The 144,179-nt window shown below is 43.2% G+C and overlaps 1 protein-coding gene across 2 annotated transcripts; it reads right to left on the minus strand.

Moving 5' to 3' along the window:
• Positions 1–24,125: 24,125 nt before the first annotated feature.
• On the minus strand, positions 24,126–110,832 carry KLF7 (Kruppel like factor 7). Of its 2 annotated transcripts, none has more exons than XM_030323894.2 (4): positions 110,115–110,832; positions 66,435–67,065; positions 32,465–32,588; positions 24,126–25,335 (listed from the first exon to the last, which is right to left on the minus strand). In XM_030323894.2, the coding sequence occupies exons 1-4, from the start codon at positions 110,214–110,216 to the stop codon at positions 25,284–25,286; spliced, it is 909 nt and encodes a 302-aa protein (XP_030179754.1). In that variant the 5' UTR covers positions 110,217–110,832; the 3' UTR covers positions 24,126–25,283. The 2 variants fall into 2 exon arrangements, with proteins under 2 accessions (XP_030179754.1, XP_030179753.1); XM_030323893.1 differs by having other exon boundaries at positions 66,432–67,065; positions 110,115–110,668.
• Between the last annotated feature and the right edge of the window lie 33,347 nt (positions 110,833–144,179).

A 144,179-nucleotide genomic window follows, 5' to 3' on the forward strand; every position in this document is an offset into this window, starting at 1 on the left:
GGGGCAGAGAGAGAGGGAGACACAGAATCGGAAACAGGCTCCAGGCTCTGAGCCATCAGCCCAGAGCCTGACGCGGGGCTCGAACTCACGGACCGCGAGATCGTGACCTGGCTGAAGTCGGACGCTTAACCGACTGCGCCGCCCAGGCGCGCCTGTCCTACGGTTCTGATTAAGATCCACTGATGGGGCCCAGTTGCCTCTCCCGACTCCCCATGCGGGGCTCCTCCCACCAGTTCACAGCCTGCATGTCATTTATAAACATATGTCCTGACCTGGAGGGCCTGGGGCAGGTGCATTTGCCCTCTTTTGAATATTAGCAAGTGAGTCCGTTTGAGTCGTTTGTTTCTTGCCATTCTTGTTAAATCAGCGCCCCGAAGCAGGACACGATGTGGTGCCTCTTAAAAGTCATGTGTATCTGGCTTCAGAAACAATGAAAGAAGAGAGCCCTCCTCCCCCTTTTACCCTCATGAAATTTGGTTTGGGAGGCATATGTCCCTAAACTGGAATTACTGATTAACTAAGAAGCTTGCTTTATGAATGGGACTTTAGTCCCTGTGCCCCTGGGCATGGAAATGCGATTGGTGCATTTTCCCTTTCTAGCATACATAGCAGCCTGAGTCTTATGCTCTTAGGATCCTGGAACTCTGTGTCTTGCCCTTGGGGCACTCCTCCTGAAGAGGGGCTGAAGTCAAATGGTTCAGCTCCTCCCCTCCAGGACACACAGGACACTGGGACAGCTGGCCTCTGGTGCTCCAGGAAAAGACTGAGCATTTGTTGATGTGCCTTAGACTCCTGGGGGACGGTACAGGACACAGATGCTGCCTAGAAAAGGATCGACCATGTGTCATCTCTGTGCTTCCAGAGGGTCACGGCACATTAGCATTGGTCTTGGCGCCTCGCAGAGGGACAGAGCATTGTCTCCCGATTTCATTCAAATTCTGGACTTAACGTCTGCACATTTGACGCGAAATCGTAGCCTGGCTCATAAAATCGATGATCTTGTCTTCTGTTGTTCTATAACTTTATGTGAGTGTATCCTATGTCCCCCATTAGACGGTAGGTTCTTTGGGCAGGAACTGTAAGCTGTTCATCTTTGTGTCGCCACTGCCTAGGGCACAGTGTGGGTTCACGGATTTCAGATCAAATGAACAAAAGAATTCAGGAAAGTAGCCCCAGTATAATTCCTAGTTACTGGTGCTATTAATACAAAGTCATATCCAAAGCTAGGAGCCTTAGGCCTTGTCCCTAACTGGCAGAAAGATGAAAAGCAATCAAGTTGATCATTGAATACACTCCTGTTGTTACGGGTGGCTCTCCGCAGCGAAGTAGATCCGGGCTTTGTCCCTTATTGGGGAATCATCGACGGACATCACCATTTCAAGTTCCTGAAGTTTTTAAAATACTGGAAACGCCAAGAAGAAAGATCAGAGTGACAGCGGATGGCAAATGAAGTGTATAGTTTGGATTTTTCTTACCTGAAGTCCAGGCTAGGTTTTAGTAGATGATATATCAATTACAGAAGTGAGCATTCTGAGAGACACAATTGCGAAGAGTACAGATCCATATCACGTGGTGTAAACAGGCTCAGCACTCTTTTTTTTTTTAACACTCTTATTTAGTCCACCAATCCTACTTCTAAGAATTCACCTTGACTTAAGCAATACGACGAGTGTGCAGAGATATACATTAAGGAAGTTCACAGAAATTTGAAAATATTGGTAACCGCACACATGTCTACTCATGAAGGATTTGTTAAGTAATTTATGATATGGCTGCACAGTGCAATACTCTGCAGCCGTCAAAAAGTTAAGGTAATTTTTAAATCTCTGTTTCATCATTTATAAGATGCCTTTTAAATATTTTAACGTGTCTGAAATTACAATATGTCTTAGCATCTACGGGACCTGACGGTTATAATCTGCAGCATTTTTTTTTTTTCTTACAGATACTAACCTTACAATCAGAAGTGCCTTTCACTCATTGAAGCATGGCATATTGACATGGAAATATGGCCATCATACGTGAAGCTAAAAAAAGCTCCTACAGAACACTGCATAGAGAAGATTCCGAGATGCTATATATGTGTTGATTTCTGGAAACATGCATCAAATTCTTGACGGTGATTATCTGGGTAGGGTTATAAGATTATCTGGATAGGCTTTAACTATTTTTTTTTTAATAATTTACACTTCTTTATTATTAAGAAAAAATAGGGGCGCCTGGGTGGCTCAGTCGGTTAAGCGTCCGACTTCGGCTCAGGTCACGATCTCGCGGTCCGTGAGTTCGAGCCCCGCGTCGGGCTCTGTGCTGACAGCTCAGAGCCTGGAGCCTGTTTCAGATTCTGTGTCTCCCTCTCTCTCTGACCCTCCCCCGTTCATGCTCTCTCTCCCTGTCTCAAAAATAAATAAACGTTAAAAAAAATTTAAAAAAAAATAAAAGAAAAAATAAAGATTATTTTCAAATGAATCAGTTGCTTTGATTTCTCCTTTCTACCCACTATGAGGCTATTACTCGGAGTGAGAAGTTCTGGACTCGTTCCCCTAAAGGAGCCAGGTGAGCCAATGTGGTCTTTCCCTCCTCCAGCCTCGGTCAGCCACATGGTCATGGCCACGAGTCTACAGTTCTGGGCCCCAATTATGCCATCCAGACAGTGGTTTTTTTCCTTTTGTGGAGTGAACTTGTGTGACAGAACTCCTACTGGGCCGGGATTACATTGATCCCAACGGCATGGATGCCATATTTTCTTCTGATGAAGGCAGGGAGGTGTTGTCAGGGAAGCTGCCTAGCAAGGGGAGGGAGGAGAAAGAAAAAGTAGTTGTTTCAGGAGAGAAGCTATGTTGATAATGGAAAAAGTAAGGGACAGAGGAGGAAAAAAAAATAACAAGGCATTTAGAACCTATTTGCCATCTGTCTTCTTCTGCCCCAACAACTACCTAGCAGAAGTGTGGCCATTAGGATAAAATTCCCTCCACCAGGACCGCAGGGTGGAACAGAAGCTGCCTAAAAGGAGGACTCAGAATACAAGCGTGCTCACTTAAAATTATTAGGGCTTTTTTATTTTTTTTAACAGTTAATTGTATTACATTATTTAAACAACCATAATTAGATGATAACCAGAATCATTTAAATTTATTTGATGTGCGATTTTTAAATTCTTAAGCACTGTGCTAAGTGTGTTATTATCAACTAAATTAGCATCGTCCCCACTTTTGCTCTCAATAACTTTCAGCTGCTATTATCTGGAATTTTAGTAGCATCTCATCAGTAAAGGCTCAGTGTGGTTGTCCCGTCTGTTCCATTAATAATTTCTTAATTAAATGAGATGACAGCTGTCCCTCCTTGTCCTCACTACCTTGTCACTCTCTTTCTTTCCAAAGTAATTTTTTTTTTGGTCTTCCTCATTTTTGCTCCTTATTTTTCTCCCCCCACAGACAGCTCCTGGTGTCGTTCACAAATGGATCTGGAATTTCTTCTCTGATCCTCACCCCGCCTACCCCCATCTGTTCCCTCTCTGTCTTCTTGATTTCAGTTCCATATTCATTTCTCTGCTTCAAAAGCTTTTCTCACTTCTTGCCATCCCCTGTCTCTAGTCCTTTCTCTTGTCTTGGGTTTCTTTTCTGCTGAGCTCTCACTTTTGCCTGAAACACCTCAGTCACGTCACCTACCTGTCCTGTCCATTTCTCCTGATATTTCACCTCATGTTCTAAATATTCAGTATTGGAAACACAGTCCTTGTGTGTAGAGACAGAATTAGTGCCAGCTTCATCATGGAAACCCCTGATGACCTCACAACTGTCAGCTTCACATAAACAATCTCGACTGCAGCCATCCATTTATTTATTCAATTCCAAATATATTTTTTTTTCCTAGTGACTTTTCTTAATGAGAAATGGGGAACGCTAACTTTGGAACAAGTAGTCTACTTGATACCAAAATACAACTCCCGGGAGAACGTGTTTCTAAAGTAGTTCATCTTCCAGGATTGCGTTTCACTCGGCAATCAATTGACGGCACTGGCTTAGAACTATACAAGGCAGAGGTTGAAGAATCTGGGACTCGGTCCTGTTCTAAGCTGAAGACCCCAGTGCCCTATAATAAAATTTATTTTGTAATGCTGCCTTACAATATAGGAACCCGAGAGGTCGCATACAAAGGGAAACTAAATTAAATATAATTTCATATAGTTGATCGCTCACGAAGAGAGGCGCTTCAGCTTACAAAGCGTGTTCACATCCGTCATCACATTTGAAGCTCACAGCAGTCCTGTATGACGGAAAAGACAGGTGTTTACATCTTCACTTCCGAGAAGGGGAAACAGCAGTTCAGAGACATGAGAACTTGTCCAGAGCCACACTCCTGTAAAACTAGGATGTAAACCCAAGCCTCCTGCTCCAAATCCCTTGATCTTTTCGTCATGTTGAAAAGCACAAGGAGGATGGACGCTACTACAAAAAAAAAAAAAAAAAAAATCATGTGTATTAAGAACATTCAAGAAGCCAGGTGCTCTGTCAAGTGTTTATGTGCATTATCTCATGTAACCCCAGCCTGACCTTTAGTCTTAAAGGTCCAACCACCTACTTGACGTCTCCCCTTGAAAATCCACTAAGTTCTCTAACTGACGGTGTCTAAAATGGCGTTGCAATAGCCTAGACAAGACAAAAGAACTAAGCCCGAGGTAGTTTTAGTGGAAGTGGAGAGACACTGAGATGCTTGGGATATATTTTAGGGAGCAAGTTCACTGAATTCGTTGATGGAGCAGGAGAGGGAAACTGAGCAACCAAGGACCTAGGTTCTTCACATGAGCAATTAGATAAATGCTGGTGCTCTTTACTGAGGCAGACTGCTCGTTAAAAAATGTAAATCAGGTAAGGACACCCCTCTGTTTAAATTCCTCAGTTGAATCCCCACTGCTTTTAGAGCAAAGCCCCAGTTCCTGACCTTGCCCCACAGAGCACTTCATGACTTTGCCAATGTCCAGCCTCTCTCCTGCCTCGTACTTAGTTTGCTTCCTACGCTCTGGCCCCAGGGCCTTTTTTTCTGTTCTTTCAGCCCTGCAATCCTGGCCTCTCCCTGGGCTTTGCCCTTGCTTCCTCTGCCCAGAAAGCTCTTCCTTAGCTCTACACAAGGATGCTCACACTCTCCCCTTCCAAGCTCTTAGCTCAAATGTCACCTCCTTAGAGAAGCCTCTTCCTTTCTTTTTTTAAACGCTTTTTTAAGTTTATTTATTTATGTTCAGAGAGACAGAGATAGTGTGAGAGGGGGTGGGGCAGAGGGAGGGAGGGGGAGAGGGAGAGAAAGAGAGAGGGTGTCCCAAGCAGGCTCTGCACTGCCAGCACAGAGCCCGATGTGGGGCTTGAACTCACGAACCATGGGATCATGACCTGAGCTGAAATCAAGAGTCGGATGCTGAGCCAACTGAGCCACCCAGGCACCCCATAGAGAAGCCTCTTCTTACCACATTGTCTAAAGTCACCCGCATGGTCATGATTGAGTCCACATTACTCTGTTTACTTCCTTCGTAGCGCTGCATCACATTTTTAATTAATTCATTTACTTACTTATTTTTGTGTTTATTGCCTAGGGACCCTGTCACCTGTGTTTTCTGAAATACCTTCCTGAACCTCGAGCAGTGCCTGGCTCCTAGTGGATCCTCAATAAATTTTTATGCAGTAAATAAACAACCTTGGGAGTAAGTTCCATTATTATTTTCATTTTACAACTAAGGAGGTGAAGGCTTAGATGATAATTCACTGACTGTTTCACATTTAGTGGGCGGTTCAGCCCACAACCGATCCCAAAGACATCTGACACCAAGGCTGTTAATCAAAGGTCGGTGTTGTGCCTTTATTTTTGAAGTTCCCTGTGTTGGTTGATTCCTTCATCATTCATCAAACATTTGTTGAGCATTTACAAAGTATCACAGCAGGATACTCTGAGCAAATTCTGGCTCTTCAAAAATGTGTCTTCATGTAGCTTAAAATCTAGCAGGCAATTCTTTTGTGAGGTGAAAAATAATCACCAGTTTATTTTACATATTCACCTGATGTGCTTAAATCTGCATGTATTGATTATAACAGAAGAATCGTAGAAATAAGCCAGTTCCTGAGAGGTTAGTTCTTTGTCCCTCTCACCTCCCCTTCCAGGTGGGAAGAATCTTTTCTTTCAGGTAATTTTCTGGAATGAAGGTTTTGCAAGATAGGTTTTTTAATTAAAATTTTTAAAATATTTATTTATTTATTGAGAGAGAGAGAGAGAGAGAGAGCGAGCATGAGCAGGGGAGGGGCAGAGAGAGAGGGAGACACAGAATCTGAAGCAGGCTCCAGGCTCTGAGTTGTCAGCACAGAGCCTGATGCGGGGCTCGAACTCACAAGCTGTGAGATCATGACCTGAGTTGAAGTCAGACACTTAACCGACTGAGCCACCCAGGCAGCCCTGCAAGATATTTCTTTTTTAAGTGTATTTATTTATTTTGAGAGAGAGAGAGGGGACAGGAGAATCCCAAGCAGCCTCCATGCTGCCAGCACAGAGCCCGATGTGGGGCTTGAACTCATGAACTGTGAGATCATGACCTGAGCTGAAATCAAGAGTTGGATGTTTCACCAACTGAGCCACCCAGGCCCCCCACAAGATATTTTAATAACTGACCGAAACAAACTATACAGAGCTCATTTGGCACCATCCAAGTGGCTTGTCACAATAGACTGAATTATTAGTGACACAGATGTGATCCCTTATGTTGACATTAAAGTAAAACCCAAGGAGGGGCAGAAAGAACACTCCGTTGGGAACTGAAAACCCAAGTTCTATTCGCACTTCTTCCCCTAAACTAACCTTAGCCAAATCACAGTCCTCTAAATATTTCTCTCTTCATCAATAAAATGGGGAGGCGGGGGATAGGCCTGTCCTGTTTATATCATGCCAAAATTGTGTGAATCCAATGAAAAAGTTTATGTAAAAGTGCCCTGAGGGGCCACCTGAGTAGCTCAGTCGGCTGAGCGTCTGATTCTTGATTTTGGCTCAGGTCATGATCTCATGGTTTGTGAGATGGAGCCTCTCTGAGCTGACAGTCTGGATGGAGCCTACTTGGGATTCTCTCTCCCTCTCTCTCTGCCCCGCCCGCACTCGTGCTCGCTCTCTCCCTCTCTCTCTCAAAATAAATTAATGAACTTACAAAAAAAGTTCTCGGAGAAGCCAATAGTGCTATACGATGTGCTTCCTATCATTTCAGGACCTTATCTGCTCCTTAGAGGATGGGGAAGGTGGATGGGTCATACATCTATGCACAAAGGGACATAGAGTGCCACTCCCCTCTCCAGCCTCATTTTTCACTCCTATACGTTATGGTTCTATGCTGCTTCCCTCTGCCTGGAACGTCCTTTCCTCACTGATCATTCTTTTGTGTCATATTTCAAAACCCATCTGGAGTCTTACTTTCTTTGTTCCTGATTTCCTCTTTGGCAGAGTCATTCCTCCTTGTGTGTTTTTAGAGTGATCTGATAGATTTCTTTTATTGAGTTCATGTAATTATAGTGCCATTATTTGTTTATATGTCATGACATTGGGAGTTTCATGAGAGTTGGGATTGTCCATTCTTCAGAGGATTGTCTTCTTCACACCCCTCCTCTAGTGGCAGCTCATTTTCACCTTCACCCATGTGGTTATCATATGACCCATCCTGCTGGTCCAGTGTAATATCATCACTACCCCCAACCAATTGGTTAGGAGTGAGTACCTGACCAAAGCAGAGTATCCTACTCCAAGGAGCAGAGTCATATGACCTAGGGTGAGCTTCTGGTCCAATTTGGGGATTGGAACTAAGGAAAGGAGCCCAGTCTCTTGGTTTGAAAGTAATAAACTCCAGAGTTATCAGCAGCCATGTTATCTGACATGAGGGCAAAAGAAGGAGAATGTTTAGAAAGACAAGAATGAAATAAATGGGCCAAGAGGAATAGAGCTGAGACAGAGGGTCCTGAGTGTTGGAATTACCATTTCTAGTTGTTTTAGAAGCCATATTCTACATCTAGGGTTTCCACAAATATACTCTAAGATCCCTGTAGTGAATTATACCCCAATCCTTATAATGTATTCCCTTTTGGGCATAGACCATTTCAGGTTGAATTTCTGTCACTACCTAACATAAATAAGTAAACATAAAAACACAATTCTAAAATATTTGCCTGGGCACCGTTGAATCTTCAGTGTTGAACACAGTCTTTAGCTTATTGTACCCATCAGATGAGCTAGTCAATAATTAATCCTTGTTTGAATTCCTGTGTCATACCATTTTCACAATCCTAAGTAAAAATGCCCAATCTTATAAATAACCAAATGTAATAATGCAGCTGTGTTTTTAATCTTTAAATATGGACCAGTTACTTAATAAAAATATAGCAAAACTCATTTTTGAATAAACTTCCAAAATATTAGGATAACTTAATTATAAGCATAAGTATCTATTAAATGAACCAAATCTTTGGGTAACGTTTGCTTCATAAAGTGCTGATGGGCCCATGGTAGATGAGAGAGAGAATTAAGAGAAGAGAGATGTTATCATGTCAGCTCTAGAGCTTAGCACTTTTGTGACTTCGGACAAGCCACCCACCCACCCTGGGCTTTACTTTCCTCATTCAAAAGCAAAGAAGGGGCAGGGAGTTAGGCTTACATAATATCTACCCTCTTGACTGCACAACTGGTGTTGTGAATATTAAGTGATTAGTATATTCAAGCTATGGGCAAGCTATTTAAATAATAGCTGCAGTGGAAGACAACTTTTGCTCTTATCCTAGTATGTCACTAGTGAATACTTGGATAAGTCGTTTTCCTTCTTTCTGTGCTTATGGAGAGCTGACATCAAAAATCTAAATAATCAAGTCAAATCAATCAATCCCACAATCCTATGACTGCTGTACTATAAGCACTGTGACCTGTGATTAGCTGGTGAAAACCTCTACAAAGTTATTTTTAAAGAGAGGTGGGGGGGGGGCATGTAGAGAATATCTCAACGTATTTTTCTATAACTCTCTTTGGTGCCTTTCCCTTTTGAAGATGTCCTTTCTTCACCTCTCACTGAGTGCTACCTCCCAAGACGGAAGCCTTTTACAACAATAATATTAAGTTAGACTTGCCTGCCATCTTATCTGGAGGGAAATCCAAATCATTTATCAAGCACATATTGTCTCTGTTTAGGGGCTGAAGAAACTGGCCCAATGAGACACGGCTCTCGGAAAGCCACTGCTGGTGAGTGACAAAACTGAAGGGAAAATGCTGAATCTTCTGCTCATATCATCTGGGGTCCGTTAAACAAAGGCCCTGTTCTTTCTATACAAAAATAACCAATACAAGAACATCTCAAAACCCTTTCCTGCCGTCGTGAAGGAAAAGGATGGAAATGAGTGGGCACTTAATCACTGCTCCCCTCTGTGCTGAGTTTCCTGACCCCTCTTCCTCCTGGTACTCTCCAAGAATTGCAGGAAATCGGACCTCTAATATGGAAAAAATAACACTTAGCAAAGAAAATGGCAAACATTTCCACCGGGGTAGTGTTTTGTGAGAACACACCGATTGGCTTTTCGGGGCTGAAGTCTCTGGAGAAAGAGAAGGATTGAACTTGGAAAACACTCAACCTTCCCCACCACCCCCCCCCCGCCCCAACCCCTGCCTGCCATTCCCCCTAGCTTCTTCTCTGGCGATTTCAAAGTCAAGGAGAATCTGAGACGGGTGAGGAGAGGTGGGGGCCGGGGGGTGGGCACAGCAGTTGGGGTGGCTGCAGGAGAGGAGGGAAAAGAGAGGCTGTGTGCTATGAATGGAGATCCTCTTGTGGTCTCTCCTTCTCTGAGCCCAAAGCAGAGGCTGCCAGTCTAAGACTTGGGGTGCATGTGAGCAGCACGTCCAATTTCTCAAGGACAATGATTAGATTCAGATCCAGGAAACTCTTCTCTGAAATGCTTAAGCTTGCTATTAGTAATAATAATGACGGCCAGAACTTAACTGAGCATGTGACATACGCCAGTCCCATCATTTCCATGTATTAATGTGAAACATGTAGCACGCAACACGTAAGTACTTGGCTGAGCATGTAACATGCGCCAGTCTCATCATTTCCATGTAGTAACTCATGATTCTTTTTTTAATTAAAAAAAAATTTTTTTTTACATTTATTTACCTTTGAGAGACAGAGTGGGACAAAGTGAGAGCGGGGGAGGGGCAGAGAGAGAGGGGGGACACAGAATCCGAAGCTGGCTCTGGGCTCTGAGCTGTTAGCCCAGAGCTGGGTGTGGGGCTCGAACCCACGAACCATGAGATCATGACCTGAGCTGAAGCCGAACGCTCAGCCGACCGAGCCGCCCCAGTGCCTCTTAACTCATAATTCTTAAAGCCACCTTCAAGTTGCTAACAGAGGCTCAGCCAGTCAACGTGGGGGGCGATTCATAATCAACATGTGATCGTGTTTCACAATCCTTTACATTTGTCTTTGGATATAAAGGCTTCTGGTGTTTTTAGAACTTATTCCAAACCTGAAAATGAAGCTTCGTTAGGAAGACAGAGATGGGACAGAGATGAGCTAGCACTCAAACGTTCTCAATAAAGTTTTAAGGAATGAAAAGAGTGGATGAAAAGAGGAACCATTCTTGGCGACCACTCTACACCTGCTGTCCTATAAATTTTGTATCATACATTTCTCGAAATTGTATTATCACAGAACTTAAGAATAAGGAAGGACTTGCCGATACATCTAATCTGTTCTCTACTGAGGAAGAGAAAACGAGGCCCAGAAAGGCTCAGTGCTTTGCCTCAGGTCCCACAGCTCACCAGAGGCATCGTTAGAGGTAGGAAAGTAGTTCCCGACTCCTTATCCACTGTTTTGGGGTTTTTGGTTTTTGGTTTTTGGTTTTTTTCCTGCCTTCACTGCCTCACACGTGAAGTAATAGGGAAACTCGTCTTTGTCCTTAATAGAATTCTATGTTTTTCCCCATTGTTGCAGTGTCTCTCTTGGTTCTCCTGATGCTCTGATTTTTTTTTTTTTTCCCTCCTCACTCAATCTCTTGAAAGGAGATGTAGCAGAAATGTGAATGGGGAGGAGCTGGAGGTTCTGGCAGAGTGAGTGTATCAGTGCAAGTGTTGGAGTAGAGGATAAATGAGGAACCGGAAAGAAAACCAAAACTATTTGCAAGGCCGTGTTGGATATTCTAAGACGCCTGACAGAGGACAAGACCTTTTACGTTGTCCCGAGGAAGATCATCAGAGCTGCTGGTGTTTTGACATCTGGGGCCCAGGGACTGTGTCCGTTCCTGAGGGTAACCAGGCGACAGGCCCCGCAGAGGCTGGAACTAGAGGAGTTATTTGGGGGCCGCTGAAGGGAAGGTATCCGGACTGTGTGTAGTGAGTGAGAAAGCGAAGAAGCTTATTTGTGGGAGGAAGGGCAGAGCAACAGGTCAGGGAAAATGGAAATCAATATGGGGGTGGGAGTGGGGGACCTGATGACTCTCAAATTCCCTCAGGGACAACTGACCCATCGCGAGCTTTGAACAAATTTCCTTGCGGGCTTTTTATTAACCTTTTCATCTTGAGACAATTGTAGTGAGCTTGTGTCCTTTGCAAGGAGAGGGTGACTTCTGAGAAGAGCCAGGAGAGGAAAGGGGCAGGTGAGCCGGTGCTGGAAGGGGAATAGCACTCAGAGAATGAGGCCGAAGGGCAGAGAGCCGACGGACACAGGGACGGGGACGGGCAAGACCAAGGCCTGGCGGAGCCGAGGGGAGAGGGGTGACGATGGCTGCCTTCCAGATCCCCCACGGACTCGGTGCCCAGCCAGACTCACTTTGCATCCCCAAGAGCCAATCAGCTGCTCCTCGCCGCTGCCCAGGGAGAGCATCAAAGGGATTTAATAATGGTTGGCAAATGTCAAATTACATTGAATCGAAACCAAATTCCAGACATTTCGGGCTGCCTAGTCATTAGCCACCAATTAGTGAACTCGCTTTTCAGTCAAAGCGTTTTTTTATGCCCTCTCCTTTCCATGACAAGGAAGCACGTGCTGGGGCGGCCGGGGCCCGCGCATCACTCCTCAAAGCTTAGCCAAGGAACAATCTAGTCCCTGTTCTCTCGCGGCTCTGTTTCCTTGCTTGCTCTCCCAACAGCACTTTCAGGAGTGGAAGGGAACACTGAGTGGCGTGTGTACCTCCGGTCCCGCAAACGTGAGGAACTCAGAGAAAGAGACAAATGGGTCATTTTCCCCTTTTCCTGGGAATCGTGAAGTCATAAAACGTAGAGAGGACGTGGAGAATCATCTAAAACCTTTTCTCTAGGTGGAAGCAAGGGACTTTGGCTCCTGTACATGGAAGAGCGATGCATACCAATTACACAGGAGGGCATTAGGTGAACTCATTTCACCTCTAATGGCCCATGTTCTGATGCAGCGGCATTACATTCCAGCAACAGAGCCGTAAACATTTACCACAAAACAAGACGACGCTCTATTGATTGCTGAGTATCTGCTTCATCCTTCCCTTTCCAAATTAGCTCAGATTTATGGTGATTCCCTTCCTGTTCCCTGAGCCAATCACCTCATCTCTGGGGCAGTACGGGTCAGAGGAAGGAGATAAGCAGGAAGCTGTGTCCACATTTTCAAGGAGAGCTTTTGCAATCATTTTGAACATTCCCCTTTCCTCCCAGTTTTCCCTGTTGGGTCTTCCACAGGCCTATTTTGGGAATGGCTTTCTCAGAATATAGAAAAACCCACATTCTCCAACTGTGGCATGGATTTTGTCCTCTAGTTTAGTTGGTAAAACCTGGAGGTAAAACCAGGCTTAGCTCAAGGGCTGCTTGACAGACAGCGGACTCCTCTAGGGTCCTCAAGCTCTTAGGGCCGGGGGACTTCTGCTTAAAAGATGAACTTCAGGGGAATCAAGGGGCAGTGATGAAGGAGGCAAAGGTATAAAAAACAAATAGGACTTGACACAGAGACGTTGTTGTTGGCATCTCAGAAGCCAAGGACAGGGTCCAGACTTTGGTCCTATGCCCAGAGGGGATGGGTCATTAAGGCCGGGTAATAGGCTGGCATTTCTGTGCCCAGGTTAGGGCTCTGCCAGAGATCATCTCTGCACAGGCATGAGCCATATAAGAAGATTGAATCAAAACCAACAAAGATGAACCTTACTATCCCCAAGGAGTACCACCAGAGTTCTTTTCTAAGAAAAGACCCAGAGGCCATCTGTTTCAGCATACATTCAGGGGAAGGTCCCCGGGACTTCACCTGATCAACTGCCCTGTTGGAGGTCCCCCAGTAGTCACTGGTGGAAAGGCAACTCTCATAGTGACAGATCCTAAACAATACGGTCTGATGAACAGACACACTGTCCTCTCAGCAAATCACAGGTGCACATGAAAATCTATATTTCCACCGAATAAAAACTAGAAAACACTTACATGAAATTTTAAAATGTTGCTTTGCTTTACATGTGAGTGTTTCTCAGGCTCTGAGATGCTCTGAAAATGACCCCGAGAGAACATGCTTGGTCCTAGGACCTAGGTGGATCTAGGTCCCACCCCCAAAGAATCTGATTCAGATTTGGGATGAGACTCAGGAAACTGCATTTTTGAAAAGAACCTTTGATGATTCTGATGTACGTGGTCATTGGTCTGCCCTCTGTAAAACACTGCACACACCTGGCCTTTGTATGCGTTGAAACCGAAATCATTTGCTATGTGGGGGTCAAATATGTCACATAAATCAAAACCCACCTATGTTGTAATGGACAGGACGGTGAGCTAAGAGAGAAAATTGCCATTGGGCATTTTACAATCCTGACTCTCTAAGATTCATTTTACTGTTATTATTTTATGAGAAACATTCAAACAGGTATGCGTGTAGCTGACAAATCTTCTACAACACACATATCCAGGCAGCCCTCCTGCCTGGAGATCGGTGTTTAGCAAACGAAGATGCGTTCGAATCCACTGTGTCGTCCCGCAGATTTCTAACTGTGCCTAGGGAAACCAGGAGAACAACTCAAAGCATTGTCTTAGTGGCATCTTTTTAAGTTATGCTAAAAAGCGCAAACACCCTTCCACAGGGAAATAGGGATGCTGTAACGAGACAGAAGAGGAAGAAAAGGCACCTGGGAAGATGAGGCCAGCTCACTGGGACAATATCAGAGAAGGGGGCCCAATGTGGGCTTTGGGCCGAGTTCTTCACAGTGATTTTCTGAAGACACCAGGAGGCAGAGAGCAGGGAGGGAGAAAAGAGGAAAAGAGAATAAATGGGACCACAAGTGGGAAAAAAAAAATCAAGATTGGGAACAGAAAGGTGTTAAGAGTCCCCAGGGCCAAAGAGAAGATTCAAATTATAGTCGTTCATTAATATTGTCATTGCACACTATATACATTAGGGTGGGATTAGCCATTTCCAAGCAGGGATGGAAAATGATTTTGTGACAAATTCGACACTGAATCCATTCAGGTAAGGTTTCAAGTGACAAGTCTTTCTGTTTTCGTTTCCGTGAGTCCTCCAGAGCATGTAAATAAGATCAGGGTGTTTATTTCTTATAGCCTGGGTTCTTTGACTGGCAATCCCATGATCCTGGGTCATGTGCTTCTGAGAACAGTCTGCGAACTTAACCCCCCAGTGATGCTGCAGGAAATATATCCTCTTGCTTTGGTTTTGATATTATTTAGAGTCCTTCGGTGATGACCCTTTAAATATTCCCCCAAACACTCAAGCACATTCCCATTTTTACGGAGGGAACCTGACCTTCCTCTCGAAAGACCAGGACCCAGGAAGTTGTTGCTTCAAGGAACAGAACCCAGCCTGGCAACTGAGGGTCTGTCATTGCCATTATTATCTAACTAGAAGCCACCCATTTGCTGGTAGCTGTTTCCTGTGATAAGCTCCGCAGGCCAGCTTCCTGGAAACTCTTATTTTGATCATGTAGCAGACTTTGCCAGCAACAAAATACTGTTTAAGTCCCTTTATGAACTCGTTTGACTCTCCCGCGGTTCTGTAGTGATGGGCAAAGAACTGCCTGCCTGAGTGCTAACCTCTCTCTATCTCCCGAGTCCCAAAGTTAGCCACCTGTATCTGTGATTTTTTTTTTCTATCCATGATCCCCATATCTCCCATCCACCTTGCACTTGAAGCCTTTCCTTTGAAAGGATAGAATAAACTTGAGCACAGTAAGGTACACATGATGGATAAGACATAAAGAGTCACCTCTTTCTGCCTAGCTGTAGTTTAAATACAGGAAAGCCACTAGGCAAAAAATAAATATTTAGGAGTAGACTATCAAGTGCCTGGAAACTGGTTGGAAAAATATTTGGAGGGTCACATTGTGTATATGTGTACACGTACAGATGGTGGTCTGGGAATTTCAGAAAACATGCCGCGGAGGTGAGCACATTTTTTTGCAGTTGTATCTTACAGCATATACATTTATTTCTAGGCATTGACTATTGACGGGGGACACAAGGAAAAGGTGATTTCCTGGATTCAGTCAATGCCTAATGTCCAGGGCACCATTTCCAGGATAATGGTATGACCTGGCCATGAGCCCATCCACTGAGAGCGCTTCTCCCTGAGGGAAGATGGGTGTTCCAAGGATGGGAAAACAAGGCAGAGAATGCATGCACACTTCACTCACGGTCACATTATCTGCTTCCTCCTAAGAGACCTCTGGGTCCTTAAGTAACTTCCCAGTCATCAAATCAGTCTTTATTAAATTTTCACATGCACTTAGTTTTAGATTCAATTTGAAATGTGCTCCAAGGAGCATCATATGGACTAAATAATTAGCTAAAGAGAAATGGAACAGAATAGATCTCAGACTATGGCACAGAACAGTGTCTCTAAAAAAATACATATTAAGGAAATAATAGCGCAAGGATATCGCAAGAATCTTGAAGTTCGTACGCAAGTGACTAAATCTGGAGAAACACTGCCGATCTTAGTTGAGCATTACTGCATGTCAACAACCCTGGGTTGACTCCTGTTCTGCAAAAGGATGTGCCGTATCGCTGTGGGCAAGCTGCAACCTCTCTGAGCCACAGTTTACTCAAGTACAACGGTGGCCTTGAAAGAGATCTCCAACTTCCCTTTCAATTCTAGCGTGTGATGACTTACTCATATTCAAAAGTACCTTTTGTAATGAATCGGGGGGGGGGGAATGGAAATAAAGTCAGCGTTGTCAGCGGTGATGTCGTGGCTAAGCCACACACACAAGCATCAAGTTAGCTCCTGGATTATCTAGAAGCAGTACATTCTAGAGTTACCTCTTTCTGGCTAATTGTCCACTGGATTGAGAATCAGGGGACGTAGGAGCCAGCTCTGTCACTTACTCTGCCCCCTGGGCCTTCACAATTCGCTTGCCCTCTTTGAGCCCCGGGTTCTCTATTTGTGAGGGCAAAGGGTCATGGCAGTGAATGATACCTATTCCATTACCATGCAGTCTTGCTGGACAGCTTAAATGCAGCGCTTGTTTAGGAGAAAATTCTATACACACATATGTCTTGTTCTACCACCCTTTTGTACCTGTCTGTTTCTTTCTGTTAGTTTTAAACAGTATGGTGGTATGTATAACTATATTATAAGACAGAATTTCTTAAAAAGAAATAGGTCAAGTTCAAGCAGGCAAAATATTGATTGTCTTTGATAGCGCAGATAAAACGTTTAATGTTGGAGAAGGAATCATGAATTGGCTCCTCATGGATAACCCTGCAAACCGTCATGTAGCTGTCACCTCGAAATCTTGTTTCAGTTAAAAGTTTTAACCATCTCCTCTTTTAAGCCTCTACTCGTAAGCGGAAGACGAGCTACATTATTTGATAATTGACTAAATTATTTATCAATTGCACTGAGCTCTGCTTTTTATGAGGCTCCTTTCCATTAGCACAGAGTACCCCACTGGGTAGGCAACCTCAGATTACAACTGTCACGAGGCTTATGCACTTCTCTCCCCTAGGAGAGCCAGGTTACGCTTTCCGACGACAGCCTGTTGAGTTACAGTTATCCTTATTTTTGCACTCGCTAGTTACCAAGCTTGCTTCTCCAGTCTGCTAGTGGACGAGGAGAGAAATATTGCTGGAAGCTGACACAAAGACGGCATAATAGGGAGGACACAGCAGAGAAGGGAGAGTCACCCAGTATAAAGTCAGGAGTCATTTAGGGTGAGCTCAGGAATCCCAAAGTCTGGAGTCCTCCCTGAACTTGTATTATATTGCAAAAATGGATGCTCAAAAAGGTTGTAAAGTGGGTAATGTATTTTTAGCCATATTTTAAGCAAAAGTTAAGTCTCTAAATGTGGAAGCTTCAGTTGTCTAGAATATCCCCTTATGTAAACCATCTCGTCTCCTTATGTGAAACGATCAGACTTACTACCCGCTCCTCCTTTCAGCACAATGCTGGTCGTCCCCCACCTAAAATATCCAATTCGATCTCTTTTTCATCAGTCAGCTTCTTGGTACAGAAAAATAACCTTTGTTCTAAGTCATACTGCAAAGCTATCTTATCCTTCCTCCTGCAAAGAAACATCTAGGCAAATGACTTTGGCTATGAGAATTAAATCACTCATCTAGTTACAGAGCTACTGAAGGACCGGGAACCAGGAGACAGGTCCGTGGCCTCTGGGCCAGTGATTCCCCGCCCCCCCACCCCCCTAGATCTCGAGGTTTCTCCCCAGTCAACATTGGGTTGCCCTGTTGCCCAGCTCACTTGTCTGCTCCGGAGATGTGGCAGCTGATACAATTTTCAAGACCCTTTTCTGGCCCCCGCAGCTCCTCCTTTTCCTGGTAGCCTAAATTTTATCAGGGCGAGGACACAATCACTCAGCTTCCCTTCCCAACCCACCGCCATCATCCTTTCTCCTGCTCTCCTCTTCAGAGACTGGAACATGTCTGTGCCAATGGACTAAGTTCGGTCACCGCACCACAGTTTTTCTCTTTTTCCTCTGTGCAAATTTGAAGAGTTTCTTGCTGGATTCATTTGACGAGGAACTGAGGTTACTCACCGCTCTAGCCGGTTCCAAATCCAAAGCGTGAAAAGAAAGCTTGAGTAGTGACACGTCCCCCGTAAGTGAGAAAGGTGCTTACTGTCGGTTCCAGTTAACGATACCACTTCTCTGGGGGAAACGCCCTGCAGGGGATGCTGGGATAACAACACGGGTTCGATTCCCTACCTTCCTCCTCACTCGGTTGTTCTTTCCTGGAGGTCGGGCGTGGGAGACAAGATTTTAGTGAGTGTTCTTTTCAGCTCTGAAGAATTTCCCGAGGCCTTTCACCCCACCCACCCCTCCCTCTCCTCCATGTTTGAGGCTGCTTATATTTGCATCTCCCTCCTCGCCCTATGTCTGGCCACCTGAAGGTCTCCACCTCTGGTTAGCCACCTGTTCCCCACTTTGTTCCCAACTCTCTCCTGGGCGTCGACTCCCCCCAACCCTCACCTCAGTTCTTCCCTCCGACCTCTGCCTCTTTTCCCTCCTCCACAAACTGCTTCCGGGTAGCCTTTCCAAATAGGCTCCTATTTCACGCTGCCCCGGAATAAACTCTCGCCTTCTCTCACCAAACAAACTGCTTTCAATAAGCCTCTCCTACCCACCCCCCCCCAAACAAATAACATCCCGTAACCCACCTCGTTCTGAGATATTGCTTTTCATAACCTCCAACCGTTTGTTCCCCTCCTCTCAGAGAAACAGTTTTCAGAGTTCCTTCTTATTGGGCAGTGAGCTACCTCGGTGAAACCATAAAACACACACACACATGCACACACACACACACACACACACACGACGAACAGCCTCCCAAACAAAGACAAATGACCTAATATAATCTCGCCTTCCCTTTCTCTCTCTGAGAAAGAAAACTCTCGTGAGGTGTATAAGGGCCCATTTGGGTCCCTTTGAGGATTTCCTTCTTCCCGACGAAATGAGCTAAGGAGAACTACAGTAAGGCATTCCAAGGCCAAACACATTCTACTGTTTATTACACATATTACATTCTTAAATAAAAATGCGTCACATAACATTTTTTGCATAGATATCTTACAATATACCAATTTAAAAAAGAATTATGAAACAGACCAGTAACAAAAATAAATTTTTTCTTCATTAATAATTTTGTAACATTAACATACCACCATCATATAATACAAATAATAGTTTTAAATCTTAAGACTTTTGTACAGCAAAAAAACTTGACAAAGTAATATATTTATATATATATATAAAAAGCTTAAAAAAAATAAAATGTCAAAAAAAGGCATAACCGAGGGCTATAAGACTGGGTACTTCTGTGATATATTATAAATACCAGAGAAGGCCTGAGAGAATGTGACCTGGGGGGAGGCGGGGGCGGGGAGGGGGCTGGGAGTAGGTCTCTCCTAACACACTTGTTAGACACATCTGGCAAAAAGAAAATGTATAGTGCAAAAATAAATTTCTTCAAGCAACTGTTAAGAGGATAATAGAGATTTGAAAGAAAAGTGGTGGTGGTCGGGAAGTTGTGTGCTGGGTATGGGGACAGGGTGATGAGAGAGAAGGAGTTTGGGGCGATTCATGGAAAGGAAGGGCAGGCTGCAAAAACATTCAACATTTATTTTTGCCTCTGTGTTAGCAAGGAGATCTTGGCCATAATAGGTGTATTTTTCCTCCCTGGAATGAAGCAGAAGTGAAAGATAAGGAAATTAAATCAGGTCTGGGTTTAGATAGGAAATGCATGCTGGAAAAAAAAGAAAGAAAGAAAGAAAGAAAGAAAGAAAGAAAGAAAGAAAGAAAGAGAAAGAAAGAAAAAAGAAAAGGAAAGGAAAGAAAACGGTTGAGAACCAGCCAATGAGCCCCAAAGCCTTTCGGAACCTGGATTTGCAGAAATCATTCTGCCTCCGGTCCCAAGGCCTAGGATTAAAATGTCCCCTCTCCCCACCCGCCGCCCCTCCCCTCCACGTGGAGCTCCCAGTGTGGTTTCAATATACTGGCATTATAAGCATCCGTCCCCCCCAAAAGATATTAGGCACTGGTGGCTACTCCTCTTAAACGTCAGTAGCCTGTTTTCCTTCTGCGAAGGTACAATAGGTACATCTGCACGCCTGTCTAGGCGTGGGCACACATACCACCCTCATTATTCTGACGTGGGGTCCGTTTTATGGCAGTAGACAGAAGCTGGAGTCAAAGCAGTTTACGATTCCAAAGCTTACAGTTGAAAAAAATTGTATAAACAGTCCCCAACAAAGAACGTATCACCCTTCCCTCATGACCGCTGAGAGGGAGCCCTGTTTGAAAAGAGTATCTGGTTGGGGATATTAGTGAAGTGACCGCCTAGGATTTCGCTCTCCATTTTTGATACCTGTTTCCCGAGGACTTAAAAACGTAAATGCAAAACACCTGAAGAATACAGTACTATATTGGAAGGGCGCACAGAAGAAAAGTGAATTGCAGCTTTATTCTTCCCCCCTTTTCCGGGATCTATTTATCAGGAACCAACAGAGGGGGGGTTAAGAGTGTTAAAAGCAAGAGAAAACCCTGAAGCCTCAGGCCATTAGTCAGGGGATCTCATGTTTACAAGCAGTTTTTGTTTCCTTGGACGCATTTTTGTTATTCCGTCTCAAGTATTCCCGAAGATCCTCACTGAGGAAAGGAGGCCGTCAAAGAGGCATTGGTGTATGCTCAGGCCGGCCCCTCTAGTTTCCAAACTGAGAGATCACCATGTTTACCGAAATTTAACCCAAACTCAGAATTCGAATTCTCTCCTCCAGCCCCTACCCTCCCACGACCACCCCCCCCCCACCAACACTTGGCAGGTGGCCACTTCCGGAAGATGCCAGGGAAAGCTTCCACGTGTACATTTCAAACAGGCTCTGCTTGACGAATTTTCACTTTGGCAAAGATCTGGGTGCAAAATTATGGCCAGAAACGCTGGCCCTCATGAGATCTTTTAAAAAGAAAGAAACGACAAACCTGATTTTTGCAGTTAAATACGTCGCATCTCTCTGACTTTCCCTACCTTCTTCCTTCTCCTAAAACCAACTTGTGCAAAAGAGAAGACAAAAGTACTCTGCACCGTAGTTTATATTTTATGAAGCGACTTCCATGGCGGAAATCATTTTGAACCAATGAAACTGATCACTAGAGGTGGTTGTTCTTGCCATTTGAGTTCATTCCTTTTGACTTTGCCATACAATTCAGGCATGGGGGCTATGGGCGGAATGTTCTGAATGCACTAGGTGAGCTGCCCTGAAAGTCCCATTTATTTCCCCTTTTGATGCAAATAGACATGGCTAATCTGGAAGCTTATCCCAAAGGAAAGTCCTTAAAAAAATCTTCTCTGGCTTCTGGATTCAAAGAAGATTTTTTTTTTAAAGATAGGAATCAGTTCTAATCATGCGTGAGGTTGGCTGTCTTTTTACCCTGTTATAATCAGGCAATCGAAGATGTAAAAAGGGCACAAGAGGTGCAGGAAGGGAGGAGATGGGGTGTCTGAAGGGCTTTGCAAGGGAAAGCACATAGAGAGGAGGAGGAAATGGCCAGCGTGAGTTCGTTTTGGGGTTTCCGATATTTTTACAAAATGCAGCTTTGTCATGGAATCTGAACACTTCTTTTTCTGGACATAGGACTCCTCACCACCAGGCTTTAGGCTGGGCCAATTAACTGTTAGTGGGGCAGGAGGCCAGTAGCTGGGAGAAGCATGATAATTTCACGTTTCCACATCTTTGACTCATAGCCATGTGGCAGGAGGACTCAGAAGCACAACTTGAAAGAAAGGAAATGGTCAATGGCTCAGAAACACTCTTCCTCTGAACATCAAGCTCTGAACCCTGGATAAAATGTGCTCGAGAGGACAACCGCAGGACACACCATGCCAGGTTTTTCCTTCCAAATCTGGGATCCCCGGGAATGTCAGGAGGTAACGATTTAAATGAGAAAGCGGCTTAATGTGTTTTAAATGTCCATTAAAGCACGGTTTTAAATAACCTGTCCTCTTGGGGGGCAAAGCATCTTCAGAGGGTTATTTCCTGGAAAGCCTGCTCCCACTCACAGGCTCTTACCAACCGTCTCTGCCATTTCAGAGACGATGGAGATTTTATCACGAATCCGTTTCCCAAATGATGGGGTGTTACCCTCGCTTTTGTGGCTAGGTCACCGATCACAGGTGTCAACCAGGCTAGAGAAGAACAGTTTCAAAGCCATACACTTAGCACCCACCGAATTTCAGGCCAATTCTCACAGCCCACAAAGGACTCTGAAGCAAGTAAGCCTCACCATCGTGGTTCAGCGCGCCCTGCTCCGACCAAGGTCAGGAGCAGATTACAAAGGACCTCACTGATACAAAAGAGAGAGGAATTACTGAACATTTCAGACACTGATGAGGACCAAAAGGGCCTTTGTTCCGCCACATTCAAATGAGAACTTTTCAAGACCACAGATGACAACAGGGAGCAAACAAGCAATGATTACTCTTTTGCGTTCTTTTTTTTTTAAACTTTCTTTTTAATAGAGCCTTGCATTGGTCAGTTCAAAAATTAAATTCAGTATTATAAACCCTTAATAATAGCATTTCGAGAGGCAAGAGCAGCTCCAGCAGGGGAGAGAACATTTGTAAATCGTGGCAGCCACGGCTAATGCCATCACTGGTCTGTGCGTGCATTCATGCTGGAGGCTGCTAGAGAAAGGGAAATCAACGAACCAACAAAATCTGGGGTGTCTAAAGTTTCATCTAGTGCACTGACTGGAGGCGCTACAGTTTAATACAGCTGAGGTTTAAGGGTCCCTCACACATCCTTCATCCAGAAAGGATGCACCACACATTCAAATAGAATCCCATGATACGCCCTGATGGACTGGCCACAAAATGCACTCAAATGCAGTAGAGAACTAGAAGATTGTCAGCAAGCAGTGCTCCAGAAAATGTTTCTAAGTCATGTCTAGTTTTAAATCTTTGGAATAAAACTGATTTTTTTTTTTTTTAAATACCCTCCAACTAACATATACAGAATTGCCTCCGGCAAATGGGCAGATTTTATTTTGTGTGTGTGTGTGTGTGTGTGTGTTTTAGGGTGGTTTTTCTTTTTCTTTTCTTTGTTGTTGTTGTTGTTGTTGCTGTTGTTGGTTTTTGTTGTTGTTGCTGTTGTTGCTGTTGTTTTGTTTTTGGTCTACATCGAAAAAAAAAACAAAACCGAAAAAGAGAAAGAAAACTTTAAGGGCCAGACCTCAGAACGCCCAAGTGTCCAACTGGCAGTTATAGCATTTGTGATAAGGAGGCTCCTTTACCCTTAGACGAATAGTTTCGACATCTCAGTGAAATCAAAGGTTGCAGAAAGCTGAGAAACCAAATGCCAAGGATCTTGAAGGTTGCTGTCAGAAATGTATTTGTGTTGCTTAGATTATTATTTCCTTTTAAAGACTTCAGTGTTGCATCCCAAATAGATATGGGGCGGCATTTTAACAGTCAATGAGTCAAACAGTCAAAGGAGGGCAGAAGGGGAGCCAGCTGGTATGAGGAGCAGCAACCATGTGCGGACCAAACGCCATTTTTGTTTTTTTTTTTTTAGACGTGTCTTGAAGGGATGGTCCCAGAATATACAAAATATACAATCTGTCCTAATAACCACCCCGCTTGCTTGCATAGGCCATTTAATGGTCCTAAAGGCAGTCTTTGGAGTTGAGGCCAGGGCCAGCTAGCTAAGAATGCGGGTAGATAGAGACCGATATTGGATGTGTGTGGGCTGAAAATGAGGAATGTATGCCCCCTTGGAGTCAGCTTGCAGAGTACGTGTGAGGCCTCTGTTGATCCTGGGTGCTCTAGGTCACGAGTCATGGGGGGTCTAGCCAAAAAGAATTAGAAATATGTCTCTCCTTTCAGACAGACCACGAGAGAAACTTCTCGACCCTTTCCTTAAATGTCCACCCTTCGTTCCCACAATGGCATTTCGAATTGTGTGTTTTAACAAGTGGGGGAATATGAGCTCAGTGGGTATGAGAGAGGAAGATAGGATGATGTTTTCTGAAGCCACTAGACTCGGGAGGCATCCTCAGTTCTCCCCACTCCTGGAAAGAGTGATATTTTTGGCTTTTTGTCAGGTCAGAACCCAGAGTTAGGTTAAATATGCAGCTGCCCTTTGAGACTAGCGACATCTATGCTGAAAGTGGTTCTAAGGTGGCAATGACACACAGCACGGGCTTGGTCACTATGAGCTGAGGTCATGATGCCTCAAGGGGGATGAGAGAACTGTGATGTCCCATCTGATTGGCTGCTTCGAGAGCTGGACATCCAGGTGCCGAGAGAGTCCTGGAGAGGTTTAGTCCATGGAGAAAAGATAAAACATTTAAGCTTCCAAATAAGCTTTTTCAAGTTTTCGTTAGCAAAAACAGAGAGATTAAAAAGAAAAAATCTAGCACTGGCAATAAGGTGAGGCTCAAGGGATATACTGTGATTTATCATCAAGGACTTTATTCTCTTGGCCACTTTGCAGTCATGCTAGAAGTTTCCAGAATCCCTAGTGCATATGGTGTGCAAGAGTCAAAAAGTAAGAAAAGAAAACTCCTCCCTTGAGAGTGAAGTCTAGAGAAATGCAGGCCAGAAAGGTGTAAGGTGTTATTCCAGAGTCTGCCGCCGCTAAGGCCGTTGGTATTGACTCGAAAGATCTCAATAGTACTAAGAAGAACCAAAACCGATCAACAGTTCTGTGAGGAAGTCGGACGCACGGAATAGTAGGACTTTTCACACACAAAGGACAAATAAACCAAGAGTTAATTTTGGCTACCAAACTGCAATTTGGTTTTCTAGGTCATTTTCCCCCAACTATTTAAAAAGAAACATCAGTGCTACACATATGCAACTTTAAGACGTTGTATTCTCCTATCAAGTTGCACTGAGAAGCAAGTTAAATAAGCCCCTCTTACTGCCGTCCACCTGCAGAGACGTCACATCCATTTTCTTTGATTTCCATTGGCAACAGCGGGAAATAATTCCAATAGTGCTGAAGTAAGCAGCCAATCTGCCTTGCTGAGTTCACCTGGTTTCCTTCTTCTTCGTCTTCCACCATCTGGCAAGGGCAAGGCATAAAGAATAGACGTATATATTTTAAATATAGCTGAGTGCATGACAGTGCGTGTGTGTGGGTCTATGTGAGTGCGTGTCTGTGTGTGTGTGTGTGTGTGTGTGTGTGTGTGTGTGCGTGTGTACACAGAGGTTTATACGTGAGAACTTTCTTCTGCGAGGCAATGGCTCCCCGCCTGAAGTCCAGCCCCCTGCCTCACGGCATTTCCTTTAGACAACGGCCGACGCCATGGCAACTCTGGCCTTTAGGGTTTTTAGATATGTCTCTTCATATGGAGGGCAAGATGGTCAGACCTGGAAAAACACCTAGGAAATATAAACAACAACAAGGATATAAGAGGGGTCCAGGTAACAAACCCAACTTCCAGCACCCCTTAGAAAACGATTAGCCCTACCTTAAAGGGACCCGGTACATACGTATCGAGAAATAAGGCAGTGTGTAGGGAGGGTGAGCTCGAGGTCAGACTGCGTGGGTTCAAATCCCAGCTCTCCTACTCTTTGTGTGAGTGACTCTGAGCATGTTAACCTCTCTGGGCCTTAATTCTTCCTCAGTAAAATGGCGATAATTATAGTACTTACCTCGCAGGTTGGTTTGGGGGATTAAATGAGATGATCTATGTAAGGTGCTTAGAATATTAACTGGCACATAGGAAGATGTCAATGAATGTTAACTATTATCATAGTTGTCATTATTAAAGAAGAAACTAACGAGAAAGTGCTTCGGAAACATGGGACATGCCCGTATGCTGCCCGTAGTATGGCAGAAAGTGATTAGCTTGTTTCATTGAATGGTGGAACTCTAACAGTTCAACGCCCAGATTTTAGTCTTGAGCTTTACAGCGAAAGCACAGAAATGCTGCCTGTGATACCTACGGGTCTGTACAGACACTCTATTACATAGTAAGTCAGGAACAAGAACGGAGAAGTGAGCTCACATTTATTGAGAATGAGAAAACACGCAGGCATGTGCTTGGTATTTCCCCAGTATTATCCAGCAACATTCTCAGCAACCTTCCATGGTAAGTGTTCACACCTCTTGTGTGTGTGTGTGTGTGTGTGTGGTAAGGAAACTGAGGCAAGGGTCCTGTAGCTAGCGAGCGGCAGACTTGGGATTAGAAAGAACCTAGGTAGATCGGCAAGCCCACTCTTTCAAATGCCCACTCTTTCGAATGCCCGGTTTCTTGTTGCCTGAGGTCCACCACTGAGTGCCCTCCTCAGGCTCAGATCTGGCACAGTGGTCATCTTCACTCCTCCCCCTTTCCTCTGGTCCCAGCAACTTTATCTTCTCTTGGCTAGCCACGCTTCTGCACTCCCAGGAGTACGGGGCTGACCCTCCTCCTAAGGCTAAAGCTACAGCCACAGTGGGCCGACAGTCACGTGACCCATGGAGAGTCATGAGAGCCAGTCCTGGAACGCTTGCTGAAACAATTGGAAGACAGAAGCTCTTTTCCCACTCGGGCTGCTGAGCTGCTAAGATTGAAGCTGGAGCTGCTGGTGTCCATTTGGCCACGTGGGAAACAGCCTGCTTAAGAATGAAGTCAACGGGGAAAAATGGGCAGGAGAAGAGAAAGAGAGAGAAGGAGTCCTGATGACCACATCTGAGACCCTGGATCCAGCCAAACCTAAAGACCAATCTAACTTTGGTCTTCTTAGTCAGGTGAGCTACAAAATCCCCTTAGAAGCTAACACCAGTCTGAGTCAGGTTTCTGTATCATGTACCTAACAGAGTGGGCATTTCCATATGCCTGCAGCCTACAATCAATCCAAGGTTCTGGCTAGAATCTCAGTACAGTCAGCACCCAAGACAGCAATCATTCTGAGTTCTGAGTGTGTGCTCTCCCTCTGGATTCTTCTCTTGAAACTGGCCACTCTCTTACCTGTGAGAATATTCCCAGGCTCTCCTGAGGCCCAAAACATGCTCACAGTCCAACATTCTTGTTAGGATGTCAGCAAGCTGCCCTGATCAGGTTAGCAAGATTTCCTGTTTGGGGCAGGATTTCCCAGTGTTTGTTCATTCTTCGAACAAACAAACAAACAAACAAACAAAAAACCCACCCTACCTCCTGTGTTGAGTGAACCCACTCTACCCACTTTGTGTTGATTTTTTAAATAGGTACACATGCAGGATATAACCCCAAGGAAATGAAGCAAAACAGAACAAAGGCCAAAATGGAAAACATGTAAAAATGGGAAAAGTGCAGTAGAAAATAATCAAATCCAATAATGTATTGAATAATAATAATTCTAATTCTAATCACACCCACTTATTTCAAGCCCTAATTTAATATGAGCGAGATATTTGGATAATCCCTTAGAGTGCCATCTAAAGGGGATTTAACTTACTATAAAATAGGGATAAATATTCTTTAAAAGTAAGTGCTTGATGTTACTGGTATACAGATAAGCAATACAGCCTACAGGGAATTCAGCGGTTAACTTCCATGACTTTGTCTTATCCTGAGGGCATACTCAGTGTTGACCACTGCCTGCCTGTTCTCTTTCTTCCCTCCCTCCCGTCCTCCCTTCTTCCCTCCCTCCTTCCTTCCTTCTTTCATCCCAACAGCCTAGGGAAAGAGGATCTAAGTTGGGAAGTTCTTTTTGTAGGCATTTTTTAAAAAGTTAACATCCTCAATAAAGACTCTATAAAGAAGACGCCATTCTTATCTCCTCCGCCAGCTGAGAAAGTCATCAGAAGGAGGCAAAGCCAAAATTTGAACCCCAGTAGTGTGACTCCAGAGCCCATGCTCTAGCATGGCTAGACACCTGCTCTTTAGACTGAGAAGAAGGGAAAGCTGAGCTGTCAATTTGAGGAGTTTGTAGCAAGAAGAGGAATGGGTTTGCCCCCCACCAAACGTCTACACTGAATCCCTAGAAACTGTAAACGTGGTAGGTTACGTGGCAAAGGGGAATTGAGATTGTGGATGGACTTAATTTGCTGATCAGCTGATTCTAAAATAGGGAGATTATTCCGGATTATCTGGGTAGGGCCAATGCCATCCCGGATATCTTCAAAAATGCAAGAGGGAATTGAAAGAGAAGACGAGAGAGATGGCAGCGGACAAGAACTCAACGGCTTGGATGAGGAGGGATGAGTGAGTAGGGAAGAAATATGGGCCACCCCCAGAAGCTGGAAAAGATGAGGAGATGAAGTCTCCCCAGAGCTTCTACCAAAAAAATGCAGCCCTGCTGACAGCTTGGTTATAGCCCAGTATCACCTTCTAACCCACGGAAGGTTACCCGTAAGAGGGTGCCTATGAGAAAATGCGCTTATAAAGTTAAATGAAGATGATACTAAATTTGTGGCAATTGGCAATGGCAGCAACTAGAAAATGAATCCAGAAGCGCATGCGGTCAGGCCTGAGTGGTGAGCACCTGTGAGAAAGCAGTAAAGCAGGCACCAGGAAAACGCTGGCTGTCTGAAAGAGGAACACGGGGATTGGAGATGGTGGCGGTAAAAGACAGGTCTTGGCCTGTGGACGGAACCTCTTTCCTTTCTATATCCTGAGAACCTAAGGGAAAATGGTAATCTTGATACAGAGCTTCATCTGAAGAAACCCCTCGGTGATGCACGCGTTCAGATTTTTATTCTGCCTTTACCAACTGCCTACCACTATGTGCTGGGCATCCAGCGATATATGCGCAAGCATCTATCTTTACGCTTCGAGATCTTTCAGGGAAAAAGAAAAGTGAAAAAACAAACCAAGTCTTTCACGTGATATGAAATGTAACTGCACTCTTCCTGAATCGAACCAGCCTCATTATTTGTGCAAATTCTTGTAAGTGTATGGTGCTTAGAATTCAGACGAGGTCCCTCACCATTGGGGTTGTATTTAAATTCAATATACCAGCAAGATACTTAGTCGTGATTAATTTATATTTATTAATTTATACTTACGGAGAGCCACATAGGAATAGAAAAAGGTAATGCATAAACTCACCATCTAGAAATGCAGAATCAAATGATTCTAAGGGTAATATACCCCCAGAGGGTATTTATGACTATACAGCAGTCAGATGACCTTAAATAAGAAGGTCCTTAATGATTGAAATTTGTTCATTACAGAGGATTAGTCAAACCACTATTGTCATTTTGCCTGCTTATGAAAAAGGCACAGTAAAGTCATGAGGGCATGAAGTCAACGGCAACCCTCTAAGGCACCAAAGGGGCTAGAGATGGGTTGGTATTTGTTACCACCTATAAGTGGGCTGACGCAAAGATCACAATGTTTCCTCTCCACTGCCCACGATCTCGAAGGTACTGTCCTGATAGCAGTCTCCCTGAGTTATAACTATGCTGAGTTGGCAGAACAATGGCCTATATATCACGGCTCATGGAAACAGAGCCCTGTTTACCAGCACCAGCGGCCTCATGCCGCATGGACTGAGACACAAGACTCATCCCTCTAGCAAGTGGTCACTCCACGGGCTATCCTGTTCAGTCTGATGGCAAGGAAGTGGCAGAGGCTCACGGCTTTCTCCCCCAACCCACACCTAAAGCCGGAGGTCACAAAGCCCGAAGTCTTCAGGGGCCTGGCAGATAAAGTGAACAGGTGCAATGGGCCAAGGACCGACTATCTGATTGTACTTGTGATAAGGCATGGCTATGAAGCAATCCCGCTCTTCTCTAAGAGGAGACAACGGAGCAAGCGAGGATGCATGGCAACTGGTGGTCTGGCTTCACACTGGGAGACACGGGGTGTGGTGGGAACGGTGAGAGAGTAGTGAGCACGTGGCCACCACGAATGCGTAGTGACGACTGTTTAGCTCCAGAGAATTCTGGCCACATGGGAATGCGAGCCCAGCGTGACCGGATCTTCTGATTTTTCCGGACAAAGCCAGAGATGCAGACATTTTTGCGGCATCTGGTAATCTTAAATGTAAGCAAAGCAAATACACAAAGAAAAACTCATTTATTTTTTCAACTTCCCCAATCGGCAAAATAAAAGTCTAAATTAGACTTGGTACACGCTTTGCAGACAGGAAGCCCCATTCCAAGCCTAGCCTATGGAGTGGTCTGCTTTCTCAAATTACAAGAAGCAAGAGGGAGGTTTCTTACACTTATCCACGCTGTGGTACCAGCGGGACTCACAGTCCTGCTAAGGGCTACAGATGCCCTCTTTTCTGAAGGTAAAAGTCCTTTAGGAATGCCTGCTCCCCAGTCATACCAGGCTTGCCTTTCATCTGCTTTGGGACCACTCCAATCCCCCAATGCCACCTCCCAGACCTGCTCTATTCTTAGCACAATCGCCACCATTGAAACATAAGGTGCTGCCTGTCGTGAGACACTAAATGAGAATCCAACCCCTTATTCCGGACATTGTTGAGAATGCACTATTGGCCAATGCCACGGGACTTTGACCCAGACCTCTCCCAAATCGCAATCTCCCCCAAATACTGTGTCACAGAACTTGTACCATCTGCCCAGTGAATTTCTAGCTCCAGAAAGCATATATTTTGGAGAAGAAAATAAAGCAAAAGACTAACCAAATTACCCATCTCTGACATCTCCTTCACTGAAATACCCAGTGGGCTTGAAGTTATCTCTCCACAGAAATCATACAAACGGTCAGATTTAGTCCTAGCATGTCGACTGCTGGACAGTTGTAAATTTCTTAAGAAGTCAGTTGATCTGAAGAGAGGAATACTAACTCTGGCCATTTCCCAATGAGAATTGTTCGTCCATTTCTAAGGATGAATGCAGTCCACAGTGCACAATCTGAGCCACGGCCACACCACTCTTCAGGGATGGGCGTCTTTTGTGTATGCCTGCTACCACCACACTTGGACAGCTCGCAGAGGATTCATCTTCATCCCAGTTGATATAATCCTCTCCCTCAGAGAACTGTGGGCAAAGAGCCACACGCTATGCAGCTTCTTTATTAGCAGCCAGGACTAGAGAGAAATGAACTCGAGATGGCAGTTGAGGGAAGATGTCAAGTGAGAAACATTACTGAAGTATAATCTGTAGAAAAGCAGCTGATGCACATAAATTCAGGAGGCCTTGGCGGTAAGGGATAGAAATTAAAAATCAGGTTCTGTTCTTGGGCAGCAGAAGAGAACTCCAAGGGAATGAAGGACAATAGCTTCGTAAAGTGGACTTCCTCGGCCGGCCCCGGGGTGGGAGGTTATCTCTGGGCTCCAGGAGGCATGGGGGCTTTATTTAGTGCTTAAAGAATGAAGATAAGAGGAAAATAGCCTCTTCAGGAAGAAGGAAAAAAAGGAGGAAAAACATGAATGCTCCTTTACAAGCATCTTAAAGGAGCACCAAGCCAACCGGCCACCCATGAGACCTGGCCACTACTGTTCTGCTCTCCAAACAAACGCGCCGCGCGCGCATGCGCGCGCACACACACACACACACACACACACACACACACACACACGACTCCAGAGGAAGGCCTGGTGCGGGGAGGTGCCAGCACAGACGCGGGGAGGCAGGATGTGAAAGCGATCGCATTTCCTCCCACGGAGAGCCAGGCCTCTACGGACATCCTGCGGGCTGGGGAACCCTGAGGCTTTCAGGGCTTTTATCGTATTAGGAGCATTTTTCTCATCATAACTGAGACCTTTAGTATTGCATTAAAAAGATGGTTAATTTTCTTAAGCTTCCTTTTAAACACAGAAATAGGATTAGAAGGATAACATGCTCAGATGCAAGCCCATTATTTGATTATGTCTAAACCTAATCCTGCCTTCACCTTGGCCTGCAGAGTCTCCATTTTGGGGTTTATTGGTTGATAATGCCAAGGCTGTCAGATACTATTACTTGTGAAGTATCTGTTGCTACGTGCTCTTTCTTCCACTATCAAATGCTGAAGGTTTGAAACTGAATTATAGGATAAGTTCTCAAAGCCTCGCCATCTTTTAGACTTTAGTCCCTATTTTCAAAGGAGAACGAGTGATTCAGGCCCCCAAAGAACGGGGACTCTCTCCGGTAAATTCATTTCTACTAACGCTTCAGAGGAGAGCCTTATGAGTAGCCTTCCTTCCGTTCAGCAGGCTTTCTATTCTTTCATGTTATTAAGCGTGAGGAAAACTGGTATTGATGCTAATAAAAAGATCAGAAGGAGCAGCTACAGGTGACCATTCTCTAGCTTATTACTTTTCATATTACAGTAAAATCATCTGCCACATCATCTCCTTGAGGGTAGGAACTGTGTCTTATTGCCATTCAGTGACGAACATGATTCCTGGCCCAAAGCTGGCATTCGCTAATTACCCACGTTACCGGACCACGAGTCCATATCATCTCTTGATTTTACCCTGAAAGGCACCCTTATCTCCTCGGTTTTCTCAGTGGCCAAGTAAAAGGCATTCCCAGGCCTGAGTCTCTGGGACAGAGGCTTGGGATAACCCCAGAAGCATATGGGCAGTCCACCCCCAACGCGCCTCACCTTCTCCCCTCCCCATCCCGGAAGCTTCCTCGTTTCTTTACCTGTCGCAGTGGTTGCATTTAAAGGGCTTTGCACCTGTGTGTTTCCTGTAGTGCCTCGTGAGCTCATCGCTTCGTGCAAAACGCCATTCACACCCTTCCCATGAGCACTTATAAGGCTTCTCACCTGCAAGAAAAGACGGAACGACCATGGTCAACAACGGGAACAAAATGGCCACATACCTGATCAGGTTCTGCTCTCTAGCCACCGTCTTGAGAAAGGACCGTAGAAATCATTCTCGAAAGACTACATTGCCTAATACGCTGTGTCACATTTTCTTTAGTCTCCTGGTGTGGTGTTGTTGCTGTTGCTGTTGTTGTTTTTAACCTTCAAAAGTGGTCTCACAGGATCCTCTAATCTGGAGCTGTCATTTCAGTTCACAGACTCAGAGCATTTCCTTCAACTGGTGAGGGATCAATTTTTATTTATTTTCTATTCCCTGGAGCACTTTGACCCCCACTGTCCAAGCAGAGAGGAAATGCGCTATTTTCGTCCGAACCGCAAATGCTTCTAATTCTATTTTTCTCCAGTACCTACAGTAATTTACCATTTCAGCCTTTTTAGCTTTCTCCCTCCTCTTCCCTCCTACCACAAACTGGAGCCAGGGACCTGACTGACAAGGCAAACAGCTCAGGTCTCCCAGAACCACTGCGCCTTCCAGTAAATGGGAGTGGATGGACAGTCAGGAGAAAGGGCTACAGTTTGAGAGTAAAACAGAAATCCCTTGACGATTCCTGCCATTTATGTAAAATACAGTCACAAAGTCCTATTTAAGAAGGCCATAACTTAATGGTTCCAGAGCTTTCATAGTAGAGAGAGATACAGAGTATTACAAAATATTTTTAAAGCCAATTTGTAGAGCAAGGTTTTAGCCACAGTGAAGCTGCTTATAAGTACGAAATTCGAGCTCTTGTGCTCAAGTGACCTTTTCGCACAGTAAATACAGATGGAGGGATATGCAAGAGAAAGACATGATTTTTCCCTAGACCTTTTCTTTTAACCCATCAACGTCTGTCACCAAACATGGCAAATATTTACCCTTCCAACTGTATGGTGGGCTGGTTCTGATTACGAAGAAAAATAATCTTGGGGCACCTGGGTGGCTCAGTCAGTCGGTGAAGCAACTGACTTCGGCTCAGGTCATGATCTCACAGTCCGTGGGTTCGAGCCCTGCATCGGGCTCTGTGCTGACAGCTCAGAGCCTGGATCCTGCTTTGGATTCTGTGTCTCCCTCTCCCTCTCCCTCTCCCTCTCCCTCTCCCCCTCTCTCTCTCTCTCTCTCTCTGCCCCTCCCCTGCTCATGCTCTCTCTCTCTCTCTCTCTCAAAAATAAATAAAACATTGAAGAAGAAGAAGAAGAAGAAGAAGAAGAAGAAGAAGAAGAAGAAGAAGAAATAATCTTTACAACACGATGAAATCATGAGAGTTACCGAGCCCTCATAACTGACAGTAGGTCAGCACAGTGGTCATGAGCTCTGAGGTCAACCTTCCAGGGTTCAGCTTTCAATGCTGCCCCTAACTGTCTAACTTGGGGCAAGTTAAGAAACTTGTCTGCGCCTCTGTTTTTCTAGAGATAATATCAGCACGGACCTCAAAGTGTTTGAAGAGCATAACTTAATACACATATGTATTATATGTTAATTAGAACAGCGCCCAGCACACTCGATGTTGACGTCACTGGTAAATATTACAAATTGCCAAACCCACAACTTCAGGATACACACACAGGTGCCCAAGTAGTCCTATGGCTGCTCCATTATATCTCTATTTTTAACAGCTAGACCTTCACTAGGCAGCGCTTAAGGAGACATTGCCCAGGTACTATACTTGACCCACTTTCTTCTTTCACCTTTCTCCTTCCCTTTATACCGGACTACAAAGTGTTCACGATTCTTTATTTGTATCACCTAGAATTGAACCAAACATGATTGAAAATTTTATTTCATTAAATCGATGCCCCAGTGAGCCACTGCTCTATAAGACCCATAGAGAAGAGGAATGAGAAACACAGGCATTTCTTTTAAAGGGAACCAAGAGGACATGAAGGAGGGCTAGAAGCACAGGAGGAAACCCATTCGGTTTTGGAAACCAGAAAAAAAAAAAAAAAAAAGAATCACTGAGCAGTGTTAAAAGTTCACCTTCTGAATCCTTAAAGCCGAAATTTTAGAAAATTGCACCTGCTGAAGAGAAGGTAGCAGAATGGGGCTATCAAGTCAACTTTGGGGTTAACACACCTGGAAGCTGAGTTAATTACAGACCCTATGCCTCAGTGTCCTTCTCTGTCAAATGGGGCTGAGCTTCCCATGTTTGTGGTGAGGTTTAAATATGTTGTCAAATATAAGACACATATCCTGAAGCCTGACACGAGGTAAGTATTCAATCAATCTCAACTTCTCTTCCTCCCACGTTTGCCTGTGTTCTCAGAAGCTGTCTAACGGCTGTCACCCAAAACTTTCAGAGCTCAGGCTCCAGACAGCTGAGCCTGGAATCACTCTGGGCAACCTAAATATTGGAAAGTAGTGTGTATTTCAGTTCTAAATATTTTCTCCGTATATCGATGGAAAATTCACCAGAACAGTGGCGTGTTCTCTAGATCTACTCTGAACGAGTGAAATGCTGAAGGGGAAATTGGAGACCTTAGTTGGGGAGAGGTGTGCCCTCTTTGAGAGGTGTGTTGGCATCATTCACTTAATGTGATTGATTACCAACCAGGCTCTGTTACTTCAAGGAAATCTGGCACAAACAAACAAACAGAACGAGGCACCAAAGGTGTTAGAGATTCACAATGCCCTCCACCCCCAAGGCCCTCAAATGCAAGTAAAATTGGGGTTTCCTGGCACCCAGGGGAAGCAAACACACCCCAAATGCAACAAGGCATCTGGAAATCCCATGACATTCTACAGCACCAAGCAGAGACTTCCAGTCCCCAAAATCAATCCCGCAATCGAACTAACCCATCCATCATAAGCAACCACATTTTGAAGGACACAGGAAGGACAGAGAGAAAATGGAGGTTCAAATGGATGTCTTTGGGTATTTTTTAAAAAAATTATTATTTCAAACTGTTTTGGTTTTCCTCTTGGTGAATTTTTAAAAATAGTTTGGTTTCCTTTTATTTTGACAAATGATATGAAGGATCTATTCACTTCCTAGAAAATAATGTCGACTTTTAATTAATTCTGGCACAAACCAACCATCCTATCCAGTAGCTTTTCAGTGTCCCTTTCGCCCGTGTTCAGACAGAAACTGCAGGTAGTTTGACTTGGCTTTGAATTGTATCACCTAACACAGTTTCCTGCTTGCACGCAGAACAAGTCCTTTTGTGCCCTGATAGTTTACCCAAGTTATATTATTGTGTCTCATCAAGCTATTTTTCCAGCGTCTGATTCATTTACCTACAAGTTGCCATTTCTGCAAATGCTCAATAATGCGAAATTTAAAAATAACCAAGAAAGAACTCAACCAAGTGAAGGAGCAGTGCCTGATACAGGGCAGAGTTCAGGAATCAGAGGAGCAAAAAAACGGTTAAAGAATCGGGAATAAGACTTCTTTATTTAGGGCTCAGAAATAGCGGGGTTAGGCTGGCCTCATTTCTGGGTTCCATATCGGCTTCTGTAAACCAATGTCTACTTGAAAGACAGCCGTGAAAACCCTCTGTCAGTACTTTGCATGGTCAAGATTACACCTCCCTGGACACCAGCACCCGCTGCTTGATCTCGGGGTTGGGGCGGCGGGGCAGGGAGCAAACCATCTATAATCCACGATGCATTAGTTTTCATCCGAACAGCCTACCTAAAGATTTCTGTGCATTTCATAAAAAGCTTGGCTTTCTTTCTTTGTAAAAGAATAGCTTTCTTTCTAAAAGACAGGCAGTAAGGAAGAGAAAGGGGCCAGAGGGAAGGAGGAAAGGAGAAAGAAAGTAAGGAGGGAGGAAAAAAGAAAAAAAGGGTCGTTCAGTTGTAACTGGAGCAGACCTCATGCAAAATCAGCTTATCTCCTTCATCCTGCCCTCTCTTTCACTCTCTTTCTCCCCCTGCTCCACTCCAGGTACTAGTTCGGGGCAGAAAGCAGAAAATGGCATGCCCTTGCCAACGCTATCTGGTATGGCACCTGCACTAATGCCCACCACTCAGCTCACTGCAACTCAATAGCGATCACAAATGTTCGGGAGGGGTCTCTATGAGACAGGAAGATGGAGAGAGGCTTAAAACACGAGGACCCAGGTCTGGAAGGAGTATGTGGATGAAGGCGGCCTACAAACCGGATGGACGAGGGAGCGTGCCAGGGCCTGCACAGCTCACAGGGCCACAAGTGAGGACATGGTCAGAACCCCCTGAATTGCAGGGGGAATATCAAGATCTACTTTTCCTATCTGGAAATTAGCCCCAGGAGACGTGCTTCCCTCAGAGGTGATAGTAGGTCTAATCAGGTGTAAATGGATTTATAGCCATACAAGGGCTCTTAAGGAGAGCTAAGGATGCTTGAGAAACAGGACTTGACATTTAGCAAGGTTGAATCATGGCAAGAATTCATGCTCTCCCACAGAATGGCCTCTGAGATGGAATGTGGGCTAAACCAGTATGGCTTTTTTTTTTTTTTTTTAGTTTCTTACAGAGTAACTCTCTCTACATCACGATCATCAAATGCGATTGGTCCAATGCACGTAAATACTTTTGAACATGCATCTCCGATATAAGTAGGTTTATTCATGAATTATATAAGTTTACTGATGTCCTAATACATTAGTATATTATAAAATATGCATTCACTATAGAAACTAAAAAGAATGAGAGTAAATTAAATATAAATAGGAGGTACGCATTTTTCTTCCTGTGCTCAAAAAGACTATGTTGCACACCCTACTTTAGAGACCAGTGCCCCATAGAATAAATGGAAGCAGCTTGGCTCCCAGCCCATTGGTCCTGGTGCTTCCCTACTCGGTCTCTGCAGTCCATTCTCCCTACAACACTCAGACAAACCCTTTGAAAATATAAATCAGAGCAGGTGGGTTGTTTATAGGGGATTTTGGTCTTTATATTGCCATAAATTGGTTTCTCTGACATCCCCTGGATTTTACTTTGTGCATTTGAAAACATTCTATGAAACCTTCTACAGATTTCACCAGACTGCCAAAGAAGTTCCTGACCCAAACAAGGTTAAGAAGAAATTAAAGTATAAATGCTGCACTGGCTTCCTGTCATTCTCAGAATCCAAGTCAAAAGCCTGTGCAGCCCTGCCGTATAGACTCCACGTGATCTGGCCCCTTTTTAATCTCATCTCCTACCCCCATCTCAGGGCCTTTGCACTTACTAAACCCTCTGCCTGGAATACATGCTCCCTCATGCCATTCAGGTCCCTGCTCCAATGTCTCCTCCTCAGAGAGACCTACCCTCATCGTCCTCCATAAAACAACAGGTTCTGTCACCTTCTCCACTCAATCGCTTTGAAATTAGATTGCATATTGTTTGTGTGTTTTACTGCCTGCTTCCCCTCCTAGAACATAAGTTTTGGGCGGGCACCTGTTTCGTTCACTGTGACACCAACAGCACTAAGGCAAGGCCTGGCTCAATCCTGTAGAATACAGTGAATATTCGAATACGACACCCTGATCTACAACAAAGAACCGAGTGCACCCAGAGGAGCAGGGCAGCCCGTGTGATTTCAGTCCCCGTCTTTCTATACATTGAACTGGCCTAAGAGTAGATGTTTGTTTGCTGGCTAATCCTCTACTCCAGGGACTAAAGTATGGAGCTACAATGGATTAAGTATTCCTTCACCATCAAAGGTCACTCTTCTTCTCTATCTGCCTGAGCCTAAAGAAAGGCATATCCTGAAAATCTCCCTGTAATATTCAGCTCACACCTGGGACCACAGTCTCCTGGGCAACATCCCCTCTGGGAAGCCAAGTGCGTCATTTTATGGAACTCATTTGTAAAGGTTCTCACTGAATATGTGTTTGGGAGAGCATAAGTGATATGTCAAATGTATTGCGCCATAAATTTGCCTTTAAGATATAGATTGTAGAATAAAATATGAACATCTGAATCTTGCATACCAGGTTAAAAGTCCCTTGAAAATAAACATCGTTAATGCAAATTTTCTGCATTCATTTCCCGATCGGCAAATTTTCAAGTCCCTAATCCAATTCCTAGAGAGACTAAGACCTTGACACGCCCAGATTTCTGTTAAAACTAATTTTATCTACCGCTTTTTACTTTTTAAAAAGTGTTACTAGATTTCTGTTATCTGGGCATGTCAAGGTCCTAGGCTCCTTAGAATTTGGATTAGGAACTTGAAATTTTGCAGCTCGGGAAATGAAAAAGTAAAATGGAAAGGAGGAAGAATACTTCGTAATGGGTTTGTATTGCCACTGAGTACATGAAGAGGAAATCAGCAAAGACCCATCAATTGCTTTCACATCACACTCGGCGGCACCAGAGAATTTAAGCCACCTGGGGAATAAAGACACCGAGAGAGAAAATGTCACTAAGCTTTCTTAACACTGGAAAAAGAGTAAGCAGTAAACATCACTCCCCAGCTTGGCAATCCCTTCTCAGGGTATATGAGCAGCAAGTAGAAAAACCCTGTTATTAACTCGGCTTTGGAAAACTGGCTCAGAGTTCCTCTTAGATTCCAGCTGAATCTTCAATATTTTCTTTTTCCAAGGAATTTTAGTCAGGTGATTGTTGGAAAACGAGACCAAGGCTTTCTTTTCCAGAACTTGAAAAGCATTTGTAACCACACCATAAAAGAAAATGTGTACTCATTTGTTCATGTTCCATGTTGGTTTTTTCATTCATCCATTACTTGCTCACCCAGGAGCTATAAGGCGCTAGGACCTGAGTGGTTCAATTTGCATAAAGCAGCGGTCACTGCACGGAGCACACGTTTCCTCTTTTTTTCTTTTGTTCATGAAACAACTAATAAAACGATAACTGGCTGAGGTCTGGATAAGTCCTTACAGCCTGGATCGCCACCTTAAAATGGCTGTTTAAAATGTATAACCGAAAATTTAAACCATACCCTCCGTAAGGCAGGGTTCCTACTTCAGCATGTGGAGAGGAGCAAGAAAGAATTCTGACATAACCCCACAAATACTGACGTCTTGGTGTCCAGCCACTAGCCCCATGTGGCTACGAGCCCTTGAAATGTGGCTAAGGTGACTTAAAGAATCGGACTTCTAATTTAATTTTAATTAAAAGTTAAAGACTGAACCATGATAAAGCATAATTTATATACTCTTGTTTTGGTAGGGCTAACTACATTTAGCTTTAACCGTGGAAAATTTAGCATATGGATTTAAATATGCTGTAAGTATATATAATACACACTGGATTTCAAAGACTTCGTTTTAGAAAAGAATGCAAAGTATGTCTTATTAATTTTTCCCATATTGACTTTATGTTGAAATGATCGTATTTTGGATATATTGGTTTGGGGTAAAATATTATTATTAAAATTAATTTTACCTATTCCTTTTCACTTTTTAAAAAAGGTGGCTACTGGAAAAGTTTAAATTATATATATACGGCTTGCTTTCTATTTTAGCCAGCACTGGTTTAAAATACATTTTCTATGTGGAAACTCCACCATCACCTCAAGCATAAGGATTCAGCCTTCCTAAACTTTTCCCCACGCTCAGTCCAAAAAAGCTTGTTACCACCTTGCCTTCCAGATCCATGAACCCTAGCATGCGTTATCTCCAAAACACCTCATCTCTGTCCACAGCTGAGCAGGCAAGGTCAAATACCTAGACCAAAGCCTCATTCATGGATGATGAAAATACAGCCTCTTCCGTGTGACAAGTTGGATTCAATCTACATTAATTGTTGGCTCAAATCTGTACCGAGCAATGACACTGCTGGAGATTAAAGAAAAGCACAGGGTCTCTGTAGTAGGTGACTCCCATGTGGGGAAGTCCCACGCATGCATACAAACAACACAAGGCCCATGTGTTTGATAAATGCGTGTGAATGACACGTGGAGGAGGGGATCCCTAAGGCTCTGTAGAAACATTAGGGTAGCCATGCCTTGAAGCCTTGATGAGGCTTGAATCATTGCTCTATTGGAGAAAAATGGACTTGTTATCAGAAACAAGGACTAGCCATCAAAACCACCTTTGCTGCCTAATAGCAGTGTGGCCTTGTAGAGTCAGTAAACTTCTTTGGGACTTGTTTTTTAACTATATAGGGAAGGAACAGAAAAAAAAATCTGTCCTACTTCCCTTCTAGTTATCAAGATGCGATGGCATTTACCATATAAAAGTGATTGGTCAATTACAAAGTCCCAAACGCGTGTAAGATGTTCTCACGATGATGGGGATATCAGAAGGGAGTGTGCAGGTGCGTGGAGGCCAGAGAAGGCTATGGGCGCAAGGGCTTCTCCATGAGATTTAAACTAGAGCCCAAGCATCACTTCTCAGACCCACTTTACCTTGCGAAGCACAGCCAGGAAATACACAGGATTAAACAAATCTTTGGGGGCCAGCTTCCATTTTTAATGACTCAACTTTGACCAAAAAGTTTCTTTGGGAGGGATGTGTTAGGTTCTTGGTGAATTGGTTTGAAATGTTGGAGGAATGTTTGAGGAATGTTTGAAATGTTGGTCATGAAAACTGGCAACTATCCCAGAGGCTGGAATAAGTATAGCTGTTGGCAATTGGAGTTTTTTCAATGTGCAACCCATGATTCCAATACGCGTGTTTCAGAAACCATAGGGTGTTTCTCCTAGGCCAAGGGGTATCATAATATTCTCAAAGTCAAACTGAATCTTTATTTAATTAGAAATGTATGCAGTGTTCTAATATTTTTAGTGGGCTAATACCCTTCCCCCCCAAAACAAAACAAAATCCCACAAGGCTTAAGATAGGAATTATTGTAATTCTCAAAAGACTGTAAACTCACTTAAAAATTTAGATTTCAACACTCGTACCTAAAGTTATATGTTCTCAAGTCATGACACCGATAAGCATGGCTATGTAGGTAAACTCCATGCTTTTCTGGCGTTGAGGTTAATTTTTTTTTTTTGCATTTTTTCTTATTTGGCTTTATTCTTTTTTGTCTTTGTTGCTTTAATTTTTTTTAAATTATTTGTATCAGCTTTTTTAGAGATAAAGCCAAAGAAAGTTTAATGTCAATTTGGAAACTTAAGTATATTTTGGTGATTGCCAAAGTTACAAAAAGTTAAAAGCTAGACAGAAACTGAATTTGAAGACGAAAGTTAAAACATTTATCTTTTTTCCTGTGAAGATGATGACACCATGTAAATTTACTGAAAATGAATTTATAGGAGACTTCTTCCACTTAGTAGTAAAGGTACTATTCTGTAAGCCAATTTCCCACAATTCGATTTGATGTATTTAGATAGGAACATGATTGCCTAAAAATATGAATTTTAAGCTCATGGCCAATCTTTCGTTTTTGCATTCAAACGTGAAGATGGTCATATTGCAGAGGATGTATGCAGGCACAGCCTAAGACCACCACGTGACCAAACTACTAGTTTCTGAATCACTTCTAAAAAGGTAATTTTAAGAATGAAGAGAAAGAAATGTTACTTTAGCTCCACACATGTTCCAAGTTTAGTTAATATCCAAAGTTATCAACAAGCCACTCAGAAAGTGACATCTCCAAATGCAGATGGGCACCCTCAGAAGCAAGCCAATCCCAGGTGGGAACGCTTCCCCCGAAGGTACAGTTCATTGCAGAGGTGGGCAACTCAGGTGTACAACTCCCAGCGAGCACTGCAAGAAACTGATTCTTCTGCGCAGAGGGTAGTAGTAAGGAAAAGAACAAATGTGGAGCGCACAGCTTTGAGGAAAGGTAGGCTTACTGGACACTTCCTGGGGAGGATTTGAGGGGGCCTGAGGTCATTGTGAGAGGATTATACCTGGGAGTGGTGGAAACAGGGGGTGCGTGGAGGTCCAGTATAGGTGGGTGGGGGGGGGGGGAAGGCTGAAACAAGTCTCATCAGACCCAGGACCCACGGTAGCCATCAATGGCACATACACAGTAGTTGAAGATACCTCATCTATTATCCCTGAGCACACTGAATTTTTTACTAAATAAAAATTGGAAAATACAAGCCCAAAGCATTTACTATCAGGATGAAAGTTAACTTTCTGCTACATATTTGATAAATATGAAAAGAAATACATCGGGGTGCCTGGGTGGCTCAGTCGGTTAAGCGTCCGACTTCGGCTCAGGTCATGATCCCACAGTCTGTGAGTTCGAGCCCCACGTCAGGCTCTGGGCTGATGGCTCGGAGCCTGGGATCCCACAGTCTGTGAGTTCGAGCCCCACGTCAGGCTCTGGGCTGACGGCTCGGAGCCTGGAGCCTGCTTCGGATTCTGTGTCTCCCTCTCTCTCTGCCCCTCCCCTGCTCATGCTCTCTCTCTGTCTCAAAAATAAACAAAAACATTAAAAAAAAATACATCGATGGTCTAGAAAACCCATGGGAGTAGACAATCCAAAACCCACCTCAGATATGATTTGAGAAGCTAGCAAATGATTGGTTTCAGCATCCTGAATTTGTTCTGATTAAGATAAAGTTAATATTAATTGTTATTCCCTAATTATATAAATGCAGATGGTGGAGAAGTGACCCAAGCATATGATTATTTTATATGGCAATTTGCCCTAAAATTAAAAAGAAAAAAAAAAACCAGGTAAGTTTATCAGTCCTCAAGAAGCACAAATTGGATAATTTACATAGAAATGATAAAGAGATGGGCCCTCCCCTGGACCAGCTACTATTCAACCATGGATCTAATTCTCCAGAGATTTTTAGAAGTAAATATTAAAGCAGCCAAGCTTTAAAACATCCATTTGTCTGCGTAACTCTTTTCCAAGATGATCAAACACTGTTTTTCAGAGACTGAATTTCCTCATTAGCTAAGGCAACCCAAATATGTACCTTACCTGAATATGAAATCTAAGGAAAGGGTAACTCAAAAGGGAAAGCTCAGCGTCTTGTTTTGACAAATAACAACCTAAGACAGAGATGCTCTTCACATACCACTGCCTATGTACTCGAAAAAGACATCCACAAAACCGTCTCACTTATTTTTCTACCCTAATCTATCCGTTGCTCCTTATATAAACCCCTCCCTCTCCATCATGCTTGAGTAGCCCTCCCCAGCCTGTCCCACTTACCAGAATGTCCTGTACTCAGAATTTAATCTGTCTTCCACGTGTCACCCCAGCCTAATGGATTTCTCCCGCTTAGAGAGCTGAAATCTTGTCAGAGTTTTCACTCTTGGGCCACTTATTTATTTACTATGTCCTGTGAGATATTTAATTTCTTACGTCTTGATTCCTTGCCCTGCTTTCCCTCCCCACATTACATAGAAAGTGCTTTTAACATTGCAATGCCTTACACCTCCAATTCAATAAATGGGATTAAGAATCCAATGTGTGTCCAGGAAAGGGGCAAGGTGATTCTCACTTGCATCCGTAGCGTCTAGCACAGGCTCAGGCACATCATACGGAATCAATACAAGGCTTGCGAATTAACACATTGGTGATCCGTCAAAAATTAACAGCCCCAAAAGTTGTTACCACCTTGCCTTCCAGATTCAAAACCCCTAACACACATTATCTCTCAAATACCTCATCTCTGTCCACGGGTGAGCAGGCAAAGTCAAATGTCTAGACTTCTGGTCTCATTCACTGAGGGTGAAAATATAGCCTCTTTAATGTGACAAGGTGGATTCAATCTGCATTAATTATTGGTCTCTTATGTACTGAGCCATGACAGTGCTGGAGATTAAAGGTAAAAGCAAAGGGTCCCTGCATTAGAGGAGTTCCCGGGTGGGGAGGCTCCGTGGATGCATACAACAACACGAGGCCTGATATATCTGGTAAGTGTGTGTGCATGGACATGTGGAGGAGGGAAGCCCTAACACTCTGTAAGAACATTATGGCAGGCATCTCAGGGGGAAGGAACGGCATGTGCAAAGGCTAGAAATGAGAGACAGTGGTTTGTCATAGCTGAGGCCAAGGATGAGTTTATAAGGAGGAATTTCAAGAATGGCTGAAGAGATGGCAAGACCCTTGTGGGGTCTTGACGACATGCTATCCCCCCAGGAGACTGACTGCCTTGAGGTCAGAACCCATGCCTCTGCATATCTGATGCCTCAGAGCCTCCCCCAACACGTGGCATTAGTACTTTAAAGAACACATCCTGTGCGAAGTGGTTCTAGACCAACTCTGATAGAGTTGGGTGCTCCTTCCTCTTTGGTCCCATAACTTCCTTTCAAAGAGCCTTATCATATTGCTTGAATAATTTTTTACATGCTGTGGCCTCACAAAACCAAATGGTTCCGTCATGGACAGAGACCAGGTTTATTCACTTTAGTGTTTCCAACACTCAGAACGCTGAAGACAGGTCAAAGACCCTCGACTAACTTGACTGAATGAACATGCGCATACATTATTAGTCCTTCTTCAAAACTACTTGAAACACCGCAACCTAGATTCTCCTACATCCTCTTTCTGCTGCTCTGTAATATGAATAATTAGAAAGAAAACCAATGATTGAAGCCACCCATGGAATCTATATTCACACATACACACACACACACACACACACACACACGCACACACACACAAGACATCCCCCCCCAAATCTGCAAACAATTCAGCACAAACATATTGACACCCACATATATAGAAACACCCCCACACAATCTGTCAGCCTACATACCTCTAACCTGAAACAGCCTTGATTTTGTCTGTGCTAAACTCACAGCCACAAAATACTTTCTCTTTATTCTTCTACTTAATTTTCATCCTGGGAAAATGTCAAGGCGATGTGACTTTACCCTTTACCTTTTGGGGGGGGGGGGATGCGAGAAATATTAAGACGTGGTTATTCTGACACTTTAAGCTTGCTCTCCCAAGTTATTAATTTCCCATTCACTTCATATTATTCCAGTAATGGGCTATCCTCATAAAATGCAAAATGTAAATTAAGTTTCCATTCAAAACTTTTGGCATTCCACAGACACCTAGTTCTCATGAAGTTATTTTGATTTTGCAATGTGCCATGAACTAGAATATACTAAAATTTTTCCCTTACTGTATTATACATTTAGACTTTCGGAACTCAAGTGTTTCATGTTCAAATGCCTGCATTACAAGCTAAAATGGAACTATTCTTTTTTTTTTTTTTTAATTTTTTTTTAACGTTTATTTATTTTTGAGACAGAGAGAGACAGAGCATGAATGGGGGAGGGTCAGAGAGAGAGGGAGACACAGAGTCCGAAATAGGCTCCAGGCTCTGAGCTGTCAGCACAGAGCCGGACGCGGGGCTCAAACTCACGGATGGTGAGATCATGACCTGAGCCGAAGCGACGCTCAACCCACTGAGCCACCCAGGCGCCCCTAAAATGGAACTATTCTTAAGACAAAGAGCATAGCACAATGGCCAGGTGACTTTCCATATTCATTTTCCCTTTCTCTATAAGAGAAGCCCCAAATTTTAGTTGGGCTCACTGCTACCCAGAATAAAGACTATTTCTCAGCTCCTTTGCAGTGACTTGTTGACATATGACTAAGTTCTGGCTGATGAGATGTGAGTGCAAGTACAAGTGCAATTTCAAGCTGTACTTTCAAAGGTTGGGACATCCTCTCCCCTTCCCATTTTCAAAATAGCTGTATGAAAACTAGGTTCCTGGAAAGCAAGCCTGGTGGCAGCCATCTTGAATTGTGTGGACACAGGCAATTCCTGAAGGGCAGAAACCCTAGGGATGGGGGACAAACAGGACAGAAGGAGTTTGGGCTGCTGACAACTTCTCAGAGTACAGCCGTCTGAGATTCTGGATTTTTATGTGAAAGAGCAAAAAAATCTGATATCTTTTTAAGCCCCTGCTAGCCTGTGTCTCTATTACAAATAGCTTCATTTATGTTCTTAATAATTCAAAGGGTAACGGAAACTGATGAAGGAAAACGATACATGCCTAAATGGCCCATACTTTCAGTGTAAACATTATTTCATATCTCAATCACTTCTTTTACTCAGAAAGGTTGCTTGAGCTCCTGTAAATGGTGTCTCATGTGTGCAAGTACAATTTAGTAGAACACACACACGTACACACGCACACACATGGCTCACAATCAGGAGACCTGGGTTCTAGTCCCCATTCTCACTACTTAGTATATGATCTTAGGAAAGTGACAAACTCTTTGAGTCTCACCTTCTTCCTCTGCAAAGTGGGGCTGACCGCTTCTTTGATGTTGGCCTTACAGGACCATTGTGAAGTGTGACGAGAGATAATATCTGTGTTAATGCTTTGCATGTTGTAAAGCAGTTATAGGCATGGTGATTATTAAAATATCCCAAACAAAAATCCTTCTTTATGCAAGGTGGCTCATAAAAACACCTAGTGCCTGAACATACTTTCCTAGTGAATAAAGGGCCTGCCGTCACTGTTTTCAGTCAAGATGAGTAGAGATCTGTGTGCCAGTCTTAGGAGCAGACGCCTCCTGGGGCTGGCCTTTTATTTAATTCAATGCTCCAGGCCTCAGTGCCTCAACTGGCAACATGTCATTGATTAGAAAGCCAAAGAATTTAGACCCAACTGCACAAACCCAACACCACATATAGAAAGGGAGCCCAAAGCCTGTGTACCAATAAAATATGTATATATCTCACCATGCCTTATGTATCATGCACTAAAATATATTTGGCTTTTTCTAGTGGAGATATAGATGACAGAATCAAACCATGATGAGATGTCTATATTTTCCTTCCTCACAGATATATACATAGTGTAGAAAACTAAATGTGAGAGAAAGACACAAAATGTTATACACAAACTAGACAATGAATGTATCTGTTCAGAGAAAGCACCTTGAATGACCATCCTGAGCCAAGACTGTGGCCCAATCCAGCCATCCTCAATTAATGATAGTGTTTTACAAGTCCTGAGGCAATGGGCTATTAGGCGATATTTAGCGAGCTCTCCTTATATGCTGGGCACTACAGGAAACTAAGGGCTTTATGTATATTCTCTCCTTTAATCCTCTCAATAGCCCTATGAGACACATCATTCCCATCCCACAGACGAGAAAACAGGGTCAGAGGATAAAACCACTCACCAAGTTCTCCAGCTTATAAGCGGTCCAGTCAAGATTTAAATTCAGGCAGCTGCGCCTTCATTCCACAGGCTTAATTAACCACTACGTCACTCTGACTCTTACCAAAATGCCAGCAATTAAAATAGAATAAATGTTTACATTCCCCTTGAAAATATTTTCTGATAAAGTGAATCTTTCAACTGGAAAGAATGTCAAAAATATTTAGATGCACCCATATAATAGCTGTTGTAACTTTTTAAAACCGAGTAAGTGAAGGAATGTAATCTATTGAGACTAGAAGCCAAGGGTGTGGACTACAATTCACTCCTCCTCCCCTAGGTCCACCTTGAGCTCCCAGAACAGTGCTACCCACCAAAGGACCTCTGTGTGGGACAGGCAGTTGATTTTCCTCAGAAAAGAATACCACATATCAACTTTACCAGTGTTTTTCCATTTAATTCCCTTCACTTTCTCAAAAAACATCTGTTTAGCCTGACACCGCCTTAGATAAACCAAAAATGGAAACCCCCCCCCCCAAGGCCAAAAGCAAAGCCAAGGCTTCATCCTTAACCCACACCTCCAGCTGCCTGACAGCCCCGCAGAGTAGAACTGTAAAGTGAAGATGGCCCAGTACTGGGCTATGTCTTCTACTCCTTAGCAGGGGTGAGTTTCTCCAGTCCTCTGCCACATCCTGTCCCACACCGACCCCAGATGCCCAGATGTCCCACAGGGATAGAGAGTCACAATGTGGCTGGAGAATCAGGCAGGGCTAGACCACAGGGCTTAAAGATGAGCTCTGTCCGATCTGGTGGCCACCAGCCACATGGGGTTCCTGAGCACTTGAAATGTGGGCGGTCTGCATTGACATGTGTTTTGAATGTAAAATATACACTGAATCTCAAAGACTTAGTATGGAAAAAAAAAAGGACGTAAAACTGCTCATTAACAATTGTTTATATTGATTACATGTTGAAATAAAGCTTGGCGATATTGAGTTAAAGTCTAGTATTAAAGTAATTAATTAGTACAACTAATTAATAAATGAATAATTAATAAAGTAAATAAACCAATGAAAATAAACAAAGCTGCCAGAAGATGTATATGTAAGTGTACACATGGCTCACATAATTTATTTATTTCTATGGGACAGTGATCTCAGCGGCCACATTTAAGAATGTGGACCTTAACACAATGGTGGCCATTGTGAACTTTTAAGCAGAGCCATAACATGATCAGATGTGAATTCTCACAGTATCATTCTGGCTATAAAATGGAGAACGGGCTGCTGAGGGAAATGAGCTGATGTGAGAGGACTTCTGAGAGACAGAAGATAGTGGCTGAAACACAGATGTCATCGCCCCTAGCAGCAGAGATGGAGAGAAGTGGACAAATACAAAACATGCTTAGAAAGTAGTGCCAGCCCGATGCGGATGTTGACTGAACAAGGGGAAAAGGCAAGGATGTGTATCCGGGATGCCCCCCCGGGGGGGGGGGGTTGCTATGAAGACTGGGTGGCCATTCAGCTTCCACACCCCAGCAAGCATGCATCCGGGTAAAAATGGCCCATCAGGTTATCCCGGGATTGCAGCAGGCTGTCTACCTGAAGTCCCCCTGCAAGGGGTATGAATCATGGGTGTTCCCGGACTCTGGAACCAGCGCATGCTGCCCCAAAGTGCTTTCCTTCTGAAGAGCTCCAGAACAAGTAACCCAAGATCCTGCTCAGACAAAAACACCCTGGAAAGCTGTCGGAAGCGATGAGGGTAATTGCCGCTGAGACCAGGAAATGAGCCGAAAGCACAACACATGGGATGGGCTGTAGTGGAAGCGGGGTGGGGTCTTTGCTCCCAGGCCTCTTCCTGGCTTCTTTCCTAGGAAATTCCAGGAGAATGCTGCCGGAGAATGGGCTTTGGAGTCAGACCGGACCCATAAATCAGGTCCGCCCCTTACTCTCTGGGTACCCCTGGGCCGCTTGCAGGGTTACATCTCCTCCTGCCTCCGTGGGCAAAGCCCCACCTGCAGGACTCAGGACAAGGACGCAGGCACAGCACCAGCGTGCTTCCTGCTAAGTGGAGGGACTGCCCGGGAACCCCCGGCTGGGACCACTAGGCCTTTCTCCTTCGCTGCAGTGCGCTCAGCACCCACCCCCCAGAAAGGGGCGGCAGGCGTGCCCGAACCCCCCAACCTTTAGCCGGCTCACCTGTCGCGGGCGAGAGCACAACACAGCTCCCCGAAAAGCCGGGCAGGCTGGTTGGGTGTTCACCGCACCGAGGACCGGACCGGACCGGACGCGGTGCCGAGGGAGGCACGCTCCTTGCAGGGCAGGCATTATCATGAATAATTAAAGCGAAGCTCTGCTTATCTAACTGAATGAACAAAGGGTGCCTCTGACACAGCAGCCACTTTTTGTTGTTGCTGTGGTTTTAGGAGACCTTTTTCCCCCCCTCAGTTACTACTTCTTCAATTCTGATCATTTCAGAGGTCTCCCTATCAATTTGGGTAAATTAGCACGCTTCTCCTCCGTAGGGAGCTGCGGCCGTAAATCACGGATATGAGCGTGTGTAAAATTATATAGCATGGGCCCAGTGTAATAATAAACACATTTATATTTTATAACCGCTGTTTTCTCCGCATTCGAGCCGTCTCACTGCCTGGGCCCCAGGGGCTCGCAAGCGCTCTCCACCCGCCCCGTGCGCTCCTGCAGTCCTGCTTTGTGCGCAGATTGCCTGCCCCCTCGGCTCGGCCCGCTATCTGCCGAATGCCAGCCGGCTCCTCTTTGTGCTGCGGCGGCGGGCAAGGGAGCCCACCCGCTCACGGCACTCGGTGCAGCACGGCAGAGACACAAATGAGCAGGTGACCTTTCCAACCGTGTCAAAACGGGCCCTTGACCCAGAGACCTCAAAACTTCGGCGGTTTCGCTGTCTGAATCAGCCCGCTGAAAGGACCTATGTTTGCACAATGTGATTGTGTTTACACAAAGATTTAACGCCTCAATAGAGCAAAAGCTGTTCAGTTAATTTTAATTATTGCTTTATTCTTCCCACAACAGAGTAAAAAAAAAAAAAAAGAAAAAAAAAAGGTTAACAGGGAGCTCGTGGTAATTGATCCCATAAGCTTTGTGCCCAGGGTCCTTCTAGCTCCGGGAAGGGCAGTAGAGGGAAGGAGGTATGAAAGGATTGTTTCCAGTCTCTGCCTTTGCTTATTAAACATGCTTTGTGGAGAAGACGGATACCAAAGAAAAACCACAGGAAAACTTCAAGACCTGACTGTGGTGAGGGGAAGACTCACAGGTGGGTGGGAAGCGTTCTACACGCTTGGCAGTGAACTCAGTCGCAAGCAAAAGGCAAGTATCAAATGCGGACGGGGGCCCTGCCGAATACAACGATTCATGAAGGTTATTTCTCTAGCAGGTAGAATAAATAAAAGGGGAAAGTAGATTTGAAAATACAAAGATAGACAGGAACGTAGGATCAGATAAAAAAATATATATATATGTAGGCAAACAATCCTCAGGAACCCACACAGGTCGTGCGCGCTGTTCCTAGCACCTTCCAGGGATTTGTCTCTTGGTGTGAAAACCTTTCCTTTCTGCAGATCTCTGGAAGACAATGCAAGTGCCTGTCGCTTGGCAGTTCCCGTAGATCCTTTTGGCAGAATGTTAGACACCAGCTATTCTTCCTCACCGTGTGCTTTTGTGAATACGGAGGAGAGACTGCTGCACACAGCAGCAGAATCTTAACCTGAGCTTGGGATCGCTGCCCATTAGGGGATCGAGAATCCCTGTATCGCACGAGGATTCTTCTCCATAAGACATTGAATACATCCACAAATATCCTCCAAAAAGTGGGGGGAAAGGGGGCTAATGCAGGATTATCCTGAGTCGACATTTATCGTACAAATAAAAATAAAAGCGCAAATTGTTTGTTCGCACTCCCCTAGCAAAGCTCCGGTGTACCTAAGACAGCAATGTGCAACTTGGGCAGCAAGATCCATCCACCCCTAGCTTCTTCCTACTTCCCGAAGGCACCTCCGTTTGGATTTGCCCATTTAGTAATAAATGAGGGCTGTTAAGGTGCATTCTTGTAAGGGGTCAGGGAGAAGTGTCTCTGTTCACGATTTCTCTCCACAAATTTTCTACAATGTGCAAATGCACGAGTACTGAGATAACGTTTTGAGAATCAATACCTTGCATGTGTTTGCATCTTCGAAACCAGCTTTCTTAAAATGGAAAAAAAAAAAAACCCCTAAGATCAAGGATTTTTAAATTCAATCAAACTAGACAGGATATAGGAACATACAATATTCCTATACATTATATCATTCTGTCCTCTTAGCTCTTCTGAATTTGCTGTCATGTTGGACAAGTACAATAATAACTCGTGTTACTTAGCATATGTGTGAAATAAGTAGAATGGCAAACAGTAGGCCATTTATTTTGCTCAACTATAACAATATACCCTGCATTCATTTATATCCTGTTTTAATTCAGGCACTCTTGCAAAACAAAAACAAAACAAACAAACAAAAAAACCACACCTGATTTCTACAGGAAAAACAGCATAAGACAGGCTCTACAGCCCAGCAGAGAAACCTGTGACAAATCACCCTCTGAGCCTCAGTTTCCTCATCTATTAAATGGGAACAATGAGAATATCTGCCCCGTAGGTAAGCGAAGGTGAAATGAAATGAGGTGTGTGAAAGCACTTGGTAAACTCTAACGGCTAAGGCAAGTTATATTACTGCCTGTTTACTCGGAAAAAGCAATAATGTGGAGGCAGCCATTCCCAGGCTCGGGACCCAATTGCCTTCTCCTTCCCAAAGCCAATCTGAGTAGGAATGCCTCAGCCTACCCTTTCTTTAGCCCATCTGCGCTGGGGAGCTGTCTAAATAACCACTGCCTCTTCAGGTCATGGAGCTAAATATTACTAATTCCCTATTGTGCCTAAAACTAAGGTCCGATAACAACTGTGATCCAAAACATGGCACTTGCCGTGACCCCAGGAGGCCGGCCCACTAATCGCAATCCCTCCAAGAGGCAAGGGATAAGCTAATCTGTGTGAAAGACACAGATGTCACGTATTCCCTACAGCCACATTCACATGTATGAGGGGAATAATGTCAGCGGTATTATCTCCAAACAGCAAGGACAATGCCATACAATTCTAATAGCATATTGTCCATTGTATCGGGGGACGACACTTCTGACAATGTTATTTTCTATGCGTGCGAGCGTAGCTGAAAGGGCCGATGCATGACTCACATCTCCCGACAAAAATGCAAGCATAAAGTATGTGTCCGTTAGATACTGCCACTTAAATCTTTTTACCTTCGATGGCACCTTTCTCCCTGAGAACTCAAACTGCTTCACAGTACTTTCCACGCGGTGTTGGTGCAAAATGGAATCGTGAGCGACGGGAAAGGCGCTGCAGTGGCACATAGAAATGCAATACGGTTTTCCTAACAGAGGTTTCTATTTTCTGACTCAGACACCTCTTTCTGCACCAACAGTCGAACTTCTTTTTAAAATGTTTTTTTTTAAACGTTTATTTATTTTTGAGACAGAGAGAGACAGAGCATGAACGGGGGAGGGGCAGAGAGAGAGGATGACACAGAATCGGAAGCGGGCTCCAGGCTCCGAGCCATCAGCCCAGAGCCCGACGCGGGGCTCGAACTCCCGGACCGCGAGATCGTGACCTGAGCTGAAGTTGGACGCTCAACCGACTGGGCCACCCAGGCGCCCCTCGAACTTCTTTTTAATAACAAGGAAACAATTGTTATTATCCAGTGAGGCTGCCGGATACCAGAGGACAGGTAGAATATGATCGTCAGTGCCCAGTCGGCGAGGCCCACTTGGCTAAAAGCCTCCCTCCCACACACCAGCCTGGCAGCTCATGCGATTCAAATCCCTGCCTCAGCAAAACCTCAAATTATTACAGGTCAGGAGCCGTCAGCAAGCGGGGAGGGGATGTCACTTGCGAAGAGTCCCAATCACAAACGTTAAATCTAGAAAGCTGAGCGTCTCGTGGAGGTGGAGAGAGTTCTCTCATGTTATAAGGAAGGGCGGGGGGGGGGGGAGGGGGAACCAGCACATCTAAGTCCTGACAGAAATAATAAATCATACAATATTTATACTTAGTCAATTTTTTAAAGATCATAAAAGGGAACCAAGACCTGGGGCGTAGTCTTAAGAGGATGAGGAAATACTTTGCAAGTGGTGAAGAGTAACACAAAGAGAAGAAAAGGATAGCCGAGGTTGCCCTGGGCCAGGGTTCCTCAACCTTGGCACCGCGGACCTTCAGGGGGCGATGATTCTTTGTTGCGGGCCGTCCTACACACTACAGGATGCTTAGCAGCATCCCTGACCTCCCTTGACCAGACGCCAGGAGCAACACCCCCCCCCTTCCAAGATGGACAACCAAAAATGTCTCCAGACATGGTCAAACGTCCCCTGAGGGGCAAAATCAGTCCAAGTTGAGAATCACCGCATTGGTCAGCTAATGACCTCACATTCGGGAGGACGGCTGGGCTAAAAGGTTTGCTCTCATGTATAATGGCCTCTTTAGCCATTGAGAGCAGGCCCCAGAACCACCACCACCACCCCCCCCCCCCCCGCCCCCGCCCGCCTTCGACAGTCACGACTTTCCCGTTCCTGCTGGAACCTCATTAGCCTCACAAGTTCTTGAAGGGTCAGGGAAGGCCCGCTGGAGTGGATCAGCACCTGTGGTGAGCAGGCGGCCATGTGACGTGAGCACAGGGCGTGCAGCTGAGGGGCTGAGGACTGCCTCCAGCTCTTCTCCAGCACGGGGCTGCTATCCGCCCCCTAAAAGGGGCACTTTTTTCCTGATTCCCACACAGGCAGAATATGGGTTAGCAGCAGCCCTGCTGGGCAGCCCGGCCCCCTCAGATTCCTCTTTGCTAGGTTTGCCAACTGATTTACCTCATATAAGGAGCAGTAGTACTGCATGCAGATGAGAATGAGCAAAGCAGGTGACTGAGGAGAATGGAAAGGTTGAAGCAGTGAGGTTGAGGACTACCTCCTTTCCTCAACCCCCCAAGCGTGCCTGCATGCCCCCGACTGCTTTCATCCAAAGAATAAAGATTGCCCGCCCACAAGAGCATGAAGATAGGAAGCTCAGAATTGGGAACTGGTGTTCACTCGGGGCTGAGGCTACCCATGACTATGCCAGTTTTCGAAACCCCCTGTTCCACAGATCTTACCAGAGCCCGAGTGTAGACATGTAACTGCACCCAGTGGACGGGTGAAGGAACGGTGGAAAAGACAGACACCAGGCCATCTTTGGACGGTTCACTCCAGATCCTGCTTCGGTTGACTAGGGACGATCCGTCACACACATGGAAAGTTGTTATTCTGACGATCTCCCTCAACAAAGACTAAACACTCAAGCAGTCAAAACCGCTCCCTCCCAAAGTCAGAATATAAAACCTGTCGAGCGATGAAGGAATGTTCCGACATCTGATGACTCCCCATAACCAAACGGCCAAGTCCTTCCGTGGGGAAATACTCCTGAGTGATAAACAACCGGTCCTTTGAACAGAAAGGGCAGGAATAATATTTTGCCCGCTCTGTAGTTATCCTCTGATGATAAGGTTTTCTTTTGCAGTTTGAATGCTACTAATGGTTAGCGGGTTTAAGGCCAATGGAACATTATAATATTCTCTCCGTCATCCTAGACTAGTTTGAGGTCTCCCACCTATTTTAAGGATACTTTAAGCAGAAAAGATTCCACAGAGCCTGATCTGGTCTTATAAGTGGCTTGTTGCTTTGAATAGAACTTCTCCTTTTTCACTTTCGAGAGGGAGTGGTACATCTCATTAGTATGGAGAGCCAGTGTCCGCTATTCACGTTGAATAAGAGTTGCCTTTGCTAACTATTTCTGAGCACGGTCACACAACGGTGGGCCGAGTCTTCTCACTAAAACAGCTCCTTTCTAGATCAATGAAGCTGCCTCTTCAAGGGGCCTCAATTTGCATACACCTTCTCAACCATTTACAGTGGAACCCCCTTGAAACATCACTTCACTTCTGAAGAACCTTCGTCCCCATACTTCCAAGGAGGATTTCGATAATGAGGAAATGGAAACCTCTACTTCAATAGGAGATGCAACTATATGGAAAGCGATTAGACTTTTTTGTACATCACAGAACCAATTTTAGGTTTCTCTCGCACCCCATTTGTTCATTTGCTATAAGGAACGAAAATAAGGTGTGTGAAACATGCATTCCTTCTGTGGAAAGCAATGTCCCACCAAAAAGCATTTGAGACCTTCGCTATGCTTATCAGAGGAATGAAATCCATAACGTAAAGTCATGTGTCTAGAAGTCTCCTTTTACTCCTTAATGAATAAAACAGTTGGGAAAATCCGATGATTGCCTTTAGTCCATTTTATTTCTTACTTTATACTCTGTAGGATACCAAGAAGAACGGCTACAAAAGACTCTGGTCCATTTAAGAGATAAAGAGCCACTACCCTTAAGATGTTAAAGATCCTGCTTTGTTATTAAGTTAGTGATTTTAACGTTCGTGCAAATGCTCTTAGTGCCCATATCAAGTATAAATGTGTAATAATTTGCCAGTTCTTTCTAAAGAAGACCAAATCCACCATTTAAGTAGTCGTCGTCAAATGTCTTATTTCTTTCAAGTTCTAATCAAAAGGTATGCAGAGAAAAGAAAGACTCCAAGATTCGAATCTATTTTCACAGCTAAAGGATCTAGTTGAGAAAGCAGGATGAGGGGACGCAGGTGCCAGACATTGTGTAGAATTTGCACTTATGCTCCATTAATTGCCAGCATATCTTCCTTTTCCTTTTTCCTCCCCTCCCCACCCCCCCTTAAATCCCTTTGGAGAACAGCAGAGCAGCAGGCCCAGACTGGTACCCAGCAGCAACACCAGGAGCAGAAGTAGCCAATTAGCCTCCAGAATACAAAGAGGGGGGAAAAAAATGATGCAGTTACCTAGCAACCAGAAAGAGCAGAAACAGCTGTGTAGCAGGCCCAGGCTGGTACCCAGGCAGAAACAGGATAGCCAATTAGCACACTGTATTTAATGCTGATGTGGTTTCCTAGTAACAGGCTGTACAAGTCTGTCTGTTGCGTTTTCTCCCTCCCTTCCTCACATTTTCCTCAATCATGCACAGTATTACTATTTGCCCTAATTACTGTTTCTCCACTGCTTCGAGCGGCCATTATTTTGTCCCCAGAGAAATTGGAAGAACTCAGGAAAAAATCTTCTGTAATGACAGTATTTAGTTTCAAATTTAGATTAGCTGTAAGCCTTGAGACACCAAACAACAACAACAACAAAGAATGAAAAAAAAAAAAAAAGCCAGCAAATCGCCTTCTGCCTAAATTTGTAAGTAGCCTATGGTACCTTTTCTATATGCTAATATTTACATGTGGGTGAAGCAAAAAATATTTAATAATGCATAATGTCATTTTGCCATACGCTACACTTCCGAATAGGCTGAATCCTCTGTGTACTTGAATTTATTCATATTGATTTTCTGACACCCTCTCCTGAACACCAGGAACGTAAGATGTCTTATTACCTATATCAGAGAAGGGAGATGTATCTTTTGTTTTCTTTTTAAAATACCAATGCTAGTTTCAACAAGCTCGTGACCAATGGAGAATTCAGTATGAACAATCATTATTTCCTTTCTACAAGAGAACTCGAGTGTGGGTAAAGAGTGTGCGTTCCCCACGGCAAGGAGATACAGACACCGTAAGTTCCTAATCCCTGTAATGAATTCCAGTAAGGTGACATTAACCACGTGAACATGCAAAATGAAGACCGAAAACGTTTAAAAATGACTGCTGCACAGCTATCCTCTGCTACTCCTACTGCATCGTGCTGCCCTCGGATACTAGAATATGTACCAGTCAAGCTTTTTCTTGGGTTCTATTCATCAGGGCATAGATTATATAATTTTACATTTTTTAGGGCATCCATTAGATGCCTAGAACCTTCCTCACTTAACAGTGCTTTCGCTTTTGGAACAATTTATAGTCCTTTTTACAAAATTTCCCTGATATGAAAATAGCAAGGGCTCCAAAGGAAGACATTATATACCATAACACACTGAACTGGGCGATAATAATCTACCATGAAGGGAAAGTTTTTTCTCAACTGAAGATGGTTTCTGGTTTCCTTCCCTAAAACAAAAGGATTGATTGCTGTTATCAACTTTAGCTTAACCTAGTCAAACAGTTGAGACTGTTCTGTCCCAACAAAGTTGGGATTTTGAACAATTGTATTGTTTGCCTGAAAACAGTATGTGTAATACTGTTTTACTTTACTGAACTCCCTAAGTGTCAATTATTCAGTTAAGTCAACAATTATTATTATTCTAAAGGCAGAAACAACAAAAGAAGCCTAACTCTACGTTTTATGATACTGGATGAGTGGTTTGCAATATAAAATGGGTTTTAAATTATAAATGCATTTTATTTTGCAAACAAAATAAAAGGGGTCTAACCTGAATGCAGGTAACTTTTGAAGGGAAGAAGGCAAAAGACTCAGGGTCTAAAAAAAAGGGGCGGGGGCAGTCTGCCAACTAAGCCTAGTTCAGGGGGTCCAATCCCAGGTCAGTCCCTAACTCTCCACCTCAATAAGCACAGATGGTGAAGGAGAAAGAAAGGTGAACAGAAATATGGGACAAACCATGAAAAGCTTATTCTCATTGCAGCCACTCTTAAATAATTTAAGTGGGTTGACCTCCATTATATAAGCTAGTCAGATTCCAACATTGGCTACCAAACATAGAGACACTGCAGGAATGAGGAATAACTCTTGTCATTGGTTGACCAAATAACTAGCACATTAAAAAGTCACTAACTTTTGATTACCTTGAACAATCTTGCTTCTACTAACATTTAGCTCGATAACTGTCATGTCAATAGGACTTTTAAAAACGGTTGAAAAGAAGTTACTTTTAGAAAATGTAGAACATCCAGGAGCAGAAGACGGAAGGTGGAAAATGCTGTCCCAGCTTCCAAAACGCCCCCATCTTGTCTCCCTGCTTGCTTGAAGATTCCTGAAATTCCACTAACTGCCTCCCGCAATCGAAGATTAGAAAAATAATAACAAGAAGAAATGTCATTCTGACGTAAAGAAGGGTAATAAAGGAAGGCTTCAAAGGCAGGAAGTGACTCAGTGCAAGAAAGCATCAGGTGTAAGGTTCTTAGGTGGGGCCTGAAGAAGGAACTGAGATTTTAGGAAACAGGTTTGCCCACGGCCATCCAGTTCACCTCCATTAGGGTGGGGACAGACAGAAATCACCTGGCTGGAAAGAGCCAGACTCTCACCATTAATACCTGAGTCACCTGGCAGAGCTCTCAGTCCCACTGCACGTATGCCCAGCATAGGCTGGGTCCCCAGAGAGTTCCATTTGCTTACCAGAACTAACTTCCTTACACGAGAAGTTTGTTTTCTCTTGATCCATTTTCAAGGCTTCCACCATAATTTCTACTAAATTCAAGCCAGGTATCTTTCAAAGAAAGACAATCATTTTACAAATACATTTTCATCTATCCTTATATTCTAACTTTTTAAAAAAAGATATTCCAAAGTTTAAAAAAAAAAGTTTTGTTTTGCTTTTTTTATTACACACTACCTTCTTCAACTCCTTTTTTTTTTGTCTGATTCAAACAGAATCAATTTTTGTTTTAATTTCAGAAGACATAAGACATTAAGTATTGTCTACCCCCAGCTAATTCTTCAACGTTTATTTATTTTGGGGACAGAGAGAGACAGAGCATGAACGGGGGAGGGGCAGAGAGAGAGGGAGACACAGGCTCCCAGCCATCAGCCCAGAGCCCGACGACGCGGGGCTCGAACTCACGGACCTGGAGATCGTGACCTGGCTGAAGTCGGACGCTTAACCGACTGCGCCACCCAGGCGCCCCAGCTAATTCTTATACTATCGCTTAGCCTGTACTCTTTACAAAGCTTCATTTAATCTCCTCAAACCTCCCAATGTAATACGTATAGGACAACCACACTCCTCACAGTCATTAACATTCTTATTATAATACAAACAGCTCTGTACATTATCTATTTATTAAACAGAACAGTTACTTTTTTTTGAAGTTCATATTTGGCCTTCCCAGTGTCATTCCTTCATTTGCACAGACTTCTCATGACCTTCTTTTTCTCTTCTCTATCAAACAGAGCTGGCCCAACCTTTAAGTCTGAGAATTTATAAAATTCTATTACTTCAACTGCCTTTTCTGAAATGAGATTCCTCTTTTCTGTTCCCTCATTCCTACCTCCCACCCCCAATCCATGCCATCTTCTCTTTTGAGATCAGGTTCCAAATATAGTGACTTTGTAAAACCACATTTCAGGCTTTTGCATCAAAAAGCAAAGTCCCCAGGGCTGGGGGAAGGAACAGAGTCTAGTGTAATGGGTGTTCAAGAAATATCGTTTATGATGAAATACTTATTAATTTCATACTTTTTTCTTTTCCTTCTATTCTTGTTTTAACATGCTTATTTACTCTGCGACTACCAATTATCCATTAAAAGGACATCTGGAATAGGCATCCCGTGAAGCCTACATTTATTACCATATTAAAATAATAAAATAAACGTGCTTGCTGTGTATATGCCGAGGTTTATGCCATTTCAGCCAGTATATGTTTACCTAAATTTATCTTCATAAATGTTAACAGCCAGCATATTGCTAAATTACCATGTGGTGAAGCTCTAAGAATTTCTTGAATCATAAAATTCTCCCATCAATTGTTTTCCATCATCTCATTCACACCCGTTCTTTTCAAACACTTTCTCGTAAGCTCTTGAATATGCTAAACCCAAACTATCACACCCTCCTATTAAACTCTCTCCACCTTGTGAACTGAACAGTTAACCCTTATTCCAGTTTCCATCCCATAATAGGGGTTTAATGAGTTTCTGCCTCAACACATGGATAAACTTCATTAGCAGCCATGTGTCTCAGCATATTAAAGGCCCTTTAATGTCTTAAAATTGCCCTATTTCAGTTGCTATTGTATAAATTCAAAGAATTCTTATCTATGGGGCTGAGGAGGTTGAAAGTGGTCGATGGGCCCCCTACAGTTCCAGACTGAGGTATTTAATTTTATCCTGCTGATACGCCTGACCTTGAATTAGGGCTTCTATTTATACAAATGGGTCTATTATCACATTGGCATCATTTGAAACGATGAACAGCATTAATAAACACCCTGTTCAAAAAGAGAAAAGCGACTTTTTCTGAATCATGCTCGCTACTTCTGACCTCTGATAGGCACCCCTACTCTCATGCCATGCTATGTCTCCCTTTGCACTCTTTCTTGGAAGGGCTGCCCCCAGCACTGCTTACTCAGTGGCACAGAGCCCGACATCTCTGGGCACTTACTACCCCATTTGAGGAATGACTGATAGAACAAACAAAGTGACTAAGAGGATGATCCATTAAATAGCACGTAAGCCCCAAGGGACAGGAGGCCTGGGTCAAGTTTTAATTCTGCCAATGACAGGTCATAGAACCCGGGCTGGGGCATTTTTACACTGTTGGTGCTCAGTTTCCCCCAACACGTGATAATGCTTGCCTGATTTCATAGGGATAGAGTATTAACATTAGTCATTTTAATGAGTGCATTGGGACTGTTAGAAGTCTCTCTTTAATCCTAAGGTAAAAAAAAAAAAATGGTTTAATAGTAATGACCATAATAATAGTAACTATAACAGTAACAATAATGGGCCTAGAAACGGAAGACCATTCTTTTGTAATTTCCTTGTTCTGGTACTTAGTCACTTGATGAGGCAATATGTTTAAGGACCCTCCCAACTTTATTCTATTTAGAAGACACTGAAAGTAGTTTTCATTGTCAATTTGTATTTAAACTATGTCTCTCATTTCCTCTTAATAATGAGTTATTAAGAAAAAAATATCTACTTGATTTCTTTTCCTCTTGTTAGTTAGCATAGAAGTTAAGAGCTCAGATTTGAGCAATACTGTTTGGTTTGAATCCTGGCCCAACCACCTAGGAGCTGTGTGACATTGGGCAAGTTACCTGACCTCTCTGGGCCTCATTCCCTCTATATTATAAGAATAGCACCTATGTCATTAGATTAATACGAGGACTAAACGGATTAAATTTGTAAAACACTTAGAACAATGCCTAGGATGTAACACCCGCTTTATCTTTGTTGAATAAACAAAATAAATCATATTTCAAACTTTGAAGAACTTTCATTATATAAATTAAGCACTTTTATTCGCCTGTTAAACACAATGCTCGTCTTTTCGCTTATAATATTTTTAGCTACCTTTTCATTTGAAAACAAACTATTTCCCCAGATCCAAGTTAAGCTTAGAAATGGTGCCACCCCGTGATTCAGTGATACCTGTCCCAAAGCAGACATAAACAGTTAAGTAAATTGCACACTTGTGTTATCTTTCCACCTAAAAAGAACCCCTTTACGTTCTTTGGCACAAAATCCAGAATGTCCTTATCAACACCCGTTGATTAGTCTAAAGCAACCCCCTGTCCATAGAAAGAATCCTCCAAGTAGAACATGTGAGAACATGGCCTTCTTTTTTACCCTCCTCTGTGACCAGCAATCAAAGATTTCATTCCTGGCCTTTGTCCTGACTTTGTCAACATGACTCACTCTGCACAGTGTACGTGAATCTCCATATTAGAAAATTTTATTCGAATTTCCATATTAGGCAAGTCTGATCAATTAACACAAAGTGCCATTTCAATCCCAGGCTTTTTTTTTTTTTTCTTCTTCTCAGAAGTGACCAAGAAGAAACGTGGAAAACAATTCTTTCTCTTTTTGCATAGAAACTACTAACATTTTAACAAACTGACTTGTGCGGAACATGCGCATAATAAAGTGATTTTTTTCAACTGAAAGTGAAGATTTCCTTTGCATCAAAATACAAGGACAATTTAGCTGACTCCAAGAAAATGAATAAAACTATGATCATGATAATTGAATTATTGAGCAAGAAAAATCCGTTACACAAAGACCAGAAGACGGAGTGGGAGAGAAAGGTCTGTAATGGTTGGCTGCTAAAGGACATTTTTACGCACATGCCAGCACTAAGTGCTCTTCGCGATGAATAAACCATATGTCCATTTTTATATGCTTCCTTTCACTAAGATCCTGAGACTTCACAATATTCCCTTTGTCCCAGTCCCTGCCTTGTCTTCCCCCTCCCTCGGTTCCCCCATCCCTAACTTCACCTCCTTGGGCAAACAATATTTGTGCCCTAGCTACCAACTTGAACATCTGCTACCTTAAAAAAAAAAAAAAAAAAAAAAAAAAAAAAAAAAAAAAATCACCTCATTGCCTAACATGCTCCAGGGCAAAAAGTTTGAAGGATTCAGCATCCTCAAAAGAACAGCCACAGAAGGGGGGCTGGGGGGGGGGGAGGGGGGCGGGGAGGTGTATCTTTTCCAGCTCAGTAAATTCTATCTATATAAAGATTAAATGAATAACATTTTAAAAATTCTTCAGTGCAAGCAAATCCATGTTACCAACAATGTATTGTCTTTCTTATGCATACAGGGAGACCCACACGTTTTATTTTATTTCATTTTTCCAACTGTGTCTCCTTTTCAACATATTACCGTATAGAAGAGATACAGCATATACAGAACTCTAGAGAAAAGGAGGCCAATGGTTTCCCTCTTTTTACCAATTGTTTTCTCATCTTCTTTTTTTTTTTTTTTCTGTCCCCAAACACTTACCCATCTGAAAGATAAAGAAATGTTTCCACTGGATTAAAGTGAGCCCTGTGTTAAAAGAGCTTGCCCGAATCCAACCAGAGCCCATTTCTTTTAAACTCCATTTCAACATTGGGTCGGCAGTTCTGCCCTTTCACTCGCTTATATCGGCGACTCCTCCAACCAGAATTCCCATCGCCATATACCTTTGCCCTCAAGCTTGTACTAGTCCATTGCTTTTATATGTTTGCACTTAATTTGATTCCATCCTTCATGCTTTTTTCATTATTCTTAGTTCATCCACACCACATAAATTATCACCTTTGTGTTCAGTTCCCCGTGTGCCCCATTCACACCAATTCCAAATAAATACTTCTGATTCTCATCCATTTGATCCAAATTAATTCACACTCTCTCTCCCCATCCTCCACCTCCACCTCCCCTCCTATTTCTCTTGTGGCACCTACTTTTCCTTCCATGCTTATCTAGGAGGGAGGTTTTACAGGCAAAAGGCTTCCGGAGGATGCAAGGTGATTGCTTTCTGCATTGTCTTAGGAAAGCCGAGCTCTACGGTGCTTCCACCTTGAATGAGCCGACGGCTGCACATCCAGATGCACTTTCCTCAACTGGTGTCCACGAGCATCGTCACCCCCTGCACAGGGTGACGAAAAAGGCTTCTTGCTTTTCGATGGTATTTAACTTTGGCAACGGCCTTATTTCCAGTATACATAGAGCTGTTTTTTCACACGATCACCACTAATCAATGGCAACAGCAATCCTACTAACTACAACCAACTCCACTACCATCTTTCATGAGCTCTCACGGCCTGCCAAGTCTTTTACATACGTTTATTCATTGAGCCTTCAAAACAATCCAGAATGTAGACAAAATTATCCCTGTACTTTACAGACGGCGACACTGAGACTTAGGGAAGACAAAGCACTTAACCAGGTCACAGATCTAAGAAGCAGAGGAGCCAGAATTCAGACCGAAGTGCACCAAACCACACAGCCCCGCTCTCACCACTCTGCAGTGCTGCCTTTCAGTCATGCATGGTGCCTCCTTGGATAAGCCCCCGCGGAGAGGAGTCTTTCCACTAAAGTCCACCCTACGGCAAGTGGTTGGTTGCAGGTGCTGGGGAACATAATGAGCTCCACCTTGGTAATCGTTCCGAGTAGACGATGCCCAAAAAACAAAGCACCGAATAAGGGATCACTCCTAAGAGGTCTCCTTCTGACACGTCCGTTGGGCAAAGGGGATAGGAAAAAGGAGGAAATGCTGTGGACTCCCCCTTGGAAAAAAGAATCCTGCTTCCCCAGAGCCTTCCGGCCTCCATACTAGGCAGGATGTAGCCCGTCTCAAAGTCAATAATTCAACAATGTGTCCATACTCATGAATTCCACGCCCCCAACGAAGCTCAGCATTCTTGCCTCATCCTGCTTTCTCGGGTTTCCTGGGGAGAACAGGAAGTGAGTCACCAATGAAAGCCCGGGAGCACTGCAATGTCTTGCCATTACTTCCCTCATTGACTTGAGAAGAAAGAAATATAAATAATGATGACCTTCAGGACACTCTCAGGGAGGGAAAGAAAGCTAACTTTCGCAGGGGATGTTAGCCTTGGTGTCTGTGGAGTGGACAAGTCAGACCCAAACCCTCACGGGGAACCCTAAGTGGGCCTGAGCCGTGGGGTTCAAGAGTCACGTTAGGAGACCGTCCCATGAACCGAGCAGGAGCTACATAGGCAGTTAAGTGCAGAACTGGAGGAGTACGTGCCTCTCAGTCCTGTATAGCAAGGAAGCAATGTATTCTCATGCTCCCATGGGAATGGTTTTGAGGTTCAAAATGGTGATTTCTTCTGGACATGTATGCTGCATCTTACTTCAGGGAAGTACTCCTGTCCTGCACAAAGGCATTTCACGCCCCCCCCACCCCAGCGCACCGGAGCCGCAAGGGGCCTTAGGCCAGTCTGCGTGACAGACGTGGCAAACGGGGCCCGGTGAGGTAAAGGGACACTCTCAAGGTCACAGAGCTAGTTAGTGGCAGGGTTAGAACCAGAACTAGCTAGTTCGTTTTTCTGATTTTCCAGCCAATGAACTTTTCACTGCACACGTCCTTGGTGGCACAGACCAAAACCCGCCGCAGAGCACCAGGAAGACGAGCTACAAGACCAAAAAGAACTCCCGCCAGCCACCTCTCCTGGCTTAAATCCAGTCACGCATTTCTCTCTGGCTACACTCTCACTCTGCTGCTTCTGCTTCTGGAGCTCTTCCCTACTCAGTTGCAATGTACAAGCAGTATGCACAACCACACAGGCGATACAGCCGGGACTCATTTAAAAGCCACCAATGACAGTAATTGCTCCTAGGATGCTAAGGCCAAGAAGAAACACCATCCCTAAGCTTGCGTCTCAAAGCACACGACGAAGACCGGGTGTCAAGGAAAATGCCAATCTCACTCTTTTCGCTATAAACCCCACTCTTCCAGATTATCCCATTCCTCCAAAGATCACTACGGTTCCTGGGAATCACGCAGATAGTCCTGAGAAAAATATACAGTCCCCGCCAGTCCCCGCCCTCCCCTACCACACACATAGCGATGTAATCACTTTAGCAACTTCTCGGTAACAAGCTCGTTAAAAAGCAATTCTGCCATCTCCCCATAAAGCACGCGCCAGAGAACAATGCAAAAGAGGAGATGCCAATTAATTATAGAATGATCACATCTAATGAACTCTGAAACCCTCCTGCTGTTGGTGACTTTGACGAAAAATCAGGGACGCCCCGACTACCTTGCGTAACTGTGAATTCTCTCAAATGGGCCTCCTCAGATTCCACGGTTGATCAAGACTGCAGAACTACACTCCTGAAACACCGAGGAGTGTCGGGAGGTGACAAGTGCCCGGATGGCCGGAGCCCCCCCCATTGGGGCATCCTTGGAACCGCCTGGTTCCACGCCGGGGTTGGCACTGCCAGCCCGGGGCCTGCACCCAGGGCCTCTGCGGGGGCTCAAGGTCACGCGTGCGTCCCTCGACTGCCCTGCCCCCCGGCCCTCGGGCCTGGCTCCCACCCCCCGAGGCAGCACGAGGCCGCTCCTCGGAGCCCCGACGCCCTTCCCACCGCGAGGCTAGAGGAGGAGGAAGAAGAAACCACGTGCGGCCAACTTGTACCACTACCTGTGTGAGTCCTCTGGTGGGCCTTTAGGTGGGAGCTTTTTGTATAAACTTTCCGGCACCCGTTAAACTGACAGCGGTGAACCCTCTTCTTGTTTTCGGGGCACGCCTCGGCCCCCACCCCTCCTTGCTCGCTGTCGCTCTGTCCGCTCTTAACTGTCCCCGCTGCCGCCACGGCCGCCGCCGCTGTCGCCACCCCTCCCACCTTTACTGAGCCGAGCGCAGCCTTCTTGGCCACCAGTTTCAACGTCACCGTGCCATCCACGGCTGAGAGAGTCTGTGAGGTTTTGACCAGATGGCGGCTGAGCTCAGGGGACGAGGGGGGCGTTAATGAGGTCACTGCGTTGAGCTGGGCCTGGTTGACGGCCGTGTAGCTGTCGAGAGAAGAGCTGGTTGGCTGGAGGCTGAGGCAGGTCTCAGAGAGCAACTTGTCCCGAGAGAGCAGAATGTCCACGGCCGAGCTCTTCTCGCAGATGGTGGCTTCCACGGGGAGCAGCAGTGGGTCCAAGCGCCGGAAGCTCTCCTCAATGCACGGGGGAGGAGAAGCATGGAGGAAACAGTCCAAGTCCTCACCGAAGGTCTCCGAGATCCTCCTGGGCTCCGTCTGTAGGTAGCGTTCCAATTCAAGGCATGTCTGCAGGGGGTAAGGCGGGAGGGAGAGAAACAGCCATCAGAGGCAAAGAACACCATGAGGCCACATGTTGACAGGCAGAGCAGGGAGACACAGAGAATGGTTTCGCGGCCGGAGTCTGAAATTCTCTTGGTGGAAGGTCTGACCTTGTTATTTACTCCCTGAAGGCTTCTGAAGGGTTCCTAGGGGCCACATCATGTGAGTTTAATGAAGGGGAGCTAGAGGCCCAGAAGGGCTGTCTCGCCCCGTCGGGATCCCAGAGAATATTCGGGGTTAAAGTCATCTCCTGCCCTACAACCCAAGTCGGCAGGTGAGATGCTCCAAGCAGCCCCAGGAGTTCCCGCGTAAGCAAGAGGCACATAGAATCACACAAAGTTTTTCATACCAAAACAAGACTTCCCGTACTCCACGTTCATTTTTCAAATAGACGGGGGCAAGCCACAAAAATAAGTCCATTTTCCAACCTGCCCTGAAGAACAAACCATACCCACCCAAACTAAGAGGTGACCTCGGCCACGATGAGCCAGCAGCAAGCTCTGCCTCGGATTCTCTAGCTGGCAGGAACAGACACTGTTCTCAAGAATGCCTCTCACAGAATCTTTGATATATAAGACAAAACTCCCCTTGTCTACAGCAAGTTATTCAAAATACGATTGCTACCTATTTTGTGGCAAGACGCATGAGTCCCATTACAATGGTTTAGTATCTCTGACTATGTGATAAGAATAGGTTCAAACACAGCTATTTGACTTGCTGAAAGATAGGACCCAATAGATTTCAACGTAAAGCTTTCACCTGGGAAAGAAATAGAGCAAACTGAAGAGTTCAGAGTTGCAACAAATCTTCACCCATGGTGCTCCTCAGACTTTGTAAGGTGGTGGAAACGCTGTTGTGGCAACAGTGTGGATATTTAAGTTTGTACTAGAAAGCTCTCCTCACTTACAAATCCCACTTTTCCAGAATCTTGTGTAAAACGATGGCACTGACTTGCACCATCAGCTCAATTTGCTCTGGTTTCTGGGCTCCGACAACCAAACACTGATGACCAATCTAAAATGAGACTAGCTCCTAATTTACTGCCTCCGTAGAGCATCTTCGATTTCAACCAGTGTTCAGAATCTAGGCTTTTATTCTGTTAAGAATAGATTTTAATGATATGCCTCATTGTGCTGTAGATGTTAAGGATTTTATTTTGGTGACCTTTCAAAAGGTTGTTTTTGTTTTTGTTTTTGTTTTTCTCTTATCCCATTTATTCTCCCCTATATTTGTAACAGAGATGCACTATCAGTGGGGTTTACCTTTCCCCGGGTATAGAATCATAGAACCATGGAGTTTCAGAGCTCTTTGTCTGGATTTTATATAGACTGTGCTTCTTTACCATGTGCATATGTCAGCATTTTACCTGTTTTTCTTAGACTGCATGCAATAGCCATTGCCATTGCTTCCCTATTTTGACAAGGTTCTAGCTGCATTTGCACTAGGCTTAGTACTTAACCTCTAAATCAGAATCCATTGATGGCCACTGCCTTTGGTATATTCTCTACCAGCCTGCCCTTCAGGGCTTCCAGTCCCCATCTGTATCCTCAGGACATCTCATGCCCGACTTCTCCTCCTTGCTTGTCTCACTCCATTCCTCCTCTCTGAATAACCCAAGCTCTACCTGTGAAGTTTTCTTTCCTATTTGCCAAAGTATCTAATACCATCGTATAAACTTTAAACTTCAAAATCTTTAAATCACTACTTATGGTCTCTCACTGGTTATACATTTATTTGTCTTGTGTCTTCTGTTTATTTTTTGTTAGTGTTTTTTATTGCGGTATAATTGACCTATAACATTGTATCATTTTCAGGTGTATAACATAATGATTCAATACTTGTATACACTGCAAAATGATCACCACAGTAAGTCTGGTTACCAAAAAGATTGGTTTTTAATCAGCCTTATGGTAAAACTCTGCATTAGCGAATAAGACAAAATAAGATTGTTAACTATGAATTAACTTTGGCTTTCACTGTTGACTTTTAATAGTATAAACTAATGAACGAATCTAATCTTCATTCAACACTCATGTCACAAGTTTTCACTCAACTACTGTGTTCACAGCAAGGTACAAGGCTTTCTGTGTGTTGGAAGCAGATATTAATAGATCCACGCGAGGTAGGCGCGGGATAAGAAATTACAAGCTAAAAATGACATGAATTTACAAAGCAAAGTGATACCAAATAACATAACATAAAGTATATTGATGAGTTCTTAGGGGATGAGTGGACAATGAATTCTACATTCTATAATATAAGGGTATTAATCAAGAAAAGCTTGTGGGAAAAGTAAGTTTTGATTCTGTTTTACTTACTGATTAAATAATAGCTCTGGTTGAGTAGCTTCCCATCACTTCATATTTGAAACCAACACTGCCACCTTCTCAGGTCTAGAAATTTGCATGATCTTCAGCTGCCCCTTTTCTGAATTCCAGGTCTCAAAAATTTCTTTTCCCTTTTTCCATCTCATTGCTAGAAATTGCCATTTATCTCTCTCCAATAATGAAACCCTCAGGCTTAGCTCCAGTGAATTCACTTCTGAATCTTACTCCTAAAACCTCCCTTTAAGCTCCTCTTCTCTTTTAAAACCCTCACCTACCAAGCACAGTGCCTGGCACCCAGCAGGTGTATAATATCTATCAAACAAGGACAAAATCAACTTTATACTCTTACTTTGATTATTCTATCTCCTCCACTCCACAGAAGTCATCTCCTGACACCCTATCCTGGACCATAATGAGGCCAGCAATCTTAGAAATGAACACTAATACATGTCTTCTGGAACGTAACTGTAATGCTTCTTCAGCTTTGCCCAAAACTGATGAACCAGATCTTTGAGACACAGATATGTTCTGGGTAAAAATCAGCTGAATCATGGATGATAAGTTGTCCTTGAGGCACTTTTTTGCTTCACACACAAAGATTATTTCACAACATAGTCACCTCTGTCTTTTGATAGAGTTTCTGTACGTCATGTCTTCTTACATACTTTCTAGCTCGAAGATTTGAAAGCCACTAAGAAATTGTTGTGATCGTTAGGAAGCTCAGATCTCTTCGTATTCAGAGTTGTGGGCAACTGAGAGATTCTAAACACATTTACATACTTTTCTGGGAAGTTAAAAAAAAAAAATCTACCCAGTATGCCCTAGTTTAAATCCCAGGGGCACACAGGTCACACTAAGGATCTAAAGATAGAGATACATCTACTAAAATGTGGGAAATGCTGGACCACTTAAGAGCAGCTATCATTTGCAACCCTAATGCAGGGCATTCTTATTCCATCTGAGAATCAGAAAAGCAGGAGTACCCATCAGGATGTGCTGGATAACCCTATGAAATCATTTTGTAATGGTTTTTGTCTTGAGAAATCCACTTCTTATAATATTCTACTTAGAGAGAAGAGAAGATTTTGTTAATCAGAAACTCATCAGAAGTGCTGGGAAATAAAATGTCAAGAATGAGAATTTTAATGTTAGATTATTTATAAGCCAAAGAGAAAGTTTATCTCCAATGTTTTTCTTTAATGATTACAAGGACTCCCTTAAGAAATGACTCTGATGTTTAATTGGAATTTACTCATAGGTGTTAATACATATATACAGAGAGAGAGGTTTATATAGAAATAAACATGTATATGTGTGTGGGGTTTACATACATATTTCCTAGCTCTGTCTATAGGAAGAGTCTACAAGCAAAGACACCTTGGTAGCAGTGAGTGCACCTACTATACAGATCTTGGTTTCTAAATATCATCATCCAATAAAGGGAACCAGGGCATATTGGAGAAACGGTTGATTCAAAGTGTGGGGCAAAGTAAATAAAAGATGAGCCTAGACTATCTTGTGGTACTGGAAGGTAAGGAAGTGTTCATAAAGTGGTAGAGATATGTCAGAAAGACTCAGGAGCCAATTTGAAGGAGCTCTCAGTGGCCGAATCTGGACAATATGAGCAATAGCAATGAATAGTGATAATGTATTTTTTAACACATGGAATAAAATTAATATCTATGAATCCATAGTGATAGAAATAAATAGTCGAATCAATAAACAAATGGAAAGGGTTAGCTTCTCCTTCTAATAAAACTATAATTAATAAACATAGAAGTGATGATGGAAATAGAAGATCACCATTAAGCAAACAAAAAAGTAATAATGACTACAGGCAAGAATCACCAAAGGATGCTAAAATTAGTACATGAAACTATAATGAGAAGCAAGATATTTGCCTGTCTCAAAGTATCCCCCCCCAACAAGGTGGATATATTTTAACTACATAAACAAAAATAATAATTTAACAGTAGGGAAGCCTGGCATGCACCACTTTAAATATACGATCAAAGTCAGCAGCACCAGTAATAAAACATAATCAAAGGGGCGCCTGGGTTAAGCGTCCGACTTCAGCCAGGTCACGATCTCGCGGTCTGTGAGTTCGAGCCCCGCATCAGGCTCTGGGCTGATGGCTCAGAACCTGGAGCCTGTTTCCAATTCTGTGTCTCCCTCTCTCTCTGCCCGTCCCCCGTTCATGCTCTGTCTCTCTCTGTCCCAAAAATAAAATAAACGTTGAAAAAAAAAAAAAACATAATCATATTTTGTACCCTGGTATGACAGGCTGCAAAGGGCACAAAATTATTCTATTCCATTCCTGCCAAAAACATATAACCTCGGTGTAATCATGAGAAAACATCAGAACAACCCAAACAGAGGACCATGCTACAAAATAACTGGCTAGTATTCTTTAAACCATATCAAGATCAGGGGTGCCTGGGTGGCTTAGTCAGTTAAGCATCTGACTCTTGGTTTCTGCTCTGATCATGGTCTCATGGTTTTGTGAGTTTGAGCCCCCATCAGGCTCTGCACTGACAATGCAGAGCCTGCTTGGGATTCTCTCTCTCCCTCTCTCTCGGCCCCTCCCCCACTTGCACTGTCTTTGTCTCTCTCAAAATAAATAAATAAAAACTTTAAGAAATATATCAAGATCATGAAGAACAAAGGAGACTGAGAAGCTGTCCCTGATGAGGGGACTAAGAAGATATGATAACTAAATGCAATGGACTTTGGATAGGAAAAAGACATGGATGGGAAAAATCATTTAATTCAAATAAAGTAAACAGATTAGTTAATGGCATTGTATCAATGTTAATTTCCTGGTTCTGATCATTGTACTATGGTCATGAAACATTAGGGGAAGCTGGGCAAATGTATACAGGAACTCATGCACAATTTTTGCAACTTTTCTATAAGTTCAAATAATTTCAAAAGAGAAAGAGAAAAAAAAAAAAAGAAATGACCATTAGCAAACTAGGAGTGTCTCCAGATTGCAAATTTGGATGTAAAGTTCAAATATTTGTTTATCTACCAGAACCAGAGATTTACTCTGTCCTAATGACACTGTAGCTAGCAAACCCCAACTCTGAGACAGCAGATGTCAATTGAATTACATAAATTATGCCTTTCCAATACTTCATGTGGGAGACATGAGACTTCCCTCAACCTGACCTAACAATACAACTTAAGACTTGAGCCGCTGGATCAACTTCCACTCCCTCAAAAATCCATTACAGTCAGCAATGGGAAGGAAATGTACCCAAGTACCAAGTGATTTTCTTATTATTTATGAGGTCCAAATGAGCTTTGTGAAGACACTCCAACATCTCAACTTCAAGATGTGTGGTTTCTTCTCCTAGTTTCATAAGATCAACTGAAATTGGTTTTGAAGTCATCTTAAAATTTGATCATCCTGAAATCTTTTTTAATACTCTCTCCATTTTGTTCATAGTACTTACTGAAACATGCTTATTAAAAGTGATAACCCAAGCCTTAGTTTAAAAAGAAAAAAAATTCAAACCTATTACTGCCATGCCTACAACTTCTGTGACAGGTTCTGGAGGCAGAAATTGACAGAGAACAGAATAACCCAAGTCTTGTAGCACAAATTAAGTTCCCCCAAATCTCCCAATGTTGGCAAGAGGTAGTTACTTTAATGGGATCAAGAAATATGTAAGAAACTTGGCCATATATGGGCATGATGATGCCAAGGTTACCAAATGGTTTTCATTAAACCTGTCCTTCTCTCATCATCAATTGTATGAAATTTGTCATTCAGGATTGCAAACATCTCCAGTCACTTTTGCCATTTCCCCTACAACCCTCCCCTAAAGATTCTCTTTACCTATTTTTCCACTCTTTACTTTCCCTCGTATTCATATGCTTGATATAATCTTTCAACTTCCCTCCCACTAATCATTCTTTCATTCAAAGTTCAACATAGTCTATCTTCTTCAGGAACCTTGGTCTAGAAAAAAAAAATGGAGTTAAGAAAATATGCTGACTGCCAAGTGTTGAAATACACACCTCCTCAATCCTGGACAAATAAACAGTATCTCCAAAATGAATCTATGAGTCCATAGACTGATGGTATGCCTGGTTTATTAAGATCATAATCTCCTTGTGGTTTTAGTTTGCATTTTCCTAATGACTAGTGATGTTGAGCATCTTTTCATGTACCTGTTCACCTATTAAGGTCCTCTGCCCATTTTTAAACTGGATTATTTGTTTTCACGCTATTGAGTTGTACGAGTTCTTCATATATTTTGGGTATTAACTCCTTGAGTACAAGGTTTGCAAGTATTTTTCCCCCACTCCACAGGTTTTCTTTTTACTTTATGGATGATTTCTTTTGCTGTGCAGGAGGCTTTTAAATTTTTTTTTTCAACGTTTATTTATTTTTGGGACAGAGAGAGACAGAGCATGAACGGGGGAGGGGCAGAGAGAGAGGGAGACACAGAATCGGAAGCAGGCTCCAGGCTCCGAGCCATCAGCCCAGAGCCCGACGCGGGGCTTGAACTCACGGACCGCGAGATCGTGACCTGGCTGAAGTCGGACGCTTAACCGACTGCGCCACCCAGGCGCCCCGCAGGAGGCTTTTAGTTTGAGGTAGTCCCACTTCTTCATTTTTTATTTTGTTGCTTCTGCTTTAGGTGTCATATCCAAAAAATCATTACCAAAGCCCACGTCAAGGAGCTTTATTCCTATGCTTCCTTCTCGAATGTTTTCTTTACACCCATGCCAGCATGACATGGGTGCAAAGGAAAGGGAACCCTTGTACACTGTCGGTGGATCATAAATTGGTGCAGCCACTATAAAAAACCAGTATGGAGGAGCCTCAAAAGAATTAAAAATAGAACTACCATATGATCCAGCAATTCCACTTCTGGGACTATATCCAAAGGAAACAAAAGCACTAAGTCAAAAAGATATCTGCACCCCCATATTGATAGCAGCATTATTTTTAATAGCTGAGATAAGGAAACAACCTAAGTGTCCATTACTGGATGAATGGATAAAGGAGTTGTAGAGTATTTATACAACGGAATATTATTCAGCCGTTAAAAAACAAGGAAATACGGGGCGCCTGGGTGGCTCAGTTGGTCAGGTGTCTGACTCTTAGTTTGGTTCAGGATATGATCTCACGGTATGTGCTAATGAGTCGTGTGTTGGACTCTGGGCTTACAGCGCAGAGCCTGCTTGGGATTCTCTCTCTCTCTCTCTCTCTCTCTCTCTCTCTCAAAATAAATAGGTAAACATTAACTAAAAACAAGGAAATCCTACCATTTGTGGCAAATGGGTGGCCCTTGCAAAAATTATGCTAAGTGAAATAAGTCAGACAGAGAAAGAAATATGCTGTATGATCTCATATATGGAATCTGAAAACAAACAAAACAACAAAAAAACTCATAGAAAAAGAGATCAGACTTGTGGTTACTGAAGGCAGAGGGTCGGGGGAGAGGATATTAGAAAAGGTGGTCAAAAGGTATATGAGATATATAAGAACTAGAGATGGAATGTAAAACATGATGACTACAGCTAACGCTGCTGTGTGATATAAAGAAAAGTTTTTAAGAGAGTAAATCCTAAGTGTTCTCATCACAAGTGTTCTCCTTCTCATTTCTTTCTTTCTATTGTATCTATATGAGAAGATGGATAATGGGTGAACCTACTGTGGTAATAATATATGTAGGTCAAACCATCATGCTGTGCACCTTGAACTTACACAGTAATGCATGTCAATTATTTCTCAATAAGAAAGAAAATTTAATAAATTAATTTTTAAAAATTACAATCTTCTTAAAAGCAATGATCATATTCCTTAAGTTACATGAGTACTCAAACAATAACAGTAATATTTCAGAAATAAACTTCTCCCTTATTATCTCAGATGGCAAAGATATCTAAGTGTTCGAAGTGGTGTAAGGTTCTAAGAGTTAGAACTTTCTAAAATAATGAGCTAAAATCTCCTTACAACCCCCATCCATAACCACCACCATAACTACATCCATAGTCAGTTGGGCACACTCTAGTCCAGTCTCCTCAATGTCATCCCTTTACAAACCAAGTGTTTAGAACATAAAAAGTTCTTGTTTTCATTTCTGTGTCTTTTAATGTGAACATAAGATAAAGCCATTGGTCCAATATTTTTGCCATCACTCATTACTGTGTCCTTATGATTAATTATTTGGAGTCTTTGTATCCATGAATACTCAAGTTGGTGAATCAAACACAAGATAGAAAAGAAAAGAAATCGCATTTTGTGAATTTTTTTTTTCTGGAATAGTATAGAGTCAATTAAATAAAATGCCACCTACGACTACCTATTTTTATAATTAATTGTCAGTCATGTGTGGTCCCTTTAGCCAGCTACCCTTAATCCCAATCATTCTACCTGTTTCATTCACCTAAAAGATCCAAGAGTTAAAAGGGCAAAGAGATCAAGCAAACTGGGGAAAGAATACAGATGCAAAAATATAAGGATATATCGTTTTCTATTTCATGGAAACTTGCAAAGTCATGTTCTTCTGAGATCAGACCTGGACCTGATGATGATGATATTGATGATGATGATGATGATGGTGGTGATGGTGATGATATTAACGGTGACGATGCTTCTAGCAAGGAAGAGGTGAACTCTGTTCCCAGGAAGAATGCTCACCCAGGTAATTGCACATGCAAGTAACTGCATCCGGCTACCCATGGGAGCCCCTTCTGATATTTATTATGTGTGGTTTTGTCACGTGCTATTAACCATGGTACCACCATCCCCAAAGAGCATGAAGTGCAGAAACAGGGAGATGAATCCCTTACCTTTCTCCTGGGATTGTCCCAAAGCTTAATTACTTTTTTGCACTTTAAAATCTTCACACACATCCCAGAATGGAAATAAAAGTGACACAAGATAAGCCAGTGATAGTGGGGTAATTTGAGCTTCTTTTTAAAAATTATCTTCTAAAATACTTTTTTTTTCCTAATTCCTTCTTAGATATACTTTATGCTTTATGTATACTTTATACTTTTTATACTTTATACTTTTTAGCAAAATCTGTATTCCTCTGACTCCTGAAACCAACTCTGTAGGACTGCAAAACTTGATATGCATGGGAATTTTGTGATTTTTTTTCCCTTTAAAGGATGATATGATGTAATGGTTCTGACATGTTTCAAGTTTTTAAAAATTAAGTCAGAGTTGAAAGATGGGAAAGGAAGTGGACAGCACCGTCAGAGAGTTCTGGTACCATTTTTCTTGGGAGTGAGTGGAGAGATAAGAAGCACCATGATTATGATTAATAAGTTCATTTAAGCCCACTGGAGAACCTCAGACACCAAGTAGTTGGACTTTATTGCACATCTTCCTGGGTTTCAACATTTTAAAGCGGGTTTGAGGAGGAGAATGTCATATTAAGTTTAACCCATGGTAGAGACTGTGTATGAGCCAGTGACAAGAATCAACCACATAAGACCCAAAAAATGATTCCTTTTAAACAAATATTCACTCTTTGTTGACTTTCATTGCCAGGAAATATTAAGGTGGAAGGCTAGGAGAGAATGATTTTGTCTAGAAAATAAAGGTAAGTAAATTTATAGTACAAGTAAAAATCTCCTCCTGAATTTTTTAGCTATTAGGCTGAAAAAAAAACCAACCACCCCAAAGCCACATCAATAGCACACCCCAGAGGTGCAACAGCATTACACATCACTGTCAGAACTGCTGAATTCCACGAAACAACCATGGGACTACAATGTCAGATCGCATTCCTTCCCTCTGTTTCTTACATCAACCGGTTGCTGGAGATGAAACCAAATTAAGTATTTCCCTCTGGTAATGTGTAAATTCTGACAGACAATGCAGTGAAAATTAATTGAATTCTAAACCAACATGAAAGTTAGGAAATGTGTACCAAAACTTCTTCAGCATCTCTCCTCTCCCAAACTATTTTCCACATACAGGGCCGCCTAGGTGGCTCAGTCGGTGAAGCGGCTGACTCTTGATTTCAGCTCAGGTCATGATCTCATCGTTCATGAGTTCTAGCCCCACATCGGGCTCCACACTGACAGTGTAGAGCTTGCTTCAGAATCTGTCTCTCCCTCTCTCTCTGCCCCACTTGCTCTCTCTCTCTCTCTTTCTCTCTCTCTCTCTCTCTCTCAAAATAAATAACCAAAAAAAATTATTTTAAACATACAAAGAAAATATTTGTTTGTATATTCTTCCTTGGGGAGGTGGGGGAGGAAAGAGAGAAGATTAAAGGCCTGGGGAGAGGGTGCTGTCTTTGAAATAGGCCGCCTCCAATACCCCTTTCATCTTCCAAGGATTCCTTAGTTGCAGCGCATAAAAGAAATCCCCAAAACAACTCAAAGCCAAATTAAATGTTAAGGTGAGTTGTAAGATCACATAACCTCCGCAGAGCGGGGGCCCAGGTCTTACGCTCCTTGAAGGAAGGCACTGGAGTCCCCCACACCTCTAACAACTTGGAAGAGGACTCCCTCCTTCAGAATGTCTATGATCCTCAGAAATAAGTGTCCACAAGGGACAGGGTGGCCCATGCCCTGAAAAGGCTTCCTACCTTGGTTCAGAGTTGTTTCTCCAGATGGCACCTGTTTCAACATACTGATCCAAAGTCCGTCACACTGGCCTCTACCCACAATTGCTGCACCTACCCTCCACCAGCCCTTTAGAAGAGTCACTCGCTATTACTTGGCTGCTGGGCTAGAACTAAATTCAAACTCATGAGTGGTCAAGAGACACCATGGCTCACATACAGCTGGATCCCATGAGATGTGTGCATATGCTACCAAACCAAGCCTGTACTCAGTTCGACATACACGGGAGGAAACCCTCATGTGTTCATTTACAGCTTGAAAACAAGTTTCATTAGACGCCCCTGCTTTGGTCATTACACTTTCATGGACGAAATGAAATTCGTGCTTTAACAGTCAATGAAGAATCATCCTACACTGGGCCAAAGATCTAGATCTGGGCTGACAGTGAGGTTTAAGAAAGAAGAAAAATGCAGAGGAGGCACTCCTAAAGGAAAAACCCATCACTGTACAGAAGAGTGCCAGCCAGGCCTTGCTCAGGAAGGGAGGCCCACTATCCCCACCGCTGATGACAGCCCAAGGCCTTGGGAGAAGGCTTCCCCTCTGAGGAGTGATGGCTTCCCAAGAACAACAATGGCCCTGACAGTTTTTCAGCTTCACCATTAATTTTCCATAAAGAGCAGTTTTCTCGATGAGCGCTTGTGTCAGGCAGGGCCTGATGCTTCAGAAACCTGTAATTATTCTTGGCTCCCCACCCCCCACAGCCTCTGCACCTGTGTCAGTTCAAGGCACCAGCTGGTCGTGTCTTGCCTCCTGCCTCCTAAGGGGGTGGGGTGGAGGGGTAGGGGAGCCTTCATTGAAAACCCAAACTCACATTACTTGCCTCTTCTTCCAAAACACAAAAACAAACAAAAAAAAAAATTTAACTCACCAATCTCATCCCTTCCCCCAACGGGTCTTGCCAAAGGAAACAAATAAACATTAATTGGCTAGAGAGCCTTCATTCAAACCAAAATTACTGAAAAACACAGTAACAGGGAAAGGTCTGACAAGGGGTTATTAATCCTGTTTTACAACCCACTCTTACCCAACCCCCGCCCGCTCCCGTTAACTTTGCACTCACATGCACACACCCTCCCCAAACTCCCGGGGCCCCTTTGCACTGAGTGGCCAAGATGGGAACATGCCGAACCCATTACATCATCTCCCCTGCCTCTCCCAAATCACTCGCACAGGCTGACTCAGGCTACTGGGATTTTTTTGTTTTAAAGCAAACTCATTTCATTGACTCCCTTCTGGAACACTGCTTTATCCTTTTCATTTGGATTAATTAAATATACCTTACCCCTAATCCCCCTTGAAAATCCATGTATGAGTGTTTCTTTTACCCAAAAAGCACAGTTGCACACATGTACAATGTACATGCGTGTGTACACACATTCTCTCTCTCTCTCTCTCTCTCTCTCTCTCTCTCTCTCACACACACACACACACACACACACACACACACACACACAGCTTGAATCCCAAAAACAACAGGTTCAAATCCCATAGGGCCCCTTATGGCAGATGCGATTTAGTGGCTGGTGATCATGGAGGATATTTTCAAATCCAAGAGAGTTTTCAGGAACTTCCATTGTGGAATGACCTGGGAGCACTAGGAGGGGTATTTACTCTACTCCTCAGATGGTGTAAAATGGCAGCCAAAAATATAACAAAAACAAGCCCTAAGTCACTTTTCCTGACATGGATGGTTGTACATTTACTTAAGTTGAGGTACACAGAATCAACTCCCCAAAATATTTAAGGTGACTGCATATATGTGCCGCTGTACTGCCCACCCCAGTTAAGGAAATAGACAGCCCTGTGCACACTGAGGGGCAGAAGACAAGGGATTAAGAATATTGGCCCTGGAGCTAGACTGCCTGGGTCAAAAATCAGGTTAAACTACTTACTGGCTTGCATCATTGTTGGGCAAGTTACTTAACCCCTCTGTGCCTCAGTTTCCTCATCTGTAAAATAGCTAACAGTAGCAACCACCACACAGGAGTATGTGAAAGTCCCAATCACTTGACATATGTCAAGTGCTTAGAACAGGGCCTGAAACATACACTATGTATGTTGTAGCTATTCTCTGACTAGTGTTATTTTCACTACACTTCCAAGAAGACGGTAAATATAAACAAATATAACAATGGCAGAGAAAGGGAAAATAAAAAACACCAAATAATTCTCAAAGTAAAATAAACCTGTGGCGTATAAAAGGTTAAGCAAAGCCGGGGACTCTAGCTGGGCAACTTGCCTCCCTGGGGGCTCAGTTTTCTCTTCTACCAAGTGAATGGGTTGGACTTATAAGGAACCTCCCATACTAGTCTGGAGTTCTATGATGCTGTGAAATCATAGTGGAAGGGTAGAGGGTGAAACGTGAGAATGGCTCCTTCAGAGCAGGTTCGAAGGAACTGACCCATGGCTCTGCTGCCCCGCGGCGGGGTGAGAGGAAGGAGGTTGGAGACTCTGGAAGAAAATGGTCCTTGGACTCTGTTCTGCAAAGGATGCTGTGAAACTAATTCTCTGGTTCACCATGGATATCAGCCTCACATCTAAATGTAAACTTCACTAGAATGGAGCCTACGCAAAGACACCTGGAGCAGTCCCTGAATCATCATGGCCTGTCTCGAGCATTTGTCAGATGAACGAATGAACGAATGAATGAATGAAGCAACTCCCAAACAAGCCAGTCAAAAGTCAATGGTGATCACAATCCTGAGCAGGCAGGAGTACAACAGTATGATGAAAGCCAAAAATTCTTCCTTCTTAGAACAAAGAACATCAGAAACACTGTGTATGCATTTACTACCAACATTTCCTACAGGATATGTCAGTATTTTAGGATCTAGCTATAGGTGATATTTACTTGTCTCTACAGTGTTTTTTATTTGAAAAAGAAATAGTTCAATGTTTCCTGTCTGAGCTACATCCAGTATTCTCAACTGTGAGGCACATTTAGGTTCACAGAAGGCCACAGGACAACCCTGGGAATATGTACCTGGGTAGGAAGTAAAAACCATTTTCTCACCTGGGACAGTGTCTCCCTCTTCTGCCACTTGCTTTTTTTTCTCCTCTGACCTCTAGAAGCCACCAGAAAGAGAAGCAATAAAGACAAGTGGATAAGATGCTATTTTCAACTCTCGTTCTTTACTGATGAAAAGAACCTGACCTAGGAATCAGATTCAATCCCCTGCTTTCCCCACACTCTCTCTCCCCTCCCCACTCACTAAGCTACTGAACCTGAGCAGGCATTCCACTTCCTTCTCCATAAAATGAGTGAACCACACTCTCATAAGCCCCTTCCAGCTCAAAATACTTGCTGCCAATCCTTCCGTGGCTTGCCATCACGTGGACCTCCTTGCCGCAACACATCAGCTCCTCTAGGATCTAGCCTTGCTTCCCTCCTCTCTTACCCCTGTCCCATTCACACAAACACACCAGGCTCATACCTTGTCTCAGAGCTACAGCGCCACTGTTCCCACGCCCCAGATGCAGACTGCACACCTGCTCTCTTTTAAATCTATTGGGCTTAATTGTCACCTATTCAGTGTCCTTTGATCTGCTTAGATAAACTAGCCCAAACACCCTATTTGTTCTTCATCAGGATACCTCATTTTATTTGCTTTTTAGTATTTACCAAGTCCTGGAAAGATCTAAATTATTGGTTTTCATGCTTATGGTCTATCTTTCTCTACCAGGCTGGAAGTTCCAAGAGAGTAGGACTTAGTCTCATAAGTCAATGAATCTCCTGGACCTAGCGCAGCACCTGGAAAAGGCATCCAAAACATACGAGTTGAATGAATAAACAAATGAATCAGCAAAGCCATTCATCAGTCCTGGAATTCTAGGGAAGAATAACTGGTCTATCCTAAAGCTGGCCTACAATGTCTACCTTATCAGGTCTAAGGCTTCATCGTCATTCCTCCTCGATGCACACTCGATGCACATTCATCAAACAGAAGTAAAATGGAGCCTCTTCTCAAGACAGATCAGTCTTGGCTCCTCAGATCTGCCCAGCTCACACAGATGCCAAAAGGGCATTTCTTCTCAGCAGTGTATATTGCATCATATGCTCTGAGTGTCACTCAGATGAACAAAACCCACCCCTCTCCAGGCCTCTGCACCAGGTGCTTATTAACTGGTGCCTTGAGGGAATAGATTAAAGGTAGAGGCTCAACCCACATTATATCATTTATTCCCATTTCTTTCACCTTGAAAGACCTCCCTGAAAAAAGTAATTCTGGCCACTGGTCTTCAAAGCTCTTGAGGGTCACATCAGTTGGGTCCCCAACATTGGCATCCTTACTATCATCAGTCCTTAAATGAAAGGCTCTTAAATGAAAAAGTTCATTCAACTTTAGCAGTCATCAAGGGCTTGTGTTTTCTGTCACCCTAAATAGTGCCACACTCCATTTACATAGGCGAGGCCCCCAGAAATCCCTATGTGGGCCCATTCTGGTGACTTTCCCATAAATTCCTAAACACAGAAGCATTTCGTTTCTCTCCATTCCCTTTAAGAATTTTACATAAAAAGATATCTCTACTGAGAGGTGCTATTTATTTCGGGATCATTATTTCACAGATACAGAGCCCTCAAACACTGAACCTGGAAGTAAGCCAAAATCCAATTAAGAGGGTATGGCGTTTGAACTAGGCAAGAGCTAAGGGTGAAAATGTTGAATATAGCTGTACCGGGTTTGTGTGTGTGTGTGTGTGTGTGTGTGTGTGCGCGCGCGTGTGTCACCGACAATGAAATGTAGATTCTTTTTCATGTATTTCCGATGCCTTTCTCTAAACCTATCGTTGTTCCAGAGCCACAAAGCTGTTCCCTTTCTTGTTCATTAGGTCAGGCAGTAGGAATCTTTCACATGCTGGCTGCACAAAGACGAGGGAGAAATGAAGAGAAGGTTTTCCATCATGTAAGGAGAAGTAAAATTGTGCTTGGCCCATTTCTGAACCACATTACGATGTACAGATTTCAAATTAACAATTCAACCAAACTTGACAGGGAAGAATCTAGTGCTGGGGCCCTGAAGTTTGGATTCCAGTAGCTCGGGGACCTCGCTTAACCTCAGGTGGCTCAGCTGATATCGGACGACATGCACTCGCAGGCACACCAGACTCTCATTGAAGAAGAGACACTAATTTGAATCATCACTGCCATCCCCTCTCCCCTTTGTTCCTGTCTGAACCAATTTCCATACAGTTTCAAAGAAATCATCAGCCCATGCAAAGGGGAAATCCCAATGGAACAAGAACTACATTAGCAGCATAAGGGGGAAAATCTAATTTCCAATCCGGTTGCTTTGTTGTTTCAACCTCTGAGGAAGGTTCCTACATATGCACAACGTAAATTAAGTTTTAAAACACCACCGCGATTCACGATTAATAAAAACTCTCATGGGAAAAAGGTGGTTCTTGGTACAAATCTCCTTACACGATGAGGGTCAGCTCTACCCGGAGCTTGTGGGTGGTCTGTGTCTTTGAGGTCTCAATCATCTCAGCCAACAAAATATTTTAGAACGGTATGTATTCATTGAAACCAATGGACTTGCTACTTAGTAGATCATGGAGAATGAATTCTCAGTGTGAGGGAGTACCCACCTTAAGAATTCTTAAACTACTTTGCTGACAGAGCTTCCTAAGACATATTCTAAACACTGAGATGGTCCAAATTAAGGATTCCTTTTTGGCATGACAGGCTATGCCAATACAATTTCCTAGTGCCCTACTTGCTGGAATAAACTCATACAAGACAGCAGTGTGACTACATCATTAATTAACCTGAACCACATACCGGAACATTGCTGCTAATAAAACTCCCCTATAAAGAAAACATGTTTTTTCTACTCAGAATCCTGGAATGTGGGCCCCAGCAGTGCCACTGCCTTAATGAAGGAGATATTTTGATGTCGTGTCTCTATCTGCGATTGCCATGAAATTTGGTCATATTTGGCTTGATCTTCAGTAACGTGAGTTCTTGAATGTGCTTTCCGGAAGAAGAAAATGGAAATGTCATCCACACTATCAGGGTGTGCAAACAACTATGGGAATGAAAGGATCACTTTTGCTAAGGTAGGAGTGCTTTATCTGTGCTGTTCTTAAAAGCAGTCTGAGCTCTCAACCTATGATCCACTAAATCAGAGATCTAGAGAAACCTGCCATTATCTCTAAACACACACACACACACACACACACACACACACACACACAAAAGAGGCTAACAGCATCAGGAACAGAGTCATAACTACAGCAGCCAAATGAAACTGGGACTTTTTAAATGTAATCCACACGAAATGATGTATACTTTTTTACAGAGAATTCCTTTGTGTACAGCTTCTGAAAATGCTTATCAATATTGATCATGTGACTTTGGAGTTCCCCCATGAGACTATCTAGGCAGCAAAGGATTAAAATCCCCATCCTATTTATGGGGAGCCCAACCTAGTAAAGAAAACTGGGCTTTCCATAGTTCTGTAGTCATACAGAAACAGAGCTAAAAGTTTCTTGGCTATTAGGCTTTTTTTGGTCCGACTCTAAATCTTCTACCAGGGTCTCAAACATTCTAAAAATTCAACAGGGGTTCCTGGGTGGCTCAGTAGGTTAAGCATCCAACTCTTGGTTTTGGCTCAGGTCACGATCTCACAGTTTTGTGGGTTCGAGCCCCGTTGTCGGGCTCCTCCGTGCTGATGGTGCAGAGCCTGCTTGGGATTTCTGACTCTTTCTTTCTTTGTCCCTCCCCCACTTGTAGTCTCTTTCTCTCTCAAAATAAACAAATAAACTTAAATTAAAAGACTTCTAAAAATTCAACAAGTCATCATCCCTCAGGATGAAGGAATAGGATTCCGAACAAAAGTTCAGGATCTTCCCAAACTGGAAACGCCACACCTTATCTCAAACTTCACAAGCTTTTCAACTACATATCTCTGTGTAATTTCTCCTGGTGAGACTGGAAGAAGAGTCTTGGTTTTGACACCACCCTTTACTGAGAGATTCCTGGGGTTTCTCTGATTGCTCCATATCTTGCTTGGACTGTTAAAAGTAAATAGGATTTCAACCATTCCAACAGGTCCATATCAAGAGTCACTGTTGAGATAGGAAGATATGAAACTAGTATCATTTTTTAAGATCTGCATTAAGAAAACTTATCATAACTGTTACTGAGAACCTAATTTTACTTGTTTATTGGATTAATGTCAAATATATGAAAACTAGAAATAACACATTTTTAAAGGAAAACTTGAACCTGCTATCCAACATTAAAAAAAAATTTCCCGGTTGTAATAAATATTAAAATTCATATTTAAGTAAACCAGATTCAACATTTCCCCCAACCAATGCTGTTGAGAATCGTGGCTATTGGCCCATTTCAACACCAGTGTTATCAATCACTCTTTTCTTTTGTTCAAGAGTCAAATAGAAAATGCAGCTTTAAAAAGGACATGGAAGGAAGAGAAGCAGCAAAAAGAAGAGGGGGGAAATACAGCAGCAATGGAAAATAGATGAACAGTGAGCATCTCATTCCTGTGTATGAATCCTGGATGCCAACAGCTCTTATCAGATTACGCACCTCTAACCAAGGGAATCCATCAGACTCTGGGCAGCAGAGCAGCTCGAGGGCAAAACTGACACTTGGCCCTGCTCCCTACATGAAGCCTAAACATTACTTTTAAAGTGGTTTTGTTTATAATCATCTGGTAGCAACAAACTAGAGAGGAAGATGGTTCAGTGGGTGAATAACATGACCGTGATTAAGAAATGTGTGGTAGAAAACCATCTTTGTTTAAAAACCAAGTGTTGCACTGGGATATTGTGCCTAACCAATCTTAGATATCAAAATCCTTCAACTTTGGGACTTTTTGTGGATATATAAAGTCAAAGGCAATGCAGTGGCATGGAAAGAATACAGACCAAAGTCGGGAGGCCTTCTACCAGCTCTTCCTCTGTAATTAGCTTTGGCCTTCCTCAAGTCAGTTCCCCTTTGGTCTTTGGCTTCTCATGATCAAATCTTGCTTGCCTAAGGGAAGCAAGGCATGAGGAAGATGGAATATACTACCCTGATCCCCCTGCCTAAAGAAGTACCATGCCTCCAAGTATCTCAATTTCAGACTCTGGACTGCAGTTTCTATCCTATCTCTTAGATGAGGACCCATCATACAAGGCCACATGGCCGTCCTTGAGGTGCTGGAGTAGACAAGTATTGTTTCTACCGATGCTTCACTCCAGAAGTTAACAACGCCATTCCTGATAAATCTACGTGGGGATTCACAAACTCAAATACCTACAGGGACCCGGAGGATCACATACATTAGTAAAATAGTCAAGGAGTGTGACTGTAGGGCCTGGTGGAGACCATGATAAACGGTTCCCACAATTTTCCATGAAACTCCTTATTTAAGGAGAGACTCAGCTTTTGATAGTCTTCTGCTCAGCTACTCTTGCCCAGCACCACTCAGCCTAAACCCCTGCTCTCAACAAGAATCTCGTCACCAGAATGGAAAGCTGCAGAGGCGGCACCATGAAATGTCACACAGAAGACAGTGAGAACTGTGACAAATCTACAAAAGCTTGGAGGTCTGGCACCAAGTTTTAAACTTCCCTTGGGCTAAAGCACAGTGTTTGGCATAATCAACTGCTCAATAAATACTTCTTAAATGATTTTTAAAAAATCTTGATTAAGAGCCACTATTACTTCTCATTGCATGCTCTTCCCTGGGGTGACTGGGTCAGACTGGTAGATTTATCAGGATAATGACCAGAGAGCAAGAACTCTGCTAGGATAAGCAGGTTACGCCCATTTGAATTTTGCTGGCCTTTCAGGGGAAGGTACTATATCTTATATCTCTTTTAAATTACTTACACAGTATTTACTGAGCTTCTACCTTCTGCCTGATGCTTTGCTAGAGACTTCAGGGAATCCTAGGGTTCAATATCCTCCTACAAGTTGCCCATGGTATATAGTAGGGAAAGAGGGACTGAAATGCATACAACTTAAAGATAACAAGGTGTACGGGTGACTAATAAACAGAATGAACAAAATGTTATGGCAACAAAAAGGAAGGAACAATTCACTCTCTTGGAGAGGTCAGTGAAGGCCATGTGAAGAAATCACATTTGAGCTAGACCTTGCAAAATGAGTGAGAGAAAAGGAGCAATGACATTCTAGAAAAAGCATATGACATGAGAGATAGTGTAGACACATGAAAGCCACCCCCCGCCCCGTGTATTTGGAAAGGGAGGAACAGCCTAGGGGTTCTGAGCATGGGGTACATGTTATAGGGTAGCAAGAAATGCATCCCTGGGTCCTAGAAAATGCCAAATATTTTTGTCTGACAATGCTCTGGCCAGGCCTCCCTCCTCAACATCCCCATTTGCTCTGGCCTCAGCCTTTATACTTATGAATAGCAGTGGCTGTTTCTCTAGCTGCTCAGTGGTAGCTCAGGGAAAAACTAAGCGCTGAAAAGACAGTAGTGAGGCCCAGTGGTCATATTAATGTTGCCAACTAATATTCCTGAATGTAAATGTTTTAGACAATCATCTCAGGAATTTCCTTTACAGATTTATACTCCTAATTTAAAGCACACAGGTAACACTTCTTCAAATGAGAATAAAAGAAGACAGGAATAAATATTACCAAAAAAATCTTAGCTTAAAAAAGAAAGCTACTGAATCAAGCGCAGAATTAAATTTAGCCCTGAGTAGCCTGGTAGGCAAGGCAAAAAGATCAAGAATGAGTTAAGAAATTCTCAGCATCAAATAAAAGAAGCATCAGTTCCTTAGAGATAGTTGATCTGTGCACACCAGGTTTACCAAGAGGAGAAGAGGAAAAGAAAATGTGGAAGAGACGAAAGAACAAAGGAGGAAAAGAGAGGATTTAAAAACATATCTCCCCCTCTTTAAAAAAAAAAAAATAAAGGCAAAATTCCCTCATTAAAAACCATCAAATGTTTTGTTGGTGAGGGGACCAAAGGTTTAGTGCCTGGATATGTTTTTCTCCTTTGTAGTCTCTCTCTGTTGATGTTTTTCTGGCTTTCTAAGCAAAGAGGAAACCTCGCCCATTCCTGTAGACATGCATTTATGACCACATTCTCCTGGCCAATAACCCTCCGTGGCTCCTTGAGGCACTTCTCAAGGGTGGAGTGTCAGCAGTTGGATCTGGTTATGAAGCGACTGCTCCTACTGCTCAGGTTGAACGCTGGCGAGTTCAGTGAGGGCTTCAGGGCAGAGCTAAGTCATTAAGGACAAAATGTGCAGGCACATTTGACCTTTGGAAATGCAGCCCTCGTTGGAAGCTTCCAGATTCAAAACAAAAGCTCCAGGGCTGGAAAAAGAGTTGGAGGAAGCACGCTGTGAGTGCTGGGCCCATCCCCCACGCATTCCCCAGTGACTGAAAGGCTCACAAAATCAATAGAGCAGCATTATTAACTTTGCAATATCATAAGAGAAGGCTTCACTCTCTGCCTGGGTGGAGGGGAAAGACTGGGAGAAGCAGGCTGGCTCCAAGGGAAAGGATGCTTCATTAAAGTCTTAACTCTAGGGAGGCAGCTGCCACGTCAACTCAACAGATGAACCTGGTGTTGATAGCCTCCCAGAAAAGTCTTGCCCTCGATCCAGGAGTTATGTGGAAGAAAGTAAAGCTGGAGCAAGGTCTGAATGACCAAGAGTTTTTGTACGGTACAGCCTTCCAGAAGGTCATGCCAGGGGGCTAGCCAAAAACAAAATTTTAAACACATCATTCAAATGTAACACTCTTTCAATGGCAGTGTCGAATTTTAAAGCATCCCACTGTTGCTAATTTTTCACTCACTTTTCCTGGGTTACCCGCAAGTATCAAAATAAATACTTTGTTTTCACCAGAAGAAAGTGCAGAGCTATGGTTATACCTGAATGGAAATGAAACCACCAACTCTATCCTTATGCCCTCTCCGATTTGCCTAGAACTCCCATCGGGCTGGCTCACCACTTCCCGTTCTCAGATCCAAGGAGCCAATCCCACTGTCTCTAGGACCAAGTCAGTGTCACCAACAAATCGTGTGCACACCTAACGACCAAAGAGGGGTTCATTTCATCTTTCCTTTCATATGAAGTATGCTTTGGTCTCTCCTTTATCCTGCCCCCAACCCTCAATAGTGACAGTAACTGGCATTGCAGGGCTGCAAACTGGCAGACATTAAAGGTAAGCAAAGTAAATTTTCAGATACGTCTTAATCCCAAAATCCTTCATCCAACCCTGCAGATTAAGCAAATGTCTTATCTTTGTAAAGTCATTAATGCCTTCAGCTTCTCCAACTCTAGACAATAGCTTAAGCATCTCCCGGCGCAAATCATACCTACATCAATTCAATCCATTTGCTGTTAAAGAAGTATCACACTTCCCAGAAACGTTTTTCCCTTTAACTACATACCAAGGCAGAATTAGGAGAAATATAGCTTGATACACTCATTGTCACTGTTCACATCACTCAACAGGGGACAATGGCAACTTGCCAATCAGTTCTGGAGCAGAACTTAAGGAAAGGAATACTCATCATGGCTATATTTTTAAAAACCGGCACCATTGATGACCATAAAACACCTCCTGCTTTTACACGCACAGACTTTGTTACAAAGGAAGGCCTTCACGGACACGCAGAGGCAAAATCTCTCACCTGCTCTGCTTTGCTATGTAACACGGAAAGACCTTTAACTTTTCCTCTCCTTCACTTCCCTCATTTTCTTTTCTATGTAAGGAATACTATGCATCTATTAGAAAATAAGTTAAGGTTAAAACCAAAATCTTTAAACAGTAATACATGTACTCAATGCCAGCAATATCTATGGAATATGGGATGTGATGACTTCTTTGCTTAGCAAGACTAAAACTCCAGCCACAAACATAGCAGGGAAGTTATAAACCCAAGAGGCTAGTCATACATGAAATAAAAGTATCTAAAGGCTCGTAAGTTTTGTCAACCCCGAGTGTCTGTTCCATTTTAGATTCCTTTTGAGTGGTAACTGTAAACTTTCAGGAAAAAGTTCTGGGAACATTTTGGGGAAGTATACCAAAGAGCTGTCAGATGAACAGGAAAATTCCTTGACTATTTCAGATGGGACTGGGCAAGTCACTGAAGAAATATTCTGTCTTGGCACCCTGTCCTTTTCCTTATATCTCAGTCATGATGCAAACTTCTGTGTGTATTTATTTATCTTCGGGTTCTATTTCTAGACTCTAAACTCCATAAGAGCAGGGACGATGCCCACCTGGGTCACTACTGCATCCTTAGCACCTAAATCAGTGCTTAGCATATTGAAAACCCTCAACAAAAGGAAGAAAGGAGGAAGGGAAGGACAAAGAGAGGGAGGACTTAAATGAATGAATGAAAGAGAGAACCAGGAGAGTGATGTCACCAAGGTGGCGACACGGTTCATTCTTGACTCCACTTCCTCTCATAGGATGAGCCACTAACAACGATTCATAAACAAGGCACCACTGAGAAACTCAAGAAAGAGAACCCTCCCCCAACAAATCACAGAAGAGAAATGAAGCACAGCTACAAAATTAAGCACTCTCTACTTCCCTTTCGATAATCTCAATGGTTTATTACGGACCAGTCTTCATCCCTTGTCCTAATGTCTTCGTCCCGTGTTAATGAATGACATACTCTGATGAGCAAGGGCCAGTTGACTTCAGAGACTAGGAGTGAGTTCTGCTCTGAAGTGGCCAAGAAGAAGTAGGTGGACAAGTGGACAGGTAAAGGACAAAGCAGTCCCCACAGCCAGAGAGTTAATAGAGACATGGGATTCTTCGGTTCTCTTCTCTCCACCTATACCACTCTTACATTAAGGCTGCTGGTCCAAAGTCCTCAAATTTTTTCCATTTTTACTTGTAGATGAGGTTGGGGAATTCAAGATCCACTAGAACCAAACACACCTTGCATCATTCCCCTTCCCTGCCTACTCCCTGAACATTCTCTCTCTGGCCAGTGTTCCTTAAGTCCCAGGGCCAAGGATAGTGTACCCTTGACCCCTTCCCCCAAGTCAGACAGACCAATGTAAAACCATCACTGCTGACTCCTGTCTTCTTTCCTGTCACCCTGAGGCCTCCCACTTGCTTTGTTGGGCTCCCCCTCCCCTCCTCTGGAGGCAAGGTATTCCTTCTTCCTCAGACTTCATTCTGGGTAGAGGGAAGCCTTTCCCTTGTTCTTTGTTTCCCTGAGGGCCCTCCTCCCCCAGAAATAAATACCTCCCAGAAGATCCTGAAAGTAAAGCTTCCAAACTTCCTTTTACTTACTTCACTCATGCCTGCTCAGCAAAGAAAGTAATTGGTGATAACAGAAGGAAAAGTGGATAGGGGAAGGGAGTGGAGGGGAGAGAAGAGGAGAGGACAGGAGAGGACAGGAGAGGAGAGGAAAGGAAAACAGTGTAGTGCTCACATCATCTCTCTTTACCCTGACCCCTCCCTAGAGGGCTTGACTCTACCCCCTGCCATGAGGGAAGCACCCTGGGGACACGTTGGCCTGGTGAATCCCTGGTGAGCTGCTTTTTAGTGGATCAGATACTTACCTGGATGGGCCAGCCCAGAAGCTTAGCAGGAGATGGGGACAGGTAAACACTGGGAAGCCAGAATGAAACAGTACTTCCCAACTGGATCTAACTCCAGCTTTATCAATGATAAACCTGATACTCAACCTCTGTCTCGCTGATTCTTGACTCTATTTTCTCAAATACGTTAAGGGCAGGAGAAGTGGGCTTAATTTACTGACTGCACTAACAGAACAGCAATCGTGCTATAATTATAGACCACTATTAACAGTCCAAATTATTGATCCTCTCAAGAAGCTTGGTAATTTTTAAACTAACATATAAGACTTAAAAAAAAACATACAATGAGGAAAACACAAGTGGCCCATTATTCCGTCACCTGGATTGCTCTTTAAAAAAAATTAAAGTAATGAACATATGTGAAAGTAAAAAACATTTATTTTTTTTTAATTTGTTTTTTTTTACGTTTATTTATTTTTGAGAAACAGACTGAGACAAAGCGTAAGCGGGGGAGGGGCAGAGAGAGAAGGAGACACAGAATCCGAAGCAGGCTCCAGGCTCTGAGCTGTCAGAACACAGCCTGAGGCGGGGCTCAAACTCATGGGCCGTTGAGATCATGACCTGAGCCGAAGTCGGACGCTCAACCGACTGAGCCACCCAGGTGCCCCAAGTAAAAAACATTTACATGGAACAGAAAGGGTATAGAAAGTAAAAATTTCCTTTTCCTCACCCCCCATCATTCTCTCCTCCTTCTCCCCCAAATTGTCGACAAGTACTTACACGTATCCTTCTATTTGAAATGGTAGGCATATCAGCATATATAATAGACATTTGTATTTACTCTTTTTTCTCATTTACACAGAAGACAATTGGCTTTTCGTTTTAACAGCCAAGAGAACCCCGTTGCAAAGAGGCTGGGGTTGGGAGACCGGATTCCTTCTAGCTTCACTGCTCTATCCCTGCCCACAACCACATTTGCCCCTCCTTTTCTAGGTGTTTCTTTCTGCCACACCTACCCCACTAACTCCGAGCAAGTGCCTCAGAAGGAACTAAGCCATCTGATAGCTATATAATAAGACGTCTCCTTTGGGGGAAGCTGGGTGGAGGGCGCAAGGGACTCTGTTAGATTTGCAACTCATTGCTGAGTCTACAATTATTTTGAAAATAAAAAATGTTTTTAAAAGGGAAACTAAGTCAGTGCCTGATGGGGAAAGTTACCGTGGAGGAACCCTCAAGGGGGAGGCAGAGGAGGAAGCGACAACGGCCAAGCTCTCTGCTAACAGAATGTGCTGAAGGCCAACACCAGCCCTTAGCCCCTGCTGCCCGCGTGGTGCCTGCTGGCCGGGCCTGCAGATGAGCCAGCTCTTTAAATGTCTTAGGACTGGTTTGATTTTCTTTAAAAAAACAAAACAATGTTTTCCAATAAAGCTATTTGTCGTGAACTTAGAAATGTTACCACTAGATCTGGAGCATGTTGTGGGTTTTTTTTTTTTTTTTTTAAATAGTTGAGTGTGTTTCTATCCTCTTTTAAAAACTCAAAACTAAACCCTAAAAGTATATAAATATTTAATTTTGTAGAGAAAGGTATGGTTCTCCAGATGGGGAGCCCGTCCAATTCATGATCTCAAGCATTTTATGGCCCCACTTCCCTGCAAATCATACTGATGGCAAAAACCCAGCTGCATAGTCAAGTGTTTTGCCACATTCCTGACCCCGGAATCAGATTTCTCATGCGGGCGGTTGAGCCAAAGGGGTGTCCTGACAAATCCCTACAGAGGTGGATTGAGAGGCTGACATTCTGGCCCTCTTCATCTCCACTTTACGTTGAAGGTCTGGAGCTAGAGCAAACTGGAAGCTGCGAGCTTCAGGGGCCCCATCCCAGTCTACCTACACCGAGGGAGGAACCGTATCTGCCATCGGACCCAGCAGACAGAGCAAGAGCGGCCCGTGCCGAGCCACCACACAGGCTGGTCCCCAGGGCCATCCCAGGTACAAACTTCCATCCGCTTCTAATGGATATAGAAAGACAGAGCCACTCAACCCCGAAAGAGAGAGAGGCTAAAACCCTGGTGGCTCCTCATCGACAGAGGAGGTGTGCTCCCATTTCCACCAGTGCTCCAGGTGAGGCAGTCTGCGACTGGACCTTTGGACCTGACACTGGCCTCCTAAGTCCTCATCAGTATGGCACCTGTCTTAAGTAGCATGGAGATCTGAGCATCCTTAGTGGAGTCAGTGTGGCCCTCACGTCGTAGAGATCAACCTCCCTTTTTATCTATAGTTACCTCCTATGAGGAGCATACTGTCACTCCAATCCCTATGTAACGTAAGCTGGGTTTCCCTGGAAGTCAAGCTAAGAGGTCACGGTAAGTCTAGGACTTCCTACCCAGGTAAGTCCCCATCCTCTTATCATCTATCAACATGTGACAGTACATTGTTAATGAGTCACACAGACTTCCACTTTCAGAAGCAAACTGTCCCCAGAATTCTTACTTTTACACAAACCCCAAACTTCCTTCATCTCTGGGTACAAACGCACACACACACACACACACACACACACACACACACACACAACTGTTTTGTGAATGGTAAAGTATTTTGTGAAAATACTTTAATCTTTAAAAATTTATCTTAAAAATTAACTCAAATGTGTCATCTTTATCCAGAAGTTTTGACACACTATCGACTATAAACTAAGTTTACTTTTTCAAAATTTATGTGAAAAGCCAACACACACACACACACACACACACACACACACAAAGTAGAAAGTTTTGCGTCCCTGCTTTTAGACAGCCAGTAGGAAAATTCTTTCAAAGTGCCATGAGTAAGGCACAAATAACAGCCCTATTTCAGCCAATAAGAAGCAACTATATCCCTGCTCAGAAAACTGAACAGAAATCCTAAGGAGGAAGAAAGCGAACAAGAAGTGCTAGTCCAAGGCTTGAAACAAAAGCCTTCCCTGCCAAAGAAGAGAAAATAATAACACCGTATGGCATGTGACAGTTTACAAGTCACTTTCACATCCATGTATCATTTGATTATAACAATCCTATTATTATAATCCCCATATTGCAGATGGGAAAATGCAACTTTGCAATTTGCCCTGGTTTATACTTACAAAGTCAGGACAAAATTCCAGGTTTTCTGACTCCAAATCCCTTGACTTTCCTACCACACTAGGATTTCTCAAACTCCATTTGCATTCTACCTTTCTGTATTTTTACCAAAACAGCGTTCCATCTGTACAACCATTTCCCTATCATTTTCTTTTTTCATTGCCTCACTAAGGCATTATGCATGCATTAAGGCTACATGTATTTTTAAATACTTGTCCTGTAAATGTCCATCCATAAAAGCTAACCATAAAATTAAAAACAAGAGAACCCAAATGATAGTAACTTTTAGCTAGGTGTTCGCCTGCCAATAGTTCTGGGTCTGAGATCTGTTCTCTTTTTTGTGAGAAGAAGAAGGAGATGGGAAGGAGAAGGAGAAGAAAAGGAGGAGAAGAAGGAGGGAGACGGAGGAGGGAGGGGAGGGCAGGAAAGAGAGAAAGAGAAAGTGAGAATGCAAGAAAAGGAAAAGAGAAGATGGAGGAGGAAAAAAAGGAAAGATTATCAAGGCTTTGTTGTTGAAAACATACCAGTACAAAGCTGAGTCTTTCTCCTTGAGTTGGTCATGGGACTAGAAGGAAAAAAAAAAAACTGAAAAGGGGAAAAGATTACCTTCCGTGGTGATTCCTTGTTATTTAACAGTGTTCTTGAAGCTCAAGAAGTGCAGCCAGCCCTTTAAGAGGCATGGCCTTCAGCTATGCTGCACCATGCATTGTGTTAGCATGGGAATGCATTTAAATTATTGAAAAGGGACTCACAATTCTTGAAGGCCCAATACTGGACTTAACTAATGATCTCTAAGGCTCAAACAGGTTATCTGCAAATTGAGGAGGAGGGAGAGGAATTGCAACAAGGTGTCCCATGGTCCTCAAATTCTAATATTTGTAAAATCCTAGTCTCTATGAATAAGGAGCATAAAAAGGAGATCATGGGGGCAAAAGCAGGAGGAGAAGTAGGCAGACACATCTTGGGTAGAAAGACAAAGGTTTTTCTGCATTCTGCTTCTCTTTCATGGAAAGCTGTGTCAGAACATTTTAAGTTCACATAACGTCTACATTTTTCTTTCTTTCCTTCTTTCTTTCTTTCCTTCCTTCCTTCCTTCCTTCCTTCCTTCCTTCCTTCCTTCCTTCTTCCTTCCTTCCTCTCTCTTTCCTTCCTTCCTAGAAATATTTTTTCAGAAATGTTTTAATGGTAGCTAATTCACACAGGAAGGTAAATAGTTATTAGTTTAAAAGTAATGAATATATATATGAACAAGATAATGACCCTCGACCTTTACTTAGCACTCAGAAAGTTTTAAAAAGGAAAAGGATCTGGAGATTGGAGAAAAGGAGGAGAAACCCCCAGCATCAAGTAATTGAAAGGAATGGCTTTTTTAAACAGGAAAAGAATGACCCTGAAAATCACCATCTGGTCAACCTAAGTGATATCCTTACTAATATAAGGGAACCACTATAACATAATATATTTTTTTAAATACCTTTAATGTAGAACAGCATCCTGAAAGCATTAGAAAATGAAGGCCAAGTGCCTTGCTGGCAGTATTTGCGTGCCAAGGGTAGGAAGAAAGCAAATTACTGGATTCTCAGGAAAGTACTTTATTATAATGCCCCGGGGTTCTTCACACAAAAGGCATCACTTTCTCAGTGAAACAAGTCGTCTAAAATTCACCTCAACAACAACAACAAAAAATCAGCCGTTAAAGCAGTCAATAGGATTCTATACAACATGTCTCTATGTCAGACTAAGAAACCTCAGAACTGGCTATATGTTTTTCTTCCACAAAAGGAGTTTTTCCCACCACTGACCCATCGGGTCTCTGGGAGTGACAAAAGAAACCCTGACAAATAGCAGTCATTTGGTAAGGAGGGCTGTCTGACCAAAAAATACGTTTAGTTCGGATTGTCCCTTTTGCTCTCACTTAGACCAAGGGGAGGCTGCACGCTCAGGAAGCTCTGTTTCCAAATTGGAAAATGTTGCAAATACCAATAAGGAATGAACATGTTCTGGAGCAACTGCTCGGTGCAGGCAGGGAGAGGGGTAAACCAGATGGTCTTCTCCATCCCAGATTTTGAAGATCTACAACAGAACCTGGATGACTCGGAGAAATTCAGATGCAATTTGGAAGCTGCTTTATAAGACAGAATCCTAAACAAAGGCACTCAACAAGGCAAAGAAATCTAAGATGCAATGAAAATGGGTTCTGGGCAAAAGCAGAAAGCCAACCGGTTTGCCACTGGGCGGAGCGGGGGAATAAAGGTTGTCCCCGAGTCATAGCATTTTGGAGGGGCAGGTGCCTTCAAGAGCTGCCAGTCTAAGGGTCACAAATCCAGACGCATGCTCACCAGGTCAGAGATCAGAAAGGAAGCTAGGTAGAAATAATCGGTACAAGGTTAATTGAAGAGTGCCTGATCTGTCTAAAAGCAGTCAAACTAAAAAGAAAATTGAAATAGGTGTGCTGGTCAAATAAAACACCTCTTCAAGCCAGTTCAACCTAGAAGCTTCCTGCTTGTATCACTGATAATCTAACTCTCCCTAGCTCTACCCCATGGTGTAACGCACAAGGAAACACACTAACACCTAAGGACCAGAGGGGTCACAACATTTGATGACAAGCGCAAAACACTGGGTATATGTGAGCCAAAATGGCAGGATTATGTTGCAGCCTAAAATGACATTAAATAGAAAAAAACTAAATGATATTAAAGCAAAAATCTTCTGCATGTCTTGGGTTTGGATATACTAAGTTCACATGAAAACAAATTACCATCCAGTTAAACACAAAGCTACTGAGAAGCGGGGGAGGATGTATGCAGAGAGAGGCTGTACGAAACAACACCTAAGCAACCAGAGACTCAGGTAGTTAAATCTGTAGTTAGATTTGTCACAATGGACCTGGATTAGCGGCAAATGGAGCTCTGACTTCCATGTTCCAGGCAGAAAAAGTGGGGTACTTAGAATCCTTACATCTTGTTTTTAAAAATATTTTTCTAAGTTACATGTTCAAGGTTCCTTCGAAATATGTCTCAAAGAGCAATATAAGAAAATTCCTATCCATTCCTGGTATTGGCTAATGTATATTTTTACAAGATTGGATAAATGTGGGACTTTTAAAAATGTTCATTTATTTTGAGAGTGAGAGAGAGAGAGAGAGAGAGAGAGAGAGAGAGAGAGAGAGGAGAGGGGCAGAGAGAGGGAGAGAGAGAATCCCAAAGCAGGCTCCACGCTGTCAGCACAGAGCCCCACGTGGAGCTGAACCTTACAACCATGAGATCATGACTTGAACCAAAATCAAGAGTCAGACGCTTAACCAACTGAGCCACCCAGGCGATCCACTTGAGAACTTTTTTAAAAGTGAAATGCCAGGAAAAAGATCTCATGGATATAGTAAGTCGCATGAAGTCTTCCCAGGAAATCTATGAAGTGGGGAGAAGGATGAGAACATTTTCTCTCGAGACAGCCGGAAGCAGACTAGACAAAGAACTGGAAATGTTCTTTCAAGGAGCCCCCCTCCTGCCAACCAACGGGACCTTCCTTCTCTGGCTTCTACGTATCTGAGAAAACACAAATGTACACACTCCACAGAAGGAGGGAAGGCAGTCTGCACACAGAGCTGGCATCCCTGAAATGAATCTCTCCATAGGTGCTGGGCTAAACCTTCAGTATGAGGAAATAATCTTGGCGTTTTATAGCAGCATGTGCGTGATTCTTCCCCCTCCCCCATAAAACTCCCAACACGAACAACCACATCAAATTATTGCTTTTCAGAGGCCAATTCAAAAACGCCCCACTTTATCACAGAAAGAATATTCCTTGTGTATGTGAGTGCTTCCATTATGTCTTATTTGAAGGAGGAAAATGAAATAAAAATCCTATCTGAGATATTTATAGATCTCATAAAACCTGATTCACTCTCATAAGCTGCTGTAAGCTCAGTCATCAGGTAAGGCAGAAATGGCAGGTGTAGTAACCAGCACTGTATTATGTTATATATGCCTAATTCTGGCTCTTAAAACATAACCACACGCTGGAAAAACTTAAGAGAAGTAAGTCCTAAGTAAGATTGGAGAGAAAGAAAGGGGAATGGCTTCGACACATGCATGAGCGGGCCAGCCCGTCATGTAGGCCCCCGGTCAGGCCAGTCCTGCCCCAGGTCTAAGTATAAGAGACTTCACAAGAGCTTCCCCTGTGGGATGCATGAAGGAATGCCATGCCCGATGCCCAGCCCTCACTCTCGCCCTGCCTTCCACCATTCACCTTTCCCTAGCCATTCCGGGGATACCATTTAGAGAAAAGAGCATCGTGTCGCTTTGCACTGTAATTGGGGAGAGGGAGGATGGTTGAAAATGGAGAAGGAAAGGGAATTTGTTAAGTGGATGCTACATGCCAGACCGTGGGCCAGAGAGCCAACGTGCCTGCCCTTACATGGGCATTATTAACTCCATTCCACAGACGCCAGAATGAGGCTCAGAGACGCTGTCTCAAGGTTTCAGCTCTGCCTTATTCCAACACCTCCGTGTAATTTGGCTACCACCAAATACTGTGACCTCAAGGAGATGTAGCACAATCCAGTCCTCTTAGCGATGACAAAACCAAGCCCCAGAAAAAAGCCATACCAGAGAACGGTTCAAATCCATACAGGTCCATTGGTTGCCAGGCCATCGTCTTTAGCTTCTGCCCTGGTGTCTCCTATCTAATCAAGAGTCTGCATAAATGTTAAAAATTCAGAGTGTCGAGCAGACTGCCTGAGTTTGGATCCTGGCTCAATCGCTTCCAAGCCACTTAATACCTCCAACCTCGAGGTCTCCCTCCGTAAAATGGAGATACACAGAATCTGTATCTCACAGGGTTGGAAGGACTAAATGAAATGCTGCAGATAAGGTGCTCCAGTGAGATCAACCGCAGGAATGAAGATGTTAGACATATATTAGATATTATTATAATGCTTACTTGGCGATAGGAAGAGTCACCGAGTGGAAAGAGGGAGGAGGAAAACGTGTTCCACCACTGGTCTTGCAACTCATTTACTTCGCAGCCACAAGAAGACAACTTGCTCAATCTTCCTCTGCTTCCATTTTCCCACCTCTGAACGGGAAATTCTGTAATATCTGCCCGCTCCTTGGCCACAGGAGGAACGTGCTAACGACAAGAGACCATGAGCAAAACACCCTGATACCTTCTGAACAAAAGCTTAATACAGATGTTTGTTAGACGCTCAAAAGCAGTGAGAAAATCCCCATCACAGAGGAAATTATCTCCTGCTCCATACTGAACACTGAGTGAGAGAGGCAAATGCACAGGTGGGGGCTGAACAATCTTAAGAACACAGAAGTGAACCCAACGACTCAATTTGACACGGAGCAGCATCTCCGGGGGCTTACGGGAGAATCAGCTCCGCAAGGGGCCTCTTCCCAGAAGACATCTTCTATCACCATACGCAGGGACTGTGCTCTGTTATCGGGATCTATGGTGGCCATATGAACAAACATCAAAAGCTCAAAAGGTACGGGACGGGGGCAATCTATTTCCACTCCTTTGCGCGCTGACAAATGTGCCGCCTCTCCAAAAATAAGAGCCAGCACCGTGAGCACTCCGTTGCATTCCTGCTACCCGAGCTCCGGAAGATGAGCCCATGGAGCGGGGTCAGGAACAGGCAGGCACTCCCTTGCACAGCAACTGCTCCACAGCTAATTGCCGTTTTCACAGCTGGGTTGAGCTTTCCAAAAGGCATCCTTCAACCCTAAGCTCTGAGCTCCTCTCATGATGTTCTTTCTCCCCAACCCGTACCCCCATCAAAGGCAGTTTATAGATAAAAGGATGTAGCGACAGTACATACATTTTTGCAAACATCACAGTGTGAAATGGAGGCACTTCTAAGGCTTCTTTGTGAAGATCACCACATGCCACGGTCATTACCACAAGAGCTAAGCCTTCCACGGACAAGGAGGCAGCCTCCTTGCCTGGATGTCCTCCGTGGCAATTTTTCCACAGTTTATTTTTGCTCCTCTTACTAGAGACATGGGCCCTTTGAAATCCTTTATAAACAGAATCTACTTCCAAACAGTGAGGTCAGTAAGAAATATGGGGAGCTGCTTCCTAACGTCTATCTGGCATCATCCAACAGATGTTCATGCATGCATCCATCCCTGTGAAACCACAGAGCAGGCTGAGGTAAGTGGAAAATCATGGTCAAGGGCCTGCCGCGAATGAATTATTTGAAGCACGGCATGGTGGCAGTTGAACGCCCAACACCACAAAGGTACCAGAAACGGAGTTTGACCAGGTTAAGTAAACCTGTAGAGGGTCACAGGAATGTGAGCCAAATGGGACCGCACTTGACACTTTAAGGTGAGGGAAAGCAAAACAAGAAGGATGAAACAACGCTTGGGCAGTCGCTATTAACCAGTGAGCTGGATGAAGTGCATCCACTGGCACTGTCCTGCTTTATTCTATACCTCTGTTACACTTGGACTCCAAGTTACACAAGAAATCAGGTATTTCCATATCAGCAGCAGGCACCGACGACTCTGATACACCTGATATTAACTCTCTGAAGCTTAATGGCTCAAAGCCTTGGCTACCTATTGGAATCACCTGGAAGCTTAAAAACCAGCAACAACAACAACAAAAACAACCGTGCCTGGCTTCCGCTCAAAGGGATACTGACTTAATTCGTCTGGGGTGTACCCATGATTGAGAACTATTTGCTGCAGACATAGTCAAATGTTAACTCCTGTCATATCATAATCGCTACATATGTATTGAATGCCTACTGTGTGCACAGCTCTCTATGAACCTGAAGGGTTACATATTAAAAGTTTATTAGCAGTGCACCTGGGTGACTCAGTCAGTTAAGCATCTGACTTTTGGTTTTGGCTCAGGTCACGATCTCCTTTTTCATGAGTTCGAGCTCCACATCGGGCTCTGCCCTGATAGTGGGGAGCCTGCTTGGGATATTCTCTCTCTCTCTCTCTCTCTCTCTCTCTCTCTCTCTCTCTCTCTCTCTCTCTCTCTTTCTCTCTCTCTCAAAATAAATAAATAAACCTTAAAAAAGTTTACTATCAAAATTATAATCAAGGCATCAACTCTGCTCTAAAATATACCACCTCATTGGAAAACTAAGTCAGCGGGAAAAAAGAAAAGAAAAAGAAAGGAAAATTGTACTATAAGACAAAACTAAAAAGCATCATGAAAAATTAAAAAGCTCTACACAAGAGCGTACAAATAGTAGCAATTACTATCGGCCAAGGGAAGGGAAAGGAGTGTCCTGGAAGATGTGGCAACCATCTGAAACTTAAAGGATGGGTAGAATTTGGACAAACAGAATCAGAAGGGAAGAGGGAGGAAGAAGGAAAAGGCTAAAGGAAATGACAGAAATAAAGACAGAAGCAGGAAAGGCACAGTCATCCAGTTTGGATGGCATTTACTGCACTCAGGAGGGGGAAATGTGACTATTACCCAGGCTGGGAACTGGAACATCTTAGAATATCCTAAGTCCTTAAAGTTTGGCCTCATCCTATGTGCAAGAGAGAAAAAGCCATCGACAGCTTGAAAACATGGTGATGGAGGTAGAAAGTCAGTCCAGGGGAAGTGCAAGGGGCTGCTCTGGGGCAATGGCAGAGGGAGCAGGAAGTTGAAGAGCACGGTGTAGTATGTCAGGGGCCAAATCAGTGGGATTTTCCACCTGATTGGATTCAAGGGAAGAGAGGAGCCAAAGATGACTAGAGCTTTCAAACCTAGACCACAAAAAAGAAGGTCATCTCAAAAAAGAAACTGGGCAGCCAGGAAGAGGGGAAAAGAAGTTGCTGAGTTCAAGCTTTGGAACACATTCAACTGGGATGATCCTGGGACAACCCCTAAGGGCTTTATTGTCAGTCCCATGTTTTCAATCCAAAAGTGGGGCCTGAAATTCAAGAACATATCTGGAGTTGGAGATGGAGGTCACAGCTTTGAGGAAATAAAGAAGTCCCCTTTAGAGAGGAAACTGCGACTTCTAACATCGGTGAGATGCCTTCCCACAGAGAGTATCCCAAGATTGGGTTGAGAAGGGAAAAAATCATCAGGCACAGGGGCAAAGAGCACCCTTCATTTCCTTTGCTCAGGATGGCCATGTGGAATCAAGCCTGCTTCATCCACCAGCCCCAAGAGGACATTCTGAAAGGTTACAGAAGTTGACTTTCTTCCCAACTGCTTATCCCAATACGGAGTATTTTGCTGTTGTTGTTGTTGTTCAAATTTGTAGAACATTACAACCTCACTGCCCATCCAACCTGCTCTAGAAACTTAGAAACACTTCATATTTTTTTTTCCTGAATTGGCACATGATTGCTGTTACAGTTTTGTTCAGTCCCTTTGTTGGCCTGGTGTCAGCGACAAAGCCATTGAACATTCGATGCTTTTGACATAAAACCCCAGTTCTATGGTCCATCCAACCCCCCTACTGCCTACATCCTACACCCTCCTTACTCCCACTCTATGTGTTATCATTTAAGTGACAGTCCTTTTGTAAACAAACCTACACATATAATTGGGGGCTTTTGTTCGTTTTCTTCAGGACAGTGTACATTTTCCAGGTTAGCACACATTATTAAAAGTGGAAAAGGGATTAAATCATACACATAAGCCTTAGCCAAGAAAACCAAGAGCTTCGTTTAGGCCCCAGATAATTCCAAAATTCCATGTACCAGTACTGTTCTAAGTAAAAAGGGCATTTTCTTGTTCCCTTAAAGGGGAGAGAGGACAAGAGAGAGGAAGAAAAAATGAGAAGTGACTCAAATTATATTCAGACAGTGTAACAAAAAGCAAGCAAACTGATGTGGGCATCCAAAAGGGTCCTGAGCCCTGGAACCATCAGCGCTGTTAACCACAGGTGTATGACCTTGGAGGGTTCAATGCCTCATCTGCTTTAACAACCACTTGGTCCAACACTACAGTCTTTGAACTGAAGAAACCAAGACCCTTTTCAGGATTTGAAATTCCAAGATTCTATGTTCCTAGGTTTGGTACGAGGCCTGGGGCCTGACTTTCAGTATGGACCCTCAGGGAATGTCAATAAACCCAAATTCAGAAATAGATATCGCATGTGGCTCTACATTAATTATTTTAATTACCTCTAATCATTTCTGAATGACACAGACATGGATGCTGTTTCCTGGCCATTATGGACATGTGTATTCACACTGTATACTCATCTGCCCTACAAGGGCCACCAGCCCCGACAGGCCATTAGCTAAAAGAGCAACAGGAAGTAGTAAATCTAAGGCACACTTTATGAACAAGGTTGTAGCAAAGTGGGGAAACACAGATAGGCATAGGACAGTACTCAAAAACTCACAAGACTTACAATTTCTTTTTCTGGCAGTTATGTTCTGATTCTGTACTACCGAATTTTGAACATGTTGACTTTCCCCTACTGGGAGTCCAGCTTAGAGGGCAGATATGTAGTAAAAGTACCTGCAGTGTAACCTTCACTCACAAGCTTATATCCAAGTCAACTCTGCATCACCCCAAGAGTCTCTTTGCACCTAACCAGCATTAAGAAAGGACTAAGTCTTTACTGTGACATATTTTCCATATTTTAATATAAATAAACAAAGAGAATCTCACAAGGTGTGACCGACTGCATTCACCAGCTCAATCAGGAACGGTATCGCCATGAAATCAGAAGTCACCCACACCTCAAGCAGGCTGATACTGGACCCCTAACCAAGACTGCTGCGGACTCTTGGCTGTGATACCAACGTTACAACGCATGTGATGGCGAGGACAGCTAGAAGCTGCTCTATTGCAGGGAGAAATGGACACAACACCCTTAGCAGGATGCTTAGCAAGTTCTCCGGCGCGCCAAAATACCAAGGGAGGAAAACAAAAAGGAGTCAAGATGGTAGAAATAACCCTCCAAATGAGCGGCAACAGATAAAGGCAAGGAAGGGGAAGGAACACGATCATGACCGTGTTTAAGTGAAAGCATATCCTGGTAAAGGCAATGCTTCATTTATTTGGGGAACTCTTACACTAAATTGGGAAAGGACAGTTTCTCAGGTGGATGCTCTAGGGCGAGCACACGATGTAACAGGGTAGAGGGGTGTTTCTTAAGTTGCCCACGTTACATGAAATGCTCATGATTAGGTACTGCAAATCGTTCCACGGATTTTAAGCTATTAGTAGTTGTAGAGCTTCCTAATCTCTGTACTTGTTAAGATTCAGCAGTTTGGGTTAAAATGTTTCTAGTTGTTTATGCTAAGTAAGCATTCAGATGATTCAGGAAAACAAAGGGATTTCTTTGCAGAGACCAAATCTCCACCCCTCACTCTCCTGGCACCACTCAGGTTAAATCGGGGAGCTGTCCTAAACTTTCAGCAAATCCTAATTCCAACATACATGCTAACTGACGTACTGAGTGAACAGAATCACAGAGTAGTCTGCGTTCACCAGTCACAGGGTCCAGCATAGGAGATAAAGAACTCCTTGCCCACTACTACAAACTGCAGAGATAGGGGGCGTCAGCCATTCGATCAACACGAGCCAGTTGGGGCTGGCCAGAGTAAACTGTATTTTCCTTTGCCCAACGGGCACAGAGTGATTAAAGAAGACTGCAATGCCTTCTTGGACTCAAAAAGTTAAAATATAGGAATTCTCTGAAGGGAGAAGAATCTGAAGATTTATAAGAGTGGCTACTAAAAGCCCCATTAGGACCCTCTCTAAACTAGTCCCATTTAAGTGGAGAGGCAAAGAGCCCCCACTGGCATTTATATTTAAAATGGGCTGGAAGAGAGGAAGAACCCACATCTGAACACTGAAGGTCTCTGACATACCCATACATAAATCATTTCAGGGTGAGGCTGTCACAGTGCATCTTCTGCTCTGCCCTTTAAATGGATTGGACCCCAACATCACATTCTCCTCAGGGTGGGGGGGGGGGGGGGGGTTGCATGGAGAACAAAGAAGTCACCATTTCCTTTATCCCCCCACGGAAGACAGATGTAATGAGAATATCTGCAGTGTAGCATCCACTCCCTTTAACATACTAAACTACAAACAGGTAGATGGAATGATCGTGTTCGTGACCCCTAAATCGACACAAAGATGTCTCCATTAAAAAGAACATGGAAAGAATCTATTAAAGAAAGGCTAAGTGTGTGATTGATTGCATACACATGTGCTTTCATTTGTAAAGCTACATTTACTTAGTGACTGCATCCTTATGAAGAACATCTGAATTACAGGACAGTTTTCTTTTCCTTTTTTTTTTTTTTTTTTTTATCTCCCAAGTCATTATTTCAAATTAAAAAAAAAATAGATTGATGGTAACTAAAGAGCACCCACATAACATACAAAAAGGCAAAAAAGCCAGCTAGTTTATCCTTTCAGTGTGGTTAGCTAGGCTCCTTTGTGTCTACAAATTTCCCTGGGTGGTGCTGTTGCCAAGAAATTCTAATTCATGACAAGGTTTTCTGCAAATTGGGGACAGAGGCAAACCTACAGATGCAGGGACCCTACAGTTTGCTTTGTCTTTCCGGCTGAGACAGCACCTGGCCGCTCAGGCCTGTAGAAGGCAGTGCACAGGCCAGAGCACCAAAAAGAGGAAGAAGCAATGTAGCTCAGAGAACAAATCCCATCCCTGGTATCATGAGGCTGTTCTTGGAAGGCAACCATTTTTGTAGGTTGTCCCCTAGAGATGCCTCGTATCAAAAGCCCTTGTAACAAGCGTTACAGGGTGCCTGAAACCAAGATGAAATTGCAGTGTTATGGGGACACTTTAGTTCTCACTAAAGTGCCATTAGTTTAAAACAATGGGGGAATGGGGGGAGGAGGGAGGAATGTTCTATGATTTATTTATTTGTTTCCAGGAGCAGTGGAAAATTTTCTCTGAGCAAAAAGGAGGCCTGAAACTGACCCCATCTGCCAATTATGAATCAGCATTAATGACAAGCATAATTCCATAAGAGTTTTCAAGCAAACATACCATGCTCCTCAATGACATGAAGCAAAGCTAAGTGCAAATAACAACTTAGAACTTCGTTACTTGACCCGCACTCCTGAAAGAGCAGGCGAGGTATGGAAAATATATCCAGATTCTAAAAGTCTTTGTAGCTTCTCGGAGAAAAATAACCAAGTGTATCATATCAAATCCTTTTTATTTTCCAAGGCAACAGCGGGTCCAGAAAAATCATGATTTCTATTGGCAACAAAACTCATGAATGTGTTTCCCTTTATCCATCAGCAAGTGGTACCCTATACGCTACTCCAGCTTCTGTCCTACCTTTGACTTTTTCCTACTTTTGCTCAGACAGCTCTTGGAAAATTTCCTGCAAGTTTCCAAAGAACTTAAGGCTAGTAGCCTTAAGAGTTGTGCGTCAGCTGAATTCCATAAAATAATAGACCACAGAAGCACAGTGTAATTTACAGTTATATGACAGGCAGAGATGATGTTACTTGGGCCAAGTGCTTAAGTATGCAGTCAGAGCCGGGGAATGGAGAGCTGTTAATGTAGGATGTCCATCTGGATTTTAAAATTACACCGGCAATGATTTTCAGAGTTGGAGCTGTATGTTGCTATAGACATCACTGCCTGAAAGCCCAATGTCAAAATGACGACCCCTGTGACAGCAGGACCATCCCAAGCTCACTGACGGTTAAACAGGACGATGATCCCAGACCCCAGTTTAAAATAACATCCCCAAATAGTCCATCTTTAATTTTCAAAGGCACAGATGTTCTTGGGTTTATCATCCAAGCCACTCTTTCTCTACAAACCAAATCAGATTATTAGAATCTCTGTATTTCGTTCATCTCAAGGCCAGGTACACTGTTCACTTGCAGAGAACATCTAATAATTGCTCCCCATTTGACCTCTAAAATCTGATTACCCCAGAGCATCAGGAAACTTCCTCCTGCCTGGGGTTCTTTGCAACAACCTTCTTAAGCCATTTTGAGCAAAGGAGTCTCAAAATTTCACCATCTGATGGTTGATTTGGCCCCAGCAGTCGCATATAACCATCCCCCTCTCCTTACACGCAGAAGCAGCAAAGGGTGGGGGAGGGGAGGGCCAAGGAGAGGGAGGAAGGAAGAGATGGAGGTTGGAGGTTTTGTCATCAGCATGAACTTAAGAGTCATAGTCACCTTTAAAGAGAGCAGTTGTGACTATAGAGAGCAGGGCGGAAAGGTCCTTGGAGTGATATCTTATTTAGTAGTGCTTCCTCACAAGTTGTGTTTCGGCATAGACTAGGAACATGCTTCTCAAACAGCTTGGCAAAGGGTCTTAAGGTAAGAGTAGTTGCCAGTTGGAGAGGGTTAAGGCAAGAAGGAGGGAGGTGTGTGTGGGGGGGGGGCGGTGATATTCAGTGGCCTGCGGTAGAAACTAAGCTAGAGGTTCCTTGAAGGAGGTGAGTGGAGACAGGTAGAGAGAGGAGGGGGAAGGAGAAGCAGAGAAGGCTTCTGAGGAAACAATAGATCTAACACATCCCCGAATTATCAAACCAGTGATGCTTCTTTACATATCCAGACTTTCTCCTGGACGCTCTAAACCAGATCTAGAAAAGCAGGTTTCCTCTGGAGCGGCCTTCCCCCGAAGCAGGCTTTACTACTGTGAAAACTTGAACCAAAACAAAGTTGTGTGATTCATCAGGAGGGAACGCCGTAACAAATAAAGCCAACTTTCTTCCCTCCAACACTGCTTAACAGTTAGTCACAAACAAGGGCTGCCTTGGGCAGGCTGACTAAATCAACAGATTCCCTACCCTAACCTGTCTAGACAGTCGTTAATACGCAACCGGTTTGACACCAGTGGGCTGACAATGTGAAATGGAGGCTATTTCGGAAAATGAAATTCTGGCCACATTTTGGCTTAATTAGCATGTGAAATAAAAGGAGGAAAAGATCTAGCGAGACCCTTCATGAGACAGTCTCATTAAGGATGGGGGGGGGGGGGGCGGAGGAAGGATGCACTGAAGAAATGCCTTGCTCTAAAAACGTATGAACTATGTGCGCACTGAGAGACAAAGTCGAGTGTATCTGCCAGCATCCCTGGGCAGCAACATACATGTGGACACAGGGGCCGGTACCTGGAGGAAAACTCACAGCCTCTAACCAGGGGAGAACAGTAACTAGTAACAAAGGTACAGTCAGAGGATCGGCTTTGCCCCTCTTCACCCTACACCAAAAGCCAAACCTCACCCGCGAAAGCGGCAACTGTTACTTCCCAGCCTCGAGCTGGCAAATCCCGCTTTGGATCCTGGCAGGAGAAATTCAGCCGTTCATTAGCCTTAACAAGCTGCTGTCATGGAGCGAAGTTACATGAGCAGCCACACACCGAGCCTCTCTCGGTCTTCCCCAAGGGCAGGCTGGTTTCTCCAGGACGGACTGTGCGAGTTCACACTTCCGATGTGCAAACCCAGCCTGTGTTCTTGGACGTTCCATGGGGCACAGTGTAGTATTTTTAAAGGATACCCCAACCCCCCGCCCCCCACCCACCATCTTTCCTGCAGAGTGTCCCTTCAGCAGCTCCTAATCCATGCTGAGAAAACCACTGTTTCCGCAGCAGATCTAGCACTTTCCACTGACCAGCACTTTCTTTATTCCACTTCACAAAGCCCGGTGAACTTGTCACCAGACCCACTTTGCCCTCAGTGGGACGCCTAGCCAAGTTGGCATCGGTGCCCTTCAGCATCATAGGAGTTTCTTAACTAGTCCTCTAAGACAAAGTCAGAGGCACGGAAGCACATACCACCCTTTGTCAGAGGTTGTGCTGTCTAACTAGGGAGGGACCCCAAACAAAAAAAGAGAAACAGGGACACATACAGAGGCATCGCACTGGGGAAACCTACAATGCATGGTCAGCGTTAGGTAGATACATCTTCCCGTGCTCCTCCTAGATATCCTGGAATATCTTTTGTCACTGGGCTCCTCTCCCCTCTGCCCACCTCCTCAATCTCAAAATCAAGTTTCTCTCTTGTCTTGACACTGGCTAATTACTGGGAAAACACTCCGCTATGCTCCTACCTCCTGACCCCCATCTGACGGTCGTCAGCACCAGTTGAAAGAACTGAACCCGATTTAAGGTACCAAGCAGGTAGAGCTCGAGCATGTAGGGACGCGGTATCCTGGCATTAATGGCTCATCGAGCCCCAAACCACCTTTCCACCCGGTTCCTCCGAACCCCAGAAGTTACGCAGGTCTGTGCTGGGGACAGTGAGCCCGACAACGTGTGCGCAAGGATGTGTGTTGGTGACTGAAACGCAGGCAGCTCAGACCGGCTGCTCAGCTCAGCACGCTAAGGGGTTAGAGGGTGGGTGGAGAGGTAAGCGCAGATGACTGTTTCCGAAAACATTTTAACCAACAAACAGCCAAAAAAGGGTGGGGGGAATAAAACAAACAAACAAAAAATTCAACCCCGAGCCCACACCAACGCAGCCCCTGCGCCTCCGCCGCCACCACACGATTTACACAAGTAATTTAAATCATTCACCTGCTGCCAGGTCTCCTCCAGGGATGGCAAAGCTGAGAAGTAGCCGGTGTCGTGGACAAGTTGTAGCTCCTGGAATATACTATAACTAGCCAACACGTCCATGCTGCTGCTGCCGGGCAAAACGGGAGGAGAAACCCTCCCCCGAACACAGTTGGGTCTGTTTGTTTGTCAGTCTGTCTGGCTCACCCCCCAAGAAGGCAGACATCCAGTGGCCCTTTTGTTTTGTTTTGTTTCAGTCAACTAAAAAGGAAAAAAAAAATCAATGCAGGAGAGAGGAAGAGAGGAGGTGAGAGAGGAGAGAGTGAGTGGGGTGGATGGAGAGAGGCATCCAGCGTGTACAAGTGCAGACCGCTGCCAGGAAGAGGGGACTTCTCCACGGGAGTAACAATTCCCTTCCAGGGCTCTAATCACTCCAGCTCGTGGATCAGGAAGGGGGATGCAAACTCACTGACACGAAGCTGCCATCTATTTCTGCAGCGCTGTTCGCTCCTAATGCAATCTTTGCTCTTTATTTTGGGAGGTTGCATTTTTTTTTTCTCGCGATCGCTTCTCTCCCCCCCGTCCCTTCCCTCCCCACCCCCCACCCCATCCTTGCTAGTTTGTAGTCTCTCCCCCCTCCTTTTCTCCTCCTCCTGCTCTTCCCCCTCCCCAAACTCCCCCCCTCCGCCTGGCTCTCCGCGCAGCCGTGGGATCTCGGAGGAGGGCGTCCATTAGGCCGCGTGTGACCATGTAAGGTAAACAGGGGGCTCATGAAGTCACTGAGGACCAATGGGGAGCGCGGAGCGGGGTCCGGGGCGGGGCTCGGCTCTGGCGGCGAGCGCGGATTGGCGGGCTGCGGATCTCCCTGCTGCCTTACAAGGCGGTGCGAGGCGAGCTATTTTTAGAGGGCTATATAAGGGGGCTGAGGCGGCCGCGCGGCGGCCGGGGAGCGCGAGCGCGAGGGACGGGGAGGGCCGCGGCGACACTCGCGCCGGCTCCCGGGACGCCGAGGCGGCCGGGCTTGGGCCGCGCGCCGGCCTCCGACCTTCGCTTCGGTGCCTGGCGGAGCCCCGGGCGCCGGGAGCCTGCGCCCCTCGGAGGGGCGGGGTCGCGTGTCGCCTTCCTGGCGGTGACGCGGCCGGTCAGGAGGTGAAAGTCCAGAATGCGGGGTTAGGATGCCTCCTGGAGGAGGAGCGGGGCGGGAGCCCGGCGGAGCTGCCGTCGGGGGGTGGGGGAGGAGGCAGTGACACTTCCCACTCCGCCCGGCTCCGGGACCCGGGGGCGGAGAGCCGCGAGGGAGAGGCGTGCAAGGGGGGGGGGGGGGGGGGAGGGGGGGCTCACTAAAAAATAAACCGAGAAAGAAAGAAAAAGGTCCCAAAAGCCCTTTCACAAATTGCCCACAGGCTGCCAGGGCGCAGGAAGAAGCGCCCGAGGAGGAAGTGGCACACAATGGAACCGAACAAAGGGGAGCGGCGCGGAGACGACGACCGGCGCCCGCCCCCCGCACGCAGTCCCCGCCCCGGTGCGCGCCGCCAGCCGTCCTCCCCTCGCTGGGACCCCACGCGGGGTCCGCGTCGGGAGGCAGACGCCCAGTTAGCGTTGATCGAAGGGATATTTCGCGGGAGTGGGAGTCAGAATGGAAGGCGCCCGGACCGACGCGGGGCGCAGGCAGCTTCCGTGTCTCTCCATGTGGCTTAGGGAGAGAGGTGTCTAGCGAGCTGCGGTGGTGAAGAGTCGGAACCGGATCCGGCTCTGGAACTGGCACGTAGAAATATCCAGAGATACTCCTCTCTTAGATGCAAACCCTGCACACGCACGTTTCTAGGGTCGACCAGTTGTTTGCTTGACCTTCCGTGGGTCAGTGTGATTCACGTTTCCCTAAAATGTACCATGAGCCAAGCCTACACCTTTGGAACGACTGCAGAATTCGGTACTTCTTCAGATGAGAAACTTAATTTTACTCCTAAGAAAAGAAACCCATCCACCTTAGTCGCCCTTCTCAGCCTTCTCTCCTTCTGACTCTGTGGGACTCCATATCATAATATTTGTAAGATTCTGCTTTATAGAACGAGAATAATTTGAAATTTAGTTCTTGCCAGGGGAAATGAAACAAATTACTGGGCTTGAGGAAAGTCTAATTTATTTGCTTTGTGATGTCTGGAGTTCTGTTGGTTAGACCTACAGCATCCGTTGTAGGAGAATAATTGGCAGAGTTACTGGAGTGTGTATAAGACGTGCAAGGATCTTAGTGCATTTAGTATGAGGTATATACACATTAGTAGTGCTAGTCGGAATGATGGTACAGAAAGGTTAAACGGCTACATGAATAAGATGATATCATGATAGCACACATATGTGTTAGCACAGGGCATACTTCTCATGAAGGCCTCTCTTTGAAAGGCCAGATGGGCCTTTCCCAGAAGTAGAAAACCACTTAGAGCCATCACATCCCAGTTAATGCGTTAACTTGATCCTTATGGTCACTGGTGCTGCTGCTTACTGGCCCTGTGACTGAGCTTCCTAGCTCAGACCCTCCAATTACCCATCTCAGAAATAGAAATAATGGTATCTGCCTCGCCTGGATGTTGGGAAGAATCTAAGTAAGGTTTGCAACTCACCTAGCATAGTATCTGGTGCTATTAGGTAGATGCTAAATGTTAACCGTCATTATCTCCTGGCTTTGGCTAAGTAGACCAAATAAGATATCTGAACTAATGAGATCCATGGAGGGGTGGTGGGAAGGGACATACCAAAGTCTTAGAGACTAAGAGGAGAGGTATAAGCCCCTTGCCAATTTGTAATAAGTATTACGAATGTAATGTTCCTATTGTGGGGGGGGATGGGGAAGAGACCATTGAAAAGCCCTGAGGCAGAAAACAAGTTCTCCAGTAAATAGGGGAAGGAAAAGAACTTAGACCCAGGGAAACTCAAGAAGCCAAAGGCAAGGCAAGGCCAAAGCATGTAATTTGATGTCTGAACTCAAGTGAACTTCATTTCTGTTTTGTGCATTACCCTCTTGCCATTTTTGAACAAAATATGACATTCTTGTTAACCTGTGAGTTCAAAGATTATACAGATAATAGTTAACTAGTTAAACACTTTCAGTATGCCAGGCTGTATGGGCACACAAACGATTTTTATATGCAATTCTTCATTTCATCCTCACGACAACCTGACGGAAGTATTTTTGTATCTCCAACTTTATAGATGAAAATACACAGGCTTAGAAATAGTTGGTCAAGGTCACACAACTGACAAGGAACTGAGCAGAGGTTCAAATCCAGGAGCATCTGACTTTCAAGACTTTGCTTTGCCTGGGGGTCTGTGTGCGGTGAAAGACTTAAGTTTCTTGTTTTAAGTCAAGATTTGTTTACAAAAATGCTTCAGTGTGGAGAAGGGGGGCTTCCTTTGAGGTTTTTCTCCTTGTAAATATCAACCGTCCAACTTACAGAACTCAACCAAAATCTCACAGTGTCAATCTGAAAGACCTCATTATGACTCTCTTCAAAGCTTTATGGAATATTTTAGAATTCATTCTAAGAGATTTGTGCCACAAGGCACTCCTAAAGTCACATTTCAAAAAGCTACTTTTTATAGCCTAGAGACCCTAGTTTCACATTGCAAAACGCACACAAAGAATCTGAATGTACAGAATAATCAACAAATTAAGATCACAAGGGAATTTTGGCGGTCAAACAAACCAAAAATAAACATCACCACTCTAAGCACCATATATTGAATGCCCTCTCTGGATCAGGCATTTTATTTTTTTTTTTTTTAATTTTTTTTTTCAACGTTTATTTATTTTTGGGACAGAGAGAGACAGAGCATGAACGGGGGAGGGGCAGAGAGAGAGGGAGACACAGAATCGGAAACAGGCTCCAGGCTCCGAGCCATCAGCCCAGAGCCTGACGCGGGGCTCGAACTCACGGACCGCGAGATCGTGACCTGGCTGAAGTCGGACGCTTAACCGACTGCGCCACCCAGGCGCCCCTGGATCAGGCATTTTAGACATGTTCTCATCCGATCTTCACCACGATCTTGTGAGGGAGCTGTCCCTGCTCCATTTTCACAGATGAAGGTATGCAAATTAAGAGAGGGTACATAATTTGCCCATTACCATATGTCTGTTAGGTGGTACAAGCCGATTCAAATACAGGTCTGATTCCAAGATGACTCCAGAGTCTGTGACCTCTACACACGTTGCCTTAGGAGACACTGATACTACTTTGAATAATATCACCCTTTGGAAGTTATCCCGTAGGAAACACCTAAGAGTAAATAATGTTTGCCTCCCCCGCCCCACAAAACTAAGAATTGAGGACGTTTTATGAACAACATAGTAAAAATTTGATATGTAAATAGACGCAACCAAGACATCAGATGTTTCTACTAGAAAAGTCTCGTTCGTTAGTATAGGAAGTCCTTATTAGCCATGTGTGATTAGCGCTGGTAAAGCCTCCTAAAAATAAATCTACTTAAAGCAGGGGCCAAATCTCAGAGCAGTTGGTGAAAAGTAGACTTCACCTGAAAATAAAACTCGACGTTATTAGAATACGTTTACTCTATCTTTTATTGAACAAAATTTATGTTGTAAGTACCACTATGCTAATTTTAGAATGAATAAACAATAAATCAAGATTACCGTTGGCTTCATTTGTTTTGACCAAACGTGAAGAGCCTTACAACATGCTTTAGTTCATTTTTGACTTTTATGCCATAATCAAAAGGAGGGTCATTTTATTAAAATGTTCGAGGGCTTCATCAGTTTTCCCCGGGATCTCAATTAATTTTGTGATATTCGAAGTATCGTCTTCTCTTCTTTTAAAGCATCAACATAGTCATCATCCCTGTTGATTTTACCTTCAGTTGTCTGTTTAACTTTACAGACCCTCACTTGCTACTTGCTTTCCCAATTTCACTTTCACTGACATCACGAAACCTTATACCTTTCGCAAGATTTGCAATTTCACTTCGCAACAGAACTAAATTTATTTGCATTGGATTACAAATGTTTACCACCATGGGGAGTAGAGGAGGGGAGCCTTGTGTTCAAAAGATGTTTGAATGGGGAACTCATTTATAGGTGGCCATGTCATTAATAAATATTTCCACATACCTAGGATTTTTGCTTCCCTTCACAGTCTCACTACAATGAAAGAACTTAGGGAGCATGTTTTGATGATATCACAGAAAATAAGCATGTCAGAGGAGGTGGAGGTTAGTAAACAAGACTGAGAGACACGGTTTGAATCTGGAAGAAAACGTATGATCGTATGTGTCATAGAGTGAATGACATAGGTATATACATATAACCAAAGAGTTGTTTCATCCTTGAAAAAAAATGGCACCTTAATCAGGCTCTCATGTCCTGGAAAAAATACTCCTCACCGATAGACATCACCTTCTGTTTTCATTCTGTACTTGCTATCTGCTCATAATTTGGTTTTCCCCTTGTTCTGCCTGCAGGGAAAGAATGTACTGGCTACAACCACAGGAGCCCGGTGCTCATCGTGACAGTTTTGGTTGTTTTGTCAATACGAAGACATTTTAGTTATAATTGTGTTTTCTGGGAGTATAGTTAGCATGGGCTTGGCTCCCTGGATGTGTTCAGTTTTGACACTCTGACATGTTGAGGTTTCTGGACAGGATGAGCTAAAAAAAGGAAGGAAGGAAGGAAAGAAGGAAGGAAGGAAGGAAGGAAGGAAGGGAGGGAGGGAGGGAGGGAGGGAAAGGAGAGAGGGAGGAAGGGAGGGAGGAAGGAAGGAAAGAAATCTTGGTCTTAACGAATTAACCAAAAACTCTTGGCAGATAGTTTGCTGATCTCCAGAAAACATGCCAATATTGCTATTGCTTGTCAGAATTCTTCGGGTATGTTATAGTTTAATAAAAAACAAAATGTTTTTTTTTCATGAAATGTTAAAGCCAACCCTGAATGTTGAATTCTTCATTGTACTGGGTCATACAAACAGGATAAAGGTGCATTGCTGGTCATGGGCATGTTGCTCTGACTCAAGTAGTCTTTTGCTTAACAAAAATTGACCTACCGGAGTGATAAAGGTAATGTCCTACCCAGACCTTAGAATTGAACATTTAATGTTATTATGACCTGTAATGCACTATTCCTGTGGTGATTAATATCTGCAGTCACTTTTTTTTAATGTTTATTTTTGAGAGAGACAGAGAGACAGAGTGCAAGTGGGGGAGGGGCAGAGGGAGCCAGAGACACAGAATCTGAAGCGGGCTCCAGGCTCTGAGCTGTCAGCACAGAGCCTGCCGCGGGGCTCGAACTCACGGACCACGAGATCATGACCTGAGCCAAAGTCAAATGCTTAACTGACTGAGCCACCCAGGCACCCTTGTAGTCACTTTTCCAGCTTAAGCTACCAGCACTTACAAGCGTCAGTATCCTCTAATGAAGAACAAAACCATCACATAAATTCAATTAGTTATTCAACAAATATGATGTGTGGCGCCCGAGTGATCAGTGGGTCAAGCAACCGACCTCGGCTCAGGTCACCATCTCACAGTGTGTGAGTTCAAGCTCTGCGTTGGGCTCTGTGCTGACAGCTCAGAGCCTGGAGCCTGTTTCAGATTGTGTTTCCCTCTCTGCGCCTCCCCTACTCACGCTCTGTCTGTCTGTCTGTCTCTCTCAAAAATAAATAAACATTAAAAAATTAAAAAAAATATATGATGCAAAACATTCAGTCATTTGTCGTACAGTAGGCAAAGCGTTTGGTCATTTAACATATATTAAGCAGAGTGCACAGGTTGAAAATAGAATTGCAAACAGACACATTACCAATGTTGGTAGTATTATATCTTAGAAGTTTGAAAAGGCATTGAAGTGTCTGGTCCAACCTTCACAGACCCACTGCTTCCTTCTGCAACATTCCTTCCAGGAGAGGCCCAGTTGCTTCAGTGATGGGGAAACCCCAGCAGGCAGTGGGATAAACCACTGTGATGGAACCTAGCAAGCTCATTTTCCCTTCCCCACCTAAGAATAGCATCAGAAGCTATTCTGGGGGTTCTGGACAAAGATTTTGGGAAAGAGGCCAGCAGAAAACGAGGAAAGATTTTTAAATAATAAAAGAATTCCTTTGGCTATGTAATGATAGGAATGCCAAGACAGTTTGAAGCCTGTGTGAAATCAAGTTGCTGATGTTTTAGGGATTATTACCCCTTACAGCCTGTGAGGCACAGTTTGGAAAATTGTGTTATGTTTCATCCTGAGTATTTGTTTGCAGTGACATGTTGAATGTAGCCCAGCATTGCTATTAATATATTAAACATCACTGTCAATGTTTTATGCGAATATTATCATTTTTCTTTTAAACATGCCATTTGCAAAGCGTTTGGTACATGCTTCATGGGATTTAACAGCAGAATGCATCTCAGATTTTGTAATGGAAATCAATGGGAGAACAGATTGATTTGATAGAAAGTCTCTGTGCTGCAAACTTTGCTGACAGTGACCATTCCTTTAAGTGAGGGATACCTATTCCACAAGTGCCCAATGATGAGTTTTTCTGTGTATGATAGATCTGGGTAGTTTGGAAGATTAATAATGTCAGCAGCAGTTTTTTGCTGACTGGTTGCTCATTTGAATTTCACTGAATTCTCTTTACCGGAAGCATGCTCGTTTGCATGGTTAGAAGAGTCAGCTGAGTCAGTTTCGAATCTTGGTTACCGCTCTCCTCCGGAGTAAGCAAGGCAATGCCCTCGCCTTCCATTTATGCCTTCTAAGTGGGTGTGCGGGGAGGATGCCTCAGGGTCCACCACAGCCTCACAACCCTCTCTCCACTCTCCCCACTGTTTTGCAATGCTCGTAGACCGTTCTATGCCAATGTGGTCAGGCTTTACAGAGAGCCGTTTCATTTGGGCCTCTCCCAGACTGGGTCCCACGTACAACACACTCTTCTGTTTTGCTTCAGTGCTCGTCATTATTTGGGAAGGTAGGGAAATGCCACTGACGAAGGCCAAAAGGGGGCGGAATGAAAGGGGCTCACTCCCTCCCCCCGACATGTCCAAACGTGAAGTTCTAACCCAGTTCTCTTTGCCTCCCCCATTAATCTACCCTTTGCTTTTCTGCAATATCGATCCTTGAGTTTCGAGGGATGTCGATGTTAAACCGATCCCGAGTATTTTCGTCCTTTCCACGTGTTCAATGTGCATCGTTGCCCTTTTGAGATGATAAATTTCTGGGGAACGTTTGTCTGATCACCCTATAGAGAATCCAAGATCTGTTATAGTATACATAAAGTTTTTTAAACCCAAATTAAGAGAGATCAGACAAAATATTTTTAGTAAAATTTAAAAATAGTATTCTCCAGTACTGTTTGGACACTGTATTATTTGTGCAGGTTTCTGTGAGACTGGCCTAAATAGGAGGAAATGGCATTACCTCAAATGATGTCAAATGTGGTTAAAAGAAAATGAAGATCTAAGGCACTTAGCAAAAATGTCTGTAATTAAAATTACCAACATCTACATAAAGTACATGAGATGCGTTGTCAAGGAACCCACTTCCCAGACTGATTTGGAGATCATAAAAATATTTTAAAATAAGGTACTTCCCAGTCTATCAGGAAACAGAGGCTGTAACATTTGTTACATTGTAAGAGAGACTGTAATCCTGAATATTGTAATATTTCACAGAGTGGTGTAATAACAGACTTTTCTGGGAACTAGTGACAACTTTAGCAAAAGGAAAGCTGGAGAACAAGAATTTGTTAAATTTAAGTTTCTTTCACACCGACCTGGACGAAAGGATGTCCCGATGCTAAAAGGGCTTTAAAGATCACTTAGACAGAATAGAGATCTATGTTAGCAACTTGAAAGTAAGTGTTCAGTAACCTTGAATTTCCTCTTTCTGTCTTACCTTTACCATAGCAACTTTCTCACCTGTAATTTGGTCTTCTGAGTGGACTCACTTATATTGCCTTTTGTAAACATGTAGCGTCTCTTTTTATTTATTTGCATCCTTTATTGTTTCATGTAGGTTCAGAGAGGAAGTATGAATAAAGGCAATAAAATATGAGAATGACAATACAGAAAACTATTAGCATTAACTGAAAGACAGAAGTCAAGTGCTCAAGGGTGAGGGAAGAAGAAATGTAATAAGGATCCATTATCATTCCAGCTGTGTCTCCTAGTCAACACTGATCCAGCTATGTTGTTACTTAGATATTATTTCCTTGTAAACTTGCCTTGTGTGAACCAATTCCCCCAGAGCACAAGTTATTTGGTTTATGAACTGGCAACACTGAGCTTCATATTTTTCAGTTCTGGTGGCTCCACTAAGATGCCCAGGTAGTCTTATTTAAAGCCACATAATTTTGTTTACTTAACATTTATTGAGCACCTATTCTGTCAAACAGGAGGCTGGGGGCTGGGACTATAAGGAAAATGAGATGATTCTTACGCTTCTACATCTGATATGTTAAATGAGGAGAGATACAAATAAAAAATAATATGGATAATGTGGCATACTAGATTATTGAGACATACTTCCTCCTTGTAAAAAATGGCCAAAATTCTGGGACCTAAGCACTGATGAGCGGACAAGATAATAAGGAATCATTGGGCTAAAATCTAAGTGACAGTGAGATTCAACATCACTTCTGGCACAGAGCACTCTTAAACTCAATATTCCAAGCACTGGCTGTATATTAGAGAGAGTTTAAAAAATACCATCGAGTGATATGGCTTCCAGCAAGTGTAGACTAGCTGTATTGGATGAGTGCCCCCCATCCCCAGAACAACTAGGAAATCTAGAAAAAATATTAAAATTACATGATGAAGGTATTGGAGAAGTAGCAATGCAACAAAAACTCACCAAGCCTGGATAAGACATAGTGCTTCATTCTTTTCAGAAACATTGGAAGCAAAAGACAATGGAATGACATATTCAAAGTGCCATAAGAAAATAAGTGCCAATTTAGATTTCTATACCCAGTGAAAATATCCTCCAAAAATTGTTGGGGGCAGATCTACTCTAAAGTAATACTAAGCACAGATGTTCACCAGAAAGATAATGGCACCAGAAGAAGGTGTGGTGATGGGTGGGAGAAAGGAATATAAATCTTGATTGTATAAGACAATAATAAGAAGATCTATGAGGTTTTAAATGATGTGAAATATAAAATAACACAATAATAGGGAAATAGAGTTAAAATAGTCTAATACCCTTGCATTGTCCCAAGACATGGAAAAGTAGTAATATGTAGTAGGCTTTAACAAATCAGAAAAATGTTGTCATTTCTAAGGCAACCTAAAGAAAATAATTTAAGAATCTTAAATAACAAGCTAGTAAAAGGGGAGAAATAAAATTATTAATCTAGGAAAGGATAGCAAAAGAAATAAGATATAAAAACAGAGAATAAATAGTAAGATGGCATATTTAAACCCAAAATTTTCAGTTATTTCAGTTTTGCAAACAGACTAAAATATCCAATTAAAAGACAGTGTATAACTAAATAAAAAACAAAACTCAAGTATCATGAAATTCCCATTTTTATAGATTGGAAATGGTCTAATACTGGCAGCTTGAAGTACTTTTATCAGAAATGAATGCTATTTAGAAAAGATACTTATTAAACACAGAGAGAATGAAAGGAAGAAAAAAGATAAATTATGCAAATATAACTAAAACAAAGTTGGCTTAGCTCTAAGAATGCTCAACAAATGAGATTTGGGTTAGTAAATGCAGTACAGATAGTGAGGTATTTTATAATACAATAGAGTACACGAAAAGATACAGCACTTCTAGATCTATCGATATAGACTCAAAATGGTGAAGTAAGCTGGAAGAAGTAGGAGAGAACTAGAAAAATCTACCATCGTACTGATAGAGTTTAACTTTTTTTTTGGTAACTGACAGAACAAACAGACAAAAATCAGTAATGATATAAAAGATTTGAGCACAAAGATGTCTACCTAATTATCAAATATAGAACCTGACACAATGCTCATAGAAAACGTATTTTCAACTTCATGCAGAAAATTGACCCAAACGGATCATATATTGTGCCATATGCAAGTCTCAGCAAATTCTAAAGAGTGAAAACTAGACAAAATAGATGATTTCACTGTCGTGGGAATTAAGCCAGAAATCAGTAACAAAAAGATAAGTGTAAAGTTCCCATGCATTCAGAAATGAGGAAATATACTACTACATAGCCTGTAAGTTAAAGAGAGTATCACAGGAAAAAATTGAATATATTTTGAACTACTTAAACATGGTATGTAGACAGATATATAAGCAAGCATAGTAAAATGCTAATGGTGGAATACAGACAGTGAGTATACGGTTATTCACTGGAAAATTTTGTTACTTTCAGCTCAGATTTCCTTTGTGTCAAAAATCTTTTTAGGCTCCTGATTTTGCCGTGTAACATGCTTCCTTCCCTCTCAATTACATGTCACCTACAAATTGGATAGGCCTAATAATAACCGCTTATGTGTGTAAACCTTCCTATATACCGGGCCCCATTCTGAGTGTCTGCATGCATTATTTCATACTCACGACCACCCTCTGAGTGAGGGACTAACCATATACCCATTATACATACTTAAAAACTGAGGCATAGAGAGGTGAAGCTGTGGGCTACACAGCTTCTAGGTGACGGGCCAGGTAATCAAATACAAAGCCTGCATGCTTAACTTTCAACTTAACTTTCATGCTTTGTCCTTTCAGATTTCTAAGGGCAATTTATATAGGTGAGACTAAAATGCCAAACCCTTCTAAAGACTACCTTCCAAGTTGAGTCTTTTTTGGGGGGAGGGGACCATGAAGTCAATGGACTACTTGTCGCACATTCTACACATTCTATATCTTGTCAGCTTGTCCACGAGGATACCATGAAAGTTCTCGCTGGCTGCTTTGCTTAGATGAACCATGTCCACGAGCCCTTTGCCTCCGGCCAGGTCATCCCCCAAACAGGGATATTGTTTGGTCTGGCTTGGCTGACTCCATCTTGTGGCATGGATGCTGGATCCTGGGGACGGTGGCTTCCCTTTTGGGGACCGTGGAAGTCATCAGTTTAATAATTAAGTCTGGGATTTGACTAAGAAATGATGTCAAGAATCAAAATACAACCTGACCCAGGAGGGGATTTTGGTGGGCCCCCAAATAGATTGTTATAAGGATAACAAGATGTTACTATAAGAAAAATAGGATTCTTAGCCACAGGCCCACCTCCTGGGCATCCCTCCCATTGCTTTATAAATTTAAGTAATTTATAGATAACATAGCTTACTCTGTTCTAATACCTTCTAGACAAGTCTACACTGTTTGTAATTGCCCCTGGTCTTATGTCTCTGCTTCCAACTTTTATACGTTCTTCTAGAAGCTAAGTTTATTGAAGATATCCCCCAAACAGGGCAGAGTTTTTAGATACTTTACATATTTTCCTCAGTAGAGTCATTCACCAATGCATTGTGAGAGTTTCAGTTCTGAAAGGTTCCTACTCTTGGGTTCAGTTTCTCTTTCAGCGATACAGACCTTGCTATTAAAAGTGTGCTCCTCTGTTTCCGATTCTGTGTCTCCCTCTCTCTCTGCCCCTCCCCTGTTCATGCTCTGTCTCTCTCTGTCCCGAAAATAAATAAACGTTGAAAAAAAAAATTTAAATAAAAAAAAAAAAAGGGGGCGCCTGGGTGGCGCAGTCGGTTAAGCGTCCGACTTCAGCCAGGTCACGATCTCGCGGTCCGTGAGTTCGAGCCCCGCGTCAGGCTCTGGGCTGATGGCTCGGAGCCTGGAGCCTGTTTCCGATTCTGTGTCTCCCTCTCTCTCTGCCCCTCCCCTGTTCATGCTCTGTCTCTCTCTGTCCCAAAAATAAATAAACGTTGAAAAAAAAATTAAAAAAAAAAATAAATAAAAAATAAAAGTGTGCTCCTTGGACCAGCTATCTTGATATAGCTGAAGCTTGTTAGAATTGCACATTGGCGAACCACACCCCCAGACCTGCTGAGCTCCAATATGCATTTTAACAAAATGCCCATGGGATCTATGTGCATACAAAGCTTGAGAAGCATTGTCATAGGCCAAGGGCTCGTGACCTCTCTGTTTCTGAACTTGTTATAAATGGCTTCCTACACTTATATTTATATAAATTTGTATTCCTATCAGAGCATAGCTTATTATTCCCATTTGTCGGGTAAGAAAGCTGAGGCTTACAGCTTGAAGCAACCTTGGTGAAATCATATAGTAACTAGTGGCAATATCCGTAGTAGCATCCAGACCCTTTGCTTTCTTTCCACCGCACAACTCTATCTCCAATGTATTGCTCCAAACTTCTGAGCAGTGCTGGAGAGAGAGCGACCCATCCTAGCACCATTTACCAAGCGCAAACACTTGCTCCTCTGTGGAAAATGCTCTTAGTTGCCCAGCCAACTCCTTTTTAAATTTGCTACCAGAAACCTAATGTTTCCGTTAGAATATGTTCAGCTATATACATACTTGCTCCTTGTAGCTAGGGGTGGCCCATGGTAATTCTGGTCAGTGAGCTGTAAATGGAAGTGTGTGGGAGATACGAGCTTGCTGGGGCTGTGGTAACAAAGTGCCACAAGCGATAGCTTGTAAACAACAGAAACGTATTGTCTCACAGCTCTGGTGGCTGAAGTCTGAGATCAAGGTGGATGCAAGGTCAGTTCCTTTCCCGAAGGAAAGGTCTGTTCCCCGCATCTCTCCTTGACTTCTCGATGGCTGTGCCCCGTTCACACGGCATTCCCCCTGTGTGCACGTTTCTGTATCCAAATTTCACCTTCTTATAAAGACACCGGTCATATTGGACTAGGGCCCACACCAGTGACCCCGTTTGCACTTGACTACCTCTGTAAAGCCCCTATCTCCAAATAAGATCACACTCTGAGGTGCTAGGGGGTTAATATTCCAACATACTCTTGGGGGGGTTGGGAGGAAAAACACAATTCAACCCCAGCACACGGGAGGAGTATGGTGTTCTCGGGGCGCTTCGGCTTCTCTCACAAAAGGGGACAGCCACGGGGTGCTCTCCTTCCACTGGCCTTTCTGCTTTATATTCTGCCTCCATAGCTGGAGCTGCTCTGCCTTATTGGGATTAGGAGAGAAAGACCAAGAGAACTAAGCAGTTGCCTGACTCTTCATATCTGTTACAGGAGGAAAATTAACCCCTTTGCTAAAAGTCCTTGTAGTGGGGCTTTCCCTGGCTTATAGCCAAACACGTTCTTTTTTTTTTTTTCCAACTTTTTTTTTTTTTTTTTAATTTATTTTTGGGACAGAGAGAGACAGAGCATGAACGGGGGAGGGGCAGAGAGAGAGGGAGACACAGGATCGGAAACAGGCTCCAGGCTCCGAGCCATCAGCCCAGAGCCTGACGCGGGCTCGAACTCACGGACCGCGAGATCGTGACCTGGCTGAAGTCGGACGCTTATCCGACTGCGCCACCCAGGCGCCCCCAAACACGTTCTTAATATACTTTACCACTCTCCAATAACTGGCGTTACATGATTTTATCAAATTATACAATAAGCCAGAGTAAAAGAGCTAATTATTACAGGCTATGCTTATAAATGATTTAGATGGAGAAGGAGGTTGAAGGAATTGAATAGTGGAAGTTATCGTGCCTTTTTAGACATTTTGCAAACAACGTCTAAGAAGAATATGTGTGTTGGAGGCTGTCCACCAACGGCCTTCAAGCTCCCCTCTCTGTCTCTAGTTCTCGAAGGAGACGGGCGTCTCCCACCCTCCAATGCTGTTCTGGACAAGCCAATAAAAAAGATCCTGCTTGCTCTTCCTAGCATTCATAGCAAGGTCCTGGCGTGAGAGAATGAGGTCATGACTTGTTGCCCTCAACAGTGGAAATTTTAGTAAGTCCCTCCATGTACTTCTTTGATGACTGAACGTGGGATCCTCTCTGCAGTTAAAATTTATAGTCTTAAATGCACCTAGGTTCCCTTTCACGTGCTGTGCCTTGTAATGATCTCTTCGGGGCCCTTTGGGGAGCCAAAGGAGTCTGACAACAAGTGGCTATTGTGACTCCAGACATTGTAAGTAGGAAGGAAAGTGCCGGGGAGGAAAGTAAGGCAGTTGTCGATGAACCAGGGAGGATGTCCTCTGAACAGGACGGGGACTCGGGGAAAGCAAGAGAGTCTCCTCGGGAGTGAAACTGAAGGAGGCGCTCACTCTCTGTGCCGTGCAGTACAGGGCCAGCACCTCGTAAGTTTCACCCTGGGCATTTGTCCTGTGTTCGCCCTGCCTTTGGCTAAGAATGATCTTCAATCGACACTATGATCTGTTATTACTTTCAGTTGAATAGCTATACTCCTAATAAGAACACGTTCACAGAAAACGAGATTTTCTCCCCCTCATAGCCAGGCATTTCATTTCTTACAGTGATACCTCAAACAAGCAAGTACCTATGTACTCAAACTGTATAGGTATTGTGCATGTACTATCTGTAATACTAAGAAATTCTGCAACGCAGGCACCATCCGGGTCCCACTTTGCAGCTGAGACCAAGACAGATGAAATGACTGACGCCTGGCCCCCCATCTTGTTCCACTCCTATGTTCACTGCCTGCATCCTGCCCTCCCTTCAGGCCTAAAAATCTCCCCTCTCTCTTTCTCTTACTTTAATTCCCTCAATCACCACAAATTCTACCTCTTCGTCTCCTGGTCAGATTTTTCTTACTTAACTAAAAGATATTATTGTTGCTTTGCTTTTGTGGTTTCTTTCTCTTTTCCAGCTTAAAAAAAAAATTCATTGAGTTTGAGAGTAGATCAGTATGTCAAGTTTTCTCAAAACATTCTTTAAAGCCATATTCTGACTTAAATGTCTAGAGGGCAGAGCTAAATGGGGCCACCAGGTAAAAAAGCAGGACGGCTCCACACACTTAGAGGGGACGGGGCGGGAGAAAATGGAAAGGAAAAATCTTATTAGGTTTTGTAGGTCAGGGAAATCCTTTCTAGCCTGGATTCTTAAACCTTCTGAATTTTAATTGAAAGTATTTCTCCGGGGTATTTACTTTAACATGACTGTGCACTCTCAAAAAAATATTCCCTATTCATATTAGAAAAATATTACAAATTCCAGGAAGACAAGATTGCATTAGAAGGAAGAATTTGATGATGTGCCCTTTCTGCTTCGGACAGTAACTGTGAAATTGCTGGGAGCTACGAAAGCTGCCAGACTTCTACTGAGCATCTCTGCTGGGAAAATCTTAATGCTCATGGGCATGATACATGACTGTGTGCTCCCACCTAGAAATCGCCAGTAATTCTTACAAGAAGTGAGCAGGACTCCTTTCGAGATTTATAACCATCTGCACCCAAAAATGCCCCCAGATTAGAAAGGAAAAGGTTGGTTTTAACATATCTGGGGGCTATTGTAGAAAGGTATGAAAATTAATGAACAAAACTTGAAGCCATACTGATTTCCAATTTCGGCCTCCAATGCAAAATATTGCTTATTCTTTGTATGGTTCTCTCTCTCTCTCTCTCTCTCTCTCAGAGAAATTCTCAATTGTTTTCTTACCACAAATGGAAAATCAAGTGATAGTTAAATATTACTGCTCCTCTTTTCTTAATTCAAGGGCACGTGTTTACCAAACTAGAAATTACTCAATTCTCTTTTTTCTGCACAGAGGCATATTACTACAACTATCATTGTTAGTAGTAATTCAGGTTAGAATAATACACTTGTTTAAATAGAGCTTTTTGTATTTCTGGCTCAATATACTTTGCATATTGTATCTTCTCATCTTCATTATGTTCCTACAAAGGAGGTTATTTATCATTTCTGATTTATAGATGTAAAAATTATGGCAATGGAAAGCAAGAGGACAAAATGTGAGGTCAAATAGTCGTGAAAAACTGGTCCTTCAACTCACTTCCCAGATTCAAATTATTTAGCTCTCTTTAGAGACCAGAAATGGAATATAGTAATATGTAAGGAGGAATTTTTGGTTGAGACAGTGCTTCAGTGTAAGAACACGTTTCCAAACTAGGGATCTTCCTTTCCAAATGCCTTTAAACATAACACAGAAGATCGGCTATTTGGATGATTTCAAAGCTGACCTACCTGAGTCAGGGAATTTAGTGGACAACCTTTTAAGGACTCTTGAGTAGAATTCTTATGATGCCATGACTCAGTGATCATGCCTTGACTGCTTCATCTGCCTCTTACTCACATTTTCTCAGCACTTTGTTTATGAAGACTCACTTTGGCCCCTCCTTGGAAACATACTTGCCCACAGTACTTGAGAGGTTTTGCTGCAACTCTGCTGCAGTGTCCCCACTTGACACGGCGTCCCCGCTGTGGGGCTAGAGGGAAAGCTTCCCTCCCACAGGACTCCAAGCCGGAAGTGGTCTCCACATCAATGAAGGATGCACAATATGTCTATTGCTCTGCTATCTGGCCCGATTTCCTGCTTTGGGTAGAGGTGTCCCTTCTCTGCAGTTTGCTGCTTGATTCATTGGTGCCCCCCCCCGCGCCCCCCCCCCCAGCTTTGGTTCTGTTCTGCGAGTCTCAGGGATCTTTGCAGTCAAAGGAGGCTCAGACAATATATGGGCATGGCCGTGACCTCCACTGTCAGCATTAAGAATACGGGATAACTCAGCCCAGCTAAGAAATGAGAAGGAGGGGGGTGGGGTGCTGGCATTACGAGAGCAACCATCCACTATGTGCAACCTGGGCGACAGCTAACACTCATCTCAGCAGTGGCCGGGTTAGAGTAGCTCAAATCAATCTAACACTCAGGCTCTCCGGTTTCTAGTTTTACTTAGGTGCATCCTTCGCTTCAATTTCCACATTTAGACATAACAACTTTTTTCTTGATAATGACTATGCATTGGGTACATGTTCCCAGCTTTTCCATATAATATTACTATTGGGCAGTTACTGGTTTCTGTTCCAGCATCCTGAGTCGCTTGCTTTGCTAACCCCACTCTGGTTTTCCTCTGAGCTTCAGGATGGAGTAAATCCCTTCTCAGGTCTAGGAGTGAAGCATGTGCATTAAGCCTGCCCCGTCAGCATTTCATATTTCCTTGGATTATGTGGATGATTCAGAGGTAAACAGCCAATCAAAGTGAATCTTGGGACTTTACCAGAAGTGACCTGAAGAGACTTGTTCTAGCTCTATCAGTCTGACTGTTGGAAGCCTATGTCACTGAGCCACACTACACAGAGCCTAAGAAGGAGCAATCCCAGAGGAAGAAATAAAGCAGAGCCAAGAAACGGATGCTGGTGGCCTCATTGAGGAATGACTCACACTGATCTGAAGCTGTATCTATTCCTACAAATTTAGTAATAAACTCTCTTTTTAGCTTAAGCCAGTTTGAGTTGAGTCTTGTGCCACAATTTCAATAAAAAATGCACTAACTGGCACATTATCTCATTTTTTTCTCACTGCTTCTATTTGCATAAACACTGAGTGAGCTAATACATAATATTGTTGTAAACAGCAAATGAGCTAATGCATATAAAGGAAATTTCAAGAGTATAAACAGAAATATGAAAGCATAAAAGATCATTGTTCAATGTTTATTTACTTTTGAGAGAGAGAGAGACAGAGCGTGAGTAGGAAAGGGGCAGAGAGAGAGAGGGAGACACAGAATCCGAAGCAGGCTCCAGGCTCTGAGCTGTCAACACAGAGCCCAACACGGGGCTCGAACTCACAGACCGTGAGATCATGACCTGAGCCGAGGTCAGATGCTTAACCAACTGAGCCACCCAGGTGCCCCTAGAAGATCATTGTTGGCTGACCATAAAGGTACCCTCCTCTTGCCATTTTCTCTTTTCAGTCATGATATTTAATATCTGATTCCTGTGAAGAAATTGGGCAAACTGATTTATGAAAGAAGAGCTAACTCATTAAAGGTTATTTGGCTTAATTTTTCTTTCATTCCTTTGGAACTGAATTCAGCAAAACATAAAACCAAGTGAATAAATGCCTATCACTCTCTTACCCCCCACCTCCTGTTACCGATGCTTCCTTTATGTCTACACAGTCCATTCACTTCTTGCCATATCCATCATCACTACGTTAAACCAGGTCCTCATTATTCCTTGCGTGATGTGTTGAAATTATACGCTGGCATACATGTCTGAAGAGGGAAACACGGGAGGAGTTTTAGGTTTGGTTGGAATATTGGTTATATATTTGCTGCATGACCGCCAAACTTAGTGGTCCAAAATGACAGTAAACATTTATTTTTTTCACACCATTTCTATGGTTCGGTGTTCGAGAGTAACTTAGCTAGATGGTTCTGCTTCAGGGTCTCTCAAGAAGTGTCTGTCAAAATGTTGGGTGGGGCTGCAGTCATCTGAAGGCTTGACTGGGGCTGGAGATTTGCTCCTAGTTTGGCTCACTCAGAGGCCTAACAAGTTAGTGCTGGTCGTTGGTAGGAGGCATCTTCCATGCCACATGGTCTTCTTCCTAGGGTTGTTCAGTGTCCTCATGACATAGCAGCAGGCTTTCCCTTGAGCATACAATCCAAGAGAGAGCAATAAAGAAGCCACAGTTTTATGACTAAGCCTTGAAATCCACACTTCATCATTTCCACAGTTTTCTCTTGGTTACACAGGTCAGCCCTATCTAATGTGAGAAGGGATACAACAAGGCATAAAAACCAAGAGGCAGGGATCATAGGGAGGTCATTCTGTCAGCTGGCTATCTCAACTGGGGACAGTGAAGGTTTCAATCTGGGGTGTTCAGGTTTGAACATAAAGTACTTATGTAGTGTCAAGGTGGGTGGGGATGCACAGCAGAGAGCTAGATTTGTGAACTGTGATTCAGAAGAGAGATGTGCCCTGTGGTCATCAGCACAAAGATGGCAGCTGAAAACATGGGAGTGATTAAGATCACCCAGATGGAGTGAGAAAAACACAAAGGACTAAACCACCAAAACCTGAGGATGGACAGAGCATGAAGAGGTTGCACAGAAGACTAAGAAAAATCAACTAGAAATGTGGAAGAAAAGCCAAGTTAGAGCAATATTGTCAAAACCAAGGGAGTTTTAAGGAAGGAATATCTCTAATTTCCCACTGAAATCTAGAATTCTGTGATCCCCATTGACAGTTGTAATGATATTGGGTTTTGCTAAGGGACTGATGTAATTGACATAGAACAGGAAAAATCCAAAAGTCTTTGAAAGTCAATATCTCACAGATTAGTTAAATGTCTCATTGTCTGAATTATTTTTGGTGGAGGTGATAGATTTTGTTTATTTTGTTTTACAAGTTGAGTATTTTTTTTCCCTATAAATTCTGTCCATATAGCTCCTCATAGGCTCTCCTGGGCATTAAAAGAATACTCATCATTATCCGGAATATCCGGCTTCATTATAACTTCTTATATTCTCCTATCTTTTGAGGCAGCAATCATTCCATTCTCTATGATTTTGAAAGTTCCAGAATCTTTAGACCACCTCTCTGGTCTACCACATCATGAGATACCATAGACTAAAAATTCTGTTAAGCTCATGATTTTTGGTTGGTTCATTGGTACTCTGGTCATCTATAGTTATCAGAATAAAGCTTTAGGAAACATACCTTTAATAGAAATATGAACTGATCGTGAATATATTAGATGTTTTGTTTGCCTATTTTAACTTTGAAAGCCTTCAGGTTGGATCTGTGTGGCTTAGAGATTTGTTTTGTTCTGTTTTGTTTAGGACTATTTTAGTCAATCTATGATCTATTTATCCTGCACCTGACCAAATATATTTGCTCTGACCTGTTTCATAAATAGCTGTTTGCTGTTTACTTTCCAGGGAGAAAAGTGCTTGGTCAGCCAAGGAAAATACTGCCAATGTTAACAAGAGAATCTTGTGTGGCAGCTTAGCAAACCAATTGTATTTCGACCCTCTTCTCTCTTCTGAAGAATTCAAGTTCAGGTCTCTTCAAGCGGAATTGAATCAGGAGGAAAATAAACCAAATTTATGTTGATTTATAAATCAAATTCTTTCCATGAAAATGAAACCTACAAATAAGATTAAAACATGCACTCCTGAACACTTCTGAAAATAATTGACAGTACTAATGTCCCCAATTTTCTCTTCTCACCATCTCTCATTACAGAAAAAGCACAGGAAACATTTCATTCATATCTGGAAGATAGCCACCTCTGGCATGGAAAGCAACAAACTTTATTTAACAGCTACACAATAAAGCATTTCACAATAGTAAGTAAAGACAGTCCAAGCCAGGGAAAGCTACTGTCCAGTGTGCATTTAGCTGTAACTTACCTGGCATGTTGTTAGGATGACTGTCCGGCCATCACCTTGGAGAATGTCACTATTTGTGGGTGGAACTGTGGCCCCTGAAGTTCGTATGTTGAAGTCTTCACTCTGAGTATCTCGTAATGACTGTATTTGGAGATGAGGCTTTTAAACAGGTGAAAGGAGAGATAAAATGAGACCGCTAGGGTGGACCTTACTTCCATATGTCTGGTATGTCCTTATATATGTCCTCGTAAGAAGAGGGGATTAGGACACAGGTACACACAGAGTAAAGACTGTGTACAGACGTACAAGGAAGGTAGCCGTCTACAGGTTTAGGAGAGAGGCTTCGGAAGAAAACAACCCTACTGGCAGCTTGGTCTCAGCCCTCCAGCCTCCAGAGAACTGTGAGAAAATAAATTTCTGACATGGAAGCCACCCAGCCCGTGGTGCTTTGCAAAGTAGCCCATGCAGATTGGTACAGCCACAGTGTTAGGCAGAAAGAGCTCTGCAGCTAGATTTACAGGGGACTGCGCCTCTGAATCCCAGAAATACAGAGAGGGTCTCTCTGCTTTTGCCCCCATCAGCCCATCACCCTCTCCTCCTGAGTCTCAGCTCCATTCACTCTTGGATCTAGTTGTTGTTCCCCCCCCCCCACATATAACATATTATAATCTAAACTAGCCCGAACAATAAGCAGCTGGAGAGCGACATTTCTTTCAGCATGTGCACACACACATGCAAACACACTTTCCGTGTTAATAACTAATAAATATTCCAGTAAATGTTCTGATGGCCAACAAGAGGCAGATTCTCAGCAGCCGAGGTACTCTCGTAAATGAGCTACATGGGAGAAATTCCGAATCCGCTTACGTTATACCCCTCAGTTGTATATTAAGGCACGGGGATTCAGTTTGAATCTGTCAGGTATAGTCAAAAGCTTCTTCCAGACATTTTTCTTTTTTTGGCTTCTTAATTTAATTCAGAATATATGTTTGGGAGAATGCCCACAAGCATGAATTAAACATAGGAAGTGAAAACCATTAACATACGATCTAAAATAAGTCCTATAAAACAATTTTTTAAATCTGAATTAAATTACCCCAGTTCATGCAGAATGTTTATGGCATTTTTGCTCTTTAGGGCAACAGAGTTCTCTCTGGACCTCCCAACTTCTCTGAAAAGGAGGTGGCAGGAACAGAGGGGAGAGGAACTGCAACCTATGAATGGAGACTTCCATTTAATGCAGGATCTCTAAGTCGTGACTGGGCACTCCTATCGCTAAGCAAATTTTAAGCACGTGCCCTCAAAATATACCTTTGTATTCATTTCTTTGTAAGTGATATACTTGTACTACTGCAGTAATGCATGAGGTACATTGTAAAGCATACACCAAAAATAGACATTGGGAAAGGACGAGTTTAAAATTTGTTCTCTTCTCATGGATTAGGCTGCGTTCTCTCTGCTTTGGAAACCACTGGATGATTGACGGCGGTGTGGGAGTGGGGGCCAGATCCTTGGGCTGCCTTCCACACATCTATATGGTCATCCTGCCTCTCTCCAGTTTTAAGAAGTATGCACTTCTGAGGGTGCAAAGGAGCTCATGCCATGCACTGCTTATACTCAGGGCCACAGCATCATCTCTTTAGAAACTCCCTGCGGATTAGCCATTAAACACAAACATGTGGACTTTTTTCTTTTCTTTTGGCTAAGCAGTACCTATCCCCATGGAACCATCGGTCCAAATACTCAAGTTTAACTGGAATTACACTCTAAGGTAGAGACATATGTTGCACTTAACTATCACAGTAGAAGAAAATGATAAAGTTATGAGAATGAGCTCGGCATTAAATGTTTTGGTCTCCGTACCCCCTTGTAAGTGAACATAAATGTGTGGGATAAATGTATGCGATAAAAGTCATCTTGCCACAACAGATGGGGAGCAAGCGTTTATTTTAAACTAGGTAATTCCTTTAGTTTCACTTCAGTTTACATTTATTTATATTGCATTTGAAATTAAATTAAAATCAACTTTCTTTTGAGAGAGAGCACACATGCTCAAGCAGAGGAGGGGCAGAGGGAGAGGGAGAATGTTAAGCAGGGTTGACGCCCAGTGCAGAGCCGACGTGGGACTCGATCTCACGACCATGAGATCATGACCTGAGCTGAAATCAAGAGTCAGACACTTAACCGACTGAGCTACCCAGGTGCCCCTAAAATCAATTCAAGGGGTTTAAAACAGTAAGTGTAATATTACCCAGTTTTATAAAAACATTTCTATTTACCTGTTCTCTCAAAGTAGCTTCATTTGAACAATCAGTGATGATGATTTCTGGGTTGTAGGATTTAGTCTGGTTTTTCTTTGCTGTTTGGTTCTGTTTCAGCCTTCCGCTTTTACTCTCCTGATTGTTTAAAATCTCTTTGTGCTGTAAAAAGATATGTTGTGTAAAAACTATAAAGTAATTTTCCTTTAAAAGAAATGTCAGATTCATATATAAGTGAATGAATGAATAAATCTGAAAAATTGGTTGTGTCTAAAGCTGAAGGGACACTTTGCAGAGAAGAGGACAGTAGAAGATACTGTACTTTGGGGGTTAGCTGCATAGACTATCCCTATGAAAATAAAAACATGGTCAGCTTTGAGGCTCACCTTCCAACCCCTCAGTGGAGACAGGCTGTTGTTTTCTGCATTTTCTTGCACTGTCTACACCATAAGCAAGAGAAACCCCATCTCCAAGATAACTAGCTAGACTTACTAGACACTCCATCAGCCCTAAAACCATTTTTTCTTTATATTCAGATGACTGATTCGTGAGAGCCCCAAACTGTAGAAATCTGGAATTTTAAAGATGGAGGATATTTCAGAAATCATCCTATAATGTAATCCCTGTACTTTCCAGAGAGATGCAGCATCTCGCTCAAGGTCACCAGGGTGTTAGAGATAGACCCTGGACTGTAACCTTGCCCTGGCCACAAGCTCAACAGCAACCCTCGTGACTGTAGGCTTGGCATATTTCTGGTTCTCTTCGCGTTTATCCTGCCTTATTACTTCCATTCATGGCTTCACTAATCTTGCGATATTGTTATAAGTAGCCTTAAACCATTTGTAGTAAGAGGTGGGGGGCTAAATATTTATACTGTAAAGGTCGGGACAGCTCTCCTAACCCCCAATCCAAGTGCTCCTTCCAAAGAAGGTAGCGTGTCAGAAGCCTGAGGCTCACTGTTCCTTCATGGTCATTGACAACATCTGCCGGGTCCCCAGGGCCACGAACGCTGGCAGTAGTGGGGCAGCATGTTGTGCACGCTTACAGGCTTCCTTCCTAACTGGAAGCTCCTTGAAAATGAATTTTTAAAATGTTTCTGCAGGTAAAAACCGAGGCAATTCATGTGTCTATTCAGTAACTTATTTAATAATCATGAATAAAAATTGCCAAAGGTGAGAGTAGAAATCCTTGGTAGGTACCATGACAATTTGAAGCTTTGGAGAATGAAAAATAAGCACCTATTTGGGGGCAGGGGGATTTGTGTGAAGTAGTTTTGTGTTGACTTAGGAACTCAGAGATAAAAGCTAAAAAAGAAACATTCAGGGGCGCCTGGGTGGCTCAGTCGGTTGAGCATCCGACTTCGGCTCAGGTCATGATCTCGCGGTCTATAGGTTCAAGCCCCGCGTTGGGCTCTGTGCTGACAGTTCAGAGCCTGGAGCCTGCTTCACATTCTGTGTCTCCTTCTCTCTCTGCCCCTCCCCCGCTCATGCTCTGTCTCTCTCTCTCTGTCAAAAATAAATAAACATTGAAAAAAAATTTTAATAAAAAATAAACATTCGTAAAGATTGTCTGAGACAACAACAGCAGTAGATACAGTAGGTGAGGCAGAGGAGGTAAGCGAGATCATTTTCTGGGACGTGAAAAGAACCTTCTATTTCTTGATCTTCTATAACTTTCCATGAAAATACACCACTCTATCAGAAAGACAGGGAGGTAGAACATCACAAGGTCTTTGACTGACTAGAGAATGAACAACTAAACCCATAAAAATATTTATCTATGTAACACTTGAGTGGTAGAAGGACAGGAAAAAATACACTGAATATTTCTGACCGTGAAAACATAATTAATTAGCAATAACACCAAAAGGAACAGTAAGTTGAGCTTCCAGGTCTGGTAGGATGTGAAATTAACGATGACTTCTAACAATTCAGTTATAGTTCACTTAATTATCGCATGCTAGATGACTGCTCATGATTGGTGTAAATAATCTTTTTTTTTTTTTTTTTGAGAGAGAGAGAGAGAGAGAGAAACAGAGAGACAGAGCAAGAGTAAGGGAGGGGCAGAGAGACAGGGAGACACAGAATCCGAAGCAGTCTCCAGGCTCTGAGCTGTTAGCACAGAGCCTGATGCCTGGCTCGAAATCACAAACCTGTGAGATCATGACCTGAGCTGAAGTCAGACGCTTAACCCACTGAGCCACCCAGGTGCCCCTAGTGTCGATAATCTTTTAACCAAGTAAAATCATAAGGAGAAGAGAACCTATTACGTTAATAGTTTCATACATTTCTATTTCCCGCTCTTTGTTTGAAAAGCTCTAAGTTTGTAGACTGTGTATTGTCTGCAGACCATTCACATCCTGATAGGGAATGGTAGCCGTCCTTTGAACAATCTGCCTTTAACTCACTGGTCTTAAATCAAGGCTGTCAATCATTGTTGGAACAGGACAGGGTGAATTTGAGGCAGTGAGCACACATCCATTAAATGCCAAGTCAAGGAATATGAACTGTTTTAAATGAAGCTTATGCATAACACAAACCCTTCCATGGTCAAACACAGGAACAAAGCTCTTAATTATTCACTTCATTAGAGTGTATGTGGGGGAGTGATTACATACCATGGGACTCAGATGTAAAGAAATGCCAAATTCCAAAGCAAAACATTCTAAACATAAAAATTACATTGAGGAGTAGCCTGGTACCAGTCCTATTTTCTAGATCAATATAAAGAAATATTCATCATCTTCTTTGAAAAAACAAAGACCTAATATGTAAATGTGTATTGACTTCACCTCAATAACAAGATCAATAGTAAAACTAATAGAGAGTTGTCACACAAAAATTAAAGGTTTTATGTTCTGTTTATGTTTATAATAATAATAATAATAGAACCTCAAGGTGTAGCAATGAAAAATTATCTTATTTTAAAGCAATTATGTGGGAGGTAGCTAATAAAATTACATTGACATTATATATACTTGTCTTTCCAGAAGAACCACAGCAATCAAATCAAATTAAATTTAGAAGCAGGTACTAAAATACTCACTATTCAAAGGTGATCAACAGATCTTCCTTAAGCAGCTAACTGTGATAATTAGGAGGGTAATGTTTGATTTGCCCATAAAACTCATTATTTCTTATTCTATTTCTGGGATTCATTTATCTCTCTTACCTGTGACCTGTTTAGTATGGATCTAGGTCACTTTTAAATTGAAGAGTATGCATTTTAGGATAATGAGAGGTCCACAAAAGGACTGTGGATATAAATAAAATGCAGGCATTCCCTAAATTACAAATATCCAACTTATGAATACACACACATAAGAGCAGAGCCCCGGCAAAGGAAAAGTATAACCAGTCTTGCTAACCCCAATACCTATAGGAACATGCAGGTAACATAAATGAATACAACCAGTCTCTAAATGGAGAAAGCCACTAGCCAGGCCACCAAATTATTGCCATGTGGGAATAAGAAGCATAAAACCACATTTTTATTTAAAAAAAAAAAACCTCTGAATATTTGAATTTGAACACACGAATTCAAAATTCTTAAACATACTGCATAAGCCACACGGAAGACTTCTATAATCGTCATGAACGTTCTTCAGTGGAGGAACTCAGGATATTCAAAAGGAATAATTCTCTAGATCATCTTTATTCAGAATGTGAAACCTTGTCTGTTTTACTTCTAAACATGTTTCCAGAATGTAACAGACCTAATCTATGATTGGAAAATAAAAGAACTGTGTTAACATAAACGACACGTTGGTTCACACAGAGTTTTCTGCCAGTGCATGAATGCTTTGTGTCATAAAGCAATGGCAGTTGGATACAAAGCACATCAGCCTAGCTCAGTGCAGCAAATCACAGAGGAATACAGCATTGTTCTGTTCACCCCGCTCTGTCTTAGAAGTGATCATTTACACAGTTTCCCCCAATCTTTTTGTATCTTGCTTGGCCTTGTCTCCATCATCTGCAGACTCAATGTTTCCTTTAATATCCCTTTTATCAAGCCACCTTATTTTTAAAGTCTTATATATAATACCATAGTATGTATTTATTAAGAAATTGATGTGATTTGATTTTTTAAAGTCTGAGAATTTTAAAAACATTTTTTAATGTTAATTTATTTTTGAGAGAGAGCGCACACGCGCAAATGGGGGAAGGACAGAGAGAGAGGAGACACAGAATCCGAAGCAGGCTCCAGGCCCCGAGCTCTCAACACAGAGCCTGACGCAGGGCTTGAACTTATGAACTGTGAGATCATGACCTGAGCCAAAGTCAGACACTCAACCAACTGAGCCCCCCAGGAGCCCCTAAAAGTATGAGAATTTAATTGAAATTGTTGTTTCTTTGGTACTCTGTTTACAATATTTTCTCAGTGTTAGTTGGTCTGCCTCAATATTATTTTTACCAAATGTCCTGCTGTTTTCAGTGTGGGCTTTTGCAGAACACAAGCTTTTTTGTTGTTTTTTCAGGCATATGCATATCATATTACAGCAAAAGTGTTTTACCCCTTATTATGATATGGATGCAGGATTTCAAGTTAGATCTTTTCACCAATTAATTAGTATAATTAAATCAGCCTTGCAATATATGATTCACTTTTGGCTAAGCCCTTTGGATTTAGTCAATTCACATTGCTATAACAATAATAGCAGATCTGGTATCTGGTAAGAAACTGCTTCCTGGTTTATAGACAGCTGCCTTCTTACTGTATCCTTACAGGGCAGAGGAAGAGAAGGGGAGAGAGAGGGAGAGAAAGAGAGAGCGACAGAGAGACTGGGGGGGGGGAGGGGAGATCTAGTCTCTTCTTCCCTTTATAAGGGCACTAATCCTCTTGTGAGAGCTCTGGTCCCATGATGTCATCCAAACCAATTACCTCCCATAGGCCCCATCTCCAAACACCATCACATTGGGGGTTAGGGCTTCAGTGTATGAATTTTGAGGGAATACAAACACTCAGCCAATTTCTACATATTACTTCATTTAATTTCCTCAACAAACTTACCCATTCAGCAGCTTTATCCTACCTCGAAATGGTTCCAGGCAGCCCACTAAGCTATGTAGACATAGCGAACAAAACAGATCTGCCCTTACTCTCATAGAGCTAAGCTCCCTTAGCTATATGCAGGTAGATGTAATAATGCCTATGATGAATGCTTACGTGCCCTGAACAAATGTTGTCTATGTCAGGGGAGCACTCCAATCCCCAGAGGCCAAGAGAGAGGGAACCTCCCACTACTCTGTTCCTTGCTTCCACTGCCCTTGGGAGACAGAAGTTGAGTTCTCCCGTACCACACACCTGCCAACACCTCGTTCTCCTGGCCCCACCACTACCACTGAAAGATTCCATAAGCTCCTGCAGACTCTGTGGCTGACTTCCTCTTGCCTCTGAACTCTCAGCTGTGTGAACCTTGCCCTCTGACCGCAGAACTGGTTGTTGGGATTTTGTTTGGGGCTTGAACCCCAGCTTTCCTGTAATTTGCAAGCTTAAATCATTCCCCTGTCCGTTGCTCTCAGCTTTTGGTCTTGCCTGAGGCAGCTGTCCCCTATTCTTTCTTAGCTCTGCAGAACTAATGTCTGCATTTGGCCAATGCGGGCTCCCTTCAAAGCGGGTGTTTGGAGATTGGATCCCATGCTCCCCAAGTCTGGGACTGCTGCAGAAGCATTCCTCAGTCCTCCATGATCCTGTCTCTTCAGGCTGCACAACCATTGTGCCATGGAAATAAGGTGTCTACCTGCCAAGCAGTTCTTTAAATTTATTAAAAAACAAAACAAAATAAAACAAAACACAACAAACCTGTGCCTCAAAGGATGTGGCTTGGAAGGGAGAAGTGAATGGGGCTTTTGAGCCGTGGGATACCTCCCAGAAAACAACAGAAGAGGAAGGAACCAACTTTACTTGGAGACAGCAGAGAGTACAAAGGAAGGAAAGATGCTGGTGATTAAAGAGAGGGATAGAGAGAGGGGTTTAGTTGCACTGAGAGGGAGTTTGTGAGAGACCTTGGTGTTTGAGTGAAGAACTTGGACCCATCAATATAAGCAATAGGGAATTCTTGATCAGTGGAGTAACATGGTGGCTTCTGAACTTGAGGACAGTTGCATTCCAGCTGACTTTAGAATGGGTTGGACAAAGGAGAGATGAATGTTAGAATAATCTAAGAGCTGTTGCTATCTATCTATATACCTATCTCTTCACCTACCTTTCTCTTATCACCTACTTACCTACCTATCAGCTACCTATCAGCTATCTATCGGCTATCTATCTATCTGGCAAAGAAAGCCCAAACAACAAAGAGTTTGAAAATTAAAAGGAGGTACAAACTCAAGGGATATTGTAGGAATTGTTATGAAGGAACTAAAAGGAACTTTATCCACCCAGATCATCATTCCATTTTCCAAATGGAGACCTCAATCTAATGAAGCTCCCACCAGTACGGCTGTTTTTGAAGACCTTCAGAGAGAGGGATCATGCAAACAAAAGAATTTCCGTAATGAATGAGATCCTTGGGCCCTTCCATTCAGTGTGCCACTGACCACAATAACACAGGATGCCCTGAGAGTAACTGCCTCTCCTTTAGGAGTCCAGATGTGGGGTCAATGGACCACCAATTATCCATCCATAAGGTACACATAAGGTCTCAGGTGGTCAAGGCACTGAACATAGAATATGTCAGAATGCAGTTCAGAAAGGCTCGTAAAAGGACTCATACATCAGTCACAAAACTCCACTGCACGTAGCACGAGCATTTCAGCACTAGCTTTTCCTACGTTGAGCAGCATCCATTCAGGAAGGAAAGGGAGACCTGACGTGCTTTTTTCTGCTTTGAGCATATGAGAAGGTGGATCCTCTCTCAAATCACTACCAGTTCATGTCCTTCACTTTCAGCATCTCAACTGAAATTCATTTTATCTAGGAAACTTTCTCAGGTTACTCCTAAACTTGGTGTTTTTCCTGGCCCAGGAGTCTAAAGTACGTAACCTACTTCAAAGAACAGGGAGCTTCACAAACTTTAGAAATTTTAATATCAACGAATCAGGCTATAAAATAATCAGTTTACCACCAAGGACCCCTATAAATAGCTATTTTTTGTTTCAGTGCTTCACAAGACTCAGTAACAATTTATCTTTTCGAGAATATGGCTGTTGCCCTACGTTTGTGAGACAATATGTATTAATCTGGTACTTCCTGTTATTTGTTTCATAATTATATTCTTTAATCATTTTATAAGTGCCTTCTGTCTAACTATATTGTAAATTCCCTGGGGACACAAACCCACTGTATCAATTTTCTGATATCATCCTGTAGTAACCACTGCTATTTCTTGGTACACAGTGGGCATTCTATAAATGCCCTTCCCATCAGATCAAGTAGTTAAGTCAGAAGAGAAGTCAGTGGTTTATAGCCAGGTCTAAATCTTTTCTGACTGGAGAAGAAAAGAAATGGGCAGGTATTTTAGCTTTAAAATGGCATGGGAAATTTGTTTTTTTCTCTGTGGCAATTGGCGTAGATGATATTGGATTTACCATGTAGCAAGGATCATGGAAGTGCAATACAAAACCCAGATGACAGTATGAAATGTATTTTGTGTGTATTCACAAAATTCCATAGAATCAATCACCATCCCTTTGACCGAGTTAATATGAACTCCAGTGGCAGTAACCCACGGACCTCTAATAGAATTCACCGATGGGAAATAGTAACAGTTCCCGTGGAGGCATTACCTTCACTGCCGACTGTGATCTATGGATGACAGCCTCCCAGAAAACACATTGACACAATAGGCTGTAATGGCTCAGATGGGGCCTTTATGTGATATCGGGCCAGTGATCTGCAGACAATGTCTCGCCGGGAGGTTTCTCAATTGCCTTTTCCAAAGCTTTCCCTCATGCTTTCAGGGCCTGTCCAGGTACTTTCCTGAGCTCAGGGATGTCTGCTTGTGTTCTAAGGCTATCGAAGCTTGCCTTAAGGCATCTCCATTACACTAATGAGCTGCTACAAAGCCAATGAGAAAATGAAAAATAGCTACAGATGGAAGATTTTCTCCAATTTGCAATGATGCAGGTGTAGATGTGTTTGCTTATAAAGTGTAATTAAGCTCCAACAGTCAGATTTGGGCTTTATTTCTTATCAAGCCCAGTTAACCAGTTTGGAAGCTGCTTTGTCCACACCTAAGGAGACTCAGCTACCCCTGGACCAGTCAGTCAGCCAACAAAGAATTGGTAAATGTGCTCATAATTGTGCAAGGCATTTTTGTAGATGTAGGATAATAGTTGGCTTCTGCCTTCAAGGAGCTTCTGATTGAGTTAGAAGAGGTGAAACTGACCCATGTGAACCCATGTGTATTTATGGCTAAATTGCTAGGTTGATGCTCTGGACTGTTTGATAATCATACATTCAAAGCTGCCTGATAAACACCTGTACCTCACTCAGCGTTACACCTGACACTGAGCAATAACTCAGATAGGTAGTACATAGCAGGACAAAGAGTGGATTTATCAGCAGATGCCGAAAAAACCTGACCTTATATGCTTAGAGTAAATTAAGGGCATATGAGAAGGAGGACCGGGGAGAAGAGAAGAGATAAGGAATCACTAACATTTATAAATTCCAAGTATATCCCCAGCCACCTCACAGGTGACCACATTTTTCCCTTAACATGGGCTCTATAGGGATCAACATCATCATTTTACGCATAAAGAAGTAGCAGCTCAGAGAGATTACTTGCCTTGCCCCAGGCCACACAACCAGAAAATGAGCCAGGACTCAAACCCAGATCTGTCTGCTCCAAAGCTCACACTCTTTCCAGTTGTCACTGCCCCCATCATATCTTCTATCATCTTGACCAAATCATGCCTATACCTGTTGTCACCTCCACCTTGCCTGTGAATAGTCTTCTTCAAAATGGCCCCTGATTCTGGGTGGGGTGGGAAAAAGGAGAGATCAACACAAGAAGACAAAGGTGAAAAACATATTCAAGGGACTACCTTCTACCACTGCTCAAAGCTCTGGCCAGGGCTTGTCTTCTGTCAAGATACCCCAGTCCAGCATACCAGTCTGCATCTGTCCTAACTGGTCAGTTCAAAAGTCATTGAGGATGTGATGTATTTTAAAATATCATCTCCCTTAACTACTTACTGGGTCCCTGAAATTTGTGGATGCTGAATATTGTTTTTTCAGAAGAATAATGTCAAATCTGAAAGCAGCTCTAAGGTTAAAGGAAGGCAATATGAATAACACTCTTTGCTAGGAGAAAATTTATACCAAGGAAAAGCTAATTCTTTTAGTTAAATACTTTATATGCTTCATTTATTTTAAGGTTTATATAAAAATTTTATTTAATAAAAAATTTATTTATATTAAAAAGTTTATTTATTTTGAGAGAGAGGGAGAGAGAAAACGTGCACGTGCACATGAATGAGGGGAGGGGCAGACAGAGAGGGAGAGGGAATCCCAAGCAGGCCCACACTGCCAGTACAGAGCCCAACATGGGGCTCGAACCCACAAACAGTGAGATCATGACCTAAGCCAAAATCAAGATTCAGACGCTTAACCAACTGAGCCATCCATTTGCCCCTGTATAAAAATTTTGGAACCTATTATAATTGGCTTGTGCTTTGGTCTAAACTTAGGACATAGAGACCTTAGATTTTTTATTTGTTGTATAGATACTTAAAAAATATAGTAACTATTCTTCCAGCTTCCCCAATCAATTTCCAATATCTAACTTCTCACAGATAAGCACTTTTAACAGTTTATCGTGTACCTAGATTTTTTCCTACCCATAAAGATAAAATATATATGAAATATATGTTTGTATTACAAAAATTTAGTCATATGGACTAGTCTACAGCTTGCTGTTTGTACATACTGTGCCAAAGATATCATTCCTTATCAATATATAGAGATCTATTTTGTTCTTTTCAATAAGTGCGTAGCATTGTGTATAGATATGTCATAACTTCAAGCCTTATTGACATATACTTAGAGTGTTTTCAATGTTTTGACATCTTAAACACTGCTACCAAAAAAACCTCTGTACATTTTTCCCACTGACATGAATATTTTAATAAGAAAAAAATGTACTTTCTTGAATACCTTTATTTAAATATTTACAAATTCCTTTCAGCAAATTAATGTCAGGTATTCATCTTTACATATTTTACAGAAATTCATGCCTATATTTACTATTATTCTGTATAATTTACTGACATATTATTATGTCAATATGATCGATTGGTATTAAAATAATATATTTGTTGTAGTTCTTGATCAGATGCAACCGGCAAATACAACATTGCACTTAAAACTTTACAGTAATTTACCTTCAGTCACAGTTGATGATCACCCATTGCAGGGAAAATCAGGCACTATCCTAACAGGTTTCAAAAGCACTGTCAGGACTCAAAATAGCAATACAATGAAGACTGGAATAATCAGAGAAGGTTTCTTGGAGGAGCTGGCACTGCAGCTGTTTCTTGAAACATAAAGAGATTTGGATAGCCTAAAAGAGGGGAGAAGCCAAGAATGTGAACCTGAGAAGTCAGGACCACGGACAGAGCAGAGATGGGCCAATGGAAAAATACACTTGGAAAGGAGTAGCAAGAAGAGGTAAGAGAG

The sequence above is a fragment of the Lynx canadensis genome, chromosome C1 (assembly GCF_007474595.2).
Source record: "Lynx canadensis isolate LIC74 chromosome C1, mLynCan4.pri.v2, whole genome shotgun sequence".
Lineage (NCBI taxonomy): Eukaryota > Metazoa > Chordata > Mammalia > Carnivora > Felidae > Lynx > Lynx canadensis.

What these genes read in the sequence shown, in the direction of transcription:
- KLF7 (XM_030323893.1), bottom strand. Translation starts at nt 110,216, where the DNA reads ATGGACGTGTTGGCTAGTTATAGTATATTCCAGGAGCTACAACTTGTC. An exon ending in TGGAGGAGACCTGGCAGCAG is followed by an intron (nt 67,066 to 110,114) that starts GTGAATGATTTA and finishes TACCCCCTGCAG; the next exon opens with ACATGCCTTGAATTGGAACG. An exon ending in CCAGAGGACTCACACAGGTA is followed by an intron (nt 32,589 to 66,431) that starts GTGGTACAAGTT and finishes CTTTTCTTGCAG; the next exon opens with GTGAGAAGCCTTATAAGTGC.